We start from the raw sequence: 112,500 nt of genomic DNA on the forward strand, positions 1-112,500 counted from the left end.
ATTAGGTTATGACAGGAGCCATAATCGGGGACTGTCAAAACTTTATCTAAATCATCTTCACAGACACTTCGAAAACACTGAGAAGCGGCCGTCATTTTGTTAACAAGGGCACACTGCTACGCCTACCTTTTGATCACTTAAAGCTTCGTTTACCTTGAAGTCTCCCTTTAGGTAGAGTTTTCCATTCTTCAGAGTCCTCTGCCACCTTTCTAAAGTCGCAACAGTGACCAAGTGCGAATATTGCTGTAACAAATTAGCCAGATCCTCAAAAGCTGAAGCACCATCAGCTGCAACGTAATCCAGGCCTTGGAGGCTCTCTCTGACCATTGCGCTACACGCAGACAATATCCGAAGCATCGTTCTCTGGCTGAAAGGAATAAAGCCGACCTCTTGACAATACTGCTTGTATTGGGAGGTTATTCGTTCCGGTATAAGAGCTTGAATAACATTCGGCACTTCCAGCATGTTGCCGTTTGATAAGTGTAGACAGTTCTCGCCAAAAGGTAAGTCTTGGACAATATGTGGACTTGTAATGAATTGCAGAAAATGGTCAAGCTGCTTCTCGTCTACTTGAAGCCTCACTGAAGGTTGGTTTGGCATGGGTGTTCCTATACCGTGTTGAAGGCGGTGTAGGTTTGCCTCTGTATACCTGTACTGCGATAAATCAGGAATGTACTCTCGGATAGAAGCCAAACTTGCTGTACCAGTCAACGGATAGAATTTGCCACCGTGTGTCCCAGCTGCCGGCATTCTTGTACGTTTCTGCTGTTGCTTCAAGATGTATACGCTGGGATGGATGTAATATTCCCTCCACGCCAAGCTCGTCATTTACAGCCTTTGATGCCTGAAGAGCCGACCACAGGTATTCTACATTTTCTGGTGACACAGCCTTTAAGACTGCCACAAGAATATCCGCAGTGTGTTGAACGTATCTTCTGTTTGTTCTGTCAGCGCACTTACTCCACTCCAGTTGCGGCTGGTTAATTGTTTGACACCCCCTCTTCAAGGAAAGCATTAAGTAGTCTCAGTGGCTTACTGCCACCGCTAAGAACCACTTCTCCACCGAGAGAGGAGGCTGTGCTTGTCATTTCAGAGGAAGCCAAGACGTAGCTCTCACAATCGAAAGGCATTTCATATGGTCAGCTATATCCTCGGTACTACTTTCCTCTTTTTCCTATTGAAAAAGTACATATGCCGATTAAATACAGTGTGGGAATAGGAAGAATGATTTACAAAATGTCCATAAACATAAGCTAACGTAAAAGTACCGTACCAGTGGCAATTCTGCGGGTTCCGTGAGTAATTCCACTACCTCTGTGGGTGGTTCCACCAATGCCTGTGAGGGAAGATACTGTTGATTAACCAGGGGAGAGGCGCTTGACTCGGATGATTTTTCAGAACCCTCTCGTGAAGCTATTGTTTCTCCAGTATGTTCTCTACATCTCCGGCAGATGGCTGAATGGAATAAATAGAAATTCAAATTAAATATTGGGGCATATTTATTACGCATAATAAATAGTGATTTAGTCTATTTGTTTCAATATAGGCCAAACATACATATAACACCAATACGTCCTACGTTTATTTGAGATATCAACAGAGCCTACTCTTCCTGGTCCCAATGCACCACTCCTACTAAATTCAGCCAGAATGTGAGCATAACATATAACATCCATTACAAAAATACAAGTGCTATTCATGGATTCGTTTATAAATCATTTTTATCTCTTCTCTGTTCCCCTCCCCGGCTTTTCCCAATAACAAAACATTCACCGGTTTGCTAGCTTTTTCCACGCTTCCTGTGCCCCAATTTGTGCTTCATTCATCATGCATAGCGCATTGCAGACTAGAAATATATGGGTTGGTGTTGGTCTTTCCCGCACATGAACACTCGATTAGTCTGCAATTATTTCGAAAGGAGACTAGTCTTTTAAAATACATCTAAGTATTTATCTTGATTTTAATCTTGATGGAAAACGAAGATTAACAAAAAATTAAATAAATGGACATGAATAGGTGTTACTAACACGATCCAGCTGGAACAAGCAGGCCAGTCTCTTTAAAAATGAAGTAGGACTGTTTGCTGTCCATCCCGGGATCTCCTCTATTAGACATTGTCTCATGGCCCACAACTTCTGTTGGGACGCAGCATTTTGTCTTCCCGGTTCGCCAGTGAATACCATAGGCATCCCTGTGCTTTGGACAGACCATCATGTGCTGCTGGCATTCTTGGGCAATGAATATCCCTAGATATACAGATTGGTGAGTTTGCATGTATCAATTTCATGATACAAGAAACCACTGTTGCTCCTTCATTAAAAAGAAATGCCACACTTCCACTTACCTGCACAGGCTAGTAAAAGTTTTCTTTCACTATTGACGCTTTCAACATCCGTGAGAATGTTACAAAATTTTAAGTGTGCTTTCACATCACTATCACAATTCTTTAAATCAACAAAGTGAACTAAATTTGGGTCTTCTGGACTTAGACCACACGTTCCACCAACAAGAGACAAAACTGCAAAATGCCATTATAACACAGGAAGCTATAAACAAGGAAGTTTCGTGCTTTAATTGAAATGCTTGTGGGAATGACGCCTTGCATGCACGTGCCTCAGTATCATCAGAGTTATTGAAAGGAAGGATTATGATGTTCTTTAAAAAAAGAGTAGTGTTTTGGTGGCAATTTAAAATGGAGCTTCTGTAAAACCAAACGATAAATGCTGTTGTAATCAACAATCCCACTTAGTTGTTTTTTTGCTTACAAATCGCACTACAGTTTAAGTTGCATGACATTGTTTACAAGTTCAATGGCTATTTTTGTGTTTTATCTCTGCCAGACTGAGCTCAAGAGAGCCATGGAAATCAAGCCTTTATAAGCCATGAATAACTTTTGAAGGTGGATTTTCAACTATAAAACAATGATTTAACACTTTCTGGAAGAATCTTGAAATTGAAATGATTGTTTAATATGTAAGCGTGTTTGCTGGTGTTAATTATATTGAGTGTCACTTAACCATAGATTTTCCTTATTTCTTTATTATTTGGAACTACTAAGGTTAACTAATTGAAGAAAACAATACAGACAACAAATTAATCCCAGAATTAGTCCATGGAAATGTACCTGGAGTACCACTGTAAGAAATATGCCGAGTAGTCATTCTATAAATAGACGTTTTGTTTTCGTAAATTATGCAAATAAGTTATCACTTACCTTAAAAAACTTTAGTGTTTGCTAGCGCGCATTTAGACTGCCCAGATTTTTTATTTAAAATATCGATAGAAGGCCAAAAGTTTATCTCGATATTAATTTCGACTCAATATCAGGCATACCAAGATGCGTTTTAAGCTCGTAAAAATATGCAACTTTTTCCGTTTCCATAGGAGCTGGAAAAGGCAATTCTTTGACAGTCGATGGAACCCTTCAAACTACTTGAAAAAATCAAAACTTCCTATTATTATATAGAAGAAACATGAAGCTCTTATGCTAAGTTTATCGTGTGTTCTAGAATTGTAAATTCTTTCATTGCGAATACCGAGAACTTTGTCAATTTTCCTGATATTTTTTGCATATTTAATGAGGTAAAAAGGTGTATTTTTGTTTTTTGCGAATTTCTTGAAGATGTTAAATTCTTAGAAAATTGGAATAAGATTTTTGAAAATAGTTCCCTGAAAGCGTTCTTGAGGCAAAGTTTCAGGGTTTTCAATTTTTTGAATCTGGCCAGCGATTCTCGATATTAAGAGTCAGTGACTCTTAATAACTTCCTGTCACAGATATAATTTGTCTTGCTGTTTATGGAGGGTTGCAGCATCTGTTTGTAGAGCTGCCCTTTTTGCAGCAGTGGCCAATCTTGGGCTATGCACGAGCCAAATAGCTACCACCCAATTTCCGAGATGATGTGTGCAACGAGCCCGAGTGCGTGTGTTCTCAAACTAATTGAATCTTCTGGTCGAACTTTGGTCTTGTAATTCTCTACACTGGCCAGTTGTAATAAACTGATGTAATGTCTCTTGAAAATTAGCAATCTTTGCACAGGATTTGTAGCAATCTTGAGAGTCTTAAATCTCAATTTCATCACATCATTTAGTGATAACTTGCACGAGCAGTTTTGAAAGCCTGTATTGTCTTGTTAAATTCTTGTGCCTTGGGTAAAAATCCCTCCACTAAAGGCAATTGCGACATACACAGTGATTTCAGTAATTTTCTTCGTAATGTTACCCTTTGCCGCTCGTCTGCTCCTACGAAGATGGAGTAAATTTTCATTCCGAACACCCTGTTGATCAAGCGTTACGTTCAGCAGAACTTGGGGACGGGTAGCTTGGCCATTGGTTTCTTCTTCCATTGTTGAGTTGAACAGCGATGGATGATTAGGAAAGGCAATCAACCTCTGGAACCATTTTCGAACAATGTAGCTTACAGTTCTTGTTGACAGCAACATCTAGAGATTTCAAACTCGTGCTCTGTTGAAGAGACTCAAAGAGCCCATCGAGTATTAAGTGATCAAGCAAGGTTCTACTAAAAAAATAAATAACATCTGTGTAGAAGAGCCGAGTGATAATAAAAATACAAGACAGAATATAAAGACTTATGAATGTTTCCTGACTGTAGCGATGATGGTGAAGCTAGGTAGAGTATAGATTCCGCAACAATATTAACTTGAAGTTAGAGAAAATGTTGAAAAGATTGGCATGCTACGAAACCGTAGCATTTAAACAGGCCTACTTTGCATACATAAATGGCAAGCTAAAATAAATCGCACATGGAATCCTACACCAGGAGCACAACAGCACTAAGTGAACACAATAAAAGACAAGTATGATAAGCTTACATGTGGCACACTCTTTCATTACCAAATGTACATGAAGCTTACGTGTAGGGAGTATGGCTAACTGTCGTGGGTTGTGGGTGTGGGTAAAAGTCGTGGGTATCAAAAAAATCCCCCCCAAAAAAATAAAAATAATTAAAGAATAATTAAAAAACATAAATCAATATATAGAAACAAAAAATAATTAAAAAACAACACTAGTTACCTATATCATTTGTGATTTGCATTTTAATGATGATGAAAGAAACGTGTTGTATGACGGGATAAAAAGAAACATTGATACGAGCAAAGTATATTACATAGTCTATGGCACGCAAACTTCAAACACACCTCAATGAGCAACTTCACTGACAACTGCACCACCAATCTAACATCGCAGGCTCAAGTCTAGCTTTGCCCCTCCCTAATTATTTCCCCAGCATGCCCCTCTCCCCTCACAATCGCCTCTTGTTACCCCCTTGACCGTTTATGCAGTAAGCAGTACCCAGTCCTGTTAATTCCTGGACGATGTCCTACGCGGCGTGAGATCGTTGCATGACCACATGCCATCTGGATGTCATGTAAAGCAATACAACATAACGCAAATGTCGCAACGAGTTTTCAAGATGAAATACTCATTGTCCTCTTGTGTGGCGTGCACACAGTCATGTAGGCGCATTCAATCTTTTAGCTAGTAGTTTCTAGTGCTATCACTGCATTTTAACCCTTTTGATAATTCTCAAGGGTACACACCACGAGGAGTTTGTGCCAAGCCGTAGAATGTCTTGCATTCTCACCGAGGTACAACTTGCACCGGCAACTTCAGATGTAGAGTATTTTAGAAATACCGGCAACTGATGAGATCCAGGCTTTTCCCGTTTAACTGTTTTTCCACCTGTCCACGGTCAATGCAATATGCGTGCCAACAGGTAATTGACTCAGCGGAGCTAAACTCAAAATTATTTAGCTTAGTGATCCCTGTGATACTTCGAGAATCATCTGGTGTGTCAGTGTTGGCGTTAAGAGCTGGAGACCACTTAACCTTCCACTGCATACAGATATCCGAAATTTCCAAGAGTACCCCCTCCCCCTCCCCCTTCCCGACTGTAGCTACAACCAAGATCCATTCAAGAACAAGAAATAATTGCTCCTGGATAGGTCAGCTTTAAGAAGCACATTTCAATCTACTGTCACTGTTTAGGTAAATTGCGAAATGTTGAACATTTGTGCAAGAGCAGTGAAAGCGTGACTGGGCAGCTCATACAGTTGTGTGACAACTTTTACTGAGTCTCGAATATCAGCCACGCAGCATGGTTGCCAATATGATAAAAACAGATTCCTGAGGCCCCTGATTCTTACAGCAGAAAGCTTGGGCTCTTTAAGGCAATGTGGAGTGGTATTGAGGGGAATCGACGGCTTTTAGGTATGTTTTCCGTAACATTTTCGGATTAAATTAGTCGCATTAATATTTTGTTTATTTGTTTCGGGGCAGAGCGTTTCACTTCTTGTTTCAATTTTAGAAAGGCGAAATTTATTTGGGACTTGCCACTACACTTTTAAACTTACACTTTTGATGACCGCGGTTTGATTTTGTTGTTGTACCAGTAATACATTGCCAAATTAACCTCTCGACTTCTTGAACTTGAACGGAGGTCGGCTGTTTGCCAAATTAGAATAAGGGCGCGATTTTGATTTTCTTCAAGATACTTCAACTCAATTAATTTACAGTCCTTTAACGTCCTTAATGCTAAACAGCATTCCAAGTTGACCCATTGTGTCTTAACGAGCTTAAAGCGTTTTGGTGAACCGAAAACATTAAGGTTACAGGAAATCTCTTGCGTCTGTCGTGAAAACCATTCACAGTGTTGTTTACATTAATGAAATACACACGATGACAGAGTAGACATGACGGCGGACAGGAAATTAAACAAAGTTAACGCGCAATGTTTCGAAAACATCTAAAAATAGTTTTTATGTAGTGGACATTATGTTTGTACTGATAGCAGTGAATTGACGGGATTTTAATGAATGATGGCCTTTTACTTTTGCCGTTGAAACTGATTTGTCTCTTGTTCATGTATAATTATTGTGTTATTTGCGCCCAACACATTGACATAGGTTTTCGTTTTTCTCAAAGGGAAATACTGCGAGTTCGAGCATGAAACTTGGCATGATATATGTTTAATAATGATATTTCTAGGCTGTAAAGTAAAATAATCGGAAAGTGAGGTACCACATGCATTTTTATGCTGTTAAACATGACCTATATTTTGCCGTTATTTTTCACACGCTTCATAGGTGTTTTTAAAATGGTTTGGAAAACCACTATATCAACATCCCTGAGATTAGTTTAAAGCGAGGAATAAATTAGAGTGGTTGTTCCACATTTGTGTGAAGTTTGAAGTCAATTGAATTTATTTTAAGACTTTACCAGCGCTTCGTCCTCGCACCTTATTTCGGTCATTTTATTACACGAAAAACCGCACTTTGACCACGCTTTCAAATTTTCGCAAATTTCTGAAAAATAAAAATTCGCTGGAACCTTGAAATATGATTTTTAGAATTAGGTCACCTAAGGGTATCTTTGGGCAAAATATGAGCGATTTGCCAAATGGGTCGTTGACTGGCAGTTCTCGATCCTAACAGTCAGCCATTCTTAATTTGTTTCTTAATTTCTATGAAGGAGATAGATGAGTTGATTACCAGAAAAATAAATAAAACTATGTTTCAAATCATTTGGTCCTTGAATGTAATGTATTTATTGACAATTGTTTTATGTATTTTCTTGTGATATAAATTTGCAATCTCAAAGATACTAACCATCTTCACTTTTCAATACCAATCACAAGCTGTACAATGAATTTCAATGTGTTTGTGAGCTCAAATTTATCAGACAATGGATAAAATACTACAATCACTCCAGTCCTGATACCTGTGTTTAACAACTGGAATCTAACCAACACTTTGTTGATGCCAACTACTACTGATGGGCTAGTTGGTGATTTTTTGTTTTGTTTTTTTTAGGTGGGAGGTGCTCCAGTTGATGTCTTATGGGATGAAGGGGGAGGTATTATCCCATCTGAATTTGTGAAAAGCATTGGAAAAAGTAGATGCCCTCTCAACCTATTTCGTGATAAGGAGTTTACAGGTGCCACACTAGCTGGATTATGTTGACAGGGACTAATATATGTAAGAGCAACAAAACGACTAAAATTCTGGCCAATGGAGAATGTGAGTGATGATGATGAAGACAATGAGGACTTTGAGAAAAGGGCAGAACATGTTCCTGAGATAAGTGCCAGAGGTATCTGTTCCGGCAATGATTCGGTGATAATTATTGGCTGTTCTGGTGCCATAGCTACGAATTTGACTGTTTGCAAAAACAAGTTGAAAAACAATCGAGGCAACAGGTTGTGATGATAACAGTACATAAATTTAACCAATTGAAAGGTGTTGATTTGGTAAATGTCTAAAATTCCTATTTTGGAGAATAATGGAGCAGAATGTGCTCTGTAATCTGAATTGGTAATAGTTCGCACAGCCCGTTTTTCCAAACAATGAATTCTATTTAAGTTAGTTACGTATGTAGACGACTGTGTAGAGTTACAATAGCTGACATAAGGATAAATTAGCGAGTGGTACAAGGTGAGTTTTGTTTTTGAGGATAGATAGAAGCGGGACCTAAATAACTTTCCAATTGATTTGGAGATTTGTTTACATAAATAGCTGATATGATCTTTCCAAGTAAGGTGCTTGTCAATATATACCCCAGGAAATTTAGTAGCATTGGTTTGCATTAAAGGTTGGCCACCAAGGGAGATAAAAAAGTTGTGGTAACATTTCTTCTGCCGTGGTTCCCTGTCAGGAATAATTCCTAAGCATTAAGTACATTATTTGATCATTGCTTCCTTGCTAATACTGCCATTTTCTAAAAGCGAATTTTCATATGTAATTCGGCGATCAACTTCAGCTAATTGTAGCCGTCTAAATGCGAGGTGGTTCAAATTTCAAACATACTCCATCGTTACTCCAGCTGTTCTTATTATATTTTAGGTAGATGCCTCCAAATTCAAAAGCCTAACTTCTTCTACTTGAAGATATGTTAGCAAAGCAAACAAAAGCAAAGAAACATTATTCCGATGAATGATCAAGGTCAAATTAAGAGCTGTGTTGATTTCCAAATGACATGAACGGTCAAAGGGTCTCCCATATTCCTCAAGTAACCTGTTTTGAAAATATTCTCAGAATATTTTGTTTACCCCATTTTTTCTTCGCCTGATGTGTAGTTGAAATGATTGATCTTCCCCGGAGTGTAGTGTCGTTGGGTGAAGCCATGTACCAGAGTGCTTTTTTGAGCCTTGAATTTCGTCTAGACACGGGTAAAACTTGTGTTTGTGTGACCCTTGTTAATTGTAGTGTAAATTACGCGTAAAAAGCCTTTTCGTACGCGTGTTTTACTATACAGCTTTCCAATTGCCCAAGCTGAATTTTTTTACGTTGTAAAACAATAACAGGGCTTTGCATAAATGTATTTTTCATTTATGATTCCCCTGTACCAAGGTAAGAAAACTGTCTTCAAAAATGCCCTATTTTTAGGTTGTTTTCAAAGTGCAAAAACTGGCAATTTTCGAGCACTCCTAACCCGACGTGAAAATGCATTTCTTGGCAATGTTTTTGCTATGTTGTGTTGTAGTTGTATACCAAACATACATGTAAAAGGTCATTTTAATAGACCGAGCCGTCTTTCTCTGAGACTGATGTGAATATGTCCAAATTTTCGGCTGAATTTACTGTGGCTGCAGTGCGAAAACCACAATTCTCCTTTTTGCTGGATTTCTCAAAATAAAAAACTCTCTGGCAAGTTTTAGTCCTATTTTCGAAAATATTTCACCAAAGGGTTTCTCCTGGCAAAAGATGAAAAATCCGTGATTTCAGTTTTGAAAATCAATTCTTGATATTTACAGTCCCCTGGCCTTAATATCTTCCTCAACCATATATCTGCAAGTCGGTACGTGAGTAAAAGAGTTTGAATCAGGGTTAAGATCATTTGAGAGTGGTTCAAATAATCCAGGTTGATCTATAGGATTATATAAGAGAGATTCAATGCGATCACTACTATAATTTAAAGTGCTATGTTGAAAGAAGTACACTACTTAGCTCATAGGTAAGTCCTCTTGGCGTGCAAATCGTTCAAGGTCTTCCTGGCTTTTGTGCTGGATGGGACTCCTCAGACTTTTGCAAATAGACAATAAAGTTTTTTGACCAACAGAACCTGAATCCATTTCGAACTTGAAATTTCTTAGCTTTGGCAAATAGCTTCTGGGTCTGTGGAGTGAGATGATCGAAAATCTTGACATTTCCCAGAGAACATTCGGCTGGTAAACCAATCGACATTGCAGAAACCTTGCAAGCTTTGGTTGATAACTTCTTTGACGATTCTTTGAATGAATTTGCAGATAACTGGTCTCGGGCCAGCAGTAGCTTGTCTAGCCAGGAGATGGTGCACAATGTCGACATCTTGGTTATTTATATCCACTCCTGAAACTTTTTGAAGGCTTATGTATAAAGACGTAGAGGTGGATGCTGATTCTCGCGGGTCGATTTCAGGGAGACCAACTATCTTGACATTGTACTAGTAGCTGTGACGCTGAATTCCATTGATAGCATTTCTGATATCATCTACTCGGGAAGTTACTCAGGAAGTTAGCATTTAAATGTGACCACAATTGTTAAAGAATCTTATCAGCTTCCGAGCGGAGATTGTCATAAGCTTTTCCATAGAATTGAAGAGTGTTCAATGCTTCGTCTTTTGTGATGGAGCAGCTTGCTTTGCCACCATTGCCAGATTCCTGTGCATCATTTCACGTGAGAGTTTGCTGCAGATTTTCAAATCCACATCCAAGGGTAGCGATTTCTGCTTTCAGGCTGTCATTTTCCCTTTTCAATGATGTTACAGTGACATTAGGCATATTAGAAACTATTGATCAGGGGGCGATTGAAGACACGTCTGCTCACTGCGCCGGTCTTAATGTAAGGTATGCAAAAATTAGCACTCTTTTTCTCTGTTGGTGACAGTCTCACTACTGAGCCATGTAATCAATCTCACAAAATTGTTGCAAAGTACTGGGAATCTTTTCCGATAATCCTGTACTGGAGATCCTGAACCTTACCTTGTGTTTCATGTTTTATTTTTTTATCTTTTTGGCCAAACATTTGGCCTTTTTATTAAAGTTTAGTGGAGTTACAACCATAGAGACAATGCTATCATTTGGAATTTTTGCAAACTTCTTGCGGCTGTCTGGAAGATTTGGCTTTCTAGTTGCCTCTCAGAAACCCTTAAAGAAATACTGCCACACATTTTTAATATGTAAATGCTTGACTCGGGATCAAGCAGTCTGGGTTTGAGCCCTGCCTGGGGAGATTATGTTGTGTTCTTGATGAAGACACTTTACTCTCACGGTGCCTCTCTCCACCCAGTGACTCCACCCATAGTAACACAGCAATGGACTAGAGATCATCAAAGATGGTTATAGTGAATGCCATGAAATCTTTGGGTTGTGTTATACAGGATATGCATTTGATCAACCCTTTAAAAGGCATTTCCCCATTATGTTTGCAACTTCAATACAGTAATTAAAGCTCCACATACTATCATTTCTGCACTGAGTGATTAGCATTCCAGCCAGTGGGAGTAGCAATATTCCTAGTCAAAACTGAGATAAAGCTCCAGCCCGACAGGACAGTTGGCTGGTATGCAGACTATACCTTTTTTCTTCCACTTTTTGCCACCCCTCTACAATGGCTTCTTTTTTCCCAGCAGACACCTCATTCATTCACTCTAATTTTTACCTCCTTGCTGGCCACCACTGCTAAAGCACATCTCAACAACCACAATAACCTCATGACAAAAGCCAGTTAATTAACAACTGACCAATCATGTATAAAAAAATTTGATCCAATAACATAGTTGTCAGTCTGTTTGTTTGATTGTGTTACATATAATATCCTATAAGTAACACTCATTTAGCACTGCTATTTTTTGTCAATAGACCTTTTGCATGCTGTGCGGGGACTGGTAACTGGAGGTATGCGTCCGCCATCTTGAAAGGTGAAGCGGGTCAGCCATGGTTAACCAATGTTGTGTTCCTCTCTGCCATTCGCAGTCATCAAGGGAAAAAGAACTATCCTTTCATCGCTTTCCAAAATGTGAGTCAAAGAAGAAATGGAAGGTAAAAAAAAGTCGTGATGAGCGGAATTGTTTATTATAACTGAGCACACTTGAGTGTGTTCTCTTCATTTTACGGCTGATGATTACCGAACAACACTTGGTGGGCTTAAAGTTCTCAAGGACGATGCTGTGCCCTCAGTATTCCCCTGGAAAACACCAGTCAATCAGCGCTTGTCAAAGACAAGTTCACGTGGAATGGGGAAAGGTGAAGAGGAAACTCTATGCAGTCATTGCCAGGAAAAGGATCGTGAGATTGAGTGTTTGACGGAATTACTTCAAGAAAAGGATGATGAAATAAGGGTATTGAAATCCAATTTTATATCAGAAAAATCAAGGATTGATAATATGACATTCTCGTTTAAATGATTTGAAGGTAGCGACGATGACATCCACTTTTACTCTGGCTTTCAAAATGCATCCAGCTATAGAGAATTTATGACTTGTTTTCTGTAACGCTGAAAACATGAGTTACTGGAGCCGAAATCTTCATGGGAACCTGCCTGATGGAGATGAGGACAGCACACAAACGGCTAATGCCAGCACAGGTCACACTAACAGAGCTTTCTTTTTGACCCTTGCAAGATTGCGTTTGGGTATCCCACTACAGCGTATTGCCAACTTATTCAACATTTTCATTGCTACTGTTTCAAGAATATTTACATCATGTATAAATCTGCTTTATTTTGTCTTGGGTTCTCTTAATTTTTGGTTGCCCAAACACGCAATTCAAGAAACAATGCCTGACAGTTTTAGAAAATTTCCTTCAACAAGAGTGACCCTTGATGTGACTGAATTCAAGATCCACACACCTTCCTCTTTGTTAAGGCAGTCTCAAATTTTTTCACAATACAAAAGTACCACTACAGCCAAAGCTCTGTTGGGCATTGCACCCTCAGGTAGTGTTATGTTTGTATCTCAGTTGTATACTGGAGTGATATCGGACAAGGAAATCACCAAACAGTCTGGAATTCTCACATTGCTTGAAAGAGGGGACAATGTAATGGCTGATAGAGGTTTTGTAATAAATTACCTACTAGAGCCTCTAGGATGTACTTTTAATATTCCTCTTTTCCTCAGTAATCAGGGACAGTTTTCAGAGAATCAAGTAAAAGAGACTCAGGAAATTGCAAATTTGAGAATACATGTCAAGAGAACAATAAGCAGAATCAAGACATTTAAAATACCACAAAATGTATTTCCAGTTAACTAGATGCTTTGCTGCGTGTACCCAGGCAGTCGTTATACTGAGAAGCACTAGCTATATTGCAATTGAGCTAAATGTTATGCCTTTGAAGTTGTATGAAATTCAATCGAATCAATGTGCTTAAGCTCTTCTGCTTTTGATTGCATTTCTTGGAATCGATTAATAGCTTATTACATGTTTGCAGATTTTAGGGCATGAAAAGAGTCAAGGTCTTTATATCAGCCTATAAACGTTTCAGTCCATTTTCCTCAGCCTTTGTCATTGTTATTTGCATTTCTCAAGCAAGCAAGACATTTTGAATTTCCGAGTTATGGTGGTGCGTGACATAGACCTACGAACGCGTTTGTTGAAAAACATATACTTATGTCATGATTTTTAGCCCAATCAGCAGTTAGAGTACTAGGAAAAGTACTTATGTAAATGCTTGTTTGCTCAGTACAGATAATCAGTCGCCTTGATAGCCAAAGTAAGCTCCAGATGTTTACACTATTTTCCGGCCGCAATGTTGGCGTACCGTGGAGGTACTGGTCGCTGTAAATTTGTGCAAAATATTTTGACGAAAATCTGAGCTTGGGAAGACGCACATACTCAAAAATTAGTGAAGTGTCATCTTTATTAATCTCCTATAACATCACAATTTCTTGATTTAATCCACTAAATGGTTGTTGAATAAATTTTTTATTGTGTCAGGATTGCGTGACAGTGCAAGCCAAGAATTGTTTTGCTGGGGTCAACATACATGTACATCAGTTTCTTTCAGCTTAAATTTACAATAATTCACTACATGAGTTTCACTCTTGTAAAGACACAACTCTGTTACGAAGTTTCTCGGAGCGTTTTACTTAGGTGTACTCAAACAGATACATTCGTAAACAAATTTTCTTACCTTTCTTCTCTCGTTGCTCAGCTGTTCTTGAGTTCGTGCTGGGATTCTACTTGGTTCACGATCATACAATGACACTTCTGAAGATGCTTTTTCTCAAGTTGAAGAGTTGATAGCCCTGGTTGATGGCTCCTTTGGTATAACATGATTCTTGATAAATTCACTCAAAATGTTCACTCGTAAATTGATCTCTCATAAGGCTTGCAGACCAACCCGTTCCAAAAACGCTTAATGTCCTTTAGAGTTGGTCTGCCTCAAACAGTGTGTTCATTTGTATATGATTTCATCGCCCCAGAAATCATGGAATCCGTGCTAACTTTTCATGACAACAACTTCTGTAAATTCCATGTGCTGTACGCATGCACAGGTGATGCATGCGCTTTAGAGACCAGACGGCGATTTGTGACTGAACGAGGAAAAAAAAAAAACAGAGCCAAAATTTAAACCCAGGCCTCACTGCCTGGGTAATCAGGCTGGTCTGCTTAATCAGATCTGGACAGTCTGTGCACTTCTGGTGAATTTTCAGTCCCCAGTCATTGCACAATAACTAATAATTGCAACTGTCTTCTATTAGCTGAAATGCAAGATACATGGAATTTGTATGTATTTCAGAAATTTGTTGTGTAAATGTAAACTCATCTATGAAAATACAATACAGAAACAACCAACAGCCAAAAAAAAGACAAAAATTGTTTCAAAGGCCTTATTTCACAGCTTAAAACATTTACCACAAAATAATGGCTTGGTATGATGTCATTAATAATAGGAAAGTTAGCATCCTTTCATTGTGGGGAATGTATAAGAATGTGCAAAGTAGAAATTTGTTAATTTGGAAAGCATATTATTCCACAACGTTTGATTGAACATAATTCTTTGCTGAAAGAAATCTAAACCTGTCCAAACACAAAAATCACACCATTTAAGCCCAGTGATGCCCATTAGGCCCTGGACTTGATAATAGTGGTTGTGATTTTCTTTCAACTTAATCCCATTGTCTGTTTGCTTTAAGTAAAATTGCTTATTTTCTCTAATAATGTCAATTACTTTTTTAGCTGCCCCACAAAATGGACATTTAGCTTCAAAAATCTCAAAGAGATTTTCTCCCATTGAAAGGTCATAAATAATACCATCTGGTGAAGCCCCTAACCAACAAAATGCTGGGTTAACCACTAGTCCACTCTTGTATATTTTTTTATTTTGTCCACAATCAAGATACTCTTTTGCAGCTCTGATCTCGTTGGTCAAACCATTCTTCATAGCTGGTGTCTGAATTGTTTTTCCTTGAAACAGTTCATTCAGAAACGTTTCTGTGACAGATGCCTTTCTTTTGATAACCTGGTCAAACTGAGATGCAGTGATGCGCTTTGCTCTAATTTCCACTTTGCTCTCTCCTGTCACATTCAAGTTGTGATGCATCTTTTGGCGACAAGGTAATGAAGCTAAGATCTACATTTTGAAACCCATGTGCATATTCATTCCAGTCATCACTCAGCACAGGAAGTTTAAATGGTAACTCGCCATATGTTTGTTTGATTTCCAATACAATCAACTGAAGGTAGCTGATAACTTAATGGACTGCCCTTAAGGTATTCACCAAGATTTGTTTTAACGGTGGTAGAACTATAATTTTCCTTGTGAACAACTGGTGCAGTTGGGCATACCTTTTTAAATTTATCTTGAAACTCGTAAAATATTTGTTTGCTTTCCTCAGAGTCCTTTCTCTTGAGAGGTCTTGGATCATAAAGGCACAATGATGCACCTCTTGATTCCTTTTCCACCAATGGTTTTAAAAAAATTTAGCTGCATCCAGGGTTGCAGGTCGATTTTGCACCTCTAAGAACATGCCATTGCTGGGGCTTTGAAGTACAAGCTGAAGCACCATCACTCTCCTTCATAGAACTCAACACCATGTAGGCTAAAGCCGAGAGATGATGACAATGTCCCCGCCTGGCCTTGCAAGAACATCTTCTAAACACAATATTCAATCCTGAGTCGCTGAATTCCAAGATAATTTTCATCTCGTGCGGCTTTTCCAACTTAGACATCGATCGATAGCATTTTCATTTCATAACACAACATTCTGCTTCGTGAAATGCGATAAAAAGCTTGTGAACATAATCTTCCATGAAGAACGCCTGAGCCCTCTGATCCGATTTCTCTTCCTTGATAAACTCATCTAGGCATCTTTGGGTTAAAGTTTTATAAGTTTCTTCACTATTAGCTGTCATTTTTAGCTAGCGAGCAAAGGTCAACACGAGTGCACATTAATAATTAGCCATGTGTCATATCAAAGATGGCGGTCGCATACCTCCAGTGACCAGTCCCCGCTCGGCATGCAAAAGGTCTATTGGATCAAGGAATTCTCGTGCCCACATAATGTAGTTAAAGAAATTATGTCTATGGCAATGCTGTTGAATATTGCTGCTCTACTTGGATCTTGCTCCTTCGTCAAGCCATCCCTGCAAAAGCCATACAGCAAGAATTTCACACTTTTTACCCTGTGTATCTCCCCTCTATCATCAGGTAAAAGTCAAGCATTTAAGTACAGAGCAAAAATCCCCCTTTCCCACATTGAGAAGGTCAATGAAGGCTCCTGTATTTTGCTTAATGAATTCACAGACGCTGGTCTCAGGCAGCACCTTCTGAAGTATGGAGGACTAGCAGCAATTATTTAAGACAGATGTGTGATACTCTTCATGCTGTCATTGACAGGAAGGAGGTAGGAAGTCTTTGCCACCAGTATAATGGTGATTCCCTAACCTCAAACCTTGGGAACAATTGAGACATGTCAGCACTGAACAAACTTCTCTATCGCTTGGAGGATTTATACAGGTCAAAAACCTTTTGTTAGAAGTTTATCCAGCCATGGTGTCCTCACAAAATGGTTTTGACGAGGATTTCCTGCATGCTATTGTCAAGCCAAAGGTTATGACCAGAAAAGAAACACAGGTAATATTGAAAGAGACCAATTATTTACGTCCACGGGGAGGCGTTTATAGTGTGGGATGGTAGAGGGGTCTTTAGAAGTTTACTTTTCAAGAGTGTAATTTCCAGTATACTGCAAACAATCCCTTTTTCAAACTGTAGATAGAGCCCAGAGTGGAGAAAGTGGAAATAGGGCCACTGAGTTTAGTACATTTTAATGGCAAAACCATGTTCAGAACTAGACGCTTTGCTGCATGTACCCAGGCAGTCGTTATACTGAGAAGCACTAGCTATATTTCAATTGAGCTAAATGTTATGCATTTGAAGTTGTACGAAATTCAATCGAATCGATGTGCTTAAGCTCTTCTGCTTTTGATTTCATTTCTTGGAATTGATTAATAGCTTATTACTCATTTGCAGGTCTTTAGGCGTGAAAAGAGCGAGACATTTTTAATTTCCACGTTATGGCGGTGCGTGACATAGACCTTCGAACGTGTTTGTCGAAAAACATATACTTATGTCGTGATTTTTGGCCCAATCAGCAGTTAAAGTACTAGGAAAAGTGCTTATGCAAATGCTTGTTTGTTCAGTACAGATAATCAGTCGCCTAGATAGCCAAAGTAAGCTCCAGATGTTTACACTATTTTCCGGCCACAATGTTGGCGTACCACGGAGGTACTGGTCTCTAAATTTGTGCAAAATATTTCGACGAAAATCTGAGCTTGGTAAAATGCAGACTTAAAAATTAGTGGTGTCATCTTTATTAATCTCCTATCACATCACAATTTCTTGATTTAATCTGCTAAATTGTTTTCAAATAAATTTTTTATTGCGTCAGGATTGTGTGACAATGCAAGCCAAGAATTGTTTTGCTAGGGTCAACATACATGTACATCAGTTTCTTTCAGCTTAAATGTACAGTAATTCGCTACATGGGTTTCACCTTGTAAAGACACATAACTGTTACAAGAATATAACGAGAAAATATTGTTTAGTTCGAGATTTTATCTTTATTATACTTAACGAAGTTTCTCAGAGCGTTTTACTTAGGTGTACTCAAACAGATACATTCATAAACAAATTCTCTAACCTTTCTGCTCTTGTTGCTCAGACGTTCTTGCGTTCGTGCTGCGATTCTACCCGGTTTACGATCATACGACGACATTTCTAAAGATGCTTTTTATCAAGATGAAGAGTTGATAGCCGCAATTGATGGCTCCTTTGGTATAACATGATTCTTGATAAATTCACTCAAAATGTTCGCTCGTAAATTGATCTCTCATAAGGTTTGCAGACTGACCCGTTCCGAAAACACTTAGTGTCCTTTAGTGTTGGTCTACCTCGAATGGTGTGTTCGTTTGTAAATGATTTCATCGCCCTAGAAATCATGTAATCTGTGCTAACTTCTCACAACGACAACTTCTGTAAATTCCATGTGCTGTACGCATGCACAGTTGACGCATGCACTTTAGACCAGACGGCAATTTGTGACTGAATGAGGAGAAAAAAACGGAGCCGAAATTTAACCCCAGGCCTCACTGCCTGGGTAATTATCTGCCAAAATGCACTTTTCAATCCCTTAAATCTCATTTTTTCTTTGAAAAGGAAAGGTCAAATCCCCCAATCAGGAGAGGGCATTTCTCATATACCTTAGCCCAACACAGTGTCTATAAAACACTCAAAATTTTTCTACAATAAATACTGCAGTTTTTTTCTACCAAAAATGTAATTAAGGAGAGGTGAAAGGAAATAAAAAATTTCTGTTTGTGTCTTTTTTTAAAGAATACTTGAATAATGAAGGCCATCAAACAAATTCTTCTCGTCAGTTGATGGGAAGCTCGTATTTTGCAGAACAATTGTTTGAGAAACTTTGGGTCATGATATAAGAGAAGATCAACAGTCCTTTTAAATAGAATTTTGCATAATACAAATACATTTATACAATACATGTAGGTACAGGTCAAATTATTCTTCGCATTTTGTTTTTGTTTCTCTATTACCTTGCTGTGTGCAATGACACATCAATGACACACTTGGTTATCACCTTGTGCACCATTTTTGGTCCTTGCAACATTTTGACATCATCTGTGATCAATTACTAAAAAGACAAGCAGCAAATCTATTTGTTAATTTTGTGAACTTTTATAACCGTATATATTACATTTTGTTTGCCTGAAGGTACAACAAACTACAAGAGTTTAATCTGCATGATCTTACAGAGATGTACAATGCAGTGTTCAGGGATCACAAAGATGGCCTCACTTACGCATTCTCTGAAGATGCATTATCCTTGTATGAGGAGTTTGATGGAGGAATATGTTAAACAGCAAGTGGAGCATGGAGGTGTTTGTCAAGGATAACGAGGAGTTGGGAAAAGATCAACGATAAGTTATTTGCCTAGCTGTCATCCTGTATGTCATTGACACTGTTGTATCTTAATCAGAGTTAATGTTTACTAGACAGGACATGTGATTGATTGCGTACAGTAGTAGTTTTATGCACAGTGTATGCACATCAATGTCCACGTAGTACATATGGGAATAAACTCATAATCAAACACAACATTGGTGATGAGGATAACCCAGAATTCCGATACTGAACCGAGCACACCACCTTCCACAAATCCTTCAACTGGTTCAGGCACTTTAACTGTAACCACTGTAGCAGCCACTGTTGCTACGCCTCAAAGTAAATTACTGCCATTTCAGCAGTTCAACCCCTCTGTGGATCCTTCCACGGTTGGACAACGATGGAAGAAACGGGTGTGTTGCTTTGAAATCTTCATCTAAGTCTATGGGAATTTGACCCCACTATTTGCCAAGGACTATTGCTTATATACAAAGGCAATTCAACCAACGATATTTTCGACATCTTACCGGACACTGTACCACCTATGAAACGGCCATTCCAGCTCTCAACCAGCACTTTGACCCCATACAAAATAAAGATATGGTGTTCTTTGAGTTCTGAGACCTCAAACGAGAAGTCAACGAAACTCTCAACGACTTTTATCATCATTTAAAAACAAAAGCATCTGATTGTAATTTCCCAAGCATAAATGACGAAATGTGGACACAAATCATTTACAAAACAAGGGATAAATGCCTTTGCAGACAAGCCCTGAGGGAAAGTTTTACACTGCAGGAACTTCTCAACCATGGTAGATCACTTGAGTGCATCGATGAACAAGCAAAAAGGCTTGAGGGCCACCATTCTCAAATGCCAACATTAGCATTAAATGCTGTGGACACTCAGCTAAACCAGTCACGTTTTCTGCTCAACAACTCAGGTTTTCGAGCAATGGATTACATAACAATCGCCGAAACCAAAATGGCTTACATAACAAATGACAAAAGAGAAAACCGCCTCTGCCACCCAAGCAATTGACCACTGTTTGCAGAAACTGTGACAGTCTTTTTCTCACACAAAGGTGCGATGCGTTCATGCCCAGCTCAAGGAACAGAATGTCATGGATGCCATAAATTGAATCACTTTCCAAAATTTTGTCTCTCCAGTCAATCTACAGCACATGGCATCCAACATGTGACAGGTGACGTCACGCAACCAGAGCCCAATTCAAGTGAGACAGATGACGAATACCTCTTCACCATCCACAGTACAACTACACATCCCGAAACCACTGTTATCATCAATGCTGTACCAGTTACAGTAATTGTGGATTCTTATGCCCCCGTCAATGTGCTCAATGAGGCAACTGTGGATTGCACTGAAGCCCAAAATGCCAACTTCTGGTTAACGCCTTCAACAGTCAAAATCCATGCTTATGGCGCCAAGCAGCCATTACACATTGCTGGCCAATTTTACAGAATCTATTTTTGCTTGCAGTGGAAAGTCAACAGAACCGATCTTCCATGTTTCTAACAGCAAATCCAAATGTCTTCTCAATTTTAACTCCTCAACAGCACTTGATCCTCTGAGCATCAACCTCAACAATATCACATTACAACACGAAGACTCTCAAGTTCATGCAATCCATACTAAACACTTCAAGCTGTTCAGTGGGACAGGCAATTTGAAAAACACCTGCAGGAAACTGGAAATTGATGAAAGGGTCACTCCCAGTAGCTCAACCGTCTCAAAGAATTCCTCATAGCATAAAAGCAAAGGTCAACTCCAAGCTTGAGGAAATGCGCAACGAGAGCATCGGTGAAAAAGTCCAAGGAGCGACACCCTGGCTATTACCCCTTATGGCCATTCCTAAGAAAAATGGAGACATTCGTTTGGTTCTAGACAGGTGAATGCCAAACACTGCCCTTACACAGCGCTGGGAACAAATACCCACAGTTAATGAGATTCTCCAGCAGATGGAAGGTGCAATCATCTTCTCCGAAGTTGATCTCTCACAAGGTTAACTGCAACTTACATTGGCTGAAGAATCACGCTACATCATTGCCTTCTCTACACTTGATGATGGCTCACATCGTTTCATTCGCCTTATAATGGGTGCATCCCCATCAGGAGAACATTGGCCACAGCCGCACTAGAGAGTTAATCGGGTTATTTCTAATTAATTAATTACGGTTAACTGGGTTACTGAAAAATCGTAATGCGGCCACTAATTTCGGCTGTTCATGGAACTTAAACCAGGTTTACAATTACCACGGAAATTTATTGATGAACAATAGATTTTTTAACCGGGTTAGGTTAATTTTAAACCTCCTTTTTCCATGCTTTAACCCAGGTTAGTGGTCTCTTATCAGTAGTCTGATCAGCACCATGCATTGGCTTTTTCGCAAAATGTGTCAATCATCACGGTGTGTGTGTGAAATGTTGTCCGGCATGGAAAATACACCTGCATAAACTTCTGAACATGGCACCTGGTGACAACATTTATAACAATTCTAGCAACAGTTATATTACTCAACCGGGTTACTGGTGTCCTTCCCAATACGCGTCACCGTTCCCAAATCAGTCAACTTGGCAAGGAACTTTGAGGCCTGAAATATGATCTGTGCAGGAAGCGTTATACTATTTACCTTATTCACCAGCAAGCTGTTCTGAAATGAGCGACAGCTCATCGACAGCCAGCAGCACCAAGAGGAAGAGAAACACTTGGGGCACTGCAGAAGAGGAAATTTTAATCAACCTCTGTAAGGAGCATAAAAGCGGATTAACAGGGAGCGGTAGTTCACAAAAATGGCAACAAATAGCGGATGAAGTTAACAGAGCTAGAGACGAAATAAATGCATCTTCCTCGTTGAAGACAGGAACTCAGTGCAGAGATAAATGGCACAATTTGCTTAATGCGTACCAGAAAGCTAAGGACTTATCTACTAAAACTGGAAATGGTACAAAAGCAATGAAAAAAGCAATTATGGGTGATAAACATTAAATCACAATGCCATTTGTGAGAAATTCAAGCAAGTCCAGTGTTCCAGCGACATCTGCGACTGAAGCAAGTTTAAATGAAGATAATTCTGTAAGTTCCCCTGCAAATGCTACAGTGAGCAACAGAAGGATGTCAAGTCCACTCTGATCTTGACAAGCCCTCTACCTCAGGTGTAAAACTTCAAGATACTGATGAGACACCAGCAAGCCCCCCAAAGAAGGCTAAGTTGAAAAAAGGAAAGTCGCCTAAGAAAGCCAAAGGTAAAAGTTAAGAAAGATGAACAAGATGATCGATTGTTTGATCTTTTTGAAAAGCAAACCAAAGTTTTAGAAGCAAGCTGAAGGGGCCAGGAACATTACTTTCAATTCTTAAAGGAGTTGGAAGAAAGGCGTCGAGATTTGCTGATAATTGCAATTAGAGAACTAGGTACAGTTCTTGGTGATAAAAAAGGAAAGAAAAGAGCTAAAGAGAAATTAGAAAGTTCTGATGAAGACTAAAGAGAACAAGTACTGTATTTATTTATTACTGTTGTTTCTTTTACACTTTGTGCCATGGCATTTCAAGCCAAAAAACAATTAGAGAATCTTAACTGGTGTAGGTTCAACATGCTATCCTAAAGGTTTACAGCTGTGTTCAAAGTGCGTTCAAAAACTTTTTGAGTGTCAGAACATTTTTCTCTCTTGTAACTGAACTAAAATGTTTTTATTTAAAGTTGGTTTTTTTCAGCTTCAGTACACACATAAAGAAAGTGCCACGCCCAAGTCCCAACCCTAGCAAACTAAGTGAAGCTCAAACATGTTGTCTCAGGTTAAAAGTTTACAGTTGCATTGAAACTGCCTTAGAACATGGTCCGATCCTAGTTCCGTTTTGGGCTGTCTCTGTCAAACAATGCTATGTTTAGCATGCGTGACAAGAATGTAGCGTAGTGTTTCGTGACAAAGACAGTGTCAGTACTAGACTGGAGTTCCTGGTTCAAAAACACCTAGGAAAACCAGTAGCAGTTAGGAATATCTTTTGTAACCCAACTGAAATGTTCAAATTAAAATAAAAAATATATATTCAATACTATAAAATGATGTCAAGACAGCTGCTGTGGACTTGTATCTCAGTTGGGGACTGAACATAAATCCTTTTTGCTGGGTTTCAGAGACTCCACTAAAGAGTTTAATCTGAGAGATATGCAATAAAAACATGTGGGGTATATTCAAAGTTTCCAATCATCTTATGAAAATTCATTCTTCAACCAACCACCACCACCACCCCCCCTCCCACGCAGACACACACGCACACACAAAACACGCCCAACCGAATTGTACACACCACAACCTCATCCCTGAAAAGAGGGTACTGAAGTCCAGGCATAGTGGAATAGAAAAAGGAAGAAAAGTGAGTGGAAAAGTGTTGCTCTCGTCTGATATGACACTTTCTAAGTATGCTACTGTGAGAGGTATTCTGTGAGGGCTCGTCTTATCTCTTGACCTTCGTCATCTTCTTCTGGTCCATCTTCATCATTGTCATCCCTATAATAATAATAATAATAATAATAAAGACCTTTCAACAGGGAGCCCACTTCACATACATGTGGTTTTCAGTGGGGCTCTGCAAAAATAAAATTGCAAAAGCTAAAGAAATAGTAGATTAGACTGCTTTCATCCTCATCAGAATCATCGAAATTGTCTCCCATGATGATACAGAAATTTTGTTAAATGCAGCAAGCTAGTGTGATTTCTGCGACTCTTTGTGTCGTCCTCTCATTCCTTTAGAATGCATCACCAATGCATCTTTAACTTTCCGTAAGCTCTTTCCACGACAACGCGTAGCTTCGTCAGCACCTTGTTAAACCTTTGTTGTGCCGGGGGTTAAAGTGCACCTAACCTCAAAATTTTTTTTTCGCTTAAACGAATCTAGACTTTATTCGAAGCATTTGGGCGAAGAAATTTTTGAATTTGGTTGGATCCTCGATTTTCTATGCCCTTTCAAAGTCGCGCTTGAAGGTTTCACGACCGCGTTTTAGGGAGTCTGGGGCGGCGGTACCTGATGACGTCTACCCAGGAACCAAACACAATGGCGCCTCAGTCAACTCTCTGTATTTGCTCGAGAAAATGGAACACAAAACTAATCGTTCCGATGTATTTTGGGACTAAAACGTCCAAGTTTTGTCTCAGAATCATTTCTTTTTCGTCACTGGAGTCAGAGTTAAGTTTCGATTCGGAAGACTCCGAAATAAACTTCGATCGAGCACGTTCGACAACTGTGAACTCACTGCTTAGAGCTTTGAGAGCAATTTACAATATTTCAAGGGACGAAGGGGAAGACTTCTTTGCGGACGAGTTGCTTGTATATTAGGAACGGAAAGCTAGATACCAAGTGGAGGAGCAGGCAAACGAAAAGCAGGAAAGAAAACTCAAGGACTGCTTTGGATGGTAATTTCGTCAATTAAACATAAGATTCCCACGCATGTTTATAGACCGTTTACATTTGTCCTTAGCGAGAATGTATTTTATCAAGGTGTGGTTGTTCTGTTAAATCCAGCTTGTGTTTTACTTTCAGTTGAATGCTTCATGTTTATAAGAGCGACGTACGTGTCGCAGTTTTCGAGACTTGATGACCTCCAAAACATTGGCTTCAATCGATTGAAAATCGTATTGTTTGGACCTGTATTTTTGAAGCTGCGGGAAGCAAGGCGGAAGGAAACATTTCATACAATTACCGATTTCACATTTTCACACGTTTTAAGTCGTAACTCCAAATAACCAATGTAAATTGTTCGCAAAGTTTGCAGCGAAATTCGTCGGATAAGCGAAAAGGATGTGTTCCCTAAGCGGTCCGCACATGTTACGCGGTCATATTTTCGACGCTATATCACAGAATCTTTGTCGCACTGCTGATTTCCAAACCTTCGAAAAACTCTGTGAGTCTAACAATTTTGTTATCATGTAATTCTAAAGGATTAATCTTCGACTTTCATCTAAATCGAAAGAGAAATAAGTGTTGGTTAGCGGCGTACAGTTGCGATCTATTTACATATCAGTATAACGCTTCTTGATCATGATCGGATCACACAACTTTGTATGTTATAAATACTGTGGGATTGGAAGATATAGGTTGTAGGTAGTATTTCTACAAATTGCTGGTTAGCTTTAAGCAGAAAATTTATGAAAATAGCGTTCGAAAGTCTGCGGAACAAATTCCAGTGAGAGTTCTTCAATGGTTCTCACAGATTCAGTTCGCTTGTTTCGGTTTGACAAAATCAACCATCGTTTACGTCTTTGTTGCACCATTAGCCGATCATCGTCAGTTAATTGTACAGTATATCTTTCTTTAAATCTGGAATATTGCTGCAACAGCCGATAGCACCTCTGGAAGGCGTTTCTGCGCACTTTTCGAATGTGTATTGCACCATCCTGAAGGAAATGAGAGGACGTGAGATATCCAACCTTCCTGGGTAGACGTCACAAGAGTCGCTAGACCCATTCTCCTCAAACTCGGTCGTGAAACAAAATGGCGGTGTTTTGGAGCTATTTTCGAGATTTCGTCGGGGCACAGAAAATTGAGGATTTAACGGAATCCAAAAATTTTTTCGCAGAACTATTTCAAATAACAAGGAGATTCGTTTTAGCGAAAAAAAAATTTTGGGGTTAGGTGCACTTTAAGCATCCGCTGTGGTAGGCTGTCATGAGGTAAGGACAAAAGGGGTAGGCAGTGTCCCCAATCAAATATGGCCTCACGTTTACATTGTTGATGACCCTAGTCCCTTCCATTATATCACCCGAAGAAATTTGCCTGAAAAGTTTGCTTCAACGAAAAATCCTTGCATCATGAACACTTCCTGAGTCAGTTGCTCCCTGTAGAACAATTGAATAACATTGCTTTCGGTTATAATATGCTTCATGATCTTCTTGAGGGGCTTTAATTTTTACACAGCTCCCATCAGTAACGTCTGCAACTTGGGGTAGGCCATATTTTAATTCAGATTTGTTCATTACATTTCCTAATTCCCTTCCATTGGATGGAAAAGAGATGTAATCTTCTCTGACGTGAAACAGGGTACGAATGAATTCGTGAATAAAGTTAAGCACAGTGCATTTTCCTACACCAAACGTAATAGATGTAGAGCGATAACTTTCTCCAGTTCCTAGATGCCACAATCCAATTGCCACACGCTTTCATGTCGGTACCGCTGCACGGAAGCGAGTGTTTCTTTTTGCCATACATGGCGACAGAATACGACAAAGGGCTTGAAAGGAGTTTAAGCTCATTCGAAAGTGCTCTCTAAAAAAGCCATGCATGGCAGGATTTCTATGGATTTCCCCAAACCATCGCTGGTCTCTCAGATATACCCAGACTCGAGGACAATTCATTCGATGGCGATGGAGAACACCCTGACGTCTACGCGAAATTAACATCATGTTTGAAAGAACTGCTTTAGAAATTTGCGTAGTGCACATTAGAAGGAAGAGGGACTGCCTTAGCCATGAGTGGAGAGAAAGGAAATGAAAACAAAAAAGAATCGAGAATATAACAACATGGTCCTCAAAGTCTGCCATTTTGTTGGTTTATCTCGTGACGTCAATCGAGTTAACTCGCTTCATAACCCATTTCAGTGCGGCCGCTCCTAAAATATAACCCCATTATTTTATTATAACCAACCTTTAACCGCGTTGAGTTGTTTAGAATTTTTAACCAGGTTTCTAAAAAATAAACCCAGTTAACTCTCTTAGTGCGGCCACAGCCATTGTCACAAATTTATTCGTGACCTCATCAGAGAAATTCCAGGAACTGCTAATATCTTAGACAACATTTAGATGTGCCTAGCAGACAGTGGTATCACTCTCAAACTACCTAAATGCTCTTTCGCCGTACCACAGATCAATGCCTTCAGACGCATTACCTCAGCCAATGGCATCCAGCTCGATGAGAAAAAAATCAAAGCCAGCACAGATGCTCTTCACCCTACCAACGCATCCAAGAGAAACCTCAAGATAGATGATTTTGTATTAGTCACAGAGGCACACCAACAAATATTCCACAAAGTTCTACTGAAACCCCATGAAAATCGTAAAGATCCATGGCACTCAAATCATTATTGAGGATGGACAGGGGAAGCAGCACAGGCGAAACACATCACATGTCAAGCTATTCGTCCAGCAGGAGGACAGACATAGAGAAGTGGATGCTCTGGAATTAGAGGATGACGACTTCACAATTAACCGTCATCATACAACTACAATCACTTCGCCCTGTGTAGCCAATAGCCAACCACAAGTCCCAACAGCCAACAGAGCAACCCGAACACCTGGTCAACAAGTTCCCAGAAGATCTGCAAGGCAAAGGACCACACCCGCCTACCTCATCCGGAAACTTGAAAGATTTTAATTTTGAACAAAATTTGTGCCGGTACCAACAAGGTATGAATGCAAATTTGACATCACTTCTCTCTTTAATCCCCATGAGATAGTCTTTTTGAAGCTTGCTCGATCTTTACGCATGTTCTTTGAGACATCATCAGAAATAAAAATCTGACTGTCCAGAAAGGGATTGTCCTTCAAAGCATTCACAGCGACTTTAAGAATTTGAACTTTGTCAGAATACCTCAAAGGATAGATATCAATCAGCCTAACTGGAGAGGTGTTTGCCTCTGTGGCTCATTGGTTGACATTCATTTGATGGGCCCTCGTCACCTCAGTAGGGACCTTAAGAAACAAGGACGGGAAGCTAGGATGGGGACGGCCTTGGACAAGCGAGACTAGGCCTGGCCCCGTCGTTCCCGCCAAATACAAAATACTTAAGAATCTGTATTTTCGTGTAGGACAGCGACGCCGATACTTTCTGTAATGACGTCCTACAAAGATGCCAGAAATCTTCTTTTAGATAGCTATAACGATGGCACTATATTCTCCCATCTGTGTTGTCTTGCCCCCTTTGGTGTCTTTGACCTTCTGTAAATTTCAAAGAATTTAACGTTGCGTTTTGAAATTCATCTGGAAGGTAGAGAAGGGCCTAAACTACATCACCGCACAATCCAAAAGTTGTAAAATGTTAAACCCGTCAGACAACATTGACTAGGGTAACTTGTGGGGAGGACAACACTTCAGGAACCTAATTAGGGCTAGGGCTAGGGTTAGGTTAGGTTCCTGTCTAACATTGCCCACCTTAAGTGTTACCTTACCCCCCCTCATAGTGCTACTTTGCCCACGTAGTGTTACTTTGCCCCCTCTTAGTGTAACATGGCCCCCTTTCATGGTGTTACCTTGCCCACTTTGCGTTACTTGGCCCCCACTTAGTGAAACATCGCCCTCCATGTCATTTGCATAATTTATTCACAGTGTCAATTTGTCTTTAGATCTTACAGATTGTGGGTGAATTTTGTCAAATTTGGTTAGAAGACTTATTAGGCACTTCTTTTTCTTGTGGACTACTTGAAGTTTTGTGTGTCTTGCACATGTTCTGTGGGGTGATGAATATGCACATAACAAAACAGGTAGAGTTGCTGTTATGGAAACAGTGTTTGGGGTCACAGAATGTTACAAAGGTGTACATAATTTTTCCAGACGAGCCGTCATGCATTTGGCTATCATTTGGAGTACTTTGAATGTTCTGGACGTCTTTTGCGCTGGTCTCTGAGTCAATATAAAATGGACAGTTGTAGTACTATGATACAAACATTTGCAACAACACATTGGTTTAAGATATGAGTGTTTTATTGAAAATCATTGAAGTAGCCCCTTTAGTCTGGCCTCTCTCCTTTCGGGCTGTCCAGCAATTCATGCCAGCATAGCTCTCAGTGTCCTCAAGGCACACAAGCCTCTCAACCATGACAAGGTAGGGCTAATGTGAGAGGAACACAAAACATCACAAACATAAAGATAAACATTACATCACAGTACAAGCACAACATTCAACTCCCTTCAACGGCATTGGGTGATTAACCTCAACTAAAAAGTTATTCCAGAACCGCCCAGCACAATTAACCTCAACTTAAAAGTTATTCCAGAACCGCGCTTTGCCCAGGAGACAAACACATATATTTTTTTCTTTTTTGTTTTGTTTTTTCTTTTTAGAGCAATCAAACAGCCAAGGAACATTCATGGGCAATCCCCAGGGGTTGGTTACCCCAGCTCATGTTTTTTTCCCTGACGAATGTCCAAGACTTAATGTTGTTCTTGTATTCTAAAACAGACTTGCATTCCGCAGTGTCCACAAGACTTCAGGACTAACGGCCAGATGCTTTCTTGGATCTTTTTTTGAAAATGTTTTTTATTTTGGTGTATGTCCTATTCCAGCCCTGTCTGTTCAAGATGGTGAAGAGTTGGTCATTGGAGTTTAGCGTCTCCCTAATGATGGTGGTGCTTGGCAAGGTGTCCTGGTGAAATCATTTTTCCAGCAGTTCGGTCTCCTCATCATCCCAAACACCCCTTTTTCCAAATGACCGGGTGGACAGGTCATCAAAGTCATCCAGCCATGTATTTACCTTTGAGCTTCCCACAGAAGTAGTTGGCAATTCATCAGGGCTCTTTGTGTCTTGTTTTGACTTCAGGTAGTTTATGTGGTTGATGACCTGTTTGACTCTCTTTTTTTGTAGGGCCAACTGTCCCAAAACAGAAGAAGTACAGCATTTGTTTCTGACATACTTCAATGTGAAATCTGTTTTGTTTTTTTATGTCCTGCTCAAAAAGGTTTTTGATAGCCTCCTTCTGCTCGTCTGTTAACTTTTTTTCAGGTGTTGGTGGAACAACTGAGCTGGAGTGCATAGAAGATGAAGAGGACGAGGTAAGCAAATAAAAAGTAAGACTTAAAGAGGAGAGGTTCTCGGGCCACTAGATCGTTACTGAGATAGAAAGCTACACAGTGAAACCTCCATATAAGAAAGTTCTGCATTGCTAAAACAAAACGTTTAACAGTGCTTTTGGCCCTATGTTCTTGATCAGTAGAGTTCTACTGGTATACTAATGCAAATGCTGTAATCGGATTGACTGAGCCATTGAACACTATCAGCCATTAGTGTGCAGTGGCTGGAGATCGTCTTGGAAATGGCGACTTTTTTTCGTTTTTTCCAAAGTTTTGGAGGAAAATTTTGACGCAAATGGATAATTGAATTTCTGACAAGCCTAAACGAAGGACATTTAGGGTTTCTTGACTTTTAAAAAAGTTGAAATTATTGAAAAAGCTGATGCGTGCGCACAACTTTGATTTTAAATGGCACTTAAATCCGAGCAATCTTTTTCAGGCGCAAAGTTTAATAATGCATCAAGAAATAATTGGAAACTGTTATTTGAAGTAAATTTTAGTAAGAATTCTACTAAAACAATTAGATTATGCGCTCTCGATAGTTGGTTCGGCCATCGGCCTCATCAACTATCACCTTATAGAAATCTGGAGCTCATAATCTAATTGTTAAATAGAACAATATATACAATATCTCTGTCTCATTGTCCTACGCACCAGGAATACGAGGACATGGCGGGCACTGAGAAAGGTTCAAGTTGCGCTGTGCACGATGATGCGCAAGTCGGTGTTGATTCTAGACTTAATATTGTTTTGCAAGTGATCCGTGGTTTGGAAGGAAATAGGGAACTTTCCTCAGACGTTCGTGCCTCCTACACTCAATCTAAATTTTCACCATGTATGCAGGAATTATTTACTTCCTAAGAACCCGCCCTGATTAGTTTGTTGATGCTGCACGCTTGGCGCGTTAGTTCTTTATGCCGGCTAGAGGTTGACCAGAAACTCTCTTAATTGCAATTCGCCCAAAAGCCCTGATGGTTATTCTAATATTGTATCTTACTTGTAGGAGGAAAGTCAAAGCGAGACGCCAAGCCAGCCAAAAAGAAGAAAAAGGGCAGATGGTTCACTAAAACAACGAGTAGCCAGAATTGTCGGTGGTGAAACTCAAGAAGATCTCGAGTGGTACGTGTCTAGCTTGGAGTTCAGGTCTTACAAAGACAATTTGAATATCTTGCACGCGCAAAGCGTTTTAAGATGCGTGGAAGGAATTCCGCAACAAGAAATGATACAAAACATAGTATCTATGACTAAGAAATTGAAGGGAGATATTTCCCATCCTTTTCTGCAGCAACTACAATTAGCTAGACAGCTTGAGAGCTTAAGCAAAATTCGAGATGAACATATCTTGAATACTGCGAAGTGGCTGGTTGACGAAGGAATGGTATCATTAAAAATAACAGCATGGAGGGATATCGTATGGATTGCCTGGATTGTTTACCATTACCCTGTACTAGGCCAAGTGCAATTAAGTTGGTCAGAAGCAAAGATTGTGCTGCCTGCTGTGCAAGATCTTTTTGATGAAAAGGTCGCAAGAAACGAGCCCTTCCCTAACAACGTAATCAGAGCACAGCAGTCCAGATGTGACGCACCGTACCTGCGCATTTCCCTTGAATTTCCAAACACACCTCCCAGAGATGGGGATGGATTGTGACCTTAGAGTTACACAGCTACATGGCGTGTTTGTTAATGACGAAAAAGTAAATGCTGTTCAGGAAATCAATTTTGTCCAACGGGTCTACCTCAGTTCGTTCGGTCAGATTGAAGGAGTCCCAGCAGATTTCACTGAAATGCGAAGCAGTCTCTTAGGATTTGACACACAAGAGGTGCCAAGGGGTCCCGGAAGAAGGGACTGTCAAGTACCACAACCTCTGTGGCGTGAGGGAAGACAATTTTTACAGGAGGAACTCCAGGGACTCAAAGGAGACATAGATTGCAATCAGGCGAGAATCCTGGGTGACTGTTATGGTGTGGACATCCATAACAGGCTATTGCTGGACATTCGTGGTGTGTATAATGCGGAAATGCTGCCAGAGGAAGATGAGCCTGTTCCAACACTACAAAGGCTTGAGATGGCCAAAAGGGCATTGCGCACAGGATATGCTTTTCCGACAAATCACTATTCCGTCATGAATGATTTGTGGCAAGAATTTCAGGAGGCTATCCAACAAAGAAAAGGCGGTTTCTCCAGTGAGCAGTTTGTTCGTCCCTCTGTTTGCAGGAGGGAACGATACAGGATGGAAGTTAATGCAAATGTCAGGAGACGAAAAAGGTATGCTGAATAAATAGCTTTCATTACTGATTGTTTCTATCAGTGACCATAAGAGCAATGTGTCTCCCGGAGATCCTATGAAGGTTTGGCAAGGACGAGAGAGCTGTATTAAAAGGACAATGTCACGACATATTTGCTAAAAGCTGTTATAAATTCACCAAATGGTCCCTACATTTATGTAATAACTTAATTACCTCTAACTAAACAATTAAAAGCAATTTTGTTACGAACATTGACACAGCAGCATCATTTTTGCAAAATTTGAATGATTTTCGAGCCAAACTTGAACTCTTTTAAACCTGACAGCCTAACGCTGTTTAAAAAATCCATATTACAATCCGTTTCCATCCTCGCTATCGTTAGCCTTTCTCACTTCCTGGTGGGTTTTAATCATTTGTCGGGTACTGCTCTGCAAAATAAAACTATTATCGTTCAGCTTCCAATGAATTGTGAAACGACCAATTTATTTTCCGTTAAACGTGATCTCGACCCCCCTTACCACCCTCAGTGGTAAGTGCAGTGTCCCTTTAATAATAACTTGCCCTCTCGTGAAACCTGGTATAGGTTTGACATATGAAAGAGCTGTGAAGCTCTGTGACATTATCCTTGCCTGGAGATCTTCATAGTATTCGGCACCAGGGTCGAGATGGTGAACAGAAGGCTTTGGAGTCTAGATATAACAAATGTGTATATTTTTGACCCACGATTTTTTGCAATATAAATGTCTGGTCCAATTTTACGATTGAATTGACGAGTTCATCCTTTTAAATTCATACGTTTTTTAATTTTATCATTTTCCTTATACACCCATTCTCAGCTAACAGGGACCACTGATGTCACACGGTTTGAGCTTTCTTTTATTTTCCTATCTGACATTGTACATCACTGAAATGTATTTTATTTAGATCTTAAATAACAAATGACATACCCAGAGAAATGTCATTGAATTAGCTTTTCAGGTTACTCTTTAGTAAGTATTTATATTATCCCATGTTGCTGAAAATAGGTTGTCACATGGCAGAAAATTTCTTTTCAAATGTCCTTTAAGCCAGTTAACGCTTTGGACTTTCCAATGAAACTATGCCCATTTTGTACATATTTCACATAAGTTTATATTGAACACATCTTCCGTTTTCTGTAACAGTAATTTACATTAAACAACAACACATGTTATTATCCATTTAGAAGTGTATAAACATTTTTTAAAAGATGATTTGAAAAGTTAAAGGGTTACTAGCTCCCAGAAATAACTAAAAACCTAAAAATGTCAGGCAGCTGGTTTAAATAATGTATATTAAATGTTTACAGCGGAGGTAATATAGTTATACAAAAAATGTTAAAATTATGCTCATGATTAGGACAAAGATTACGCTTTCCAAACTGCCCGATTGTCTAGTTTATTGCGAACATAGAATATGTACAAGGTAAAACGCTCAATTGTTTCTTCCAGATACGATGTTTCAAAGGCGGTTTTTTTCAACGTCGTATAAAATGCAGTGAACAAGTTCCGAGGACATGCAAATCTAGTGACTCTGCTGTATTCCCAGCTAAAACAACTAGCAGAACACCTTCTGAAGGGTGAGGCAATAGACAGACAGCCACAACTCACAGTACTGGAACAAGAGCATCTTTGCAGTGACAGTTAATCACAAGAGTGAGTTTAGGTTTCCTGTCGTATGGAACCATTTGGAAGCCGGTCACGGAAATCATCGGAATCATCGGAAATCATCTGAAAAAAGATCAGACCTAAATGGGATTTGAACCCTTGACCTCTGCGATACCGGTGCAGTGCTCTACCAACTGAGCTATCAAGCCAACTGGAAGCTGATCATGTTGTGAGTTCGTTATATACCCGTAGATCGTGAAGAATGCAGGTGAATACATGAGAGATCGTATATTTGAACTGCGGAGAAAGATATGAAGACATGATTGATCATCGTAGTTATATAAACATCTCTAGCAGTTGTGAAATTAAAGCCTTAAAAAAGATCAGACCTAAACGGGATTTGAACCCATGACCTTTGCGATACCGGTGCAGTGCTCTGCCAACTGAGCTATCAAGCCAACTGGGAGCTAATCATGTTGTGAGTTCGTTATATACCCGTAGATGGTGAAGACTGCAAGTGAAAACATGAAAGATCATATATTTGAACTGCGGAGAAAGATATGAAGACATGATTGATCATCGCACTTATATAAACAACTTCAGCAGTTGTGAAATGAAAGTTTGAGAAAAGATCAGGCCTGAAAGGGGATTCAAGCCCGGAACCTCTGCGATACCAGTGCAGTGCTATCAAGCCAACTGAGAGCTTATCATGTCGTGAGTTCGTTATATACCCATGGATGGTGAAGAATGCAAGTGAATACATGAAAGATCATATATTTGAACTGCAGAGAAAGATATGAAGACATGATTGATCATCGCAGTTATATAAACAACTCTAGCAGTTGTGAAATTAAAGCTTGAGAAAAGATCAGGCCTGAAAGGGGATTCGAACTCATCACCTCTGCGATACCGGTGCAGTGCTCTACCAACTCAGCTATCAAGCCAACTGGGAAGAGTATGAGAAGAGTACGGTGAGGCAGAAGCATACCTTGAAAGAAAGTACAAAGAAGTCAAGGGAGTTCCAAATACGACGAAACTTCATTCTGCGGTTGGCAATTCAGCAGAAAAAGTACTGGTAAAGTAAACGTTCTTGTTATTGCCTAGCTGCCTTCATGACAAAGAATTCCAAGCAGATTCAACTTGTGAGTGAAAAGCAGCATTACAAATTGACCAAGATGACAGTGAGTTGGAGGTCTCCTTCATAATAAGACGAAAATTAATAAGTTTCAAGTGGCTTGCTCAAAAGGATGGCTTGTGGCTTGAAAGGTACAGCATTATCTGCGTAATGGAGCCTATTGGCAAAACTGGGTGCGCCTTTTAATGTTACAGATCGAGCAACTTAAAATCTTTGAAAATGAAAACAATGTACTTAAACTTGACTGAAAACACTAATTGTGGTACTTTTGTAAGAAGGAACTGAAAAGAGGGGTATTTTGATTGCTAATTGCTTTTTATGTTCCATTTCTATTTTATTTTTCGCTTTATGAGTGGTTGTAAATTACATTACTTAACGAAATTAACTATATGTTGCAAAGAACTGCAGGAACTCAAACACATTGCTATTAATGCTCCTTTCAAAGTCAAAGGCAATTTTTCATTTTAATTGTGTTGTTCAGGTTTACCAGGAGTAGTCAGTCAGTTCACATTTTCTCTCATGAGAATGAAAGCTCACAAAGCATGAGTTTAGCTAAACCTGTGCTTTTCTACCGTTACTGTCATTTGTAAATTACGTTATCATGTTTCAGGCCGTTTCTGCTTATCTTTTGGCCCAGCATATCATTTAAAAAATTTAGAGAAAAATAGTTTCGTTTGTAGCATTTATGGTTTACTGAGTGTGGACTTTTAGATCCCCAAAGTAAAAACGCAACAGAAAACATAAAAAATGGAAATTTCATATCCATAAAAATATGATTAAACTTAAAACTTGTTACACTGCTAAAATGTTATTTCTGTCAAGTTCCAAGTTAGAACGAATAATAAAGCGAGTTAATTTTCCCACATACATTGCTAATTAAAAGCGACAAAACGTCACTTCCTGTGACATCTAACCATTATCAGTATAAATCTACCAGCGTTCTACCACAAATGCCGCTCTCTGATTGGTTACGCTACTCACTATCTACTCTGTGATAGATAGCGAGTAGCGTAGCAGTGAGCCCTTGTACCTTGTAATCAAAATGACGGCCGCTTCTTGGAGTTTTGAAAGAGGATTTAGATAAAGTTTCGAACGACTACTAGATTTATACCAAAACAATTAGATTGTTTGCTCTCGGTTTCTATCGCGTGATAGTTGAAAAGTTAAAGGTTGAGGGGTTGAAAGTTTTTTCGTTTAACTTGCAAACTACTCTGTCATTTTTTGTGGAAACTCAGAAAATGAAAGTTTACATGTTATTATATTCAGAAATGTTAGTGGGGATCGCAAACACTTCATTTTTTTACTTAACAGTGAATGGCCCCAGTTAGCTGTGAATGGGTGTATAACCAAAAGTTTCAATGAAAATGAAAATGAATACCATTTAATGGCATACTCCTGAAAACTTCATACAGTTTTGTTATTCTAGACTAAGCCTACTCGACCCATAGCTTTTTAACGCTGCCTTAGATGTGCAAAAACTGTCATCTAAGCCTGTCCCAAGCCCGGATAAAAGGAGGGTTGTGAGTGGAGAAAATCTCTCCATTGCATAAAAAGGCATAGAGGAAACAGTAATTTCTTCCAAAAAACCGCTGTGTTCATCTATTAATCTAGGTAAAACATCAAAGATTTTGTGCAGTAAGAGGTTAAATTGCTGGTGCTAAGCAGCTCACCTTGCCAAAGTTTTTGCTCTGCCAATATTTTGCAAACGTGTACCACATTGAGTGTTACTTTACGGACAAGAATGTAACCTCGAGTTCACTTGTTGATTTGTTGAAAAAGTATGAAGAATCCCCGCAATCAATAGTCAATACATACATTTCCCTCCTAACATGAAATAAAAACTTTTCCCTTGAAATAAAAACTTTTCCTGTGACTCTGAGCATGCGCAGAGTGAGGGGAAGTTCGCGATTCGCGGACTTTCGGTGTTGGACGTGGTGAGAGGTCACGATTCCTGGTGCTGACCAAAAGCTGCACAGCCTCTGGGGACGAGAATGGCACCATATAAAACTGGCGTGAAATTTGTAACCCGTCTCTTTCATCTTGTTGCGTTGGATGAAGGTGAGTTACTTTTAAGACTTATCTAAACACCGTCGTTACTTCAGTAAAATTTAAAGCAAACAAAGTGGACTTAGGTCAAACAACAAACTGAGGAGATTCGCTGATAATTTACATCTTTAACCCATTGACGCCCGAATGAAACCCACCCCAAAATTCCCGGCGATTTTTTGACTTTTCAGAACGAGCACGAGCACTAAAAATAAATCATGTGCGCAGTAACTACACACACAAGATTAGGCTTCAAGACATGGTTTATTTTAAGCTGAATAAATGAAGGGCCAAGGTATTAAAAATTTCAAAAAAAAGAACTCGACTTTGATGTTTAAGTGATAAGAAAAGAAATTATATTATTTCTTTGTCACGCGACAAAATGCCCAACAGAAGCCGAGATAATCGAATACGCGAAGATGAGTTATTATTGACTTCGGAGGACAAAGTGAAACCAAATACTGGTTGGTAAATAATGGGATGGTGAAATGATGAATTATTTGAAATGCCAATACACTGTAAGAGATCTGTCTGTATTAAGTAAATGTTACCATTTTCTCACCCAACAATTTCAATATTACTACGATTAAATTCGCTCCCTATGAATAGGAAGATTTAGTCTGTAATTTGATAATTTTATCTCAGCACAATCCGTAGAAATCGAGGTCTTCCAAGGCGTAAATTCCTTGGAGACACATGTGCATGCCCCATGCATAACTAATGAGCAAATGAAATGCACTTGTGCTTCATTTGGGATTAATGTTTCTCAATAATTTTCATTGAAGTGGTGTGACCAATATATATAACTGTCTTTAGAAGGAAACACGAAAACAAATTGCATGCATTGACCTCACAGCTTTGTTTGTTTTACGGTCAATTCGTATTGATGTGATGATGGTATTACCAGGGAAAAAGTCAGATAAGAATGAACAAACGCAACTGAAATAGCAATTATTAAAACGCTATGGAATACCTTTCTCGTCCCCGAGATCGCATGCGTTCACTTGTCTGCTTAATGCCCACTTCTCTGTGACTCAAGCCATTTCTCTCTGATGGCAAAAAGGGAAATTTAGCACTAACCAGATTCCGTGCCGCACTTGACATTGGACTCAGAGAACAAAAAGCATTTTACAGACTTTTCTCGACATGCCGCCATTGTTGGGCGAATTGAGCACGTGTTTTTCGACCACGTCATATGAAAGATAAGATACCACCCATATTTGGATCAACCTCATCCCCAGGGCTTATTTGGATAATCACGATCAAATCGCTGAAATATAAAGGGAAACTTGTTATTTCAGAGCTGACTTGAATTGTTTTTACGGTTACTAAAATGGCAAAAGATTTTGTGAACAGTTTTGATCACAGTCCATTTTTGATCGAGGTAAGACTATACTGAATAATAATGGATTTTTCCAGCGGTAGAGAACTCCTTTTCTGCTTATATTAAGTTTACTTTAATTCACGGTTAAATTGTCCTAATCAAAAGAATAAATTTATCCTGTGATTAAATTTTGTTTCTCCAAGCTGAATTAGCACTATCCAAGGATTAAACTAAAGGTTCAATTTAACCCACCAAGAGAGGTGAATTAACGTGCTAATCAGATGAAAATGCAGACAAACAAGTCAAAATGGTGGACATTTTGCTTCAAGTACTGGGCCCGGTACGGAATGCTCTGAGTAGTTACCAAATATGGGTGGACCATTCTTCGGCGATACGCCAACTTTCTAGTTTTTTACACGACTAGTGCAAAGCAAGAAGTCTCAACATTTTTGGTCTCAGAGATAGAAATCGTTGCGTGCTGTAATGTAAAAATAAAAGATCTGTGATTCAGTGATGCCTGATTCAGTAAGCTTTGCCCAGCATACAAATCTCATTTTAATTTAATCATTTGTGTTAGTCTTCATAGAAGACAAGTATAGTTGAGATATAACTATCGGGCTTTCTGTTTCTCTTTATTCAACAACAAGTTCGCATCAATTTTGCAGGAAAACGATCTTCGCAGTGCAGCAACATTTGGACCATTTTAGGATTTGACATTTTAAATTTAAGTTTTTAATCTTATTGTAATTAATATACTCGCGTCTCATAAGTTTAGGATTTGAACTTTTATTGTACTGTATATTTGTATTCACAATTTTATTTTCTGAGGGCCACAAGTTTATTAGCCTTTGGCTATTAAGTGTTTAACCCTCATTAAATAATGTCTATTATTATAATTATTATTATTATTATTATTATGGTCCTCACGTAATGTTTGCTTAGAGTCCTTAGGGCCGAGACCAGACCATGGTCGTGGGGCACTAGAGGATAGCCAGTTTTTTGCTTGATACCACCCTCCTCAGAATGTTTATTATTATTATTATTATTATTATTATTATTATTATTATTATGATCGTCCCGTAATGTTTGGTTAGGGTCCTTAGGACCGAGACCAAACCATGGTCCTGGGGCACTAGGGGATAGCCAGTTTTTAGCTTCATAGCACCCTCCTCAAAATGTATTATTATTATTATTATTATCACTATTATCATAACCATCATAATTATCCCTTCCCTTCCCTAATACTCCAGCTACACACCGGTTTTACTGGCTTAATGGAGTTTAATCGAAGGATAGTTAAACGATGAATAAACACAATTTTATTCCTTGATTAATTATCCCGCTAACCTCGGGTTATGTTATTCAGGTTTTGAAGAACCAGAGCCTGGCCTTCATTTTGCAGTCTGCATTTTACGTGAAAATATGGTGGAGAGCAGATGCTATGGAGTTGTATGCATCTAGAGTCATCCTGTTCAAATAGAACACTCTCTCAAACAGTTACAGCTTTAGTTACAACATGTGCTTATCCAATTCTATATTTTTTCAGACTTTCGATGACGGTGCTACTGTACTGATGCCAAGAACAACTGGCTGATCATCAGCAGTTACAAGAATGCCATCCAGCAGTTTTGTAATGAAGGCAAAAGTGACGACAACATCATGACTGTCGCCTTCGAGAAGGAGTCCAGCGATCCCTCTGGCTTGATTTTGCTCAAAAAACGGAGTTACGAAGCCAGCAAATTAACATCTATTTCAGGGCATGCAGTTGTCAGTGACATGATGGCCACGACCCGGAAACTGATGTGGGAGGTCAGCTATTGTGTTAGAAGAGCTGACAAGAGTTCCTTGTGTTTAGGAGACATTCTTCTTTCCTGTGCCATAGATGAGGTTAGAAATAGAGCAAAGAATGATCCCCACGGAGCTAGTACCTACATCTGGCTTGTTCTAGCAGGAGAATTCTCCAATGTACCTGCTCTACCCCTGTATCTGGCACATGGGTTTGAGATCATTGGTTTTTACGAAGTAGAAAGCGAGGTCTTAATGGCAGTACGTAATGTTGGTGACGAAAGCACACGTAGGGTTTTAAAGCAGGTGAAAGGCAAATTGGAAAGCACTTTCCTTCTACCTGTCCTTAAGAATGCTGCCGCCGTACAGCCAGCGATAACATGGATGGCGCCCAATGACATTTTCGCACCCAGCAGCACCGGGGAAAGCCAAGAAAGCCAAAGTACAGAGGTTTCTGGAGTGAAGTTATTCTTGCAACAGTCTTCTGTAGCTACAGGAAAAGCAACGGCAGAAAGCGAGTTGCAGGCTACATCCAGCAGTAGCAAGCTGGAAACCCAGATGGTGTGTCCTCACGAAACCCAGGAAGACCAATTTTCGCACTCAGGAGTTTCGGATGAGGAAGTTATCTGCGAACAATCGCTTGAAATCCATATGGCGAGTCCTCAAGAAACCCAGGAAGACCAATTTCCGCATTCAGGAGTTTCTGATGAGGAAGTTATCTCCGAACAATCACCTGCGGCTACAAAAGTAGGAGACAACCCAGTAGAACAAGAAGATGAAGAGGACGAGGTAAGCAAATAAAAAGTAAGACTTAAAGAGGAGAGGTTCTCGGGCCACTAGATCGTTACTGAGATAGAAAGCTACACAGTGAAACCTCCATATAAGAAAGTTCTGCATTGCTAAAACAAAACGTTTAACAGTGCTTTTGACCCTATGTTCTTGATCAGTAGAGTTCTACTGGTATACTAATGCAAATGCTGTAATCGGATTGACTGAGCCATTGAACACTATCAGCCATTAGTGTGCAGTGGCTGGAGATTGTCTTGGAAATGGCGACTTTTTTCGTTTTTTCCAAAGTTTTGGAGGAAAATTTTGATTGTGCAAAGTTTAATAATGCGTCAAGAAATAATTGGAAACCGTTATTTGAAGTAAATTTTAGTAAGAATTCTACTAAAACAATTAGATTATGTGCTGTCGATAGTTGGTTTGGCCATCGGCCTCATCAACTATCACCTTATAGAAATCTGGAGCTCATAATCTAATTGTTAAATAGAACAATACATACAATATCTCTGTCTCATTGTCCTACGCACCAGGAATACGAGGACATGGCGGGCACTGAGAAAGGTTCAAGTTGCGCTGTGCACGATGATGCACAAGTCGGTGTTGATTCTAGCCTTAATATTGTTTTGCAAGTGATCCATGGTTTGGGAGGAAATAGGGAACTTTCCTCAGACGTTCGTGCCTGCTACACTCAATCTAAATTTTCACCATGTATGCAGGAATTATTTACTTCCTAAGACCTCGCCCTGATTAGTTTGTTGACGCTGTGCGCTTGGCACATTAGTTCTTAATGCCGGCTAGAGGTTGACCAGAAACTTGTAGCGTTGATATAGAATCTCTCTTAATTGCAATTCGCCCAAAAGCCCTGATGGTTATTCTAATATTGTATCTTACTTGTAAGAGGAAAGTGAAAGCGAGACGCCAAGCCAGCCAAAAAGAAGAAAAAGGGCAGACGGTTCACTAAAACGAGTAGCTAGAATTGTTAGTGGTGAAACTCAAGAAGATCTCGAGCGGTACGTGTCTAGCTTGGACTTCAGGTCTTACACAGACAATTTGAATATCTTGCACGCGCAAAGCGTTTTAAGATGCGTGGAAGGAATTCCGCAACAAGAAATGATACAAAACATAGTATCTATGACTAAGAAATTGAAGGGAGATATTTCCCATCCTTTTCTGCAGCAACTACAATTAGCTAGACAGTTTGAGAGCTTAAGCAAAATTCGAGATGAACATATCTTGAATACTGCGAAGTGGCTGGTTAACGAAGGAATGGTATCGTTAAAAATAACAGCATGGAGGGATATTGTACGGATTGCCTGGATTGTTTACCGTTACCCTCTACTAGGAAGGTAGGAAACTTTCTTTCTTTTGGATCTTGCCCCATTTTCTGCGCAGACAAAACACCGAAAATCCTGTTCCTTGGTCTTTCTTTACTTCCAAACCCCACGGAAACGCTTGCTATGCAGGCTATATTTTATTTTTTGAAAAGTATTTTTAATTGCTGGTATATGATTGCTTTGGATTGTTTTGTCATGCGGTTGGTTTTGAATGTCTATATATTTATGAATGATTTCTTCGTGTATCCAAAATTTAATTCTTCTTAACAAGATATTCAATTTTAAAGGACGTCGTCCAGTAAGAGAGAAGGGACGTTTCACAGTATACAGATTTACAATTCTCTTCAATGATCATTAAATGCTCAGAAAGTTCAGGGCCATTATCAATTGTTAAATGGAAAGATGTCACAGCATTGTGAACAAAGTTCATGGTCAACGAAGGTTATACCACCTAGTAAATTTCTGGTGCTATGACAGAGTTCCTTTATTGTCTAAATCTGATCAGAACTAGGCAGTGATAAATTCCAGGACAAACTACTTTTCGGTTCAGTTGTTAGTAATAACCAGGATAAGGAGACAGGTCATGAAACAGCTTACACATAGTGATATCATAATTTCATAATATCATGATATCAAGCAGATATAATGATAATGATATCAAGTCTGATATCATAACATTTACTTTTGAACGCGATTTGGTTGTGCTCTCGTGCGAAAGGCCATTATCGTTATAACGTATCCCACTGCTCGCATTTTAAGGCTGTGGTTGTGGTTTTTTTGTCAATCAAGTAAATTTTATCTCGCTTCGATTTCTCTTTGATCTTGCCATGTGATTGACACTTCTTGGTCAACAAACATTCCACTGTTTTTGAGTTTTCCCACGATTACCCACCACGATTATTTGATTATCCCACTGCTCGTTTGATAGCATGTTTCCGCAGGTTGAACTGAATTGTTTGAATGGTGTCGCTTTGATTTTTCTTTGATCTCGTGATCACCGACAAATTATAACGGATTGGTCGTAGTACTCGGTAAAACCAAAGAAATTTTGGCAGTCTTGTGCTAATGAGCCCTTAGCTAAAGTCTATTGGACTGGTTTCACTTCAAATCTGGAATGAATCCAGCCATTCTTTATCTCAAGCCTGCATCTTGTCAGCTTTGTACTGGGGCATTCCACGAGGTTGACAGCCACGTTTTAGGACCCCTGGGGAAATGCTTATCTATTTTAGCAATCAATTAGCGGCACCGTTTTGACCAGCTGGTTGGTGATTACGACCAATAGTGATCAGCAAATTCTCTTATTGGCCATTGACACCATTGTCACCTTGAACAAAAATCGCGTCCACTTGTCTTTAAGTGCATGGTCCACGATTCGAGAAGACCAGTGTTGTCTGGTTGTGCCTCTGAAGTCGGTCATCAGGTAGGTGTAAAAGAAAGAACGGGAACTTACTAATCAAAAGGAGGGATCTCAATGGAACATGAAAAAAACGACTGTAGGTCTTTAAAGAGCGTTTCACTAGCTTAGTGTTACGCTTAAAGGATACTTCCAGAGTACCGTCTGCCATATTTTCTCTCTCCAGAATTGGTTGTTAACTGGCCGATTGTGGTACTCAGACCTTTCGTGGTAAGTTCTAGAAGCCTAGATTATTGCGCATCCCATGTTTCTCTTCAAGTGATAACTTATTTTTAGGCATCTTAGTTCCCCTTGGAGGGCCAGTAGAATGTATGAGTGCAAATCCCATAGAAGGGGAATTGTGTTTTTGTAAATCGAGGTCATTTAAAGTGAATTTTTGTAAGCAAGGGATTCCTATAGATGGTTTTCACGTCATGGTTTTCATGTTCTAAAACCCAAAACTTGAAGAGCCGCCAGAGTTTCAACTCTCTTCAGGCATAAGAGGTGCAAAATGTATATATGTTGACAACTTTTAAGCTCAATAGCATCCTTTGTTTGGAAACCAGCCCAGTTTGAGTGTCAGATGAATGGCGGGCGTGACATGAGCTACCATCACCGTTGTTGCAAAATTTTCACCTATCTCATGATTTTTAGCAACATGTAGTTGCAAAAGTGTTTATCTAAATGCAGATTTGTACAGTACAGATATTCGCTGGCCTGGATGACAAAATTTAGCTGCGGGTGTTCACACCATTTTCTGGCAAACATACATATGACACCGCTCTTTCCTCTTGGGCTAAATGTGTCAAGGCTATATAGATACTATTTTGTTCTGGTCAAGTGGCATTATTAAGAAACACTATCTCTGTTCCTGTCTCTACAGATTGTTTCACGATTTCTTCGAAACCTTTTGCTGTGCTTTTCACTGAAGTGATTGACTGCGACAAGTGTCTTTAAGGTCAGTTTAATTGTACTCAAATAAATGTGATACCATGTTTTTCTCAGTTTGGTGACGACCATTATCGGGGGAGGCAAAGGGGAGAAGGGAGGGAAGAGAGAGGGATGTTCAATGTTTTCCATACGTTTCTGACGTTTTAAACATCTTCAACGTTTATTTCGTGTATGCCAATTGTTCTGGTCAGGTGGCATTATCTAAATGCGATCTCTCTTTTTGCCTCTGCAGACTGTTCCATGATTCTTTTGAGAGCTTTTGCTGTGCTATCCACTGGACTGTTTGAGTTTATTGCCTTTGAGGTCAGTTAACAATTGTAACAGATACCATGTTTCCCTTATTGACCGCCAGCACTGAGGGAGTTGCAGGAAGAGAGGCGGTGTTTCACGTTTCTTTGTTAGCCAAACATTCTCATTCTTAAACAAAAATCTTTGACATCCATCCTATACATGCCAATTGACCAAGACCAGACCAAGTGGCATACGATTTCAGATTTTTGTTATTTTGCAATATTAACAAAAATAAGCTAAACACGATCTCTCTTCTTGCCTCTACAGATTGTTTCACGAATTCTGTTAAACATTTTGCTGTGCTATTCACTGGAAGGATTGATTGCACTACTGCCTTTGAGGTAATGTTAATTGTATGGTAAAATCAATACCATATTTCCCTTGCTGACAATTCTCGGTGCTGTCTCACGTTTCTTTTCTTTAAATCAAAAATCTTAGACGATTAATACACAACTTCGCGCACGTTCATTAGCAATCGATGCGCGGGCTGTGTAAGGGGTGAATGAGATTCAAACATTGTTTTTCTCTTTTTCTTAAAAGGTAAAAAAAGTTTTTTCTCGTTCTTTTTGCAAAATAATCATCTCACTCTTCTCAATTTGAACAGCAAAAGAACTTTTTTCACATGTTTTGTAAAAAAATTCACCTATTATGATGCCTTAACGCTGGGAAGGAGGATGGGTACAAGTCACCGGAAATCAACCCTTAGCAGCCCGAGTAGCCCATCCTTAATTGAGGTCTTGTTAAGAGAATTTATCAACCCTTAAAACGGGTTAGAGTTAGGGTTTAGTTTCAAGTGTTATGGTTAGGAGCTAGAGATAGGCTTAAGGTGAAGGGTTAGAGTTTAGGATGAGGTTTAGAGACCGAGGAGGGTTTCATTTTCCTCTACCAAAGGAACCGCTGACTTGAACAACTCAGCTGGCCAAGGACCAGACCACAAGACCACCAGCACCAGCCAAGAATTGTACGTAAAAATTTAGGTACCATATACTTCACAATCTCACCGTCAGTTAACTTTATGTACAATTTTTAGGTATAAATGAGTAACTTCCCGGAAGTTAACCTCTTTTGATGGAAATACACACTGAACAGTGAAATAAAAGTGTCTGCCATTCTATATATTGCCTGTACTGAAATTTTCTGTTTGTTTTTGTTGCAATTTTTTTTTGCTCATTTTTTGTTTTTTTTTTTCATGTGCCACTTGCTACACGCTTCAAAAATAGTTATTTTGTGAGGAAAAAAAGAACTGCGCCGGGTTGGTCTCGAATCCGGGGAAACTGACGATGAGACTGTGCATTTAACACTTTAGAATCTCACCGTCAGTTAACTTTATGTACAATTTTTAGGTATAAATGAGTAACTTCCCGGAAGTTAACCTCTTTTGATGGAAATACACACTGAACAGTGAAATAAAAGTGTCTGCCATTCTATATATTGCCTGTAGTGAAATTTTCTGTTTGTTTTTGTTGTAATTTTTTTTTTGCTCATTTTTTGTTTTTTCCATGTGCCACTTGCTACACGCTTCAAAAAAAGTTATTTTGTGAGGAAAAAAAATTGCGCCGGGTTGGTCTCGAACCGGGGAAAACTGATGATGAGATGTGCTATTTAACACTTCACAATCTCACCGTCAGTTAATTTTATGTACAATTTTTAGGTATGAGTAACTTCCCGGAAGTTAACCTCTTTTAATGAAAATACACACTGAACAATGAAATAAAAGTGTCTGCCATTCTATATATTGCCTGTAGTGAAATTTTCTGTTTGTTTTTGTTGTAATTTTTTTTTGCTCATTTTTTGTTTTTTTTTCATGTGCCACTTGCTACACGCTTCAAAAATAGTTATTTTGTGAGGAAAAAAAAACTTGCGCCAGGTTGGTCTCGAACCCGGGAAAACTAATGTCGAGGTTTGACATAATATCCATTACCCCACCACGACACCATGTGGAGTTATGCCACAACTTTAGGTATAAAGGAGTCAATTACCGGAAGTTAACCGCTTAACCGGAAGTACACCCCTTTTGATAAAAATAGACACTGAAGAGTGAAATAAAAATGTCTGTCACTTTATTTATTGTCTGCAGTTTTCCTTGGCTTTTTAGTCGGGGCTCTCCCTCTCAGAATATTTTGGGTTTGATTTCTCCAAGAGTATCTCAACAATATCAAAGATATTTCGCATGCCTTTTGTGTAACAAGAGGGCTACGAAATCTTGCCTTTTGCGTTCTTGCAACTGTCAAATTACGTAAGATATTTGCTTTCAAACTTCAAAAAATTATTCTTGTGCCATCTTGCTGGTTTGATTTCTCCAAGAGTATTTAATCAACATCAGAGAAATTTATTGTGTCTTTTGTCTAACCAAAGGGCTAGTGAATGGTACCTCTTGCATTCTTGTAATTGTTAAATTACCTGAGATATTTGCCTTCAAACTTCAAAAAAAATTGTTTTGTGTCAATTTGCAGGTTTGATTTCTCCAAGAGTATTTGACCAACATCAACGATGTTTAGCGTGCTTTTTGTCTTACAAAAGGGCTACCGAATGATACCTTTCTCATTCTTTTAACTATTAAATTACCTGAGATATTTGCCTTCAAACTTCAAAAAAAATTGTTTTCTGTCAACTTGCAGGTTTGATTTCTCCAAGAGTATATGACCAACATCAATGATGTTTAGCGTGCCTTTTGTCTAACAAAAGGGCTACCGAATGATACCTTTCTCATTCTTTTAACTATTAAATTACCTGAGATATTTGCCTTTAAACTTCAAAAAAAATTGTTTTCTGTCAACTTGCAGGTTTGATTTCTCCAAGAGTATTTGACCAACATCAACGATGTTTAGCGTGCCTTTTGTCTAACAAAAGGGCTACTGAATGATACCTTTCTCGTTCTTGTAACTATTAAATTATGTCAGATATTTGCCTTCAAACTTCAAAAAAAATTGCAGTTTGAAAAAAACTTACAAAAAAAACTTTTTTTGATTTCAAATATAGACTTGTGAAATGTAGAAAGTAAACAGGCTACATTGCCCATGTTGTCTGGACCTCATTGGTGAAAACCGTGCAGAAAACAGCCCATTGGGAAATTTTTTATGAATTTTTTTGTAGTGACCAGTTGTAAAGGAAAGTTCAGTGCACACTACATGATGTCCCTTTTCTCAATACTTTCGAACTGTGAGTACACGCTTTTTGAGCTCCGTTATTTTTGCTGTTTGGCACCCTTAGAACACTGGGCAGATGCAATCCAACTATCGGAAGAGGTGTCTAAGGTGCTCCGGCACCTTTCTTGAACATTTTCTTCCCATAAAAAACGGTTGCCTCTGCGCAGGCTTTGGTCAAAGTTTAAGGGTGCTATCTTGACCAATATGTTGTTGAAGGACCTCGTTATTAGAACTGGAGACCTTTGATTGATGTTTTGATGTTATATCATGCTTGTTCATGTTGTAAGGAGCCGTTTGGTTTTGATTTTTTGGAAATCGGTTCCTTTGTTGATTAGTTATGACGTCATTTGTGTCAAAATTTTACACCCTAATAACTTTACGAGGTTTTAACCATTTGGCCAGCAAATTGTAGTGTCGGATAGGCCTTGACATAGGCTATGTGCATGCCAGATTTCGTAGCAAATGATAAAATCCTCACAAAGTTATTAGCAGTTAAAGTTTTATACAAAATGGCGGACACAAGTTTGTTGGTACCATGCCCTCAGTGATTTTTGAATGTGAAAATGAGGGGAAACTTTAACTGCTAATAACTCAAAGAGGATTGAACTGTTTGACTTGCAATTTGAAGCACAGATAGAATGCAACAAGGGTTATCTGTTGTGTGGGTCACGTGAGTGCCAGGTTTCACTCTTATGTCTGTAAGTATACCAGACTTTTACTGCTTAGAACTTTAAGATAATGTTGAGGCAGGCTTTCAAATCTAGACATTATAGAATGCAAAAGTAGCTATCTGTATAGAATGTTGGTTTCACCTCAAACTATAATGTCTAAGTATTGGAACTCGTTACTAGAACTTGAGGTCCTCATTAGAGACTAAGGCAAGGTTTTCTTTCCTGCAACATTTTTTGTAGCTGCTCCAGTCACCATGAGCCGCCGTGCTAGATACACGCCAGCGGAGGACCATGCGCTCCAGGCCTTCATTGAATCGAACAAATACAAGTACCCCGTGACGGGAAATAAATTGTGGCTCTTTGCAGAGGCCCAAAGAGTAACCAGTCATTCCTGGCAATTGATGAAGGCCAGGTACATGCTGTTGTCTGGGGTCTCTGCGAAGAAGGGCAAAAAGAAGCACTTGTTGAGGCCCTCCCTGGGAAGCGGCGCTCCGGGGACAATTCCATTTAGGCTGTCATTCACTTGCACATCCACCTGCCCCACCTCCACCCACCCCACCTCCACTTGCACCACGTCCACCCGCCCCACCTCCACCCACTCCTCGACGTTGACCGTTCCACGACAAGTAACTGTGACGGACATGACAACGCAGACAGACGGTACGGGGATGGTCAGTGTTGGGGTTGGCATCCACCTGTTCTGCCCTGTCATGCAGTACAGGCCGGTGGATGTCAGCACCCAAACAGGGCATCTGCAATCCCGGTACAGACGATCACATTCATTTTAGACATGCATGCACCATGCATTACCATACACATCATACGTACATCATACGCCCATACATTCTCTTTGTAAATAAATTTTGTAAATAGACATTCATATTAGTGTATGTAAGAAAAATAGCCAAAAAACAAAATACATAGACCAAAAAAAATCACATTATTGTAAATAGTTTCAATTCAACAAAGTTGAATTTTTGTAAATACCTTTGTAACTAGAATTGTAAAATGGAAGATATTAACTTAAGACTTATTTATTGTAAATGTCACTACAAAAAATTGTATATATTTTAACCTCTGTAAAAACAGCCATGTAAATACGTCATTGTTGCTTTAGACTTAGGCTCAGTGCTTCATGTCTCCCATCAGGGATCAAACACGAGTTGGAGTAGCCAATCTCCGAGGAGTGCCCCACGGGAACATCTAGTGTCTTTACAGTCTAAGTTTTTAATTATTTTTGGGGTACAACAGGGTGTTGATGCGCAACTTGCGGACAGGAAGTCCGTTAGGCTTTCTGGGCAGTTTGTAAGCCCCGGTCTGTCTAATCACCTCTCACACCCAAAGCCAACTCCACCTCCTTGTGGTGCACCCTGGATAGGCTGGCCTTGCGGCTAAGGTTAGCAGACGGAGCTCTGGCTGAAAGCTGGAGGGGCTAATCATCCCTTCAGTGGCTTTGCATTGACTATGGAAACGTTTGTTAGATAGGCCACCTACCTTGACCACAGACAATGTAAAGAGTTTTCCTTTTAATAAAACAACTTGAAAATCACCTTTTGAATTCTTGTAATTGTTAAATTACTTAAGATATTTGCCTTCAAACTTCAAAAAATAGGCCATAAAGATATGCCATCTACCTTGAACACAGTGGGACGAAGAGGATACAAGAAACATGACAGCAGTCATAACAGATGTGCACAAAGATGTTGAAGCCCATTTAGTCTGGCCTCTGCCCTTCAGACCTGTACAGGTCTTAGGTTCATGAAGGCACACAAGCCTCTCAACCACAACAAGGTAGGACTACTGTGAGAGGAAAAAAATGTAATGATGGTTTCCCAGTCCCCCCCTTGCCGTATCAAATGGCAAGAGTACTACCCAGAGACTGAGCATGTTTGTGGGGCACTCCCCGGGGGTTGGCTACCCCAGCTTGCATTTGATCCCTGACAAACTGCTCAGTCCCCAGAGGGTATCATCGGGTCACCAGCCCGACTCATTGTCGCCAGGAAATATTTACAATATATACAATTGTATATGCAATTAAAATATTTACAATTCTATATACAATTCTATGTACAATAAATAAGAATTAATTTAGATTTTGGTATGGTACAATTCTATTTACAATTTATATTTGCAGGAGTTCAGCTTTGCTGAATTATAAAATTAATTTGAACTTCGTTTTGGCATTTTTCTTGTTTTTTAGAAACACAACTGCAAGACGTCAACAAGAGCAGGGAAGACCCCTTTGTCATTTTGGTTTGTGGCCTCAACATGACGGACACTATGACACACTGCAACGGTCAACCTGAAATTTTACGACCCTCAAGGTATTCAGTGCAAACCATGCAACACAACACAATACGACACAAAACAAAACCTTTCACTGTCATTGAGCAATTCACCTGACCTTAGTCAGGAACCGCCCTCGGATCCAAGCACATTCAACGGAACAAAGAACAAACACAATAAGAGGCCTTACATGTGCATTATTAAAAAGATGGACTTTTCAACGTTTGCCCATTTTCTACCCTTAGTGGTCTTCAGGGCACTACTTTGTGGCCTTCCTGAAGAAGTTCTTCACCTTTTCGTAGCACCTTTGTGAACCTTCTCTTTGAAGTATGTACATCTTTCTCAAAAAGCGTGATGACTTCTTTCTTGCTTGGCATGTTGGAATAGGACGTAAAGAAACTGTTGATGACTTCCACGTCATTGCAATTCCACTCCCGACGCCCACTTGAAACAGTTAGGGAGGTCTGCTCCTCAGTCTCATCTGGTAGATTTGTGAGAGCTGTCTGTTTCACAGTCTGTGTGTTGTACCGCACAAAATCTGCAATCTTCTTTACTTTGCCAGCATCAACTACGAACTTTCGTAAGGCCTTCTCTGATTTCATCTTGTGTCCTACTTCTGCCATGGTGAGGATCCTTCCCATACTTATGGTGTCGTTGAAAATGGACATAACAACTACCTTCTCTTCGGTCGTTAAGCCAGCAACCTGGAGATCCTCTTCATCTTCTGTACTTTCTTCTTGTTGAACGTTTTGGTCTTCTTCGTCTGGCTGTGTCTGCTCCTGGGTTTTTTCCTCAGTGGAGGCTGGCTTTGTGATGGTTACAGAAGACTGTGGGTGGACAAGACTCTTTAAAACCCTGTGGGCTCTGCTGGCGTTCACCGCATTGACCTTGTCAACGTAATTTTGCCTAGCTGTTTTAATTTGATGCTTCAAGTGATCTGCAACAAGCTGCTGGTCTCTGGTGTTGAGGCTTTGGTTTGAGGCCGTCTCGTAGAATTTACGCACTCTTGTTGGAGTAACCCTGATGTCACATCTTATTCCGGCCTTTTTGAAGAATTCGGGGACATGTTTTCCGATTGTACCCTTTTGGAAGTGTTGGCCTCTGGTGTTGATGAATAAGGCATCTGCTGCTGATTCTACAAACGCCGGCCTTATATAATAGGCATAGATCTTAACGTAGGAGTAAATTCTCTTGTCCATCGTCAGCTCTGCTGGGCCCTGGTGACAAGTTGTCTTGTGTTCATCTACCAAGAGAGTGTATTTCTCCTCAGCTTCAACATACGTTGCACGTTTGAAACGGCTTAGTTTGGCAGTTTCCAGTGGACCAGGCTGTGATCCGTTTTCAATCAGCATTGTCACCATGAGATAGTCGCGGACTAGAGCAAACTCATTCATGTCCACCACGTGTCCCTCTGTAGACACTCCAATTAACTTAATTGCCGATTTGGTGAGCTCTGTGTTCTCCAAGTTCTGAAGGTCGTCAGTGGTCATGCGGCTGAAAGTTTCTTCAACCTTCCTTGTTGTTGACTGCGATGCGGTTCTGCGATGTATTGTAGAACGGTAATTGGGAAGACGCTCTAGAAGTTTCACAATTTTGAATTTCTGCTCACTGGGAAGAGGGACTTTTATGAAGAGATTACTCCAGATGAACTTCAGAAACATCTCAAGGCTTCTTATGTACAGCTTCATGGTGTTTCCAGTGAGAGCCTTTGATTGCATCATGGGGCTTGCAAAATTGTCCCAGACGTCCAGTGACTGATTTCGTTCGAGGCATGCCAGATCACTTCCTCCTGGGTCAAGGTGCTCTAAGATCTTGTGCACTTGTCTCACATGTATTAGTATTTGTCCCTGAGACAGTGATCCTCCTACGTGCAGCAAGAATTTGTGGAAGTTTGCCACATAGTGCTCCCTGATATTTGTGGATGATTCTCGGTTCAAGTAGTAGCTTCGCCAGGTCTGTGCCTCAACAGGTACCTCCCAGTTGGAGTCATCATCTGAAGCAAAGGAGCCCCCTTCGTCGAGGTCTGCCTCTCGATCAAGAGTGCCAGTATCGCTTACTATGTTGTCGTCGGAATCCCCATCTGAATGGAAACTCTCCTTTTCATCTGAAGAAGTTTTAACGACCTCCTTCACAATTTCCTTGCTTGACGGACCCTTGAACTTCTTTTTCACTGGAGGCTGTCTTTCCCCAGAGTTGACACTTCTTTTTTGTCTGCTCTCAATCTTTTCAGGTTTGGTGTTGGAAGCTGGCGCCTTTCTCTTTGGTTTGTCCAGTCTCTTGAACTTCTGCAGCGCCTCCTTGTGGGTTTCCTTGTCCAAGATCTTGTGCTTCCTTTTAAGATGTTGGCTCTATCGAGTTACAACAGCGCTGCAGCCCCTGTACCCACATTGGTATAAGTTCACGGACTGTTGGTCTGTTTTCGGCTTCGAGTTTCTTCTCAGACACTGCTACTACACGAGCTGCTTTAGACTTGCTGGTGACAGTGTCCCCGTGCTTTGCCAAGATGTGCTTCTGTAGGTGTGTGCCAGAGAAGTCACACATAGGGCATTTCTGTAACCTGTTTTTGTTTTTGTCCGTATAGTTGTCTGTCAATGTCAACGCTGGCTTGGCATTTTTATTGGCTGGCCTATCTTGTGCCTGCTCATGAACACGAGGTTGTGCTGGTCTTTCCAAGGCTTCCTCCAGTTTCTCCTCAGTTGCTAAAATGTCAAATGCCAAGTAGCTTGTTATTAAACAGTAGGCTTTTTAGCTTGTACAAAAATCATACTACAGTGAAAGATCTGATTGGAATTGCACCTTCAGGGGGAATAACTTTTCTAAGCCAGTTGTATAGTGGATGCATTTCAGACAGAGAAGTTGTGGAAAGTGGAATCCTAGACTTGCCTTATGATGATGGTGATGCTGTCATGGCCGACAAGGGTTTTACGATTGATGATTTACTTCCCCTGGGTGTCTCTCTGAATATTCCTCCATTTCTTGGGCATTATGATCAGATGCCACCACAGGATGTAGTAAAAACCCAAGTCATTGCTGCTTTACGGATTCATATTGAGCAAGCCATTAATAAAATAAAAAATTTCCATATTTGGGACCGGGTAACACCCCTTTCCCTATTTCCTATATTAAACCAAATGTGGACAGTTTGTGGTTTCTTATGTAATGTCCAAGATCCCATTTTATCATAACAATGTATCACATTTTAATATCTTATTAAAATGATGCTCATGAGGTTTGAGGGTCATTGTCATTTTTTATTTAAAGGGGGGATAGGGCATGTGTGGGGGGAGGAGCATTAATAGATAAGCAGGGAGACTTTGCCTGTACAAATTCAGTGAGTTGCTGCATAGCACTTAAATTTCAAAACATAAATCATAGCCAGGGTGTTTTATGCCCTTAAAGCATTTCAGCAGCAGCAAAATCAATAAAATGTTCATAGTAGTAGACCAAAAGCTTTCTTTCCAGATCATGCCAGTACTGGTGATCAAAGGCAATTCTCTCAACTGACATGCCTTTTTTGTGAACACCACAAAGTCGCACCACTCTGCCCCTGTGATTCCCATTTGCCCTTGAACCTGTGCATAGTAGGGATGGGTCACTTTCAATTTACACTTCCCATCAATGTTCTGACAACAGAAATTGGGATCAGAGCAAGCCTCCAATGGAGTCACAAGAAACTTTGTTTCGGGGCATTTCACTTCAAGCAAACCAAATGGTTTTGTGCAGCCTGTGTCAATGACTTTTCCATCTGGAGAGCAGGCCAGGGCTGGTTCTTTTTTATAAACAAGAAGGCCGTTTCTAAATACTTGAACAGGCATTGATCTGCTGTTCATTTGTTTCACATAAGCATGAATTGCTTCAGATTCATATTTTATGCCATGACTTGTGTATATATATATATAAAAAGTTAAGATGCTTCGAGCCAACAGGGATGCCACGCGCCAGAAGGATCCAAAAGGATTCGTAGTCCAAACCTCGAGTAATGAAATTTGTAGGCAATTGTGGAAAACGAGGACGAAAAAAATATATATATACAGTAAAAAGTCTAAGAAATCTAAAAAAAAGTTTAAAAATTTAATAAAAATAAACGTTTCGGTCAAAGACCTTCATCAGTTGCAGTGCAAGTGAATAATAAATTACAATAACCTTAAATAAGTTTACAGTATAAAAAATGACAATATTACAAAGATGATTACATAACAAGGTGTGGTAACACATGAAAACGAAAAAATTAACCAATGATAAACAATCGGTGATTACTAAGCGAGATACTATGACAATGTGGTACAAAACTCCAAAGACACAAACCAAATAAGAATAAATAATCGAATATAATACAAATAAGATTAATATCAAAAAAGTAACGCGATTCGTCGAGTCAGCCGAAAGTGTGAAGGGACCCGCGTGTAAAATATTCAATGTTCAAAAAAGGCGGTCCCAAAATCCCCAAACAAAGCCCTTGAAACTATGCCGCGGCAAGGCACAACAGGCGCCCTAAACAGGGCCCTTAAACAACAATAATGTAATAAATTCCCCGATGGGGGCCCCTGAGAAAACCTAGCGCTAACAAAGCTAACAAGATCCAAGGTCAGGGCCTTTGAACACCTGAACTAAGATAACCGCTCTGAACAAGTATTTCTTGCCGAGAGAACAACTGAATACAAGGGTTATCTAGTCAATCAGGGTTATCCCACAAAACTAGTGGAAGATCAATTTTCTAAAGCCTTAACTACATCTAGAACTGACTTACTTAGAACTCGTGCCAAAGCTGAGAAGAAATTGTTTCCATTTGTAACAACATTTAATCCAAATTTACCTGATGTTGGTCGCATCATCAGAAAACACCTAGGTATTTTGGAATCCAACCCCAAATTAAAAGAATTTTTTCCGCCAAATTCCATCATAGCCTCTTTTCGAAGATCTAAAAACCTTAAGGAGTTGTTAGCGCCATCTCGCTATGGCTCTAACACTAAGGTTGAAGAGGTTGTTGAGGTTAAGGGTTGCTTTAAATGCAAAAGAACAAGATGTGATCTCTGTCGCAACTACTTTGTTGAATCAAATTCTTTCCAAAGTTTTCAAACAGGCAAGAGCTATAAGATACGATTGAAACTTTCCTGTGATTCAAAATATGTCATTTATTTGGCTTCGTGTAAGAAATGTAACTTACAATACATTGGCTCTACAACAACAGATTTTAGAGTTAGATTTCGCAACCACAAGTCTGCTATGCTGACCAAGAAAAAGACTTGTGAGGTAGCGGTGCATTTCAACAGAACACCGCACGACTTAAACGACTTTTCTTTCCAGTGTATTGATCAAGTGCAGATAAATGCAAACAATACAAGTAACATCGAAAAGCTTTTAATCACTAAAGAGGCATATTGGAGTGCACAGTTGTTCTCTCTGGCACCTTTTGGCTTGAATAAACGTCAGGAATTCCACTCGAAAAAAAGAATAAACTACAATTAGCCCAAAAATAACTTGCAAATTTGGCGGTTATCTTAGTTCAGGTGTTCAAAGGCCCTGACCTTGGATCTTGTTAGCTTTGTTAGCACTAGGTTTTCTCAGGGGCCCCCATCGGGGAATTTATTACATTATTGTTGTTTAAGGGCCCTGTTTAGGGCACCTGTTGTGCCTTGCCGCGGCATAGTTTCAAGGGCTTTGTTTGGGGATTTTGGGACCGCCTTTTTTGAACATTGAATATTTTACACGCGGGTCCCTTCACACTTTCGGCTGACTCGACGAATCGCGTTACTTTTTTGATATTAATCTTATTTGTATTATATTCGATTATTTATTCTTATTTGGTTTGTGTCTTTTGAGTTTTGTACCGCATTGTCATAGTATCTCGCTTAGTAATCACCGATTGTTTATCATTGGTTAATTTTTTCGTTTTCATGTGTTACCACGCCTTGTTATGTAATCATCTTTGTAATATTATGTCATTTTTTATACTGTAAACTTATTTAAGGTTATTGTAATTTATTATTCACTTGCACTGCAACTGATGAAGGTCTTTGACCGAAACGTTTATTTTTATTAAATTTTTAAACTTTTTTTTAGATTTCTTAGACTTTTTACTGTATATATATATTTTTTTCGCTCGAAGTTGTCCGTCCTCGTTTTCCACAATTGCCTATATATATATATCTTCAGCACTGCACTGATGAGGCCCAGAAGGCCGAAACAGTACTGTCTGCAGTTAGATATAGCTCGCTGGCATACAAAGCTCTGCTTTCATGTCCAGTTTGAGCACTCTACTGGGATGAGTTGTTACTGTTGCAATTGCGCATGCTCACTAGCTCGCTAGTTTGAGCACTCTGGTAATGGCTTAGATACTACCACATGTGTAGTATTTGGGGCGGCTCTTTAAGCTTAGCCTCCATCCTAGTCTTCAGCACTGCACTGATGAGGCCCAGAAGGCCGAAACAGTACTGTCTGCAGTTAGTTATATATATACAATACATAATTAGACTGACTATTATCCACTTATACACTTAGTAATTAGGGCGCTCGCAGATACATTGTTGTAATCTCATCACCTGCACGTTCTTGTAAGTTGCCATTAGCTTGTTACAATACAGAATTAGACTGACTATTTTACACTTAGTAATTAAGGCGCTTGCAGATACATTGTTGTAATCTTATCACCCGGCGTGTTCTTGTAAGTTGACATTAGCTTGTTATGTAATCTATTATTTCAGGTTGTAAAGCATTATGTAATTATATTTACATTTTTCTGATCTTATATATATATACATGCAAATCTGTAAACTTACTAGGATTTTTAACGTTTTGTTTTTTAACTTGTAAATATTGTTCCAATCTGAAGAAGGCCGAAGGCCGAAACGTCACATTAAAAGCCCGAACAGTCAGAAGTTTGCTTCATGACGCCTCATCTTACACTTAACTAAAATTCACATTGAAGCACGGTATCTTTTGATCCTTCTACTGGAAGTCACCGTTTGGAAAACCATATTATTCTGCCTGAACATTTTATCCTGGTTATTTGTTGATTTTGCAATCCAACCCCAAATTGAAAGAACTTTTCCCTCAAGGCTCTATCATACCATCTTTTCGTAGAACAAAAAACCTGAAAGAATTATTAGCACCATCTCGTTTTAAAACCGCCGATGAGGGACAAACAATTCAGCCAAACAATGGCTGCTTTAAATGTGAAAGAAATAGATGCGATCTCTGTCGAAATTTCTTTGTTGAATCTAAATCATTTCTAAGTTTTAAAACGGGCAGAAAATACACCATTCATTCAAGGATTTCTTGTGATTCTAAAAACATGATCTATTTAGTTTCCTGCAAGAAATGTCGTTTACAGTACATAGGATCAACTACCACCGATTTTCGGGTTAGGTTTCGTAACCACAAGTCTGCTATGCTCACAAACAAAACCACTTGTGAGGTAGCAGTACATTTCAATAAAATTCCACACTCCTTGGATGATTTTGAATTCCAATGCATTGATCAGGTGCAGGCCCCTAATGACTCAGACGAGATCGATAGGTTTTTAATTACGAAAGAGGCTTATTGGAGTGCTCAACTGTTCTCTTTGGCTCCCCATGGCTTAAATAAAAGAAAAGAATTTGACTCCAAAAACAGAATTTGTTATAATTAACTTTCTCTTGTGTAAATCTGCGTTCGCGCCATAAGGCAGTTCAAAGGCCCTTCCTTGGATTTTGTCAGCTTTTTGGGTGTTAGGTATGCTCAAAGGCCCTGCCTGGGATCTTATTACAGCTTGTTGTTTAAGGGCCCCTCCAGGGATTTTGTTGTCTGTCAACCCTTTAATGCTCCAAAGGCCTCGATTTGGGATTTTGTTATTTACCCTGTCCAGCGTAAACGTAGGTTTCTTTTCAACTGCTTATCTTTGCAAACTATTTTTCCTGTTATATTTACCGCATTGCAAGAGTCCGTTTTATCTATTTTAACTCTTTTACTTTTTAGGTTGAATTTAACCTAGTTCTGTAATTATCACGCTCTATAATGTAATTTATGCACAGTATTGTATTCTTTTCGTTTGGTCTATTAATTATCACCCTGTATGACGCAATTTATAGTACAGCATTGTATTTCTCGTTTTGCATTTTCTTCCTGTATTGTATTAATCACGATGTATTAATAGCACAATATTGTATTTTTCATTTCGTTACGTAATCTCCCATACTGTAACCGTATATAAACTTAGTTTTCGTCCTTTTTCTCTTGTAACTGATGAAGGTCTAAGACCGAAACGTTTTTCTATTAAATTTTTAACTTTTTAACTTTTTTTACCGTAAGAAGTTGTCCGTCCTGCTTTATCAAACATTTTTAAATTCATTTTTGCGGTGAGGCTTGGACTGTGAATCTTCATTGATCCTCCTGACGCAGTGGCATTCTTTGTTGGCTTGAGACATTTTATAACCGTTTTATATATATATACCTAAATTATCAGACCATACTGGAAAGATACAAATCAATAACTTCATACTAGACACTTGGGTGTTGGGAAATTATAATCAACATATTTCCTGCAATGTATGTGATATGTAAATTAACAAATGTTAAACTGAATGTATTGTAACCCCACTTGTGTTGTTTAATCTTTGGAAAATCCTATATATTGTTCTTGTATAGTAATTAATGGTTGTTTTTTTTAGATGCTGTGGGCAGACGGCAGAAAAAGTTGGGTGAAAGAAACCAATTTGCCAAAGAAAGTACAAGAGGAAATTAAAATGAAGGGGGAATATATGCAACGAGAACTGCCACACAATGAATTCGGTCAAAAGCGAGTTGAATTAACCTTTACGGAGAAGAAAGATGGAAGTACTCCAAATGATCAAAGTCCTGTATATTCTATGCAGAAGTAAGAAAACCTTTTTTTGTTGTCAATAAATTTGGGACTCAAGTATCATTGAATTTTTTTCTTTGAAATTATTATGTGCTTGTCTTGTTTCAAGTGACTAGTTTAAGAACCTTTTGCACTAATTATTCCAGTTCATAGGTAATAAGCCCTGCTGGGGTGTTTGCATAACCCACGGGCATTAAGCAAAAGGCCAATCATTTGCACAACTAACCCATAACATGTTAGGGGTGCAGATAGAGTTCACTGGATGTTAAAGGAAGTATGCCAGTGCTATTGTTTCAGTTGTGAACTGGATGAAATACCAAAAACAATTCATTTTCTTTGTAGCTCTGGCTTTGGTGTTACTTCAAATGAGGATAATGTTGTAGCAGATGAGAAAGGCAATAAGCAGAACATGGACTGTGGCACTGAGAAAGGGAAACACCATAGTAAAAACCACAGAACCGCAGGTATATAAATATTCATAACATAAATGTCAACTGAACACTAGCATATTTATAGAAAGGGTTTTTTTTTAACAAGAATTAATTATAATGTCTGTTTCACTGAATTTAACATGCCTGTATCATCCATACAGGCATTAACAGAAATTTTATATATGCATGTGGTTGAGCTTAATTTTTAATACTAGTTTTTAATACATTCAACTTCTCATTTCAATAAATATATTTTGAAATAAATGTATTCTTCTAGTAAAGTTATTACAGTCTTGATTAACATTAATTCCGTGACTTTTTGCTGCAGGAATTCTTGCTTTTACCAAACCCTGTGGCATTGTTGTTGATACGAAGGAATTGTTTGGATCTGAAGGGAAAGCACAACTTTATGCACATGTTCACAACCTTCTAAACAACTTTGTTATGAAAGATATTCGTACGTAATTGATAGAATAAACTAGGATATGAGAAAACCGCAAAGTTAAAAAAGTTCTCACAGAATTAGTAGTAACTGCTATTGAAACAGTTCAAACTTCCGAGGGATCATGCTCCGCAGTGGAAATAAACGATGCGATCACCATGAAATGCAATTAATTTTCAAACTACACACCAGACAGCTGCACTTAATGAAATCACATTTTTTATATCTTTAGGTTGTTGTCACTCTTCTCGCAGGTGCCCCTTTCAAATGAAATTTGGTTCCATAGCGCAGGGCAGTGTTTTTAATTGAAATCTTGACTTTTCACTGATGAAGGGCTAAGCGTGAAACATATGAAACTGCCAACTGTTTCAAGGGCACTTACTACTCATTTAGTGTAGCTTTTTTTAAACTTAGTCCTTTTACAAGTGCCACGCAGCTAAGGAAATTTATTTTTCCATTTATCATTGATCATTTATGAGATCCAGGGCTGTACTGTAAGGGTGCCCAGGTGCCTCAGGCAACTAACTTTTGTCTTTGGGCGACCAGATAACCTACTTTCTTTCATATAAGCTTTATGCTGGGTGCCCTGGATCTCATAGTTTGGAACCTTTGGGCTCCTTGTAATTTTTCTTAGAGCACAGCCTTGAATTAGCAACTTCCAATTGTTCTCTGTAATACATATGTATTATCAGCAATAACCGCTTTCCTTCATAAGAAGCATTTTAATTTTGTGCATTACAATTCCAATAAACTATTGTTGATTTGGGCTTAACCTCTGGCTTAACCAAGTGCTGTACCCAATAAAGTCACGTACATTGGACACTGATTGGTTCAAAATACTATGAACAAAATTATTCCTTTCTGTAACAGAACCAAGCTCAACGGCTTTTGAGGAATTTAAAGCACGTGGTCACAAATTTAATGTTGCATACTTTTTTACAGGAGTTTTATGCTGATGATGCATGTCACCTCAAAAAGTTTGTCCAAAATCCAGTGAGATGTGAATTAACACAAGTGGCTAAAAGAGTGAAAGAAATGACAATGGTTTGTGATAAGTTCCATTTCCGGAATCATGTTGACACCTGGTGCAAGGCAAATTGCAACCCTTATACAAGCAGTGAATTAGAGGTAAAAGTAGTTTAAAAATTTAGCTCCCCTTACACCCAAAACAAGGATATTAATAATTTAATGCCAGAAAGAACCCCTCCCTCCCCCTCAAAGGGGGGTATCAAAAGCCCCATTTTTTAAAAGAAGGTATGGTGCTTAAATGGAATTTTCAGTGGTGTTGGAAGATTCATACCAAAAAGACCTTCCATGGGAGGAGTATGGATATTTTCTGGAACAACACAATACATTATGTTATTAAAGCTACATAAATGTAAAAATTAACCACTCTATTAAAGAAATATAGAAGAAAATTCTCAGCACTTAAGATTTCTTTCTTGAAAGTAAGGGTTGTAAACATCAAACAAAAATTTATAACTGGCAAAGATTTATGAGGTGAATAATCTCTCTAATGCTTAAAAATATTAACATCACGTGTTCTTTTTTCTCTACAGGAAGTCAACACCGAAACATGTGAAGTTTTTTCATGGCTTTCTAAACATGCCCCAATAACAAAACACAAGAATCGATGGAGATTTTTGTTTCTCATGCTATTTATTTTACATTGCCACAATGAAAACACTTTACAATTTTGAAATATGTACAGTGTTCAATGTTACAACCTGCACATTTTGTAATGTGTGTAGTGAAAGGACAATGGGTTGTGCTTGCAAAGTTGTCAAACTGATTTCCTTCAAAGAGTTTTGGTTTTAACCCCAAAACCCCAGACCATACTTTACTTAAAGTTTTGCAACACACACATGTACCCACCTAATTTGAAATTGCCAATGAATCTTGTTTGGGTGAATAAGTGCAGCTGTTGAAAATATCCATACCCACACCGTGGCAGGTAAATGGTATTCCAACTGGGTGAGGGGACTTAGAAACCAAATTGTTAAAGGAAAGGATAAGGGGAATTCAAACCAAAATAATATTCTGTGGGAAAGGTGTGTATATTTTTTGGTAAAAGACAATGGAATTTTTAGAGCTGCACAACAAAAACACAATTTTGTCCAAAGTTAAATCATCCCAAAAAATGCAGTATTGCCACCAGATACCCAGGTTACTGTAGTTTTTATTGTTATTAATCTTTCAGCTCCAAAAAATAAGAAACTCTGCTGTTGATGCAGATTGAAAACGTTTCTGTTTGCAGCAAGTTTTGTATGTTTCAACTGTGGCCATAACATACCTGAAGTAACCAGATTTCTGTTATACACTGGTTGATATGGCAGACAGGTTATAAAGAAGGTTTCATCAAATAGGCTTGTCTTAGATAAGTATTATTGACCAATAAAAAGGAAGTTTTTAAGATAATCATAGCTATTTCACTTTCTCTCCTGAGTAATTGAGATTTATGCATTGTTGCATTGTACAGTCATGAAGGTTGTCCAATACTGTCAAGTAGATGTTCCCAAATAGCTGCCCTACAAAAGGGTGTCTCAGACTTTTGAATTTCGACCTCGTTAAAAACTTATGGCTGTTTGTTAAAGGATATCACAAGCTTTCGAACATCAAACTTTAGGGTTGTATAAAAAGAAAACGAAGCGATCTTTGAGAAATCAGAGACACCCTTTTGAAAGGCAATGTGTAACGAATCATTTGTGATGTTAAACACATTGCGGCGATAATAGTGGCTATAAACGAATTTGAAAAAAGGAAAGGGTAAATATCGCTTTGCTGCGCAAAATTTAGACTACTTTTATCTTTTCAAAAAAAGAAAAAACGTAATCAAATTCTTCGTTTATTTAGCTTTCAGAGAATGTACACTTTATTGGGGTTTATTTTTAAAGCCCCACCACAAAACATATTAACGTGAGGTGGTCAATTGTGGTATACTGATATCTTAAAATGCGTCTCAATCATGCACCACAGACTGCGATCTCTCCTGTGTGTGCCAGGAATGTATGCAGCTTCGCCATAAGTGCGCGCTTGCACTGTGACAAAATACAAAGTCATTGTTCACGTTCATGAAGAGTGTTGTGCGTGCTTTCTATTAGCAAAATTTTTCATGCTGATGTAGACAAAAAATTCAAAACGTACCAGAAATTTATTCTGATTGTCATACGTTGTCTTGGTTGGTTCACGGTAGGGTCACTGCGATAGAAAACTTGTTATGTTTGGCTTTATACTACCTTTGGTGTTTTTAGAACGAGGAATATTCATGTATTTAAGTCCTCTTTCACCGGTGTTTTTAGAATGAGGAATATTCATGTGTTTATGTACTCTTTCACCGTGCTTTTCTTATAGCGACATAAACGACTATGCAATGTTTTGTTTATACTACCTTTGGTGTTTTTAGAATGAGGAATATTCATGCATCTAAGTCCTCTTTCACCGGTGTTTTTAGAACAAGGAATATTTATGTGTTTATGTACTCTTTCACCGTGTTTTTCTTATAACGACATAAATGACTATGCCATGTTTTGTTTATACTACCTTTGGTGTTTTAAGAACGAGGAATATTCATGTGTTTATGTACTCTTTCACCATGCTTTTCTTATAGCAACGTAAATGACTATGCAATGTTTCGTTTATACTACCTTTGGTGGTTTTAGAACAAGGAATATTCATGTGTCTATGTCCTCTTTCACCAGTGTTTTTAGGACAAGGAATATCCATGTGTTTATGTACTCTTTCACCGTGCTTTTCTGATGGCGGCGTAAATGACTATGCAATGTTTTGTTTATACTACCTCTGGTGTTTTTAGAACGAGGAATATTCATGTGTTTATGTCCTCTTTCACAGCGCTTTCCTTATAATAGCCTGTGAACGAATCGACAACATTGGACCGCCAGGTCTTTTGTTACTAATGAGATGCGATTTTCCGATCGTCAACATCCACGTTTTGCGGTCGTGTCCATTCAACAAATCAATCGAATCGATCGATCTGACAGGCTTTATATCCAGCTAATAGCTAATGACATGTAATTTTCTGATCGACAACGAATAGAAAGTTCTCTTTTCCGATGGAATCCACTCGACAGTATTGGACATGAGTGCAATTGTCGCAGCAGTCACACAATTGTCTTTAAATTGGAAATGAAGGTCTTGCATTTGTATTAAAGGTTTCAAAATCGCACCCTTGGCCATGAGTTTGCCTACTTGAAAAAAGCCATAGAAGGCCACCAAAAACATGGTCTGGTACAACAGATTTGATATGCTGATGAGTCGGTATGATCTAATGTGAGCACTAATCATTGCAACACGCTACGTGTTATTGGAAGTCGAACATCTGGTGAAGAGTATAGCTTACTGTGAGCCACTAGAATTCTGCACTAAAAACTGTTTAGTGGGATTGGGAAGATTAGCTAACTTGTGAACGTAACATAACGCGGAGACATATGTCGAGACTGTCGAGGAGGCAAACTTCTTCACTGAGAGATATGATATAAACAATGCTAAATTGTTCACCGAGACCAGAAGGAGCGAGGCACGCGACTTGCAAAATTCAGATGAAAAATCGACGTGTCGACCAAGCTCTTTGGTAAGTCTTACACAAACCCTCGGTAATGGCTGAGTGCAGAAGGTGGTTCAAGTGATACGCCAGTTGTTGGGTAGTAAACCTGGCGGAACCGGCGTCGGTTGTTTGTCTGCGTAAGCCGCTAGTGATCTGAATTTCTCTACCTGTAAACGCGAAAAACCATCGCTCTCGTGGTTAACACGACCAGCGATGTGCTTAGTGTGAAACAAAATATTATATTTAAGAGTGCAGAGAACAAAGTGCCTAAGCAAAACCATAACTGAACGATCTTTAGAAGTTTGCTTATTGATTATATCAACAACTGCCTGATTATCCGACAAGAAAACAATACATTTGTCACGCATAAGCGGTCCCCAAATCTCAAGCACCAGGACAATCGGAAAGAACTCTAAGACAGTACAGCAGGCAAAATCTCTTTCAGCATGACGCTTTTACGGGAGCAAAAATCCGCCAACTGGGTACGGCATTTGGCAAGCTTGTCCTCTAGAAGATGAGCCTCCATCAATGCTGTATCTAAGGTGATCCCTGTGAATTGCAGAGCATTGGTGGGGCCCATAGTTTTCTCATCAGCTATCGGAACGCCTATAGACAGCAAACGCAAACAAAATTATCGAGATTTACCTGACATTTTACCTCTGAATGCCCAATAAATAAGAAGTCATCTAAAATATGGATGACCTACTACGCGCGCAATCTATCTTTAGCGACCATTCTAACGCAGTGCTGAATGATTCAAATATATTGCACGATGATGAGCACCCCATGGGAAGACATTTGTCAAAGTAGAATTTCCCTTGCCATTCCATCTCGAGCAATGGAAAATCGCAGGGGGCTACGGGAATGATACGAAAAGCGGATTTAATGTCTGTCTTAGCCAGAAAACAGCCCTGTCCTGTTGCTTCAATGAGCCTAACAGCATCATCGATAGTGGCATATCTTACAGTGGCTAACTCTTTAGGAATACCATCATTAACAGATAACCCTCCGGGTAAGACAAATGATGAATTAACCTGAATTCTCCTGGCAACTTTTTGGGAACGATGCCTAGGGGCGATACCCCGAAAGTTTCAAAGGGAGGCGTATCATACGGACCTACAATTCTGCCCACTGCGAGCTCTTTTGACAAGTTATCATTCACGCTAATAGGATTGTCCATGGCGCTCTTCAGATTTGGCGATCAGATTGCAAGGGGAGAACCAAAATATTGTATTGAGAAACCGTGAATAAAGCCTTGGATAAGATAGTCTGAAGTTACGTTGTTATAACCCTTGAGATAAAATGTGAGACGGTCAGGTCTTACCAGCATTGGCCCATGGCTCAACAGCCGATGCTCATCCCTGACTGTCACTCCCAGAGGGCATGCTAGAGGCTGTGTTGCTTTGATTATTGTTTGGTCTGTTAGTGTTGCATTGGCTTGTGGGATGGACTGCCGCACATTTGAAGTTGTTTGAAATTGCAACCCCTGCAGAACTGACTGGAATGAAATCTCCAACACACCCCTTTGGGAAAGGACTGAAAGTGACGCTGGTTGGGCCGCCTTGCTTGAAAATCATAGGTCGAGTTTGGGCGTGAGGTGGTGAGGGAGCTATACATGGCCTGGTGCCATAATTCCCAAGCCACATTATCCCATGGGTATCGCTCAGGTTTAGACTGGCAAAGAAATCGGAACTGCTCGTCATAATAACGCCAGTTACCTTGTTTTGCTGCAATGTCCCTGACCACCTCACAATACTTCATTGGAGAACTTATTGCATTAGGATAAACAGCTACAAACACACTAAATGCAGTCACCCATTGGTCAATGGATAAGCTATGCTCTTTTGGCTTAATGTGCTCAAGGCAAAGACTAGGGTGATCATGGTCATTTGTGACAGATAATCGATATTTGGACTTGTCTGGTGATATGGAGATGAGAGACCCGAAATGAACATATTTGTTTGCCCATATCTTTGCCTTGAAATGATCCGAGACGTGAGACTTGAGGTCAAAAGTGACACTGGAAAACGTGCCATCCGGTTTCTCGGATGCAAAGGTTAGCCTAACCGCAGCCATGGTGTTCGTCAGATCTGCAATCTCTTTTGAGGCGGCATCTTCAACCACGGTGGGCTGTGACATGGACTGATTACTAGGTCTCTGTTCGCCAACTGCGGGAGAGATGTTGAGAGTGCCGATGCCGGTCGACTGTAAGGCCCCAGAAATCGCGTTTGATATCAATTCACTCAGTGCGGTGCGGCTGGACTGTGGTGTGGACGTTGTGCTGTTAGGAAGGGATGCATACTTACCCTCTGAACGGCACTGTTTTGCCGATACCGTATGTGTGGAACTTTTTGACATGTGGGGCTTAGAGGCTCGTTTAGGAGGCATGCTTATGAAAAATTGAAATTATGTTACTGACACATAGATCAGATTAAGACGCTGTAAAGCTCAAACCTAGTGGGTGTACTCCCCTTGTCTTAGCAGGCTGGAAACACTTCAGCCAATGAGCCAAGGGCGATTAATATGTTGAAATCAAAATGGCACAAACAAATCCGAGACATTTAGTAAAGGCTTACGTGAAAGCCAACGAATGTCAAGTACACATAGAAGCAGGCAACATAACAAAACCAACAATACTAGACATTTCAAAGAGGACAGTTGTCCTATAATGGCCTGAGTGTGTTGGGCACACTAATGCTGTTAAACAATAGCTGCCAGTTGATAACACACTAATTATGCCATAATGTCAAGTGCGATACTGTAAAACAATACCAGACATTTCAAGAGGACTATTGTCCTATAATGGTGTGAGTGTGTTGGACACACTAATGTAGTATAACAATAGCCGCCAGGTGATAACACACTAATTATGCCATAAATGTCAAGTGCAAGTAATTACAAATTCAAAATAGCCTGCGAAATCTGTATATATGATGCATGTATTAAATATTCTGTAATACCGCCGTTAAAAGATCACAATGGCTACGTGGCCTTGGGTAACGGCAATTAATCGGCGGACACACCCACTAACTTTACAGCATTCAAAACAGCCACTCGAATACTATGCATAAATTTGTAGTAGCCTAAATTGATTAGATGGACCCCATCAGGTAAATAAAGGTCTCGCTTGCAGTTCCAGAAACCTCTGTGCTGCCAGTAATAACAAAAAGGCAACTGCTCGAGCAATACCTTAAGATATTGGTGAAGCTTGCCCACCTCACAATTGTACTCCTCTGAGTCCCGTGTACGTCGCCGCAGTACCTGCCCTACTACAACAAATTTGACTGAATATACATCGTGCAAATCTTGCACTAATTTTTGTAGCTCTGAGCCAACAGTCTCAGGCACGACCTTAACGAGATCATTGGAGCTAAGCTCCAAAATAATGATCGTGGGAGCAATCTGACGCACAACTGTAAAATCAAACTTGCGAAATTTCTCAATTGTGCGACCCCAACGCCATGAAAATCAATATCCGCAATATCACTAAGAGTGATAAATGCATGCAAGTGCTGCTTCTTCTGCACAAACGCCGCAAGTCAGTGAACAAAGGAGTGCCCAATTATTAAGATGTGATGTTTAGCCATAGGTGTAGAAAAGGAGAGGGCACGAACAGGTACTTGAAACGAAGGTTAACAATAGCCAAAATGGAGAAGGACACACTAATTTGAGTAAAGGTAAAGGCTATAAAAGGTGCACTTGCCTGACTCTGAGGAAAGAAAGTAAAGTATGCTTTTAAAGCTAAACAGCTATCACGATCGGCGCTGGCAGAAAAAGGGGAGTGGGTTAGCAGAGCACGCGAATTTAAAGCTTACTCTGCGTGTGGTGTCTAGCCCATTATTGGCTATCTACCTCTGCAGCTTGTACCGTAAGATAAGATAAGGCCCCGCCCAGCATAAAACCCATTATTGCACTAAGTCAATAATGGGCCATTTTTCATTTTAAATATGTTTACATCTCTTTTTAGCCTCTTGCAACGCACTCAGGGTAGGATGCACGGAGATTGCAATGCTAGTACCATGATTATTTTTTATGTATCATGATCTTTGATAGTTGCAAGGAGGGATTAGATGTTTATCACTATAGGTAAAATCATTTACTTTTGCAGGTACACAACCCTATGAAAATCTCAGAGCTGCTTACAAAGGGGTCCCTCCTGAAAGATATAAAGCAAATTTCAGGACATGCTACATCTTCTCTGGAGGCCTTTCATTCTGTCTACAACCACTTTGCTACAAAAAAGCTGGCCTTTTCATACCATGGAATGACAAGCAGGTATGAAAACTTAAACATATCATAACATAATGCACACTAAACATTGCTACAAATGTGAAATTTTCAGGTTGCCAAAAAACCACTCTGAATTTGTCACATCGAATGGAAGGGAAAACAAAACCAAAAATATCTATCTTTTTAGGTTGCAGATTGTAATTCTGCATTTCAATTAAAACAGTGACAGGGAGCAGGCGACATTGCAAGATGGCAAAGAATGATTTAACGTTGCTCTCCCAAAGTACAAGAAAGGAGAGCATATGGTAAAGAAGATTTTAGTGAAATGTACATATGGTGAGTAAAGAATGAAAAAACTTAGCAAACTGAAATTTAACATTTTTTCATTTACATATTTATATTAGATGTCCATGATTAGACCCCACTTACACTTTCTTTTTTCATGTAGGGTATGTTGCCAACCTGAAAGAGAGTGTTGTATGAATTTTCTGAGGCACTGAAAGTTCTGTTTTAGAGAGTTGATGCTCCTGGAACAGTCTCATTGGATTATGGCTGCCCTGACAAACAGGCTGCAGTTAATGCATTAAAATCAAGATTCAGGAAGTGACTTTACTCACCAGGATCCTCGTCATCCTTAAAAGCTATATTGCAATATATTGATAAGGAATAAAGATGGTGAATTTTAAGCTTGGTTATGAAATGTGAAAGGTGAATTGATCAATGAGGCACAAGCATGGGACAAAGTAAAATTCTGAGTCCCTGACAGGAATCAAGCCCATGACCTCCCGAAAACTGTGTGGGTGCTCTATCCACTGAGCTATGGGAACTCATGCACAGCAAGGTCAGTTAAGTGAGTTTATGTTACAGGTGTCCTGCATACTGCTAGGATCAGCACTGTCAAAGTATCATGAATAGTGATAAGTAAATAATGATGGTGAATGATGATGACTCTGATCAATTCACTGTTTGAATTGCAATATACTGTGACACAAACAGCCATACAAATGGTGAAATCTAGCCATAGTCAGACTGAAGTCAAAACTAATTTCATTAGAATTAGATACTAAAATAAGAGAAAATAAAGATTAGTATTGTTGTTATTGTTGTTCAGGGACAGCAGAGACCGTTTTAAAGTGGCAGGGCTAAAAAATCTGGCCAATTTTACTTTCAACTAGTAAAATCCATATTTTATCCATGTCAACTGAAGCCCTAGAAAATAAATCCCAGCAATAGAAGTGGTAGGGCTACAGCCCTACTCAGAACTACTCAGCCTGCTCCTCCTCCAGTGCCTGGGATTGAGCGGAAAGAGTGGCTGAAACTTTCGGGAATTACCTTCCATGAAGATCCTTGTAATTGGGATCTTCATGTTGACAGTTTACTTTCTAGAGCTGCTAGTCGACTAGCAATAAAACAAAAGCATTCTGTGAGTGCTATGGCCACCTTCATCAGCTACGATCATTAGCTCCAAATGCTAAGATGATTGCTTTCACTGCAACAGCTACAAAACTGACCAAAGAAACCATTTTAAGAGCAAATGTACACAAAAATCAAAAGTAGTTCGATAAAGCTTGAAAAATCAAATTTGCCCTAATGTTGCATATAAGTAGGCCTTAGTAAAAGTAAAAACGCTATGTAGTTTTTTTCTTCAAATATCTTGGTATTTCCAAGAAAAAGGACATTATCGATTTCACATCCAGACATCAATCCAACAAGTGCTAACTGGGCTGAAAATCGACCATTTTCATTTGATTCGCATTTTGCAACTATCGAACGCAAAAAAGTTGTAATACAACCAACTTGATGCAGAACTATTCCTTGTCCAAAAAAGCCCAGTTTTAAGAATATTGGATTAATCCAACTATTTGACGGTAAACAAAACCAAAGTGTTCTCCAACGATGAGTTCATCAGTTGGTGAAAAGAATTGTCATCTTGAGCATGTGCCATGTCTCAGAATTCCAAAAGATTTTAGATTCTAACTATACTAGGATAGGTCTTCCAATATATGTAAAGTTTACTTTGGGCAAATGATTAGGCAGTCGTCAAAAAATTATTCAAGTCACACACAAAAAATTAAAATAACGCCAGCAGTCCAATGCGTGATCAAAAATGCCACTATTGTTTTTGTCATTAAATCACTTCACTTCGAAATATCACAGGAATATCAGCACGACTTAAGCATAAAACAATATAAATGTGTTTACCTTAACTGGGTTATCATGTCTTGACCAGCAAACAACATTCCCATCCTGCCATTTTAACGGTGTTCCATTAGCTTTGCAGAACCTGTAAGCATTCTTCTGGTGAATTTGAATCCCCCTAATCACTCGATATTACCATGTTCCTATATACCGTATTTACCCGTGTATTAGTCGATCCCGTGTATAAGTCGACCCCCAATTTTTGAGGCCAAAAACTGGATTTTCTTAATTTCCAGGTAAGAATTTCTTGGAAAACTTGTCTTGCATTTCTTAAAATTATCTTTCAGCTACCACAGATATGTAAACAAATCACAGCAAGTTTCAATGCACAGTTTTAAAGCTTATTATGGCACATATCCAAGCATTTTACCCAGTTTAGCAACACATGTGCATGCGGGCTTTTCGACAATAATTTTTCTGAAAAGCTCACAAAATCAAACATAAGGATTTCAAACAAACTTTCTTAGTGCGAAGAGATAAAAAGTGGCTTTATATGACAGGCAAAATGCAAAAGAGGCTCACGACTTTCAGAACGACTCCATAAACAAAGTGTAAAACGTGTTGGGAACTTGGTAGTCAAGCCTTGAACTCAGTCAAGTACTGGTACAGAAGTCCTTGCACTTGTATCCTGCCAGCTTACCGAGCAGAGAAGTTTGAAGCACAGAAGATGTTTTCTCCGAGCGGCTTTACTATGGCTTTAGTTACAGGAAAAATATTGGTTCTTTATGACAAAATTGAGCCAGTGAGTGTCTAAAAGATTCAGGTTAAAATTTAACGGCTGAATGTTGATGCATTTTAACTTGAAGCTCTGATATAGAGAAACAGATCGCTAAGCGAATGTAAGTTGTAAACTGTGCTGCCATTTATCACATGTTTGTTAACATCGAGAGACAATTATTATGGTAATTACTTGACTGGCGCTTGGATCTCAAGTTTTGAACCACGTATAAGTTGAGGGCAAATGTTTGGACTGATTTTTAGGTCTTGAAAGGTCCACTTATACACGGGAAAATACAGTAAATGTTCCTACGTTTTCCATTTTGTTGTTCAGTACAATCATTCAACGTGCTTTCAGGCAGAAATCCCCAGTAATTAGCAATACCAAATAAGCCACCATCTTTGATCGCTCCATGTCTCTTATTTGCATATTGTCCAGCAAAAGTCTTTGCACACAGGGTAGGGGTAGAATGGGGATTATTTTCGAAAGAAAAAGTATTAGCATTTTTCCAATATTTGGATGTTAGTTCTAATTCAAGGCCTCCTTTCTTAGGTAAAGCAATAAAATGCTACACACTGACACCGTCTTTGTGACTTCAAATTCAAACAAAGAAAAGTAACTTTGTTTAAAGCTCTGAAATCCCAACCCCCACCCCCATGTAAAATATGTTGTAACACACCAGTCTTGGATAAACATCTTCAGTCAAAATGGAGGCCTTTCAAATGTCTTCAAAATGGAAACCCGAAAGTCACACGTGGAATAATGGTTTAGCAGTTATTACTGGCTTAATCAAACGACACAAATAACACAGATAGAATGATACATCTAATAATACATACATGTGACTTGAGACAGTAATTGTTTTTCTTCAAAGTCAGATACGAGTACTGACAAGAAATGCAGGGAAAGAATCAGTTTGCAAGATTCAGGATACTACAAAACCAAAGTAGGTGAACATGTTATTTTTATGTGTATGTCATTTATACTGCTTGGTATTGCTGACGTTTCGAACTGAAGTATTGAATGCCGATATGTTAATGATACTTTTGGTCATGCACTTGGAAGCTGCTGGCGTGATTTTGTGTCTTTTGTGAACAATTTTAAATAATTTTTTGATGACTGCCTAATCATTTGCCCAAACTAAACTTTACCTACATTGAAAGACCTATCCTAGTATAGTTAGAATCTAAAATCTTGTGGAATTTCCAGACATGGCACATGCTCAAAATGACACTTCTTTTCACCAACTAACTAAATTTTGGAGAACACCGATTTTCAGCCCAGTTAGGACTCGCTATATTGCATGAAATTAAGTCTGAAGGTTAAATCGAAAATGTCATTTTTCTCAGAAAGACAAAGCTATTTCAAGGAAAAAACTACAGCCTGTTCGCACTCTTGCTAGGGGCTAGCTATGTGCAAAAGACTGAATTTTCTAGCCTTGCCAAAGAAATTTGATTTTGTTTGATTCTGTTTGATTTTGTTTGATTTTTGTGGGAATTGGCTCTTAAACGTTCTCCTCATGGAGAAACCATTTGAGGTTCACAAAAGCCCAAATAAGCCAAATCTTACCTACACTGTAAAGTGCATGCAAAAAGATGCTGACCATGAGTTGTATTTTGAGTGGCTGGTTAAAGAGCTCAAATTGAAATGGACATCTTGTGACAGGACGATTATTTATTGTCAGACAATTAAGCAATGCAGTGTTATGTATGGAATAGTGAAAGCCATGCTTGGCAAGGATATTTATCATGGAACTGATAATGATTCAACCAATGTACTAGTTGAAATGCTTGACTCTTGCACACCTTCTGCAAAGAAAGAACAAATTTTCTCCCCTTCCAGTCAGTGACAGGAACTATCAGATTGTTGATTGCAACAATTACATTTGGAATGGGGGTAGACTGTAAGGGAGTACACAGAGTAATTCATTATGGACCTGCTAAAAATGTGGAAGCATATATCCAGGAAACAGGTAGAGCAGGCAGGGATGGTACTCAAAGTGCTGTGTACATTTTGTACCATGGTGTCCTCCTTGCCCATATTGATGGCCATATGAAACAATATGTGAAAACTCAACATTGCAGAAGGAGTTCCTGAAGCACTTTCATTCAACAACTTGGCAGCATGAAGTTCCACATCTTTGCTGTGATAACTGCTGCAGAATGCAATTGTGGTATGCCAGATTGTTACAGTTTTTCATCATTTCCTGTGTCTCAAGGGGAAGAAGCAGACCCTGCATCAGTGAAGAAAAGGAAAGTGCACAAAAAGCAAAGAAAAGCTGTGGAAGGACACCTAATTCAATATTACAAGTCCGTTGTAATCAAACTGTTAAACACTACAGCTCATGGTGATGTGAAAACACTCACAAATTTGCATTTTATGCTAGGATTTTCTAAACATCAAATGACACAAGTGTTGGATAAATTTTCAATTTTTCTCAAGTTTACAAATTTGTGGAAATATGGGACATGAGGCATGCACTGGAGATACTTTAAGTTATCAGTGATGTTTGGAATGATGTGAGTACTACAGTAAATGGTTTGAACCCAGGAGTATCAGTAGTTCGTATAGTGTGATCGTCCAAGTGAGTGTAGTTCTGAAAAGAACTGTTGTTGGTGACTGACATTTCGACAACCTGAGCGGAAGTCATCTTCAGAGTCAAGTGAATGGTGTTTGTCAGTCGATGATGTTATAAGTCTGGTCCATTGAACGTGATTGGTCAGTATAGCCATGATGGTATTGGCTGAAAGATCATGGCTATACTGACCAATCACGTTCAACAGACCAGACTTATAACATCATCGACTGACAAACACCATTCACTTGACTCTGAAGATGACTTCCGCTCAGGTTGTCGAAACGTCAGTCACCAACAACAGTTCTTTTCAGAACTACACTCACCCGGACGATCACACTATACGAACTGATGTGAGTACTGATGTGAAGTACATATGAAATAATTCATATTTGAACTGCAGTTGTAGATGAAAGTGAGGAATGATTATTGTAGTAAATTTTCCAATTTACGCAATTAAAAAGAAGCCTGAAAAAAATCAGGGCTTCAACAGGATTCGAACCCATGACCTCCACGATACCAGTGCAATGCTCTACCAACTGAGGTATGAAGCCACACATTTGGGGTGAGGTCAATTAATTATCTTCCCGTGAGGAGTGAAATGATGTGAAGTATATACGAAATAATTCATATTTGAACTGCGGTTGTAAATGAAAGTGAAGAATGATCATCGCAGTAGATTTTCCAATTTAAGCAATTGGAAAGAAGAAGCCTGAAAAAAATCAGGGCTTCAACGGGATTCGAACCCGTGACAAAAAAATAGTCTGATGTGCACAACAGGCATGAATAAGATATAAAGGAAAACATACGATTTAAACAAAAATACTCTTAAGACTGGGCCTCAATTCAGTGGGCACACGGCACAAAACCATAAGTTAACACATTGTGATATAAATAGGCCCCTTTATAATATGAATAGGCACGCGCATATTATAATATGAATAGGCAGGCGAAAGGGATGCACATCGAACTATTTTTGACGCAACAATAAAATTTTTTACAGCCAATTGAATCAAAGAATTTTCAATCCTGCTTCATGGTTCAAGTTGCTATAAAAGGGTGAAAATGAAGTTCATTGATCATCACAATCACCGTTTACTATCGGAAAGCCTGTGATACTGTAGTTACGAGAATGGAGAAAGTTGCTCAAATTAAGTGGGGCCGTGGCAAGTTTTCGGAGGTTTTTCGATCGACCATAATTAATCCATCCCCTATTAAACCTGGACGAAAAGTTCAAATTATTTGGGGGGAACCAAAAAGAATACACAGCTGTTGTGGAATGCTATCCCATAGAACAGAAGGTTTCACAACCAGTGGATGTCGAGACTGAGTTGCCACAGTGCAGAGCAAGAAGTAAGAGAAAACTAGTTAGTAAAGATTTTACCTTTTATCACAGCCGTTTTATAAACTAAGGTTTTTCTTAACTTCCATTAAGATTTCATTATTGTTAACGTGTGAAAGTGAAACTGCTGCCAAGGAGAACAAGAAGAGAGGAAAACCTAAGATAAAGGTATGTTGAGCTTTGTTCATATGTTAGACATTGAAGTTCGAGGAAACGGTTTTCACTGTATAAGTGCTGGGCTTGAGAGTTGACTTAACACTTCGCTAAAACATCATTACAAATAACGGTCACTTTGTGTGTGTAAGATTCTACACCATTTTAACTCCAGGAATACATTAATGTTTGTGAGATAAAAAGTTAACATTTGATTGTGTTTCTGACCAGTAAACAACAATTGACAAAAGTTCACAGTTGTGTTAATATAAGGAAACCTCAGTTGAACCTGCGACTCACATTACTTTGATTAAGTTTCATGACTGTACTTACCTTAGTCTTGCTCCATCCACTGATGTCATTACGTTAACTATCAAAATGGATTAAAAACTCGTGGACCAAGTAGGGCGATCACTGGTCGTGACTTAAAAACCTTTGTTTTGAAAATGATCCAAAAATTTGATGTATCAAACTGTAAAACTAAATTTTCAACTGTTGAATCTTGGCTTCTTCAGAGTTAAAAAAGTACTGTCTCACTGCACGCATAATTCATTCTTACAAGACTGTGCTTTCGATATTCTGAAGAAGGCAGCAGTTTGCAGCTGAAAATTTAGTTTTACTGTTCTAAAGATCAAATTTGTAGATCAGTTTGATAAGTTATGACTATGGCTTTATTTATTTCAAATCAATTTTCAGAACCCAGACACTACCAGTAAAAATGGAAAGGCTGCCAAGAAGGACAAAAAAAGGGAAAAACCTAAGGGAAAGGTACTGTGACGTGACAAGCGTGACCACATCATGTGATCAGGCACTCACGTGACGAGCAGAACCTCGTGCAACGGATATACTTTGGTAGCGTGCGAGTGCCAACTCGGCATTAAAAGTTTCTTATCACTATTTAGCCTGAGCTGTGATTTATTCCCTTTATAACTTGACATGGTGTCAGAAGTGGCTCTCACGCTTCGTTACTGGATGATGTGATGAACATTCGTCGCCACACTGGTGAGTAAACCGTCGACCGAAATTGGAAGCTTGTTCTGCGTGGCCGCCATCTTGGATTTGGCGAGATGACTGATTCTGCTGAAGGAGGCGCTGAAGGAACGTCAGCCGTAGCTCCGTTGATATTGCCTCCAATGAACCTGCCGCCACCTAAACCACTCGTCGTAGATGATAATCTGGCTAGTAATTGGAAGCAATGGAAAAAAGTATGGCAAAGGTACGAAATCGCGACTGGAATTTACAAGCAGGAGAATCTTGTTCGAGTGTCAACATTGCTTTCGGTTATCGGCGAAGAAGCTGTCAAAGCCTTTGATACGTTCGCTTGGGGCGAAGGCCAGAGTGAAAACAGTATTACAGACGTCTTAGCTAAATTTGACGAATATTGCGAACCTCGCACTCAAGTCATTTACGAACGCTACCGTTTTAATAATCGTAAACAGGAGCCAGGCGAAAGCATTAGTGCGTACGTGACCGAGCTGCGTGTGATTGCGAAGAACTGTGCTCACGACGAAATCACACCGGACGAGATTTTACGCGACCGCTTGGTCCTTGGAGTCCGAGATGAGAAAGTACGCGAACGCCTTCTACGAGTAAACGACCTGACCTTGTCTAAAGCCATCGACATTTGTAAAGCGGCAGAACAGACTAGTCAGCAATTAAAGCTGCTTGCCAGTGGAACAGAGGAGTCAGTTGGTGCAGTTAGAACACAACAAAGAAATGAGCCACCTCAGAACACACGAAGGCCACGTGACCCACCCATCCAGCGAACAGAATGTAGATTTTGTGGATATCAGCATGGAAATCGCCAGTGCCCTGCAAAAGGCCAAACTTGCCACAAGTGTGGACAAAAGAACCACTTTCAGTCAAGGTGCCGAGCAACCAACCCAAAGGTAAACACCGTAGAAGAAGTACCTGAAGAAGTTTTTCGTATAAGTAAAGTTGGAAGTAGATCACGTGCTTTGATTACTATGGAAGTCGGCATGCAAGGCAACCAAAGTCAGGTGACATTCCAACTAGACACAGGTGCAGAGTGCAATCTCATTTCATTGAAAGATTATCAGCGTGCCACCGGTGATGTGGATTTGGCACAAGTCAAGCGCTGCTCACACAAGTTTATTAAAACTTACACCAATGAACGATACAAGATACTGGGGTCAACAGAGCTCCCTACATGGCGCCATGAGAAAAGAAATGAGTTGCCATTCAACATTACAGAAGATGACCTTGCCCCACTGTTATCATACAGCACATGTATTGGACTGGGACTCATCACAATTAATGACTGTGATAGCCCATCAAACGTCAGTAGTCTCGAGGATACCCCCAGCGTTGGCATTGCCGTAACAGTAGGGATTGCCGACATTCTAGAGGAATACAAAGATGTCTTTGAAGGCTTGGGTGACCTCCCAGGCGAGCACCACATCGTCACTGATGACACAGTTCCACCTGTAGTACATCCTCCGCGTCGTGTACCAGTTGCTCTACGAAACCAGATCAAGGAGAAACTTGATGAGATGGTAACTAGTGGTATTCTTGCACCTGTAACTGAACCAACCGAGTGGGTTTCCAGTATGTTGGTCATTGTCAAGCCCAACAAGCTGCGCATATGTCTTGACCCGTGTGATTTAAATAAAGCCATCCGTCGAGAGCATTACCAAATGCCAACAGTGGAGGAGGTCGCGACCCGGCTTTCGCAAGCAAAGAAGTTCACGGTTGTCGATGCCAAGGACGGCTTTTGGCAGAAACGTCTTGACACTGAGTCTAGTTACAAGACCACCTTTAACACACCGTTTGGGCGCTACAGATGGAATAGGATGCCGTTTGGCATCTCGTCAGCGCCAGAAGTCTGGCAACGTACAATGCACGAGTTTGTCGAAGACCTGGAAGGAGTGGAAGTGATTGCAGACGACTTCCTGATTGCCGGATTTGGCAATACAGAACATGAAGTAAACCAGAGTCTTGCAAGAAATGAGCGCGCCTTTCTCGAGAAATGCCGTTTGTTGAACTTGAAGTTGAATCGTGCAAAAGTGAAATGGCACCAATCAAGCGTGAAATTCATGGGTCATCTACTCACTTCTCAGGGGCTAATGCCTGACCCAGAGAAGATTCAGGCTATATTGCAGATGCCTGAACCTGAAGATGTCACTTCATTGAAGCGATTCCTGGGGATGGTGACCTATCTTGCTAAGTTCATGCCCCACTTGTCAGAGATGACAGAGCCACTTAGACGTTTGGAGGACAAGAATGTAGAGTTCCAGTGGTTAGAACAGCACTCCCTTGCCATGAAGACAATCAAGAAATTCCTGACAGAGGCACCTGTCCTCCATTATTACGATATAAACAAGCCGGTCACTGTACAATGCGATGCAAGCCAGTCTGGCTTAGGAGCAGTACTGCTGCAAGATGGTCAGCCTGTCTGTTATGCCTCCCGTGCCCTCACTGACACAGTCTCGATATGCGCAGATCGAGAAAGAAATGCTTGCCATCACTTGGGCATGTGACAAGTTCGACCAATACCTCTATGGGCAAGACAAAATCACTGTCGAGACTGACCATGAGCCATTGAAGTCTGTGTTCAAGAAGGAAATTCACAAATCACCCAAGCGCCTGCAGCGAATGTGCCTGGCCCTACAAAAGTACAATCTAGAAGTTCAATACAAGAAAGGAACACTCATGCACATTGCAGATGCCTTGAGTCGTGCATATCTGGAGACCACTGATGGGGCTCAGACCGAGTTTTGTGAGATTCGTGCACTCGAGATGGTGAATCACGAAGAGTATATTCGAGTTGAACCTCCGAAGCGAGATGTCTTCCGACAGCGAGTCGCTGAAGATGCTGATATCCAGGAACTAATCCGAGTGATCAAGCAAGGCTGGCCCGAAAAGAAAAATTGCCCTCCTGCTGCTCAGCCATACTATGACGAGTGAGGCGAGCTGATAGAGTCACAAGGTCTGGTGTTCCGTGGAGAACAGCTTGTAGTGCCTGTTTCACTTCGAAAGGAAATGTTAAACCAGCTCCACAGCAGCCACATCGGCATTGGAGGATGTGTTCGCCGTGCCCGTGAAATATTGTATTGGCCACGAATGAGTGCTGAAATCAGAGACTTTGTGTCTCGTTGTACAATCTGCCAAACATACCGACCAGAACAGGCCCGCGAAGGGCTTCAGCCACATGAGCTGCCTTCACGCCCTTGGCAGAAAATTGGTGCTGATCTGTTTGTTCTTGGACAGCAGACATTCCTAATCATGGTTGATTACTGGTCCAATTTCTTTGAAGTGGTTGAGATCCACAAGAAGACAGCACAAGCTGTTATTACTCAACTCAAGGTGCAATTTGCTCGCCATGGTATTCCAGAAGTACTGATTACAGATAATGGTTCAGAATTTGACAATCGGGAGTTCCAGAGTTTCTCCTCTGAGTGGAATTTTGATCACCGAACCTCTAGTCCAAGATATCCACAGTCAAATGGAAAAGTGGAAAATGCTGTGAAAACCTGCAAAGGACTTCTTATGAAAGCGAAGGACGACAAGAAAGACCCACTATTAGCAATCCTCGATTGGCGCAACACCCCAAGTGAGGGGTTCAGTACCTCGCCAGTTCAGAGGCTAATGGGTCGACGCACTCGTACTTTGCTACCAGCAGCTGCAGTGCTCCTCAGGCCAAACAGTGACATTAAGACGACGGCGAGTAACCTAGCAGCTAGGAAAAGATTGCAGTGCAAGCAGTACAACAGAGGCATCAAGAACCTTGCCCCCTTAAAGGCAGGTGATTCAATCCGCATGAAGTTGCCTGGGGAGAAGAAATGGAGCTTAGGCCACTGCACGCGCCCTCTTGCCCGACGGTCGTACGAAGTTGAGGTGGAAGGACGGCGCTTCCGTAGAAACCGCCGCCAGCTGCGGTCTACTATGGAGCCGTCACCAGAACCATGCAGCCCCATCGATGAGCCTCATCAAGCTGAGAATGAAAGCAAGCCACCAGATTTACCAGAGTTCCTGCCAGGACAGATCCACACCCAGACCCCTGAGATTGAAGTGAATGATTCAATCCCCGCCACAGAATCTGTCCCGGTCAACGAAGATCCCATACCTGCTTTCCAGCCCAGACGCTCAGAGAGAGCCAGACGTGCCCCAGCATGGCTTGAAGATTATGACTTGAACACTTGAACATTGACTTGAAACACTTGAAATAGCTTTAGTTTATTGTTGGACCCTATTGTTTTTGTTCTTGCTAATTTTGTAAGGGAAGGGGATGTGACGTGACAAGCGTGACCACATCATGTGATCAGGCACTCACGTGACGAGCAGAACCTCGTGCAACGGATATACTTTGGTAGTGTGCGAGTGCCAACTCGGCATTAAAAGTTTCTTATCACTATTTAGCCTGAGCTGTGATTTATTCCCTTTATAACTTGACAGGTACGCTTCTTACTTAATGTAATACTTACATGCCAGATATGAAAACAGAGCAATAGTTATTTGTTTTACACCTCGGTCTTGACGTCGATTCCTCCTATAAGCTCAAGTTTTGGTTGTATTGTACAGCGGTGTCACGCTCGAGTTTAGTGTTCAGGCCTGTGCAGTGCAGTGGAAACATGTAGTGAAATGGCCGCCATGTTCAGGGGGTGACCATGTGAGTGGAAAGTTTTTTCCTTGTGTATCGAGGTTTATATAGGTTCAGCGTGTTTCGTAAGTATTTCTTGCACGTCTTGTATACCAGTGTTTTTTTGGCAAGTATTTCTTAGAGTGTATTCTTTGTATTTCTTTATAGAAACCGTGCGAAGGTACAAATGTGCGATGGTGTATTTTTGAGTCTTCGAGCTCATCAGGCAAACTGTGACGTGCCCTTGTGCAGTGACCGAGTTCAGGATTGTGAGGTTAAAGTACAGGGTGTGGCACCCGTTTGGAACTTGGATTTGTGTTTGTTTTACTTCGTGACTGCTTTCGTGTGTTTGGTTTCACCTGTGGCCGATTCGGTGTGCTTCAAGATTTTAGCGGCTACACCTAACCTTCACCTTGAGCTTTTTGGGTCAATTTTATTTGGCCTATGTTTTGATACACTATAAACAGCAGTACAAGTGGTTTATTTATTTTCTAATTTTTCCAAAACACAATTTAAGTTGTTCTGAAGCTTTTCGTGTCTCATCTTAAGCTATTTCTTGATAAACTAGAATTCAAATTGATTTATGATCACTGATCATCCTAGCCTACATTTTTCACGATAGAGATAACGATGTTTCGCGATTGATCATGTTCATTCTAAGGTGCTGAAAAATAATGAAATTTTGGCTGGCAGTAAAAATAACTGAGACCCTTCAGTCTATTCTATTCTTTACATCGGTAGTAAATCCATTACTTTTTTACTTTATTTCTCTACAGATTCTGGAAGTGTCATCTCCAGCCATGGAGACAACCATCAACCAGTGATAGTAGAAGCTGTTAGCGAAGCTGCTTATTATGGCGGAGCATAGAGAACTTTTCAAAAGCAAATTTTTGCACTTTGTTGAACCACTTACTACTCAACTGTGCCCATTACATGTACACAGATACGAATTCATCGTACCCAATCGCTTCACTACGATAAATTGTTGAAGCAAAGTTCACTACGATATATTGTTACAAAGAACTTCACTGCAACGATATATTGTGACGATATAGTTTCACTTTGCAAGATATCGTTGCAATGAAGTGTCACTAGAACGATATCTTGGCGAGATATAGCGAAGATTGTACCAATATCTCACCGATTTATTATTTTAACGTTCGCCTATCTGTGCGATATTTTGCTGATATATGGGTGATAAATCGCGAGAACAAAGCATGATATTTGTTGATTATTGTTTGCATTACTTTTTCACAACACTGTAGAGGTGTATACTGACAGACTTACAAATCTACAATGCTCTAATGTGCACAAAAAAGGTTTTTTAATTTAAGCAGTGTAAAAGTTCCCTGATTTAAGTGGTGTAAAGCACATTACTGTTAGTGATGTTAGCTGCAGTTGACTTTAGAGATGTATCAAGCAAACAAGTAATATAGGTATTATGCTCTCACGAAGTTTAAAGTTGAATGGAACATTCCTAATTCTAAAGATAACACTGTTGCTAACCATGGTCCTTTCTCAAAACAATAATTATCCAAGGTAGATACTGAAAAACTTTCAAATCTACAATGTGCCAGTCTGCACAAGTTTCCGATTTTTTTTGCCGAGCAGTCTGTGATTAAATAGGAAATGCTAATTACTGTAAGATTCCAATGCAGATTGCAATGCAAAATGTATAAGTTTTGTGCACATTCTGCATTAGTTTTTTACTTTAAGTACATGAACAGTACAATGATGAAATAGCAAAGAACTTTGATGTTAAGTACGTAGAATGGTATTGTCAGCACATGTAAGCCAAATAAACAAACCCAACATTTGTTGCTCTTAATCATCTTGTGTTGTCTTTGTTCTACAGAATGACTTATGGTCAATAATTATAACCAAAGTTGGAACTTGGTAATGGGAATTTGCTTAAAACCATGCCGTTTTTCCCTAATAAACCAGTATGATTTACTAATAAACCATTGATGGTTTATGAGGAAGCATGCACATGTTTGCACTTTAATTGCCATCGTTTTCTATCATCTTACATACTGCTTAATTGGTGTTTAAGCCCATGAAAACAATGATGGTAAGTTGCTCAAAGCCGACTTGTATTTTGACTAATTTCCCACAATGTTTTCTATTTGCTACTCATTCATGGTTTATTGACATAATCTAATAATGGAAAGTTTTCAAAGCCAGCATGTATTTTGAATAATGCCCATGATGGTTTCTACTTTGTATCTATTAATGGTTTAATTGACAGAAGCCAATCATGGGAAGTTTTCTGTTTCCAAGAATAGTTTTTTATTATTCTACATAATGTTTAAACCTATATAACACCACAATGGAAAGTTGTTTAAAGCCACCATGTATTTTGAATAATTTCCCATAATGTTTCCTATTTGTTACCCATTCATGGTTTATTGACAGAAATCAGCTATGGGAAGTTCTTCAAAGCCAACATGTATTTTGAATAATACCTGGGATGTTTACTACTTTTTATCCATTAATGGTTTAATTGACAGAAACCAACAATGGGAAGTGTTCTGTTTAACCACAAATGGTGTTTAAATGGTTTTTAAATGGGAAATGAGTAAATACCATTCCAAAAACTGTGGTAATTTGCAGCCTTTTATGTTTTCTTCCTACCAAGATAAAACAGTTACATTTAACTTCTTACTCAGTTGAAGGTGCTCTTTGTAGCTAGTTGTTGAAGTTAAAAAGTTTTGAAACAACGGCAATGTGATGGTTTTACGGTATGTCTTGCGCTCCACGATCAGGTAAATACTTACATTTTCCACAGGATTTTCAATATGACGGCCTAACAACTTTGAATGGCTAATAGTTCACCGACAAAGCTTAAATGAATTAGTCACTTCATCCATTTACTAGGCACTGGTTAAACCATCCAAACCAGTAGGTTGGACTGACATCAGTGTTGCCATAGGAACACAGTGATGAAGTCATATATTTTACAGATATCACAATTTCTTGAGATCTAGACTTTTAATTTCCTTCACTTTGTACCTACTGTTCCTCTGTTCTTCTACACCTACTGTTCCTCTTTTCCTCTGCATCTACTGTTTCCCTGTTCCTCTGTGCCTACTGTTCTCTGTGTCTACTGCCCTATGTACCTACTGTTCCTTTGTACGTACTGTTCCTCTGTACCTACTGTTCCTCTGTTTCTATGTTCATCTGTGTCTACTGTTCCTCTGCACCTACTGTTCTTCTGTACACCTGTTCATCAGTACCTCTAAGCCTACTGTTCCTATGTACCTACTGTTCCCCTGTTCATATGCTCATCTGAGTCTACTGTTCCTCAGTTCCTTTATGCCTACTGTTCCTCTGTTCCTCTAGTGTCTACTGTTTCTCTGTACCCACAGTTCTTCTGATCCTCTGTTCCTCTGTACTTACTGTTCCTCTGCACCCAATGTTTCTCTGTACCTACTGTTCCTGCATCTACTGTTCCTCTGCACCCCATAACATTTAACTATTTCAGTTGCCAGTATAATGATTAACAATTTCAGTTCCCGGTATACGAGAGACAACCTGGAATTTGAGCATCCCAGACACGAGCTGCCATCTTGGATTCGAGTATTGAAAAGACCCTGGGAACAAGTTTCCCATTAACCCATGATGCAATGATCTAAGAAAGGTGTGCAAAATTCCAACATTCAAATGATTGCTGAAATTTTTATGTGAAGAATGTTGAAATGCCTCAGGAATGAAGCCACAAAATCTGGACCTTTTGGCTGTAAGAAAAATTGTAAGTATAAAGAATCACATGGCTTCTGGATTAAGACTTTAGATAGCATTTTTCAAGATCAGTGTTTGTCACCTACTCCACCTCAGCAACCAGTGTTGCTGTCTGCATGTTTTGGGCCTTTGTCTTTATTCTTGTCCATTTCAGCTTTGATTTTAATCACATGATGCTGTGTGCTTTTGTTCTAAAAGCTTAAACTCATTCACCAAGAGTACTGTTCGTGGTTAAAAAAGTGAAAAAAATTCAAACACGAGTGATGATACTGACACCATATTTCCATCATAATCTGTGGGATCTGACAGGAAATTTAACACGAGTCTTCAGTGCAAAACTTGCAACTTTCAATTCTAATTAGAGAAACCTACAAATTTTGCAAATAAAATAAATTATGAACAAAAACAAGTGATCTATCTAGTCTTTAGTCTGTTGTGGCCTCAACCTTTGGATATACTGGACAAAAATTACAAATGTTGTAGAAGGTTAACATTGGAGAGTCAATGTACTGTATTTTGGTGTAGTGTTAATATTGTCATTTGTCTCCTTATGACACATTCTTTTCATAATTCTGGGTTTTGGACCTAATTTTTAACTTGGAAAATCATTGTAGTGGTGGCACGATTTTACTCCATCACTCCTTCACCTCCTGTTAGACATTTGGAAAATTAAAAGCTTCAGACGATTTTTGAAACACAAGACAGAGAAAGACAAACTCTACCTTTCGGTAAATGATTTCTTGACAGAAAAAGAAAAACGATGAAGAAAAGGAAAAAGAATCTCGAGTCACCACTACGTTTCAGACTCCCATAGTCGAGCGGTAATCGGCCAAAATACTTCCAAATTGGTAAAACCATTAACTCTAAATGGCACAAAACTCTCCAAAAAGCACAACAACTACTCACTCAAAACACTTCAAAACTCTCATGATAAACACATGCAGAACTTAAATTTGTATGTGCAATAAACATACCGGTAACTTAAATTCAAAATATTTAAGTGTGTGTGCACGTTATTTCCACGTCATGCCACTGCTCAGAACTGTTTTCTTGACAATATACATTGAACTATGGCCAAAGATAAGAAAACATGATTGATCATTGCAGTTATGCACACCACTTGAACAGTACTTTAGTTGAATACATAACTGTGATGATCAATTATGTCTTCTATGAAGACATGATTGATCATCACAGTTAAATACACAACTTAAGCAGTTCTGAATTTTAAAGCCTGAAAAAAATTCAGGCCTGAACTGGATTCGAACCCATGACCTCTGCCATACCGGTGTGGTGCTCTACCAACTGAGCTATCAAGCCAACTGGGAGCTGATCATGTCGTGAGTTCGTTATATACCCGTAGATGATGAAGAATGCAAGTGAATATATGAAACATGTGGTTGTTGTTTTCACTTCTCAATACAATCTCTGTAAGTTACTCTTGTTCTCTCTCAAAAGAGAGAACAGAAAGTAAAAACAGAGATTATAGCTGTTACACTTGATATTTGCAGGTTAAGTTGTTACATAAAACAATACATTGTAAGGTTACATTTGAAACAGGATACAGGCAGTCAAAGTTTCACCTTGTTTCATGTAAAATTTTTTCTGTTGATGTGGTTGCCTTGTTTTGCTTGATATTTTGCACCCTTAAACACTGTGCAGGAACAATCCAAATGTCAGAAGTGGTGTCTAAGGTACTCAGGAAACTATCTCTGACATTCTCGTCCAATTACACTTGGTTGCTTGTGTGCAGGCTCTGGTCAGAGTTAAGGGTGATATGTATGACCTTGTTATTTGATGTGGTAGAATTTGCAATGTGTAACCTACAGGAAATTTCATCACCAGGTTTAAATCTCGTGGTTACATCTTCTAGTTGTCTCATTGATCATCATAAAATAAATGTCTTATCATCGTCTTACCATATTCGTCATCATCGTCTGAAAACATCTAATTATCTAATCGTTGTGTAAACATTGTCTCACTGCTGTAGTTAATCATCCACTAACCATGGGTCATTTCTTGAAAACTGTCAAAAGGGGAAACGACATGTGCCTTAAGAACTAATGGAACTTGGACTTGATGTTGAGCGCTTTATCCTAGACATGATTAAGAAACTGCCGCTGAAAACCCCATTGGCAGCCAGTTATTCAGGACCAAAGGTTAACTGTGCTGCGGCGATCAAGATTGGAGATGTCTTTCTTGAAAAAATTTGCAGTTGCACCACGCTTTACCCAGAAGGGATGGAAATGGAGGCATACCAGACAAGAGAACTGGGCATCCCCACCAGTCCAGGGGATGTCTGTGACACAATCCACAAGGTCACAGAAATTAGAGAATTACTGGAAACTTGCGAACTGCTGATTAGAACATGGCGCATAAAGAGGCACAGCCAAATTGCTGACAAGATTGTTCCATAAGCTCAATTATTTTCTATCTTTTCTAGCAACTGGTAGTTATGGTGATTTACCAAGAGCTGGCAAGGTGCCTCAGATTGTAGCAGAGCATTTCAAGGTAGTTTTTCTAGGCTCTTAGTTTTTTTTTTGTCTCCCCTGGCTTGTCAATTTTTAGCATTTTCTCTTTTATCTCTTTTTCAAGCAACTCAGATTGACACTTCTGTCTTTTGGCAGCTTTTCGAGACCGAGCTTCAGCTGCCTCGGGGTCTTTCAATTGTTGTTTAGAATGCCCAAGACACAAAGTAGGGAACCAATCCATGTTAAAATGATCCCAGTCTTTAGCAGGTTCTCCTGACACGAAATGCTTACTGCTCTCCTGACACAAGATGCTTGTACCCATCCTAGTACGAAGCATCCCTCTCGACAGTCCTTGAAAGCTGCCATCCACTAGCCCTTGTGGTTATTGAACTGATCTTGTTCCTGAAGGCATTTTATTGCAGCCAGCTTCCCTCCTTCTTTCACTACAAAATCTGAGAGGAAAAGGAAGAAAGTTAAAGAGTCATCAAGATACTATATGTAAAATTTACCAACACTGGTGAGGCAGGTAGCTACACAACAACATGTCAGCTAAGGGTGTGTTATACTCATGCGGTGATGATAGTTCCTGTCTATATTACAGGACTAAAATGGTTATGTCTCATATCAGGAATTCAAAAAAATGTTGAATGTTTCCCCCAGCAGTTTTACTTACCACGATAACCCGCATGCAATGGGCAATACTGCAGACTCGTCACTAAATATTACGAGCTGGAGGAGACAATAATTGAAGAAATAATTTTTTCTAAGGAGCCTGTGCTGGGTGAAAATCTTGAACAAGATGGAGCAACAGATGCTGAGCAAGCCAACAGTGAAATTGAAGATGAGAGTGAAGCATCGCTCAATCTTGAGCAAACAACGGTGGATGCTACAACTCAGACAATGACCTCAGAATTTACGGTAAAAACCGAAACTTGTACAGTAACACAAACTGATGAATTTTAATACTTATTCAAGGAGACAGTCGTCCAGCCTTTTACAGAAGAGTACTTTGTTAACAATGAAGATAGGGTGCAGTTTTACACTGGTTTGCCTGGTTTGTTAGTCGAAAGAGAGAAACACTGACATTATTTCAAGAATTCGTTATGGTTTTAATCAAACTAAGACTGAATGTTCCACTACAAGACCTCGCCTTTCGGTTTGGGGTCTCTCTTTGAACTGTTAAAAGGACATTTACTACATGGTCGACTGTTGTGGATGTAAGGGTATCTCCCCTCAATAGGTGGCCAGAAAGAGATGAGTTATGGCATACAATGCCTATTGTGTTTCCAGTTTTCTTTCCGAAAGAAAACAACAATCAAAATAGAAGTTTTTATAGAATGCCCTTCCAATCTGCTTGCAAGGTCACAAATGTTTTCGAATTATAAGCATCACAATACAGTGAAAGTACTCTCGGAATCACACTTCAAGGATTGGTATGATTTACATCAAAAGCATGGGGAGGACGGACTTCTGATAAATACTTAACAGAGAGGTGAGGTTTACTAAATAATCTCAAGGCCGAGGACCTCGTGTTGGCTGACAGAGGATTCACAATTAGTAAAAACGTCGCACTCTACCAAGCACAGTTAGCTATCCTGGCCTTCACAAAAGGCAAGACCCAACTAGACCCATTTGATGTAGAAAGGACAGGGGGAATTGCACATGTGCAAATACATGTGGAGTGTGTCATTGGACTTTTGGGGCAAAAATATACTATTTTTGCAGTCAACTCTACTATTGGATTACCTCACCTGTTCTAACAACACTGCAAAGTGTCCCTTGATTGACAGTATGATCAGAGTTTGCTCAGCTCTGACAAATCTTTTCCCATCTGTTATCCCCTTTGAGTAAACTTTTAGTTCAACTTGATGTAAACAAGTTTGTCTGTAAACAAATCCAGTCAGTCAAAGGCTTTGTACCCCATATCATGCAATAGGGTTGTCACAAACAACATGAATGAATGCAATACTCAACAGAAACGGGCAATAGTAGTATATGGAGTACCATATTTTGCATAATATGAAACTAGGGTAAGTGTATGGTGGTAAGGTGGGAGGGTGATATCTAGGCCCCTTACGTCTTATTATCTTACTACATCTCCCCACAAATTTCCAATGGCAGTTATCAGAACATCTTGTTTAATACTTAAAGAAGTTTCATCTGTGGTGCTCCACCTTGTGTAGGCTGTGGTTCAATTCTATCCTTAGTTCAATTTAAGCTGCCATACATAGGCCATTTTTCTGTCATCACTCAGAAGAAGATTCGACACTTAATCAAGCGCTATTGTAATGATTTAGACATCAAATTAGTTTTTTCTTCCTTCAAGATAGGTAACCTTTTTGGTGTGAAAGACCCTATCCCCGACGGGCTTCGTTCACGTGTGGTTTATAAGTTTACATGTGCGGGCTGTAATGCCTGTTATGTCGGCGAAACCTCCCGACATTTTTCCACACGCGTACGTGAGCACTTAGCCGTTGATAGGGCCTCTCACATCTTCAAACATCTTCAGAATTCTGAACGTTGTCGCTCATTGTGTTCAATAGACTGCTTTCATATTTTAGATCACGCCACTACCAGCTTTCAACTCAAGATAAAGGAGGCTATTCATATTCAAAAAGAACTACCTTCCCTCAATCAGCAATTACACCATGTAAATCTAAAATTATCCTTTTAACTGACACCTCTTCACGTTCTGTTGTTACTATTTGTCTTAATTAGCATTTCTGCCTACTTATTATTCAACTTGCTTTGTAATCATTCATTCAACTGAAGATGACAGAAGCTCTGTCGAAACATGTCTTGCAAACTTAAAAAATTGGTCGTTTTCCTTAAAATATTTACATGTCTGCTGCTATCTAGACCTTTTAACCAACTTTGTTGTTACTGCCATGGTAAACAAACTCAGTGAGTATGCTTGGTTCACCATGGCTATTAAGCCTGGTTTTCATATGTCAAGAAAATTCCAGACGGTCTGGGATGTTACTGTTTCCCTTCTGTTCCTCATTTTGCTGACTAATGAAACTCGAAATCGCAGATATCCCTGATGAAAACTCAAATTTGTACTGTCGGGGAGGTCAGTGTCTGTTGGCAATAGATTTCACTCATTACCAATCCCCTAAATTGGTGGGCTCCAGTCCCCCTATCACATTTGTGTTCAAGTTTCGATTTTTGGTACACTTTCCATTTCCCGCCAATTCATAATCGCGAAAATCTGGGACAGACCTCTGGTGAATATCCGACAGTCAGCAAAAAGTAAAATCCCTGATCATCTGGGATTGTCCAGACATAAGAAAACCAGGCTTTATGTACCGACCTGTAAACAACAAATAAAAATATTACCGATTTAAAGATGATGATCAGTTGATGTCACAAGATATGGCTCATAAACATGCCAATTTTGCCTGAAAAACTCCTTCACGATTAGGCTCTGAAGAACGATTACCTTCTCGTTTTCAGGCATATCTCTGCTGAGCCCAATCGATTTCAAATGAGACTTGATGTCGGAGTTCTCTGCTATTAATGTAAACGTCAAAGATTCAGAGATCAGTGAAAAAAACAGTCTCCGTCCCCTGGCATCGGACAACAGAGCAAAGCCAAACGCCCTTAAAACGGCCTTTAACCTTGCATTGCAGTCTCCTGCATCTGATCTTGAAGAGCGCTCATTTGACAAAAATAGTAAAAGAGGTCTTCCCGTATACTGGGCCAGATTTTCTTTCAAAGTGGGTGCTTGGCATTTTGCTTGCATGTTCCTAGCAATGGCCCTCAATTACAGTGTGTATTTGAGAATGCTCTGATAAGAATCTTCCTCCCTCACTCTTTCAATGTCATCATTGCCATCTTCCCCATACTCGCTGCTGCCATGATTAGACTCCGTTTTGGAGGCACTCAGCTCAGGGTCATTAACAAAGTCATCAACATTATCGTTTTCCTGAATAACACCGATTCCAAAAATGTCTTGATCATCAGAAATAACTGTCAAGTTCTGATATTCCGTGATTGGGGCTATTGGTGATGATAGCCCTCTTTCACTCCATCTGTATAGACAAGTTCCAAAACTTGCCACGGCCACTTTAACTCGATTCCTACCTCCTAGTTCCAGCTTTTGGAGGTATATTTTCTAGGCAACCTTTCTGTATGTGCACTTTTAACTTGTCTAGTTCATCACAAGCTTGTTTTGAAAGAATATTCTCTCCACCAAAAGCAATATTACTCCAGTTCTCCTGAAACTGAGCTAAGTTTTTTAACATAATTTCTCTTGAGGGAGTGGGTTGTTTGCGGTCTTTCTCTATATCATCATTCTCCCTGAAGACTGAATGAAACGCATCTAGGCATTTTCTTCTTAGTGGATGTCTCTTTCTTATTTTGCTGCTAATTTGTTGCACAGCATGAAATACGTCAAGTTTGATTGCAAGAAGTCCAAACACCCCTTGTAATAAAAGCCTCCAGGCGCAACAGTTGTCAAGCGAAAATCCTTCAAGTTTCACGCCACTGTTTTTTAGGCTCTTGTGGATTCCCATAATTAATGTTTTTACTCTACTAAGACCAGTGCCACTTTGGTCTAAGGGTGAAGTTTCTAACACTTTCTCTTCAACTTCTTGCATTACATGGCACACCCCGACACCTGATGGTGTTGGGTTCCCTCAAATACAAAATAGCTGTTGTGCAAGAGAAAGGAGAGTAGATCCAGGACTTGGCCTTTGGACAGCTGTGTGTGACTCTTCCAACCATCAGATCCCTTGAGTTTTCGTTGAATGTCTATAGCCATGTCGATTGGTATGGAGGTGAATAGTGAAACCACGTCAAAAGACACAATCAGTTCATCATTGGCTACTTCCTGGTCACTTATAAACTCTGCAAACTGTTTAGCATTCTAGACAGAATACTCAGTTTCACTGAAGAGGTTTTAGGACTAGTGTAGCAAGGCATGAATTGAAATTGAAGCAACCATTCAGCAACATATCCTAAAGCCTTTGTTTAAGACGTGCCATGGTGTAAGGTTTGGCACACCTGGCTTGCGCACTGAGGTATGGTGGCCGAGAGTGGCCATTAAAAGTGAAAATTCCTCAAATTCGAAAATCAATTTCCAAAAGTTAAGAGAGTGTCTCTGTAAGAGCGGTCCGGTCGATTTTGCTTGAGACAGATTTAGCTCATTTCTTGTGTGTTGTAAGACATTCATGTACCTATACTAAAACCACAATCCATTTAATTGGATCTCTTTATTTTTCAGAGTTTTATGGAAATTAAATTTCACTCGAGCGAAGGCCTGATGTGACACTTTTTAAGACTGTAATTTGAGACAACTTTGGAGGACAATTTACGAAAAACTACAGGACTCAGCAAAAAACAAATACCACAGCCATGTATATTAACTCCATCTTATCCATCAAGGTGACTTTCGTGAACATCACGTTTCAATCAAGTGAACAGGAAGACTTGAGTGACAGCTTATCGGTTTGCTTAAGTCACGCAAAAAACCAATCAAATTAAGGGCAAATTTTTGAAAAAGTGAGGTGTTTTTAACTGACCCAACTAACATAGCTAGGAAGTAGGTGCCATAGAAAAGGTAAATATAGAAAAAAAACTTTGCAGCCCAACCTTTACTGAAGCTTTATAACTCCATGAACTTACCTAATTTTCAGCAATCTCCAAGTTTGGCCACCATTTTGAGGGACTTGTCAAAACGAAGCGTAGCAGATATAAATCAAGCAGGTAGATCTAAAACCGTCAGAAATACATATGAAAGCATTCAAATGAACTTTACTTTCAATTCAAGCAGCAAAATTTGAAATTGTTCGTTAAACTTACTATTCCTACATCCCCATGCGACCATTTCTTCCAACACTTCAAACTCTACAACTAGTGTTCGAATTCCCCTTGTCAATTCCACCATAAGAAATAACCTGTGCCACCTAAGCTTCGACTAGAATGTGAAGTACAAATCAAATAACATAACTGCTTCATCTTCAAGGCAATCTCATGCTGGTATTTTGATTTTCTGATGGCAAGGATGGTAATCAGGAAGTGATTGCCATGTTTACCTCATAAACATGACCGCTGACCAGCTGCTGAGTGAAAACAGAGCGGCGCAGGGTGGGGTGGGTGGCGGGCTTATCATCATAAGATATTCAAATACATGCTAAAAAAGTTTTAGGACTCTCAGTCTAAACAGTGAAGGCATGCTTCGTCGTACAGACAACTTTTTTATTTTATTTTATTCTCGTAACAAACAGCTCTTTTGTTGAAATGAAGACTGATCAGAGACAAAATCTTTCTTGAGTGAGTCATAAGTGAATGAGTCGATGACACAGAGGATCAATCACTAACAGTAAATATTTTGATTGAAAAATGTTGCTACCTGTACTAGCAAATATAAGCAAACCACTGAAAGAAAACAAAAGCTGAACCAACCTCAATTGTGGTTCATCTAAGCAATAAAAGAAACTAAAATCTAGGGCTTTACTTGACAGAATATGCATTCAATAGACCCTTTGCACAATCCAGTCACATGGTACGGAATTAATTATGCTGGGATGCAAGTTACACAGTGGGACTTTCAAAACAAAGGAAAGTCACACTGGACTGGCACGAGTTCCTTTGTTTTGAAAGTTCCACTGTGTAACTTGCATCCCAGCGTAATTAATTCCATACCATGTGACCGGATCCTGCAAAGGGCCTATTAAACTCTTTCCCATAGAATGTTCAGGAACACCCAAAAAGCTTGTAAATTCAACCAGTCAACCTCATGATTTACAAGTTGTTTCATTTTGATCAACAGATATCCATATTATTGATATCATGCCATCCCTGTGAAAGCAAAAACTGTTTTTGGTGTTTCTGCTTTTAATTAAATTTCTTACATGTATAACTGTCTCAAGTTCGTTCCCTCCAACTGGGTTAGGCAGTAATATTTCAGCAAAAAATCTACAGAAATTTGCATTGTTATTGTTATTTTGTGTATTGGAACCTACTTTGTATGAAAATGACCTCATCTCATGTTTTCATGATTTATGCAATATAGAATTCTTAGAGCTACACGTAAGTCACATTTAAGATTTCTGTTGGTACCATCTTAAGTAAGCACTTACAGTCCTTAACACTGTCAAAGGTCTGGCTTGGCTTGAATATGATCTCCTTCAGAAGGGATGCCCGCTGCCTTGGGCCTTAATGATTGGTTCAAATGAATTTGGATCTGTATAATTTCATCTGCGTTTGCCAACATCATCCTTACTGTAACCGGGGTCGTCCTCTCTTCCTGGGTTTCCTCAGTCTTCCTCAGGCAGCCCAGACTCCTGCATACATACACCATTCTGCCATTCCTGGAAGAGGGGCAATGCCAGTGGCTGTTTGGGAGGTGCAGGTTCTGCCACAAATACAGCAACTGCGAGGGAGAGCATACCAAGGCTAACTCCCCTTTCTCCGCTCAGCATTTTATTTAGTACAGTGAAAAAACAGTTTCAGTTACCATGGCAACGCAAAGTAGCATTTTTTGGTTTTACATCGATTTCTTTCCCTGCAGTCCATCCAATTCCCACAAATCCTCCTCCACTGTTGTGAGGAAACTGACCTATTACATGATGTTTAAGACTTTCGAAGACCTCATGGGATCGAAATTCCTCAAACCGAACGTTTTATCACAACAGTGGAGATTGAGAGAACAAGAGGTAGCTTTCTTACAGTGAGTTTTGGGTCCAAAATGCCCAGAAGAAAGAAGAAAAATGTTTACAGAAAGAAATGGAAAGGAAACCCTTTCACTGGCATTCAGAGGCACACGAAAAAAGCGAAGAAAACGCCACCAGATGATAGTGGAGTTCCCGAACTAGTGGCTGGTGTATCATGTCAACAACCTTCATCGGATTCTGAAAATGATCAATCGCTGAGTGCTTCCCGACTGAAAATGATGCCAGAAGATTATTCTGATAGTTTTCCAGAATGTTTTGATAATGAAACGGCTTCCCTGGGAGAGGGATATAGGCTCGTAGACTTGACAAAGTTGTCTTCGACACTGTCAGAAGCTCATGTTTGCAAGGAAGGTGAGAAATTATAACATACATGTAAAGAGTACTACCTCTGCCAAGTGATTCCGTGCTTATTACTGTTAAAAAGACAATATATTGCAGTCAAAACTGTTTTCAGTTATTTTAGCTAGATTGGGTTGATCTTCTTGAACAGATTTGTCACTGATAATTAAATATTTCAGTACTAAGATCACTTTAAAAAGGTCAATCATCTTTTTGCATTATGTGCTTAGTAAACAAATTCAAATGTTCATGAACAAGTGATTTTGTTTTAACTGTAGTCAATGCCCATGTCATTTTGTAGGCTCTTTAACTGTAAAAGAAAACTCGTCTGGGAGAAATGGATTAATGGCTGATCTCTTGGTGGAGTGCAGCGTATGCCTTGATGCTAGACCACTTAAAACGTCATCCACTATAACCAAGAGAGGGCAGTCCTTCGATGTAAATCGGCGTGCCGTTTATCATTCCCTCGAAACAGGAGGTGGCTACAAAGGACTTGTGTCCTTTTGCAGTATTATGAACATGCCTTGTTTATCTGAGCCTGCCTACTACAAACAAGTCGACATCATTCTGGAAGATTTGGAGGCTGAAGCTGATGATGAAATGAGGTCTGCGGGGCAAAGGGTGCATGCCCACATTTTAAAAGAAAATGGAGAGTTGAACAGTGATGATGTTTTGGATGCAGCAGTGTCCTTTGATGGCACATGGGCCAAAAGAGGATTTACATCCTTAACCGGTGTAGTCTTTGCTATAGCAGTGGACACTGGAGAGGTACTTGACTACCATGTCCTTTCCAAGGAATGCCGAAAATGTTCCCTGAAGAAGAGTCAGTGTCAGAGTGATGTGGAATTTGAGGAATGGCAAACTGAGCACCTCGCTTTAAATCAATGTGATGTTAATTTTAATGGTAGCTCACCTGCAATGGAAGCCGAAGGTGCGACAGTTTTGTGGAGCAGATCCATACAGCGACACAACCTAAGGTACAGGTGGATGGTTTCTGATGGCGACAGTAAGGCCTTCAATGCTGTTGAAAACATGTATGATGGATACAAAGTTGAAAAACTTGACTGTGTTGGACATGTACAAAAGCGTATGGGGAAGCATCTGATCAACTTAAAAGCTAGCACCAAAGGTAAACTGGCTGATGGAAAACCTATTGGTGGGAAGGGCTGCCTAACAGAAGGTCGTATTAAACGCCTTCAAAAGTATTATGGACTGGCCATCAGGCAAAATACTTTGTCAAAGGCAAACCCAACTGAGAGAGAGATTAATGTTGCTGTTTACACCATGAAGAAATACATCATTGCTATCCTTCACCACAGTGTTCATTCTCCAGACCCAGCCAAACAACACTGCTTCTGTCCCGTTGGTGAGTCTTCATGGTGTAGATGGCAACAAGACTCTGCAACAGGAACCTCAACCCATGATGCAGAGGACTGTTTGTCAGAGGTATTCTTTGATTTGTTGCACCCTACCTTCATGACATTGAGTGAAACAAAGCTCCTTGAAAGATGTGTGCGTAGTGCTACACAAAACCGCAATGAGTGTATCAACTCAATGGTTTGGGTTCGTTGCCCAAAACATAAACACCATGGTGTTAAGGTGATCTGTTGCGCAGTGGCTTCTGCTGTTTGCCACTTTCACAGTGGAGCTGCAAGCAGAATGAGTGTAATGAACAGACTCTCCATTCCAGCTGGAATGTTTCCAAAAAAGGCATCAGAGAAAAAGGACAAGAGGTGGCTCAAAAAATCAGACCTGCAGGCTTCTGCAAAAGAGAAGAAACGCCGCCAAGGGATGCAGCTGCTGCGTACACGCAGAGAAGACGTCCTCAGGGAGGCTGAGGGCATCACATATGAAGCAGGCAGCTTCTAATTGATTGAAATGGACAATTTCATTCAAATTCATGACTTAAATGCATCATGAGTGCTATGAACAACCTTAAATTGAGTGTTCCAACTTTCTATCAGTTTTTCTCAGAATATGCTCTTTCTGACTTTGAGAAAAAATATTTCTTGAAGGATTTGACCAATAAACTTGAAATTTTCAGTGTTTATTGCTTTCAAAGTCTTTTCTTGGATGAGCATAGAACTTTTCCGTATGTTTGATTTGGAAAAAGTTACAAGGAAAAATGGCTCCAAAATTGACCCCGAAAAATTGGGCCCACTTTAAGTTGGCACTGTAGCCAAAGTATTTATTTGATAACAAAGTTCTATACTCATCCCATAAAATAGCTTCTAAACTGTCTATTAAGTTAAAAAACTCAAAATTCTAGATAATCTGTGGCAAGATATCTTTTCTCAAGTACACTCAGGTCATACACAGTATGGGGTCACAATATTTGACCCATATCAGGTTACACATAACCGCAATGCAAAAATGTTGCTTATTTCTAAAATCTGTGGTTCATAAGCTTTCCATTGATACATGGTTTTGTATGGTTTGAGTGAAACCCTTAGAAGTTACAAATCATTGCAAAAAGGTGCAAATTTTAGGTTACTTCACTTACTCACTTAGCTTCTTTGTGCCTCGTGGCACATAAGGCCTCCACAGAATGCCTTCAATTTTCTCTGTTGGCTGCAGCAGCTCTTGCCTCATCCCATGTACGCCATCCTGCGCTGTTCCTCTCTCTCTCAACTCTTCTTCGCCAGGTGGTCTTAGGCCTTCCTCTCTTCCTTTTTCCTTCAGGTGTCCATGATAGGGCTATGTTGGTATGGCTGTTTCTGTTTTGTCGTAGGACATGCCCTGTCATCTTCCATCTTCTCCTCTTAACCTCTTCACTAAGGAACTTCGTCTCTGCCTTCTCAAGGAGCTCTCTAGTGGTAACGTGATCTTGCCATTTTATTTTGAGAATCCTCCTGAGGCGTTTGTTGTGAAACACATATATTCGTTGGTCATCTCCCATGTTCATCTTCCATGTCTCACATCCATACAGTAGCACCAGTACAACTAAGGTTTTAAACAGTCTAAGCTTGGTCCTCTTCATGATGTTCCTTGAGTTCCATATTCTTTTGAGTCTGGCAAATGTGCCCCTTGCCTTGGACAGCCTGTTTTTCAGATCTTTCATTCCTCCTCCCTCCTTACAAATGGTAGCCCCCAGATAATTAAACTCCTCAATTTTCCCGATATCTTGCCCATCTACTGCAACTTCTCCTGACTCTTCCCATTGATCCTCATCACCTTTGTCTTTCCTTTGTTGATTTTCAGTCCAACCCGTCTTGCTTCCTCATTCATTTTAGTAGTCTTGTTCTGTATATGCTGTTTAGTAGAAGACAAAAGCGTCACATCATCTGCAAAATCTAGATCATCAAGTTTAGATGTAAAGTTCCACCTGATTCCGTTTTCTCCTTTTCCTACAGTCCTTCTCATAATCCAATCCATAGCTATCAAGAGTAGAAATCCAGACATATTGCATCCTTGCTTGACGCCTGTTTTGATGCTGAACCACTCCCAAGCTTCTGCCTGATCTTCTACAGCACAATTGAAGTCTTCATAGAACACTTTTAAATTTTAGGTTAAGTCCCGCCTTAATGAATTTACTACAGCATTTGGTTTTGGCCCCTCTTTCTGTAGATGGATTTCGACATTGTATTGTGGGGCTAACATGCAGATCATGGTCAATGGTTGGCTATCTCAGAAATTTGAATTACAGCATGGAGTGAGGCTGGGGAGATTCCCTCTTCCCCATGCTGTATATTTTGTGTGTAGAAGTCATTGCTGCCAAAATTTGAAATACCCCAAAATTGAAGGCTTTCTCTTACCGGGGCGAGAGGTAGATGTTTTAAGGTTGGACAATAAGCCGACGACACCACGGGATTTCTCAGAAGTCTTCAGTCCTTGTGTGCTATACTCCAAGTCGTCTCCCTCTATGAGAAAGGGTCAGGTCCCAAATTAAATCATTTCAAATCTGAAGCTATGCGGGTTGGAGCCTGGAGGACTCGAGACAACCAACCTTTTGGGCTGGCGTGGGTCAAAAAGATGAAGATTCTGGGGTCTACTTTGGTATCATCGATGTCCAACACAACAACGGGGAGCCTAACCCTAATTGAATGGCTTGGTGCAAGACTGACGTAAGTGACTTTTTCGGGTGAAATTTTTTTTTTCTTCAAAAGTGCCTGAATTTTTGCATGTGCTTTTCAATTTAGTAGAGGGTTGGTTCAAATCCTGAATTTTTCCCCTGTTTTTTTCCCTCTATTTGCTCTTCTCTTTAATTTCTTTTTGTTAACAAGAAAAACCTATTGTCGATTTCAGCCGCCAAACAACGCTTGTCAGATCCGCTGGTTCGACACTGGCTTTGACATTTTTCCTTCACTTGATAACCCGTCTTGGACAGCTGTTTTTTTAAAATTGATTGAAACGATTTTCTGCAAATTGTTGCTCTGGTTCGTCATCAAGCTTCGTTTGAAACGATCATCGATTTCACGATCGCCTCGCTGAATGGCGTGAAAACGCACATGCATGCCACGTGGACAAATTCTTATACATACACAGAATTTCCCCGCAAGCGGTACTTTAGCATTCGTAGCTCAATCAGTAAGGCACAAGGTTGTTGAGATATTGCTAGTCAGATTCGCTGGTTCAACACTGACAAAGACTCTCCTACACTTGACAACTCGTCTTGGACGGCTTCTCGTTTTTCCTTTTATTGCTGATTATTTTTAGTTCGAAATCGAAGTCTGGTTCGCCCAGCCAATAAAACCAACAACTGAAACAAGCAAAGCACAGTACACAGTCGAGCCAGCGCGGTTACCGGGCTCATATAAAGAGGCCCTAAATCACTCATGTTAACACTGCTTAATAACATTCCGAGTGTATCGGAAGATTCGCCTATTTTATCGATGGTGTGTTCGATAAACTTTTCAAGGTCTCTTTGTAAAGTGAAGTTTGAGCATTTGATCATGCAGTTTTCAAAAAGCGAATATCAGCGACCCAGTTGTTCGAGCCAATACAAGTATTGCTTTTGTGGAACGCTATGGAAGGCAGTCATGTTGTCTTCTTCGCACATGCGGTAAAAGCACTGCGCGTCGCGAACGTTATCATTTTGTCATTAGACCGGTTCAACACAACATCAGGCCCTTTTTTTCCTGTTAATTTCTCTCCTTTGTGAAACAAAAACATTAAAATAGGCCGTACTATCGATGCTGCTAGTGCTAGAGTAAACCGTTAAGTTCGCATTGAAATACACCTTCGATTAATAAAGTAGCATGTGTATCGAAAGATTCGCCCAATTATCTATGCCGTTGTCACTAAACTTTTCAAGGTCTTTTTTTAAAGTGATGTTTGAGCATTTGAGCGTGTAGCGTTTCAAAAAGCGAATTCAGTGAAATAAAATCAGCGACCGCTTGTGGTCATGTTTGAATAAACGGCTGTCAAGAACATTAACCAGGTGTACCAGCGTTGCAGTAGGTCGTGATATATAATTAAATTTGGCACAATTTAGTATCGTTTGCTCCATAGTTCAGTTGGGAGAGCAGTATGTTGCACGTGTATCACATGTAATTCATAAAGGCCCAGGATCGAAGCCTGGTGGAGCAAGATTTTTTTTTTGTTTTGTCTTTCACTTCTTTTTTTCGACTTATCTGTGTTAGTTTTTTTTATTTTGCGTCTTCTACAGAGACCATGGAAAGCACTGAAAGCCCTTGAAAATTTCTTCTAAATTCACGCACAAAGGGCATTTGTTTACTGAAGGCTAAACTTCTCCGAATTTTGCAGAGTGGGCTGGCTAAATTCATTTATCATGTTATGCATGCATGCATTGAATTTAAGTGTGACAACTACTAATGAACTTAACGTTAACACAAAAGAAATCTTTTACCTACTTTTTTAACAACTCAAACCAAGCTGTAGTCGCCACGAAAGATCATATATTTGTTTTTTGCTTGCCAGGTGCCTGTTGTTTTGTCTCTCAGGATACCAGGCTATTATTTTATTTAATGGTTCCCCAGTAAAATTGAACGACAGGAAGACTACTGATCTAATTTTGAGCAATTCAATAGTTTGGGGACATAACCCATCCGCCCGGCCCAGTGAAAGTCAGTACAATTTTATTGTGCTGAAAAGAAATCACAACTCCTTGCGAACTAATGATTAGCAAAAGTTTACCTCTGTACCAAACTTGTGGGGTGCACTTGAACTCGCACACTCACAACTCACTTGTTCTCGACAAATCCTTGTTTAATTCTCCTCCAGTGTTACAATGCGTCCTATTTACTGTGTTCTCTCGATAGAAACCTCTTTCACAGTGACTTGTCTCTCTGATTACAATTTTACGGATCACCTGATCCTAACTGAATGTCACACTGTCACGACACTTATATATAATAACAAAGTAACGACATACACAGTTACACAGTCAGACACCATACATACAAACCAACAGACGGTCACACATGTAGTGATACAAACAGACAGACAGACAGATAGACAGACAAAGACAACCAAACAGACATCAAATTAAATAAAATACATTAAAAAAACCCTCAGCTAGATAACGCCCAACTCAACTGTTTCAGTTGAGCCTGCTAACTGAGGGCCGGGAAAGTAGAGTTGGGCGGTTTCCCGAACCAGGGTAAACATGCTACTAAAATAGTAGTGCATGCACAGTAGCCTCGGCGTGGTTACCCATTCAGGTACCCCAGCCGGGACTACAAATGCCGGGACTACAGCCTGATCTGGGGGTCCTGCCTGCCACTTTCCCATGTACATCTGTATTTACAATAAAGCAAAATTATTACCAATGCTATTAAAATAAATATCGCTGGAAAAATATAAAAAGCTATATGCAGACATTCTTTCTTCTTAGTTAATAAAAAAAATTCAATTTTCTTTCCTTGTTCTTTTTTCTCTCCTTTTTTCTTTCTTGTTTTTTTTCTTTCTGCTTTCTTCTTTTTTCTTCCTCTTTTCTTTTTTCTTTTTTTAATCTTTCTTCACGGCTTGTTTTTTTTCTTATTATCTGTCATTTCTTCTCTCTTAGCCTTCAGGCTGTAGGAAATAATCGAAGTTCAGTTTTAAAGAATCTTGTTTTTCAAAGATTGATGATCTTCACAGGGGGGACCCACACAAGCGATTTGACTTTTTGTTTAAGTATGTTTGAAAAGTATGGGAATATTGCAAAAGAGTCTTATTATCGTCAAAATTGCGTGTTAAGTGTACGTTTAAGCTAAAAAAAATATCAAGGTAAATCTACCTCATTTTCTCATCTCTCTGTTGCAAAATTACCCAGCATAGTCAATCGAACCCAATCGAACTCAATTCATTGATTGAGTTCGATTTAGTTTGGCAATCGAAGCAAATCGAACTCACACAAAAATAATTGGACAATCGAACTAAATCGAAATTTTGATTTCTTAACTCTTGATTTTTTGTAAAACTGGTGTTGAAAATCAATATCAAGTTTTTCGCGGCTCGAGTTACTTCAGTATAACACATGTTTCGTGTTTTTGAGACCATATAACATAATCTTTGTCCAAGCGAAATTATTCACCTAATGGATTGCGTTCAATTGAGTTAGGGTGCCGAACCCAATTGAACGCAATCTAACGGATTGAGTCCGATTCTGTTAGATTTGTTCGATGGAGTTTGATTGGTTAAGGAAATCGAACTCACACAATGTGCGAACCCAATCCACGGATTGAGTTCGATTTCCGAACGTTCGATTGACTATGCCAGGAAAATTACGATCAGTCGCGGTCATACACTGGTCACGCAATTTAACACCCATATGTACTCTTTTCAGAATGTATGATTTTATGGAACACATCCATTACAAACTATCTTTTGTTGATTGAGAACTTTCAGATCAATGAGAGATTTATAGATCGCAAGTCAAACACTTGGTTTACTCTCAGCTCTGAGAACGAGAACATGGTTTGTTACACTAAGATCTTTTTCAGGTCGACTTCCGGTCACCCTGTTAAATCATTGAATGACCGCTAGCCAGTCCGATACTTTTGAAAAAACCGGTTATGTTCAAACTACCATATGTCGAGTAAGAAGGACAAAGCGATCCGGAAAGGCTTTACAAATCTTTATAGATCTCAATTCAAACACTTAGATTACGCCGGGTTCAGAGACGGTTTTGACACTTAAATCTTTTTTAGGTCGAGAATCGATCGTCATATGTGGCACAAATTTCCCGCCGCAAGCAAGCATCACGTTTGACTGGAAATTGTCATAATGTCACTAATAACCCGCGATCACACCCTCCCCTCCCTTTTCCCTTCTCCCGTTCCCCTCAAAAAAACCCTAATCGCAGGTTATGTCACGGACTGATAGATTTCCACAATAGAAAATGAGGGGATATGGAAATCTTCCTCCCGCATGAATGTCTGCTAACACATTCCTAACCCTCTGTTCTGTAAGATCAGTTGGAGATCACATCAAAATTACATTTTGAATTTCAGAGTTATGGTGGTGCGTGACATAAAGCTACGACCGCGTTTGTCGAAAAACATGTATTTAACTCGTGATTTTTAGCCATTTACTACAACACGTTATAGTATTTGGAAAGTGATAATTTAAATGTGTGTTTGTTTGTTCAGTGCAGATAATCAGTGTCTTAGATAAACAAACTAAGTTCCAGATGTGAACACTACTATTTTTCTTGCTGCCGTATTGGTGTACTTCAGAGGAATACCAACCTGGCGCTCTGTAAATTTGCGCGGAATATTTCGATGAATATATCTCAACTTTGGGGGAATGTACACCTTAAACTTGGACAACTGTCTTCTTTATTTATCTTCTATAATGTCACAATTTCTTGACTTCATTCACTGAATGGTTTTTGAATTTATTTTTTATTGTGACAATGAAAATGTTGTATAAACTTAACATGTTCCCTTGGGGCGAGAACAACGAAGAGAACTGTTTTGTGTCATGTCAACGGCAACACTTTTCTAATATCATCTGAGTTCGCAGATTTGCGAACACGTAAAATTCTCTTTCAAAATTTCGCTGCGTCCAAAGTCTGCAGCCATGATCAGGACTCACGCAAACAGAGGGAAAGCAATGTGCCCTTGGTTTTAGCAGATGTTCGTGGGGAGGATGATTGCGTGACGAGCCCAAAGACGGATTTGCGTAGGAGGCTAGCATTTGAAAATTAGCCTGTGCACATCCGCCTCTTCCTCAAAAAAAAATTGACAAAAGATAGTTTGAAATGGATGTGTAGTTCGATTCCCTAAATTTGAGAAAAATATCAGGCTGCCAGTCATTTAGTGATTTGAAAACCTTGAGCAGCTGCCGGTCATTACCTGCCATTTAGCCACAGTGAAAAACAAAGGCCTTTCACGGATCATGGAAAATACCCTTTCATTTACCACACTCTTATTGCTATCTTGGGCCGCACGGCTTCATTTCAATATATCGATATCTTGATAATAAAATATGTGACATCACCACTATACCTAGACCACGAGTAGTCACTCTTTCGCTTACTCCCAGGCGCTTACTCTGTTGAGCACCGTAAATAAACCACAAGAAAAAAATGGCTGCGAGACATCCTGGGGTTCGCCTGGCAATGTTTTTCCTCACGGTTTTCGATTCTTTCGCACCACGCATGACGGACTTAGCGAAGGAGGGTCTACTCATAGTATACACTAACAGGCAGACATCTGGTTGTGTAACGTGATATAAATAACCACGAAGTTTGCAAAAGCAGCGTTTGTGGCAAGCTCTCAAAAGGATTGCTAGGATTCATCTTACTCTAAGCACTTTCCCTTTTGCTCTAAAGTCTGCATGCAATTTTTTTCAGCGTGAAATGCGAAAGCGAGCGAGCGGCCTCGCTGATCATATAATCTCACGCAAGAGAGACTTCTCGCAGTCGAGGATTCATTAGGCGCTTCACGCGAATAAAACCTTCTTCCAATATGTTCCCTTTCGTACTGCTTGCCAGCCATGATATTAACGAAATAAACTGAAACTTGAAATCTTCCAGTTCCACTAAGTATCGAACTCATAGTTTCCACGATGTTTGGTCATTAAGCAACAGTTGTTATTCTTTAAAGTAAGTCACATATTTTGCCCACCATTCCTAAGGCAAATTTTTGGCGCCTTGTTGACCCAGCGTTTAATCGAGGCCCAGTGCAAAAATACGTTAAACTGTAATGTTGTTAAATATTTAAATAACTTACCAAACTTTTGAAATATCCCTTGCTTTACTCGTTAAACCTATAATGAATAGAGGCAATTGAGAAAAAACATAGTCAATCGCTCAAGTGAAATCATAAAACTTCTAGTAGTCAAAGTAAGCTCTTTACGTAATCGAAAGAAAGACATGCACAATGAATTTCACAGAACTAACATTACAGTGACAATTTTTGGCAAGAAAAGACTTCTGCTGAAGGAAATTGATTCAATCTGATGTTTTTTAAAAACTTGGGACTGTTTCACAAATATAACATGTCAGTATAGGCTGGTTTTCACTGGAAAATAAGCACAAGCACAAGGATAAGCATGAGCACAAATGAAAACAGCCGCGCCATAAACATAAGCATAAGCAGAAACATAAGAAGAACGAACAGACTTATTTGTCTTGTGCTGTTTTCACTAGTAGCGTGCTCAACATAAGCATAAGCATAAGCACAAGAAAAACAGAACTACACCAAGTGGTTTAAGAATCTGACAGATTCGGCCAAGCACCGACACGTGTTTCATTGAGCTACGCCACAATCACAGCTAGTAAAGCTACAATGTCAAAGAACCTCGTGCAGTGGGTGCCAGAAAATTGCAGTTGATATCAACAAACACTTCTGACTAGACCTCGAGGACCTTCTTTCCTTTTAATTTATACAGTGCAAGAGCAGCAAAACATGAAAGGTACAGGAGTAATTTGCATATACACTAGATTCTGTGCCCTAGCTTTAGGAAGAAGGAGGGCATCTTGCAGTCTAATTCACACAAGGCTACCAGAAAAGAATATAATACTTGTGGTTTGACTACTTACATTTATATGTTCTGTCCGCTTTTCCAAACCAGATGTGCTACACCTCATGCGCAAGCCACTGTGACATTAGCTACAAGATCAGTTTACACTGAACATAGCTCAGTTTTTCATTCTCAGTTGTTTCAAAAGGCGCTAAACAGATTTATTTTATTTTTGACGATCACAGCTCTACTGTAATAAAGGCCCAGAAAAGGTGTTGTCTTACTGTTAGAAAAAGCCAATTTGCCCAAGGCCTAGTAAACCAATCTGCCACGTTCCACTTTCTATTTTCTTTACTTTCCTTTATCCAGTTACAAGTCTAACTCTTTTAGATCATATTAATTATCATACTGAATTGCTTTAAAATGGTCTTTTAATTTAATGCGATTTGTTTTCCTTTAACTTTCCCTTCCCGTGTTTTCAACAATGCAAGCACTTATGTCAATGTAGAAATGTACTGGAAGACTTTGTGCCTTGTGCATTGTCCTTTGTGCTCTTTTCACTGTGCTTTGTATTCACTGAGAATATCTGCCTCCTGTCACTGTCACTATCAAAATTGCAGACGATGTTTCTTTTGTTTTCCTAATATCTTTACAACTATTTGCTATGAGCTGATTTGCAACGGAAGTTAATTGTATGAGCGTGTCTTAATTTGCCTTGATTTCGGACAGCTAAGTTCATTCTGAGATAGAGAGTGAACTAGCAAGATGATGACAACGTTTTATGCTTGCTTCCTCTTGTGTTGCCTTTTTGCTCCTGGGGCAATGCAGTGTCTGAATATTACTGTTTTCACGTCGCGAGGGTGTTCGCTTCCGAGACGGTAAAATTTCTCGTCAGCTGATTTGCTAGCCAATTTGCAACGGAAGTTTATTGTATAAATGCATCTTTATTGATTTTGCAGAATCAAGTTCATTCTGAGCTAGCGACCGCATTGGCAAGATGTCTTCACTTCTTTGTGTTATCGCTTGTTTTGCCTTGTGTTGCTCCTTTGCTGCTGGAGCAGCAAAGTGTGTTCAGCTGACTGGAGAAGTCAAGGATATATGCCCTTTCTACAACGAAACAGTAGAGGGGCATCTGCCAGAAATTGACAGGAATGCAATCATTCACCATTTCAAGGCATTATTCATGACTGAATGTTCACCACTTTTAAGGATTTTTGTTTGTTCCACTTTGTTTCCATTATGTTCGCTGACTGAAGTTATCCTGCCCTGTTGTGATGTCTGCTTTTCTGTTCACGCTGCCTGCCACCATGCTTATTTACTGCACTGTCAAGAATGGTCCACCTTTTTTAACTGCACCAATTTGCCTGCACGTCCACAAGTATGTTTATTTCCACCATCAACAACATCACATCTTTCAAGCTTGTCACCATCGTCTTCGCCTCCGTTTGCTACTTCACCCTCGTCTACCTCTTCATCTCCATGGTCAACGTCACATCTTTCAAGTCTGTCACCATCATCTTCGCCTCCATTTGCTACTTCATCCTTGTCTACCTCTTAATCTACATTGCCAATGTCACATCTTTCAAGTCTGTCATCGTCGTCTTCGCCTTTGTTTGATTCTCCACCGTCGTCTACCTCTTCATCTCCGTCTCTACCGTCTGCTACCTTTTATTGTTTTATTATACTGGCTCCACTGCTTTTTTTCATACTTGGACTCTTTGAAACGCTTTTTTTGTTGCCAATCTTCTCCTGATCACACCATGAGATTTACCGCAAACTCTGTATCATTTTCGTCACCACCAGAAGAACTTTCCTCACCGCCACTAAATCATGAACAGCCACAATCACAATCACCTGATGTCACTCAACCTCCACCTCCTCCACCACTGCCACCAAAGAACTATTCACTTATTTATGAGAACACAAAGAACATGACACTCTACGCCGTTGCTGAAATTTGTTAACATTCATGTTACTTTTATTTTGACGCATTTCTGCCATGAACACAGTTTTAGTTATTGAAGATTTATATATTAGTTACATTGCTCTACACTCTGTTCTACATTTCTTTTTTTCAGTAAAGACCCGGCCAAACACATGCAACACATGACATCGTTGCGCACAACTTGTTGCCTACGCTTTCCCGTGGAAATCTTGTTTACCTTCTTAATGTTGTAATAACGTTGTTATTCGTTCGAAAATTCTTTTCACTGTTCGCATGCTTCACCTAACCTTTTGAAGCTTTTACAAATGTTTAGTACCTACGTTTGTAATATTTATTACAATTTTTTGTCTAATTTCTAGTCCACTCAGTATTCACTTAACTGTAGTTTTATTCAATCTTTAGGAGAATATTTTTACCTATATTGTGTACAAATATTGTAAATTTTCTTGTATTATAATTGACTTTTATTTCTCATGAAATGTATACCGGCCTTAAAACCCCAAAGGTGGTGCCATAGCATTGGTCGGTGTTGTACAGTCCTCTTTATTCCTAACCATCGTTTTTTAAGGTTTACGTTTACGGCTTTGGCGCATACAGTTTAATAAAAATCTGTCATTTAACCAACACGCCCATGCCTCATAGCCTGTTTAGTACGTTCGATTGTGTAGTGAATGCAAAATTCAAACTTTTATTTAGAATATATGTATTTCAATATTTGGCCGGGTTTTTTTGCCGGTATTAATGCCAACGTAAACTAATTCATTTCAATGGCGTTGACAGCAATGGTTTCCATCTTGTTTTGGTCTCAGTCAATGCGCTCGTAGTCTAGGAAATTAAAGGACTTGTCAGAAATTAGCAGGGGCAAGGGTGGGAGTGGAGATTTTAAATTGAGTGATGAAAATGATTTGACCCTCCCTAATGATGGGACTGAAATCTCCTGACCCTCCCATCAGACTTAAAATATCATGGCCCTCCCCCTATCTCCACTAGATTATACCTCCAATCATGCCATAGCTGGAGCTGTTCTTGTCGGAAGCTTTACCCTAATTCCTTGTGATAATATTAACATCGAGAAGGCCAAACAAAAGAAAAACAAATCTAAGTTCCATTGATAATGAATTGTTTTCCCTATTTTTTTTCTCTCCGTTTCATTTTACGTCAGACTTCTTTTATTAGCGTTTTGTGAAAACAAATCAAATGTGTACACCTTCTTCCCTTTTTCACGAGGTGAACTGGCGCAATCGAATTATAGGGATTTTATTTTTGATGACCTTGCAAACATTAGGTTGAATATATACCCTCACTTGTCTTTTTAAGGCCTCACTTTACTAATCGAACCAAATCGAACTCAATTGAACTTAAATTGAACCCAATCACGCGATTGTTTTTCAAACACAATCAAACTCTTACAAAGAAAAAATCAGCTGACGGGTGCCTTAAGTACACATGATCAAATTTTCTAGCCCCACATAAAAATCCCTGCAAAACATTTATACGTGCTCATCATTTCCGCTAAAATATTACAGTTTTGAGGTACAAAAGTTTCATGTGTTGTAACAGTTTCTTTTGACACCAGTTTCTAAAATAATAAGAAATAGTGGTACTCCGGAAAAACACTCGCTTCTTGTGCAGATCTTCTTTGTTCTCTGCGACCGAGCAAGGTAAAGACCAGAAGAGAGAGCGGTGGAATTTTGATGACGAACGGGTGCTTTTGCAGCTATGGGCTGATAACCTGGAAAAAGTTGAGAGCAAAGACAGCCGAAAAACATGGCAAAATATAGCAAAAGCCCTAAATGAAAAACAAGAGTTGCAGAAAAATTAACATATGGTATCATATATCGGTCATGTCGCACATGTGCGACCCCCGTAACCCACGTGCCTTTAATATCTCCGAAAAAAGTTTTTACTGCGGCCGGTCAGTACATTTTAACCAGAGCATTTAACCTTGAGACAAGTCATGTTACTTAAAAAGATTTATTCAATGGATTCAATGAAAAAATCAAAGAGAGAAATGCAGACATCTCGCACTACAAACCCAACAATCAGCTCTACTAGAGCAAGTTTTAACTAAAAAAAAAAGTAATGTTGCAAACAAATTTACAGAGCCCAGCATGGATACTCGCAGTAACTTGCAAAGAAACTGCAAAATGAACTGAAAAATGAAATGCAAAATTTTTGGAATGTGTTTCGCTGATTTGAAGTGAGACATATTAAGCTATTAAAGAGTCAATACTAATTTCATGTTTGAACCATATTTTTGATCGCTGTAAATTCCCTAGATCTGCAACAAAATGTGGCAATTTCGAATTCGATAGCGTACTTTTAATGTTGTAGTTTACTAATGTGTAAAATTCTACCAAATAGTTTAAGACTTCAGTTCTAGTTAAAAAGAGATAACAAGTTTGACTTCATGTTTCGGTTGTTTGTCTTTATGAATGCACCAAAAAAATCTTTTTCACTCTATAACATGGGTAAATTTTCTACTCCATTGTGCTCAGCTGATAAGCCGTGATTTTGTTGGATATCTGTCACACTTTATGCTTCTGACCGACTGTAAATTTCGGTCGCTCTTCGTGACCAGGCAACAATTTTTATGAGTTGGAGAAGGGCATCTAAAATTATCGTTTCTAGTCCTTCCTGGGTCGCATCATTTTAAATGTTTGTCAAGCTGTTCAAAATAAAGGCCAGTTTCCTTGCATCTAGGAAATCGGCAAACGCCATTGTTGTGGCTATTTCGTGTTTTCTATATTTGGTATTTTCCATATATCGTGTTTTCTTTGTGTCCTTTTTTGTTCCGTATGTTAATGTATTTTTTCACATTCTGCACACTTTTTTCTCCCGTCGTATGTAAATTTTGTTGCGTATATATTTGTGTTATTCCTTCATGTTCATTTAGTGCTAGTTTATCGTCCGGTACACTTCTAACTTCTTGGTTCTCAGAACCCCGTTGCCAGCATTTTGGTAAGCCGTTTAGTTTATCATCTGTTTTGTATTTTCCTCTTAGTTTTCTGCCATCTTCGGTTAGTAATTTGTATTAATTCGTCTTATGTCTATCTTTAGGAATTTACCTTCCTCCTATGGAAAGTCAAATAAATTTGCTGGTCAGGACTAATTGAATCTCGCTTTCAGTTGTGTCTGAAGTTGGCCCTCTGCCTCTTCATCGTAAATTCCAAAATGAGTTA

General features: G+C 39.5%; 5 protein-coding genes and 5 pseudogenes across 5 annotated transcripts; 7 read left to right on the forward strand and 3 right to left on the reverse strand.

The window, feature by feature from the left end:
• Nucleotides 1-77: 77 nt before the first annotated feature.
• Nucleotides 78-1,130, reverse strand: LOC149099403 (uncharacterized; annotated as a pseudogene).
• Nucleotides 1,131-9,972: 8,842 nt separating this feature from the next.
• LOC149099404 (uncharacterized) lies at nt 9,973-15,536 on the reverse strand (annotated as a pseudogene).
• A 24,654-nt stretch (nt 15,537-40,190) lies between these two features.
• On the forward strand, nt 40,191-42,715 carry LOC149099405 (uncharacterized). The gene is made up of 2 exons (XM_089277984.1): nt 40,191-41,134; nt 42,032-42,715. Exons 1-2 carry the CDS (start codon nt 40,220-40,222, stop codon nt 42,479-42,481), a joined length of 1,365 nt encoding a protein of 454 aa, XP_089134110.1. The 5' UTR covers nt 40,191-40,219; the 3' UTR covers nt 42,482-42,715.
• A 6,391-nt stretch (nt 42,716-49,106) lies between these two features.
• Nucleotides 49,107-49,783, forward strand: LOC149099406 (uncharacterized). The gene has a single exon (XM_089278120.1). It carries the CDS (start codon nt 49,172-49,174, stop codon nt 49,703-49,705), a length of 534 nt encoding a protein of 177 aa, XP_089134246.1. The 5' UTR covers nt 49,107-49,171; the 3' UTR covers nt 49,706-49,783.
• Nucleotides 49,784-53,434: 3,651 nt separating this feature from the next.
• Nucleotides 53,435-58,177, reverse strand: LOC149099407 (uncharacterized; annotated as a pseudogene).
• Nucleotides 58,178-59,737: 1,560 nt separating this feature from the next.
• LOC149099408 (uncharacterized) lies at nt 59,738-62,776 on the forward strand. The gene is made up of 6 exons (XM_089276826.1): nt 59,738-60,054; nt 60,382-60,503; nt 60,799-60,931; nt 61,145-61,166; nt 61,783-62,040; nt 62,472-62,776. The coding sequence occupies exons 1-6, from the start codon at nt 59,849-59,851 to the stop codon at nt 62,610-62,612; spliced, it is 882 nt and encodes a 293-aa protein (XP_089132952.1). The 5' UTR covers nt 59,738-59,848; the 3' UTR covers nt 62,613-62,776.
• Nucleotides 62,777-74,105: 11,329 nt separating this feature from the next.
• Nucleotides 74,106-75,317, forward strand: LOC110056378 (ATP-dependent DNA helicase Q1-like; annotated as a pseudogene).
• A 2,440-nt stretch (nt 75,318-77,757) lies between these two features.
• On the forward strand, nt 77,758-78,911 carry LOC149099409 (uncharacterized). Its single transcript, XM_089276827.1, has 2 exons — nt 77,758-78,800; nt 78,905-78,911. Exons 1-2 carry the CDS (start codon nt 77,758-77,760, stop codon nt 78,909-78,911), a joined length of 1,050 nt encoding a protein of 349 aa, XP_089132953.1.
• A 9,182-nt stretch (nt 78,912-88,093) lies between these two features.
• Nucleotides 88,094-90,352, forward strand: LOC149099410 (uncharacterized; annotated as a pseudogene).
• Nucleotides 90,353-96,194: 5,842 nt separating this feature from the next.
• Nucleotides 96,195-98,393, forward strand: LOC149099411 (uncharacterized). Its single transcript, XM_089278100.1, has 2 exons — nt 96,195-96,531; nt 96,821-98,393. Exons 1-2 carry the CDS (start codon nt 96,195-96,197, stop codon nt 98,386-98,388), a joined length of 1,905 nt encoding a protein of 634 aa, XP_089134226.1. The 3' UTR covers nt 98,389-98,393.
• The last annotated feature ends 14,107 nt before the right edge of the window (nt 98,394-112,500 follow it).

This window comes from Orbicella faveolata, unplaced genomic scaffold (assembly GCF_042242905.1).
Source record: "Orbicella faveolata isolate gen_17 unplaced genomic scaffold, um_ofav_v1 contig_46, whole genome shotgun sequence".
Taxonomy (NCBI): Eukaryota; Metazoa; Cnidaria; class Anthozoa; order Scleractinia; family Merulinidae; genus Orbicella; species Orbicella faveolata.

Excerpts from the sequence above, each read along its gene's own strand:
- LOC149099405 (XM_089277984.1), top strand. The coding sequence starts at position 40,220 with ATGACTGTCGCCTTCGAGAAGGAGTCCAGCGATCCCTCTGGCTTGATT. Across the intron at positions 41,135-42,031 it reads AAGAAGATGAAGAGGACGAG|GAAAGTGAAAGCGAGACGCC; the intron begins GTAAGCAAATAA and ends TACTTGTAAGAG.
- LOC149099409 (XM_089276827.1), top strand. The coding sequence starts at position 77,758 with ATGACTGATTCTGCTGAAGGAGGCGCTGAAGGAACGTCAGCCGTAGCT.
- LOC149099408 (XM_089276826.1), top strand. The coding sequence starts at position 59,849 with ATGCTGTGGGCAGACGGCAGAAAAAGTTGGGTGAAAGAAACCAATTTG. Across the intron at positions 60,055-60,381 it reads CCTGTATATTCTATGCAGAA|CTCTGGCTTTGGTGTTACTT; the intron begins GTAAGAAAACCT and ends TTTTCTTTGTAG. Across the intron at positions 60,504-60,798 it reads TAAAAACCACAGAACCGCAG|GAATTCTTGCTTTTACCAAA; the intron begins GTATATAAATAT and ends TTTTTGCTGCAG.
- LOC149099406 (XM_089278120.1), top strand. The coding sequence starts at position 49,172 with ATGAGCCGCCGTGCTAGATACACGCCAGCGGAGGACCATGCGCTCCAG.
- LOC149099411 (XM_089278100.1), top strand. The coding sequence starts at position 96,195 with ATGCCCAGAAGAAAGAAGAAAAATGTTTACAGAAAGAAATGGAAAGGA. Across the intron at positions 96,532-96,820 it reads AGCTCATGTTTGCAAGGAAG|GCTCTTTAACTGTAAAAGAA; the intron begins GTGAGAAATTAT and ends GTCATTTTGTAG.